We start from the raw sequence: 144179 nt of genomic DNA on the forward strand, positions 1-144179 counted from the left end.
AAATAGTAAAGCAGCCTGGGGAGTGCTACCATCTTAAGCAAAGCTATTCTGCTCATCATCGATAGGGGGAGTGTCGACCAAAACTCTATGCAGACCTTCAAGGCCCTAATACAGCGCCCCACATTTCCCTCCAATATATCTACGTCGTCATGATAGATCCGAACCCCTAAATAGGTAAGGCAAGTCGGTTCCCAGGTGATCTCACCAAGTGACGTTGGTGGACTCAATCCCCGCCGGATAAGGAAGATGCATGTCTTATCCCAGTTCACTTTGAGTCCCGAGACCGTTCCAAACTGTGACAGCAAAGAGGTTGCTCCACGCAGATCTTCTTCAGCATCCCTGAGAAAGAGAAGCAAATCATCCGCGTATAATGAAATATAGTGTGGCATGTCTTGGAGCAGTAACCCTCGATAGACTAGTCCTGACCGCGCCTGAACCGCTAGCGATTCTATCGCCAATGCGAAAAGGAGCGGTGACAGTGAGCAACCCTGCCTCGTTCCCCTCATGACTGGATACTGGTCAGAGATCACCTCACCCAGTCGCACTCTGGCTGTGGCCGATGAGTACAACACCCTCGTCCATTTCACAAACTGGTCGCCCAGTCCGAATCGGGCCAGGGCTTTCTGTAGGAAGGCCCATTCCAGGCTATCAAACGCCTTCTCTATGTCCACCGAGAGGACCGCCGGAGATCGTAGGTCCTCATGGCCCTCTGCGATAACTCGTAAGAAGCGACGTATGTTCGAAGCCGTACTCCTAGTTGGTATAAAACCTGCTTGGTCTTTGTGTACCAGCGAGGTCATGTGCGGCAGGAGTCGGGGTGCCAGTATTCTGCTCAATATTTTGTAGTCCACCGTTAACATGGATAATGGTCGATAGGAAGCCACATCCACGTCCGCTCGTCCAAGTTTCAACAGGGGAATAATCAATGCTTCACACATTGATCCTGGTAGACGACCCTCCCTCCCTGCCTCCTGATAGACCTCTAGTAAGCGTGGAGCCAATGCATCAATATACTGGGCATAAAATTCAATGGGTAACCCATCAGGTCCCGGCGTCTTGTTCCGGGCCATGTGCTTAACTGCCCCACGTATCTCGGCCAGAGTTATATCCCGCCCCAACAGTTTAGCCTGATCTGAGGTCAGTTGTGGCAATGGGATCCCCTCCAGGTAGTCCTCTATGTCTGCCTCCGCTGCCTCCAGCTTACTGCAATATAGGGATTCGTAATAGGTAAGGAACCGGGACAGCACCAGTGCCTGCGAGTGAGCCAGTAGGCCAGAGTCCAATTCTATTCGCATGATCGGGGCAGTCCTCGGTACCGGGTCAGCAAGTTTGGCCAATAGTGTGCCAACTTTATCTCCCTCTGCATGAACTTTTGCCAGGTATCCTTTGTGGTCAAAGGATCGCAGCCTCTCGGTTTCAACTGCAAGTCGTTCCTTCGCGTCAAGCAACTGCGCCTGCAGCGTCGGCTGTTCCGGCCTCTCCTGTTCCAGGTCCCTCAGTGCCTTCTCCGCTTTCGTCACATCTGCTAGGACAGTCTTTCTAGTTCCCGAGTACTTACTAATACAGAGCCCTCTAATGACTACTTTAAAGGCGTCCCACTCGACCGCCCTCTTCGATGCCGTTTCCTGGTTCTCCTGGAAATAACGGTCAATACCCTCCCCCACTTCCGTTCGAAAGACCTGGTCCTCTAGGGTTTCAGGGCGCAAGCGCCAAGTCGGAATTGCGGACCGCACTCGCTTCCAGTTGATCGACATCAACAATGGGTTGTGGTCAGAGATAGTTCTGGCAAGGTACTCAGTATGTGCCGCCATGTGGGCAACCGAATGGGAACAAAGGATTGCGTCAATTCGGACATGGAGCTCGTGAAGAGAAGAAAAGAAAGAATAGTCCCTATCATAAGGATGCTGTACCCGCCATACATCAAGCAGCCCCCATCTTTCCTGCCACTCAGATCTAGTTTTAGCCAGTTTCCGAACCGGGGCGGCAGCCAGAGGAGGATGCGATCTATCCAATTCCACATCTGCGATGACATTAAAATCACCTCCCACCACAGCTGGGCCTGCCAGATAGGGTGCCAGCACGCCCGATAAGTTGTTCAGGAAGCGGGCTTGATCGACATTAGGGGCATATATACTACAGAACACAATGTCCCTGCCATATAACCTACCTTCTACAGCAGCATATCTGCCCTCCGGATCTAACACTTGTCTCGTGGCCTGAAACGGGACACCCGCCCTTACTCATATTAGCACTCCCCTTGCAAACGCAGAATACCCCGTGCTGAATACCTGTCCTCTCCACCTACGCTGCAGCGCTTGGCCCTCTGCCCTAGTAAGATGTTTCTCCTGTAAAAGAGCTATGTGGACTCCTCGCCTCAATAAATAAGAATGTACTTTGTGGTGCCTAGTCATTGTGTGTAAGCCTCTCACATTCCATGTGATGCATTTCTAATCAGGTAACGTCCCCATCGCAGATGCCATGCCATCTCACCCAGGATATAACATGTCCGCCCACACCACCATCAGAACCCCAAAGAGCAACACCCCACAAAACCCCCTCCACCCAACCCCCCAGAACAGGACCCAATAACAATCTATCAGCCCCATCCAAACTTTACAACAATACACACAACACTATCCTGTGGTAGTCACCACAGTGTGCCTTAAGGGCAACGGAAGGGTAGCCTGGCCCGACAGGGAGCAGCGCTCGCCCAAGCCCTCCCGCCAGAGACCCCAAAGGATACCATTCTACTTTTTTGTGTGCCCAGGCGTCTCCAGGCGCAACAACATTAGTGAGCTGTTCATAGCGACCATTCAGTCCTCAGAGGTCCCCTAGACATGATATTCGCCCAATAGTCCCTCCGCTGTACTCGGTGTAACCGCAGGTCCTTTATTGCTGTCAGTGTCCGAGAACTCTGCTTCTGATCTCTTTCAAGGCTTCATCCGAATCCGTCCCCACCGCTGATTCAGTTCTCTGTGACCCCGTTATTGCCGCTGTTGCTTCCAACGCCCCTTGTCTGTCCAGCGCCATGCGAGCTAGCTGTCTTTTCTGTAGTGTCTTATTCCGTTTCCAGATACGCTGGGATTGGCGCATCTGATAAGGTTTAGGCGGCGCGACATGTTCCTGTGCTCGGCGATCCGTGCCCGCCCTATACGTGTCAAGCCACGTCCATGCATCTTCAGGTGTCTGGAAGAACTGCGTCGTGCCCTCCAGAATCACTCTCAGTTTCGCCGGGAAGATCAGAGAATATTTGATCCCCTCCTCCCGCAGTTCTTTTTTAACCGCGAGATAGGAAGCCCTGCGTCTCTGTATGTCCTGGGTGTAATCCGGGAATATTGTAACCGTTGCGTTTTCAACTTTAAAGGGTCCTATTGTGCGAGCTTTTTGAATCAGTACGTCCCTATCTCTTTAATGAAGCAGCCTGGCCACCACCGGACGGGGAGGTCGACCAAGCGGCGGCTCCCGAGCTGGTACCCTGTGTGCCCTTTCTAATGTGAAGAAAGAGGACAGGCCCTCCGGCGCCACCTCTGTTTTGAGCCAGTTCTCTAGGTAGGCAATCATGTCAGTCCCCTCTGTTTTTTCGGGCAGGCCCACCACGCGTATGTTATTGCGCCGGTTACTACTTTCTGAGTCTTCAGCCCTTCGTTCCAACACCGCTAAGCGTTCAAGAGCATCACCCAACTTAGCTTCTATTGTGGTTTGGGCTGGTTTCAGTTCCTGGACGGTTAATTCGGCTCCTTCACCCTATCTGCCAGCTTGGAATGGTCCGCACGCAGGAGCCCCAGTGCCGTCGACACCTGCGCAATGTCCTGATGGAGGGCATCTTTCGTTTTCGCTATTGCTTCTAGTATCTTATCCAAGTGTTGGCGCAGCCCTATGTCTAATATCGCTTCTTCTGATCCGCCTCCTGCCCCTTGATTATCATCCTGCTCGGCAGCCTCCTCCTTCCTGTTCTTGGGCTTCATCGCGCTATGGCAGTCGTTGTTCTGTCCAGTGGAAGTATACCTCCCTGTTCAGACTCCCCTTACAAGTCGGCCCGCAGTGCCATAGGTTGGCTATGGACGTCCAGTGGACCCCAGTTCCCGTGGCTACTGTCCTTACAGACGTCCACACCACCTTGGGCACGACACTTCAATAAACCATCTGCGGTCGGCCCCGCTTAGCTGGAAAATAACCCCTTGATCAATTCTGGGGGGATCTGGCGCTCCCCATGCAGCCCATGGAGCCAAGCCCACTCCTCTTTCCGTCCTGGCCGCGTCACCACTCTGCTTCCAATGTACTCCCCGGAAGATCGTTGAGCCGTCCGTGACCTGTACCACAATGTCTATAGTGCAGCCCCCACAAATGTTTTCCCCCTGTGCCAGTGCACTGCGGGTCTCTTTGACTCTGATCCTAGCCAGTTGCCCCTCCACAGATCTCAATTCTCCCCCGGCGGTGCCCGCAGATCCTGGGAATGGCCGACCCTCTCTCCTGGGGTTTGACCTAGGCCTGGTCCTCTGTTTCTTAGCTCTCTGTACCCCTTTCTATCTGGGCCTGTGGGCACGACCCGGCAACACTGGACACTCGCCCCCGCTCATGCGATGGCTCAGATCTGTCCCCGGCCCCACCTCCGCAGCGCCGGGTTCAGGCCCCTACCACCACACTTACCGGGGACCGTAGCTGGGCGCCGCCTGCAGAGATGCACCACTCCCGTCAGTCGGAGCAGTCCGGAGCGCTCGTCTGCCCCCACAGCGCTATGTAGAGCCACCCGGTGCCGTGGCTGCTCCACTATCAGCTCCGCATCTGCCGCGTTGGTCAGGGAAGCCACTCGATGTCCCGCTGATCACAGTTCCCAGCGATTTCACTGACAGCCAGGTGCCCCTTTCTTCCACATCCAGGCAGCCGCACCGTAGGTGGATCTCTGCAGCACTCTCTCTCCGGCACACGGGCGGCAGCTCACTGGGTCCCGATCGCCATCTTTGGTTCAATCCCGCTGTCGATCCCCTCGGGCAGCCCGGCAAGCAAGGCTTTCCTCTGATCTGCACCGCCGCTCAGTAGCCCAATAGGGCTGGTTGCATGTTCCGGGCGGCAGATCCCTCCGTGCGCACACCCGTAGCTTGTGTCCGCTATCTCATGTACTCAGGGCCCTCTCGTCCACATTTCCCAGCTGCCATCTTGCTTCTCCCCTCCGGGTTCAGCTAGCAGAAAATCTGCGCCTGGAACGCTCTCGGGCCGTCAGGAGTCGCGATGTCGGTTGGGTTTGCACACCCTGGTATTCAGACACCCTCCACGCCAAACACAGCTGGTCATAGGAGTTTATTGGCAGGATAATTTTGGGATCGGGCGCGGAGCTATCGGCTCACGCCGCCTCTCCCATCGGCGCTCAAGCCACGCCCCCCTTAACCATTCTGATGGCATCAAAAAGTAATCCAGCCGTTTAAAAGTCCGGGGAGGAGCTAAATAATATTTATAGCCTGGGTCCGATGCCCTTAACTCCTTACATAGATCTGCCAGACCTATTTCCCTTTGTAGATGTTTACGAGCTTAAACACCCTTGGCTTCCGTCCTCCATAGTTGCTCGATGTCTGTGGCTGCATACATCTTGATCCATTAAGATTAAGATCACCACAGATGATATAAGGGGCCGGCCAAACTGGCAATTCCACTGAAAGTCCAGTATACCAGGATCATTAAGAACCACTCCATAAATTGTGCATAGAATAAAGGAACCTTCACCGTATCACCATTGCACAATAACACACCGCCTGTATCTATCTACTTTAATACGTACACACTTACCCACTGCTCTCCAAGCTAAAAGTGGTACCCCTTTATTTTTATTGTCTTGGGTGGTATTGGCTAGTCATTTTAAACCCTGTGCCTCCAACATCTTCGTAGTTTTCTCTCTAATAGTTAAGATCCGCATTAAGAGCTTTTAAATCCTGTGCTACCCTCTGTCTTTTCCCGCTATTGTTGAAGCCACAAAATGTATAGTTGCAATATGAAACTTAGCTTTGCAACTCCAACCAACTGGCCGACCATTCCATTATCCTGCCTAATCCTTTTTTAAATCATCTACCAGGCAACCACCATTTCTGCAAACTGTTGTCTGTTCCTGCACTTATCAAACAATATATCTTACTGTCATTGCTCGGAATGGTGATGACCTTCACTTCTTCCCCGTCCCATTGAAAAAACAAACATGCCCAACCCTCTCTAACCCTGGCCCCCATCCCTACTCATCCTAAGCCCCATCGACCCTTCCTACCCCACCCCTGCCCTGCCTACCAGCCCTTCCCCTGCATTCCACTAGAGGCAATAAACAACAAGGGGGGCAATTAGGGCTTGGTAAAGGTCCACCGTACTAGCCCTGGGTAAAGCTAGAAGACTAGAGGTACGGTGTTCCTGGGTGGCAAATTGACCACTCAATGAGTACTCAGAGTTGCGGGGAGGTGGGGAATAACCTGATTAAAAAGCAAAAGATGAAGGAGGGCGACTATTTTGTTTTAATTTGACAACAATTACGCTCTACCCCCTAGTGGTCAACATGTTTCTCGCCTGTAAATTGTCCCTAATGGATCAACTGGCGATTTCTCAGGACCAAGTGACTAAATGAAATCTATCTACAGAGTGTGGGGTGGTTCTACATTCCACTTCTTCTCTCTGTAGGAATTTGCCACGGAGAAAAGCAGCCAACCTCTTCTGGATTCAAATGCTGCTACATCAGACTACAGCACTCTATGTCAACTCCATTTTCTGCAGTCAGTACCAGAAATCGAGAGATCAGGTAGGAGCCAGAAGCCATGGTACTACATGCTCACCATCTTGTCTACAATTGTTTGTATTCCACAGATAGCTGTGTCGCCATATAGAATTAGAAACAAACACATGTGTACAACACTCGTGAGGCCCCTGCACACAATGCCAAGGCAAAGTGATAGTGTTCTCACAACGTTCTCTGTGTTAGCAAGGTCGATGTTTCCAAGAAACTAACCCAAATGTCAGAAATGCAAATGTGTGTCAAAAGTCGATGTGAAAAAGGGGTGGCAACTTGTAGTAAAAGCTGTGTACATGTAAAATGGCAGTTTCCGGCCAGTCCTAACTGGGATACAGGACAGGTTGTGAGTTCTGACTCGAGACTTCTACACACTAATGTGTCAGGCCTTCCTCTATGAATGGGGTCAGGCTGCATTCCCAAGCAGAAAATGGCCACGAACATCACTTTCCGGCAAATGTGACCTTGTTAGGAGATCATGTTTATCCTGACAATGGATGCTTGGATTGCCCTAATGAAGCTTTTTGGGCCCTTATGAAAATATAGTCAGGGTGATTCATCGTCCTTATTCAAAGAGCAGAGATGTATACATGTATTTATTTGTAAATGACAGTGAGATCATATCATTTTAGAGTCTGGTGCCTACAGTGCAGTCTCAAGAGAAATATAAACAATTGTCTTTTTCAACACGAAACAATTCATATTAAATCTGGGTGAATAAATCATAATCAACGATGAACAAGAACAATTCCCTGATGGCTATTAAATAGGAGGACAAGTTCTTCTATTTTCGCCTATTTTATGTTGCTCCCTCAGTAGTTCAAAAGGTTTTTCCACGTTGAGCATTGCCAGTGCTAGAAATGTGTTGATTGTGTTGAACCCTATTTTGTGTTGAGCACTGCTTGGGATGTGCTGCTCATGTTTCGTTTCATTTTCTCTCAGTAGCTGAGAACAGTGTTCCATGTTGAGAAGAGTTTGGGTTGTGTTGAACCTTGTTTTGTGTTGGAATAAATAAATAATAATGATCTTTATTTAGATATAAAACATATCTTTAAAAGAATTTACAGATTCACATCCTGACCGAATATTAGAATAAAAACTTCTAGAAATAACAACACAAGTGTAGATATAAAGGCACAATCCATTAACAAACATTATAAAAACAGGAATTTTATCTCGTAGTGTGTTTTAAAATCACAAAAATTGAAACAAGACGCCAGCTTGCATAAATATAACCAAATTGTATCTAACATTGCTAAGAATAAAAAGGGCACTTTAGCATGGTCTCCTTAGGTTAAAGATGTGGTATGCTCGCAGGATAAATTTTGTAAATTTTATGTTTAGCACTGTGTTTTCCGGGTTCAAAGCTGCCATGATGGCTTGCCTGCAGGACCGAACACCCAGCCTATTCCATTCTGATTTTAATCCAGACCTGCGTTCAATGTTAAGGGCTGGGCAAAGGCAGCTTACATGCAACATGGTTTCCGCTGTTTTCCCACACCCTCTACAAGAGAGATCTTCCGATGTACGTCGCCATGATGGTAAATCCTGCAAGAAACGCCAGTCACCCAGTCTGATGGCAATAAAGCCGCGTTTCAGGTGTAATGGATATGTGCTGGCCAGATAGCAGGCTGGGACCGGGTGTCTGTAGGAATTTATCGTGACCCAGGCGTGGCTACGTTTCAGAAAGAGTGCTTTGTCAGTGAGACGAGAAGTCATTCTCACACATTTTTTTATGGTTTTTTAAATGTTTTGTGTTGTTCTCTCTCACTGATTGAGACATGTCATGGTCAAGTTGCACCGTGTTCCTGCATCAAGTTGCTTGATAACACTTTTCATTTTCCTCCCTCAGTGGTTGAGGAAATGGAAATCTTTCTGGGACTGGCTGGTAACTTCTACTTATTGAAAAAGTTTTTTCAATTTCCTCGCACATTGGTTGAGCAAATGGAAACCTTTCTGGAACAGGTTGTTAACTTCTACTTATCAGCTGCCACAGGGACGGGTCACACGCCTAATTTCCTTGCAATTCTTTCTTTTGGATATTTACTAATTTTTTAGACTTATTTTTTATCAGTCAGATTTTCTATGGATGTATATGTATGCAAATTGTACTGTTTGTGTACTTATGTTTGCATGCAGTTTTTTTGTGTTTGTACTCATGGTTCTCTTGAAGGCATTCACACTCGCAGTACTTCATTGGGTCAGTCAGGTCAATTGGATTGATGTGCGTCAAGTGTGTTGAGTATTTATTTTCCTTGGGCGGTGTGGTTCGGTATGCTCTTAGGGGGAGATTTTCAACAAATTCGCGCAACGCAACGCTGTCCCCCGTGAGGCTGCGCCGCGTTGCGCGACAGGGAGGGAGCAGGAGAGCGCCATATCTTCAGAGATATGGCGCTCTCCTCCCCTTTCCCTTGCGGCGGCGCTAATTTCAGCTATCGTGTGCCAGGCACACACCTTAGCACCCCAGCGCTAGGGTGTGTGCATGAGTTGAGTGTAGCAAAGGTTTTGTACCTGAAGGGTACTCTTCCTGTACAAAATACTATGCAAGGCACGATGCAAAGCTTTTCCCACTTTGCATACATGCTGCAGAGTGCAGCACGCATGGAAAGTCGGAAAAGCACGGGGAAATGAAAGCATTTCTACTGCTAGCGCCTCCTTTGAATGGGTGTTAACTTTTGGCGCAAAGCCATGTTTACAAATCTTTGTAAATATGGTTTTGGGTCAAAGGGCATGGGTGGTTGCATGGGAACACCAATGAACCACCCATGTCACGCCCCTTAGAGCAAAGTAACGCAAAGCAGTGCTTTGCGCTATTTTGCGCTACTTACAGGGTACTTTCAAGTGCAAAACAAATTTTGCGCTGGAAAGAAAATAGAAAAACACAAATTGGCACTGGTTAGCGTCACTTTTGTGACGCTAAACCGGCGCAAAAGTTTTGAAAATCTGCCCCTTAGTATACAGTGTTAGGTATGTGGTTTTAGGAGTGTGGTTTTTCTGCATCTCCAAGTGTTGGCTGTTTCTTCATCACTGGGTATTGTGAAGCCCTTCGAGGCTCCTCCCAATCTACAAGTTTAATTCTTTGCTTATTTTGCTAAAAGATGAAATGTGTAGTAACCTGCTTTCCTTCTCCCAAGTGATGTCATGGACAGTTATGGTTGCAGGTTTCATGTTGACTGTCCCTGGCTGTTAGACCTGGGCTGAGCAATCTGTAGCGTCTGCTCCTGGTGGGTTGTGTCTGGCATATATACTTGTACCAGTGCCTGATTGACTATTAAAGCCTTAAGCCAATCTTCAAGACATTCATGAGTTCCTGTGCTTCTGAACTGCCAACTAACTTCACAAAAAAAATGTTTTATTTGCTTCCAAAGATGTAAAACCAAAAAATCATGGGACTGTTGGGTTGTACCATTGCTTGCAAAATCTTAGCAAAAATCAACTGAGAATAGATCATCTATTTTGGGAGTTTTATTATTCAAAGTGGTAGATAGAGAGCTTGATTAAGTGATCCACAACCAACTACACAAATATAACCTCAATACATTCAACTTGGGACCAGTGAAGATATTCATTTTCACAGTGCAGCACAATAGCGAATACTCTAGGAATTTCTAATTTAAAAAGGTACACTTTAAAAAACATCCTAGCTGGAGGTATGAAGGTGGAATTAGTGTTGCTTCACCTAAGGACATATCCTGCCTTTAGCACTGCTATGTTTTTAACAATAATTTATTGTTGCTGCTAGACAAGTGGACTCGAGGGTCATTGTCTTTGCTTGAACACTCTGTGTTGTTTGCTTGTCTTGCTATTCAGGCTGGCCTCATTCTGTGCAGAAGCTGTGAAATATGGTCAAGGTCCGGTCTGACTCAGGACATACATCAGTGCAGCTGAAGTTGCCAGAAGCATGTAATTGATGCCAAGGTTGTTTGCTTCGCTCCTGTCTCCTAGGTGGATACCTCTTCTATTGCAAAGATCAGTGGAGCAGCAGTCAGTGGGATGCTTGAGCCCGATTTCGTCTTTCGTCTGGATACAATTGGCAGCACAGTCCTTGACAACTTTCCCATTTCCATGAAAAGGAAACTCTAGAAGAGAAAGATCAATCTGTTAACCATTCAGTTTAAGCACAGAATACAACATACTCTGATTCCCTCATTACCAGTGGGTCGGAATTTGGTGTGGGGATACCAGGGGACTTAAATGTTTGTTTCTGTGTGAACGCCCTGAACCAAATTCCACCTCTACCAAGATTGAGAATAGGGAATAAATGCACAGACATGAAGGGCACGGAGAAAACTGCTGACTGGGCAGGAAGTAAGGGTCAGAGAATGGAAGAGAAGGGAAGGGATGGGTGAATGGGGGGAGCCCTGGTCCATCTGTCCGAGGGATGTCTGTCTTCTCTCCCATGCTGCTGCAGGGGTCAGGCGGAGGCCAGTGGCATAACTAAACTTGAGTCCCCCCCGCAAAGTACATGGAGGGCCCCTAAGGCCCAATCCGGTGCTCTCATAGATTAAGTGCATTTATATTAGTGCTTTGCATATTCCAAGCATGATGGAGAAGCGTGGCTCAGTGGTTAGAGGCGGCAGACCCGGAAGCTGAGATCAGCCGTGGACCAAGGTTCGATTCCCCGCCTCGGCGGGTCTCGGGCTCAAAAATTCCACGGACTCGACAATTCTCGCTCCGGTGCCTACTCGACTCAGGGGTCACACTCTGCGACTCTGGGCAATAGCTTGCTTAATCTCCACTACGGCCCCTCGCGGCGGGATGCCTGGCTTTCACCTTGTGAATACCCTGCCGGGGTATCTCACAGGGGAATACCAGGACGGGTTCCCTAAGCAAGCGCCTTGAGACCCCTGGGTGAATAGTGCGCTATATAAATCGAAATACATTTACATTTACATTTACATTATGTCCAAGAACGCAATTGTGGACGGTACCATACATCTTGTCCAAACTTCGAAGGGGTTCTGAAGCATATGTTTTTGAATTTTCCAAGTGAAAATAGGGCTAAACCCATGAGCTGAAACACCACTGCCAGTAGTAATTAACCAATCTGTTGAACTTGAATCACAACAGGCCACCCATGATTCCAGCATTACAGCCAGCCACTTCCTTACTCACAAAGATACAAGGAGATATTGCAGAGCTTTCTAAAGAAATGAAATCTTTATTTTACTCCAGGATTGTCAGCTTTTATTCAGAGCATTTTGTAATCACACAAGAATCAGTAGTGGCTGGTGACTTTTTAAAAGTGGTGAGGCTAGGTATAAATGTACAAAACCGATAAAGGGGTAATTGGGTCTCTCGCCGACAAAACAAAATAGAAAATGGAGGCTAAAATTGTGCATTTTATAGCAAATGTTGGCAGTGCTCTCAATTACCTTGTCCTCATGCAGTGTAGTTGGCCATTTCTGTGTGCAGTCAAAACTCCAAACTGCCAGAAAGAATGTCACCGACACATGGTCAATCACTGTATAGCTTCAAAATAAAGCCACACGGTGATTGGCCACTCATGTAATTCTCTTGCCCCCGTGCAGCCTTGTGTGAACATGCCTACGGCACTATAGGCAAGGTCTAATCAAGGCACTGATCTTAGACTATTTGCAACAATAAACAGAATAGGAACAGCGCCAGGATTGGTGGAAGCAGGAAAATCCAGCCTTCCATGGGAGACTGGAAGGCTGTATCTGTGATGCGCACTGCATTGTCTTCATCCTCCCATTATGAGTTAATCATCTGATTGTCTTTCTGCCAAGATTTGGGCACATCTTCTAAGACACCTGACGCTCGCAGCAGCAGCAAAACGGAGAGAGGGCTCCGATCTGGCACAGGGGTTTGGCGATAGGGCAAGTAATTTTTTCCTGGTATGGTATCAATGTCATTTAGATTATAAATTTGTTGTGATATGGCAAATCGAGGGCGGTGGGTCAACGTCCCTCACAATCCAATAGAGGAACTGCCTCTCTGCCAAGAATCATGTTTGAAAGCATCTGGCAATCAATGCCCCGACTACTGAACTTTGGTGGGCTACCTACCGCTCTACCTGAGTAATGGTGGTGTTTTGGTCCCGCCTGGAAGCTCTGCTGTTTGTGCTAGTCTGGGCCACATTGCTGCCTCTGTTAGGCAGCTTCCTAGTGTGGTACACAGCCCTGGTGAACCAGGCCTAGAGGCACCTGTCCAGCAAACTGGTGCCGGTGGGCAGGATGGGAAGCAGCCTCTATGGAGATATCTTACCCAAGGTGAGGGCTGTTAGTGGTCCAAGAGCATGGATGGGCCCCAGCGGCACACACAGAGAATCAGGAAGGTTGTGTTGCCAACATTAAATACTATGTGCCAGGGCTTCAGGCCCCTGGTGAAGACGGGAGTATGTCAACACACATTGGATAATTTTTGGAGGCCCGATTGGCATAAGTAAGACATTCAGTTGTCACCCCCCCTCATACACACAATAAACCAGGCAAAGATGCACACTGAATACCCCACAGAATGCCTCAAGCAAAGTCCCTAGTATGACCATTTCCCACATCTGTAAATGATTTACATACAAGGCCAACCCAGAAATCATCCAGTGTTAAATCTATACATGCATACAACTCCCAGTAAAAGTCTCTTCAAAGACAGACAATGCCATAAGCAGAGTATAGTAAGTAGAAACCACCGCAATATAGATCCGTCACATCACAATTTATTTAATTCAGCCAATATGTTGTTGAATCACCTCAGGTGGCTAGCAGGCAACTTCTTAACTGACAGGACCCCCCACAAACATTCTAAGAATCTTTACTCATGCATGTGCTACAAAAGAACCTATACACACTGAACCTTAAAGGAGACATCTGTAAGTACGTGAAAATACATTATAAGGAACAAGCACTGACTGAGCAGTGGGACGGCTCCGAATTTGTGGCCCAGCGCGAGAGAGAAGAAGGCAGACAAGGGAGAAGAGAGAATCGCCTCACGCTCATTTTCAAGCACTGCACTCGTGCTTGTGGCGCGCCCCTGCTCGCTCCCGCAAGGTGGATGCCATCACAAGCATCAGTGTGTGCTTGAAAATGACCAGAGTGACGGCTAAAGGTCCTACTTTGCAGCGCATGCACGCTGTGTAGGCGAGACCTAAAAATCAGTCAAGAGGATTACTGGCAGTCCAGTAATGGTCCTTCCTTTATTATCATGACCTTTTCTTTCTTCGCTGCTCCGTACCCATGAGACAAGTGCCTCCTTTCTCCTGAATTTTATTTGTCACATGTGCAGTGTTTTTTGGTATTGTAATCTACTCACTTCCTTTTTTTTTCAGACACAGGAGGGGGTGTGGGAATGCAGCTCAGTGCAGCGCCAGTATTTTTCATTCTTGTGGGCCGCTTTAACATGGTGGTAGCCTCTGCTGCCTAGAGCACACTTACATTATAGTTAATGGGTACCATAGAGAGACACAACAGAATTCTCTGATGGAACACAATACTCCATTTGAATCAGAGCAGGGCGATTGCTCCAACAGCCTTGGCATCCACAGCACTTGAAGTGAGATGCCATTAAGCAGGCACTTCATTTTTACTCCAGGATGAAATACAAAGGACAGCAGTGTATATCAGTTCTGTCATTATAGCAGGGGTAGATTGCCTGCTGAGTGTACAACTGTCTCTAAATAGGAAATTGTCAGAATGCCATTACAATAAAAAGTTCTTCCTTCGAGAGGGCCTCTTGAACACCATGGCAGGCACATTAAGAGGAGGCCTCACAGAGCACTGCCACCCCCTCGTTCGAATCCCCAGGTCCACCATAAACCAGCTAGTTGACAAGTATTCTTTTTAACTTTGATTTTTTAAAATATTATATTTGCCTAAATAAACTCTGTAAAAATGAATGTATGTGGGGGGGGGGCGTAAACAGCAGCTGCTGCCAAAGAAGGCGTCTCGTTCAGAGAGAGACAAAACGATAAAAAATAACATGTTAGTAAAACGGCAAAATATTGATGGAAAAAATACAAGGATAAAAACTATACAACGATGGCAAAAAATTTCTGAATGATCTGTGGTAATGTCAGCTGGAATATTCAGAAAAATATTGCCATCTTGTGTAGTTGTTATCCTTGTCTTTTTTTCCATCAATAATTCTCCTTCTCCGGTGCCCCCTACAGCTACAGGCAGCTGCAAATCATAAACTATTCACAATAATACTACAGACCTCTCAACTGCAGCCGCAACGAGTCTCCTTTCACTTTTATGATTATGACATCACGATGATCCTGCCTAGACTTGCATGAACTCTGCAAACTCCTACTGGCCAATGAATGCTGCCGGCTGGGTATTGATTAGACCTGGGCAGTAATTTCCATTCTGCTCATGGAATTTGCGTACTTTGGGTAATTTCGCGTTCCGCAGAGATCGTGAAATTGCCAAAAATTCTTTGCTTGTTCGCACTTTCAAAACGCGTATTCGTGAGATATTTCTCGCTGAGCATGCAAACAGCGTTCGCGAACAGGAAAATAGCATTGCGAACGGGCGCAACAAGCAATTCTGCGTGTTTGCTGAACTTTTGCGTGTTTGGGAAGATTTGTTACCGTTTTGCGGAGCTTTGCGTAGTGCGACTACGCAAATTCTGCCCACCCCTAGTATTGATGAGGTACCGTGACCAAATACAGCAGAGGCATGGTGCGAAGCGGCAATTTTAGGAACCATGACCTGCCGCTCTGAACCACAGCAGTGTCAAGTGATGATCATGCGAGTGAGGCTGAAGTCAGCTCGAAGTCCTCAAGTGAGACTTTTAATGAGTGCAACAGCCAGTGCAGCTGAGCCCCGAGGCCGGTGCATGACACTCCTGGTTGACCTGGAATGGATGAAAAAAGTCAGTCCCTTATTTAACTTTGCACAGCGAGTTTGCTGCAGTCACACACTCTGTCAAGCTGAGCACTGCTACTTGCTCAGTAATGCTTGGGCACCCCTTCCTGCTTCTGTTTATGGCTCAGCGCGCAGGGGGAGGAGAGATGAGGTGGGGGTATATAGGCCTCGCAGCACGTATGTGGGGGCTGGGAGAGGGGCAGGGTGGCACAGGTAAAAGTGAGTACACATGCGTGCATAGTCCTAAACTTTCCCGTGGTTGGTTGTATGAAGCATTTAAAAAGACAAAAATGATTTTTTAAATTATTTTCAGGACGACAACAGTCTGCGTGCCTGCATGCTGCGAAGCGGGTTTACCCCTTCTGTCAGGTGTTTCTGTTCTTCTTTGCCTTACGCCAACAGTGTGGTATTTGGGAAGTGTTACAAAATTCAGAGGACGGGCATGGATGTTTCCCAGGGTCTGAGCTGCCGAGGAGCTTGTTGTGGCCTGTGTGATGCTACGCTGCGCCCCTGCCACTGCGCGGTAATAATGGGACACAGGACACGCTATATTCGTCCCCGCGTGGTCCGGACTAGTTCCGTGACCACGCCTCCTTTATTTAAATGGAGCGAGGGCGTGACGTATCACGTCCGCGCTAGCACACTGCTACGTGCGCGGTAACTAGACTGCTCACACGCAGTCTTCGAACATTACACTCCTTTCAACCTTTATTAAAACCAAACCCATAATAACAAAGTCCATTCACAATTCGCTTGCATCGCCTGGACATAAGAAAGTCAACAAAATGTGGCCGGCAGGCCTGTTACCAGTATGAAGATCAGGATCCCAGTCTCAGCCTACTGCGAAGTCCGCCAGCTGCGAAGAGGGGGCTGGGTTTCTTCTTAGTCCATACCCCGCGGCCTCACCTCTGAACAGGACTCTTCGTGGAACATGGGGTCGAGCTGGAGTTGGCGATAGATCACCTCCTGAGGGTTGAGGACTCTCAGTGCTTCGCACTTCAGATGCTGGGGAGCTCCCTGGATGCTGATTTCCATCATTCTCTTGTTCGATCACTGGGGACCGCGCGTTGGGGGTCTTCGGGCTTGTCGTCGCTCTGTCCGGTTCCTGACTGGGTTGGTCTTCAGACGTGGTGGAGGCTCGCTTGAAGAAAGACACATTGCGGGTCACGGTTTCTCCATCCCTTTGAGCGGTAATCATCGTACCGGTCCGGCGCGTGACTGTCCAAGGTCTGGGTTCAAATGGGAGCCTGAACTTGCTCCCTGGATATCGATCTTTTACATAGACTCGATCTCTTTCTCCTATGAATGACTCCTTGGCTCGGCGTCTGAAATTGGCATATTCGTTTGAAAGTTTTCTGTTGAGCAGGGTTTGCTGGGGATTTGCGCCAGATGGGGTCCAGGTGTGATGATTGGGAATGGTGTCTCGGACTATTCTCCCCATCGTGGATGGCCCCGGGGAAGCTGTGGTTGTGTGATGGGGCGTGAGTTGGTATTCTCTCAGGAACGTATATATTGCTTTCCCCAGCGATGTCTCTTCGGCGTGTGCAATCCGGATGACTTTGTTTAATGTCCTCATAAATCTCTCTACCTCACCGTTGGCTTGAGGCCATCTGGGGGTGATTTTCCGGTGCCGTATTCCCCACTCCTGGAGGTAATCGGCAAACTCTTGACTCTGGAATGGCGGGCCGTTGTCGGTCTTGACCTGTTCGAAGATGCCGTGGGTGGCGATGATTTTTTCAAATTTCGCCGTCACTTCTTTGGCAGCCAGTGATGCAATTATTTCCACTTCGGGATACTTGGTCAGGTCATCAATGACAACAAGCATGTAACGGCCATCTGGCAAGTGTCCAAAGTCGGCGCTGACTTGTTCCCAAGGTGCTTTCGAGTTCTCTTCGGTGATCACGGGGGGTGGTGGTTCAGGTGGGCCGGCTGCCTGGCACCAACGACACTCCTTGACCATTTGTTCGACTCTCGCGTCCATTTCCGGGAACCAGACTTTTGCTCTGAGTCTGCTTTTCGTTTTCACCACGCCTTGGTGGCCTCGGTGAGCTAGTTCAACAGCCTGTTGTGTTAGACTCGTGGGCATGACAATCCTGGGTCCCCTGAGGAGGCAACCTTGAGCGTCCACAGATAATTCATCTCTGACCTTGAGGATGGTTTCCAGTGCACGCTTGGCCTCCGGGGTCCTCTGTTGTAGTGAAGCTTGGAGTGTTTTCCAGTCGTTCTGTTGCATGGCAGTTATCGCTAGTTGTAGGACCTCATCACTGCGGGTGGCTTCTACGATCATGTCGATGCTCATGGGTAGGGGTCTCGACCGTTCAAAGATAATTCTCACGTATTCCTCCGTCTCTTCGGCATCTTCCTTTTCTTGGGTGGTTGCTGCCCTCGGGTGCGTGGAGAGTTAGTCAGCGGGGTTGGTTGCACCGGGCTTGAACTCCAGTTTATAATCGTATTCTTGAAGTTGCAGGATCCACTTCTCGATTCTAGGTGGAGGTTTAGACACCGATCCTTTGAATAGGGGAAGCAGGGGTTTATGGTCAGTGGAGACGGTGAATGGGTGTCCGTAAAGGTACACATGGAAATGCCTACAGGCTCAGTGGATGGCAATGGCCTCTCTCTCTATTTGGGAGTAGCGTTGTTCGGTCTCTGTCAGTGACCGGCTTGCATAGGCTATGGGCGCCCAGTCTTCATTTCCTTGGTTCTGTGTTAGCACTGCCCCCAGTCCATACGGGCTAGCGTCTACCGCTATGTTGGTTGCCTTGGTCGGGTCGAAGTAGGAAAGGGTTGTGTTGGCCGACAATGCCGTCTTCGTATTCTGAAATGCTTCCTCTTGTTCGTCTCCCCATTGCCAGGGGGTGGTGGTTTTGGTGAGCTCCCGGAGTGGTCGGGTGATATTCGACAAGTCGGGGATGAACCGCCCACAGAAGTTCACCATCCCCAGGAAGCTCCGAACTTCCGACGTGTTGGTTGGCGCTGGGGCTGCTTGTACGTCTCTCACTTTTTCAGGGTCGGGGGCCACTCCTTTGTCGGAGAAAGTGTATCCGAAGAAACTGATCCTGTTCTGTAGGAATTGACACTTTTCCCGATGAAGCGTTAGGCCTGAGTCTTTGATCCTTTGTAATACGCTTCGGAGTCTCTGGTGGTGTTCTTCCACAGTGTTGGCATATATCAGCAGGTCATCGCTGACATTCAGGACCCCTGTGATCCCGCTTAGGACTTCTCGAATTGTATTCTGGAACACTTCTGCGGCGCTCGATATTCCAAAATTGAGTCGTCGATAACGCCTGAGTCCTACATGAGTAGAAAATGTGGTGATGTACCTGGAGTCCGGGTGCAGTGGTAATTGATGATAACCTGACCTTAGGTCCATTTTGGAGAACCATTTAGCTCCATTGAGTTCACCGAGGATGTCGTCTATGGTCGGTGTTAGATGTCTCTCCCTTCTCACCGCCGCGTTGGGTAGGCGCATGTCGACGCAGATGCGGACTTGTCCTGGTTGTTTGGGCTTCCGCGCTACGACGATCGGCGACACCCAGGGGGTGGGCCCACTGACCTTCTCGATTATGCCTTGCCTTTCGAGGTCTTCTAGTTCTTGTTCCACCTTCTTCCTGAGGTGGAATGCTATACGTCTATGCCGAAGAGCCACGGGCTGAATGGATCGGTCAATGTGTAGTGAAACCTCTTTTCCGCGGAGACAACCAATGCCCTTGAAGGTGTCTTCGAATTCTTCGAGGATCGTGTCCAATTCCTCTTCCAACACCGCCATAGCGAAGGATATCAGGTGTAGTTCTTCAGCTGTTTGGCCGCTGAGTAGCATCCCACTGCCTTCTTTGGTGACGTAGATGGTCGAAAGTGTCTTTTGATCTTGATGTCGTATCTCCGTGTGGAAACACCCGATCAGTGGTATGGGTGTCTTTTGTCCGTAGGCAAAAACTCTGATCTTGGCTGGTTTCAGGGTTGGCTTGTCTCGCAGTTGGTTGTAGACGTTAGCCGCCATGAGTTCGATCGAGGCCCCTGTGTCAATCGTCGCCTTCACCTCTTGGTGTTGTATTGTCAACCTGCACTTTGGGAGTCTCCTTTTCTTCCTCTGCGGCTGATCTATGGCGAATACGTAGTGCACAGGGTAGCTGGTCGCGTCGTCATCCATGTCGTCGCATTCAGGGTCTTCCCGTATAGCATGGGCGGCCTCTGGCTTCGGTTTGGATGATCTGCAGACGGATGCGAAGTGGTTCATGCGTCCGCATGATCCGCATTTTCTCCCGCGCGCTGGGCAGTCTTGAGCCCGGTGTGGCGCGCCTCCACAGTACCCGCAGTCTTGTCGGCGGTCCGGCGGTCTTCCTCTCCCGGCAGGGCGTTGTTTCGGCCGCACCACGTTAACATGCTCCGCCACGTGGACTTGCTCCGTCTTGACTTGCCTGTGGAGTGCTGCTTCCATGTGGGACGCCCTCGCTTGGGACAATTCTTTCGAACGTCCTAGTTTTAGCATATCCGCCAGAGGTTTGCCATCTTCTTGGAGGATCTTTACCCTCAGGTCGGATGAATAACAGCCTTGGATAATTTGGCCGCGAATTTCTTCTTGCTCGTCGCGGAAACCGCACGTGCTCGCCAGCTCTTTCAGGCGCCCATGGAATGCGTCTAGGGATTCTTCTGCGTCTTGACGTGCCTGTCTGAAGATAAACCGCTCGTAGTCCTTACTTTGCATAGGCTCAAAGTGAGCGTTGAGCGCCGTGAGCAACGTGAGATAGGTGTGAGGGGTAGCTTCCACCAGGGTCTTATAGATCCGGTAAATGTCCTTCCCACCCAGGTGTAGGAGGAGCGCTCTGCGCCTTTCCCTCCCCGTGCCTGCTCCTTCAAAATAAAATTGTAGCCTTTCCACCCAGTCCTTCCATCTAGGGGCCAGGGATGCAGGAGCACCATCCACGGTGAATGGCTCAATGGGTGGAATATTCGCCATCTTGAGGGGTAGGAGGGACCCTTGAAGCAAGGTGCACGTGGGGTGAGGATGACGTAAGCTGGGTGTTCCTCACCGTGTGGAGCGCCAATACTTGATGGCAGAGCGTGCTTCAGGCAGTCGTCGACAGCGGGGCCGATGAGCTGGGTCACCCAGGGCTGTGCTCACCTCTGACCTCTGAGCCTGTGAGGATGCAGGAGTAGAGAGGGATTCTTGTGTGCGAGGTAGCACCAGCGCCACTACTCTGATGCCAGGTGCCACGTGGGGGCCTCACGGGGCCTGCCAGGGCCAGGAGTTCCAAGAGCAGGTGGCTGAATGGGGGCTAGTAGTGCTTCACAGCACAGAGTGGGCACGTGAGACCTTCGTCGCCATTGTTGTGGCCTGTGTGATGCTACGCAGCGCCCCTGCCGCTGCGCGGTAATAATGGGACACAGGACACGCTATATTCGTCCCCGCGTGGTCCGGACTAGTTCCGTGACCACGCCTCCTTTATTTATATGGAGCGCGGGCGTGACGTATCACGTCCGCGCTAGCACACTGCTACGTGCGCGGTAACTAGACTGCTCACACGCAGTCTTCGAACATTACAGAGCTCATGCTTGGCTGCCTACAATTCTGCAGGAGGGTGCTTTCCTGTAGCAAACAAGTGCACTATGACTCCAAACACGGGCGCTAGCTTTAAGTCTAAAACACAAGTTAAAAAGAAAGAGTGTGCCGGAAGTATTCAAATGGCCTGAAGTGAAATAACCCAAGTTAGGAGGCAAGTCGCAATGGGCGTGACAAACAACCCCATAGGAGGGACACATGGCACCATTGACCAAACAAAAGAAAAGCATTTGGAAAAAGCACAGGGAGATACCAATTAACAGTGGTCAAACTACTAAAACTAAATACTGCATGCCTTGCAGAGCAGCGCATGCGCGCTGACTACTCTCCACATAAAAAGGGCAAATTGTAACCAAGGCACAGAGACAAAAGCTCCCATACTTACTGTACCCTATATCCACATTCCAGGTACAGGCTACCAATACAAGTATAATCCGACCGTACTAGGGTGACGATGCAACTCAGCACAACCTGAACACTCCACTTCTAATTATAATTTGAGAACTTACGGCTATCCTCCGAATACTGCTTCGTCTTGCATGTTTCAAATGGATTAGAACAATTTTTAATATCCGTGCATTTCTCTATGGCAGTGGGAGACGGGCAGTGGTAACACAGAAGAGGATGACCTGGAAAACAAAAAAAAGATAATTGCTGCTTGCAGTTGCATTTTTTCCAAGGAGTGTACAATCAAGCACTGAAAAGTTGCATTTAACAGTAGAACTGAATTACCTCCTGTCAGTCACTCTTGTCCCAGTCCTAATACACCAAAGGCTTCTCCTCACACACAGAACTGCTTGCTATCCAAGTCAATATGAACTGATACAACATTCATGACACTCCTCTCCCTTAAAAGGCAGAGACAATCACCACACTTCATGTTATTTCCAAGTGTTATAAGTAGTTTGTCAACCTTGTGGATGCCTCAAGTGGGATGGATTGGAATGTAAGACTGTGACAAGGAAAACAAGGTCATTACCTCCTCACCCTTATTTCTTGTCCAAGTGCTAACCAAATGAGAATATACCCAAGACAAACAAAAAAACAAAAAAAACAGAGACAGTATACTGCTATGTCCAATGAAATGTTATATTAATATAACCAGCACTGATCACTGATGCTAATTGGTATGTTCCAAAATTTGTTGATTAGCAATCACTGATTGTCAGGTTATAATTGGACATAAATGTATTTAGTAGAGCACGTGACTGCTAAACAAATGAACATTTTGGAAGCTATTTCAATAGTTGGGAATGGGGTGTGAGAGCTGTTTTCTTTTCTGTTTGCTTTAAACTCATTAGAAACTGAGCTTATGCTAACATAGCTCATGTTTCCACCGCCCTCCATCTTGAAGTGATGTCGTAACACACCACGCGATAACAGGTGCAATTGTTTTCTTGTAAATAAAGAAATGCCAGCTTTCCATTAATGAACGCAGAATGTCTGCAGAGACTTCTCACCACACTGTACCGAATCAAGGAAATCCCAACAATCCTAGGCTATTGTTTGTACAATGTATCAACTATAATGCTGGAATAAACTGTGAGAATGACAAAATTCAATGGACTAGTGCTTTGGAAGAATGCTCAAGCGTATTCTGTAATAAAACGTTCCTTCTTGCTGGTTCCTCATTGAGTCATATCCTGAGATTCATGTACTTGTGTAGTAGTGTATAGAAACATTTTCTAAAGTCCTATAAAAGGAATCCCCCTTTCTCTGTACCAAGAGGCCTCTATTCCCCAATCTTCAGTGGTGAATAAAAGCTGGATTTTCCTTAGAACTTTACTGAGTTCTTTACACTTATAATGTATATGCTTTGCTTCTAAACCTACTGATGGTGCATTTTCCTCAATTTGACTATTAATCATTATATATACCTTTGAAACTTTGATCTGTGCCTGTCCTTCATACCGAGAATGCCACAACTCTGTTTATGGAAAGAGATTTCGCATGCATTTAGACAGGTCCAATCTGGGAGCACCAAAGCCTGTAAAAGGATTACACCACTCCCAGACCAAGCCGTTGGCGTGCTTTTGGGCATGGTACTAAAGGACTGGTTTGCACACCAGCAGATCGGTCTGGGTGTCAGGAATGTTGAAAACTATTTTCTTATTAGATCAAATACTGGCTTGGCTAGTGAGGAAGTTTGGTGTGCAATGACGAATCCCAAAATGTGTTAGGACTGACAGGAGGAAGACCAGGAATTCAGAAGTAATGAAGATTACTGCTAAGTAACTGGGTCATTAATGATTGTGCAACGAGAATGTTAGTTAAGCACAGTTTTGTGTGGACCAACCTGGGAAGAATCTCTGTCTTATTTAGGGTTTGGCAGGGCGGAAAGAATGCTATAAAGTCCTTCTACCCTGACAACCCCATGGTTTTCCCACTATATTTAGAGTTAGGGAAAATTCTTGGGGGCATATGTACAAGGAATTAACACCAACGTAGCATACATTTTTCAACATTATGGTGGCTTTTTTTTAATCGCCATATTTACAAGTTGCAGCTAACCGCGGTTTACAGCAGTTTGCTGGCAAAATCGTCTGTTTTTCAGATCTCCATTTCTGTTAGTGATTACTAACGAAAATGAAATGCAAGGTAAGTGTTCCCATGCAGAAACGGCTGCTAACCCCACTTCCAGATATTTTCAAGGGATTCCAGGTCCAGCAATACTTTCCAGAAACAGCTGCTAAGGCCCATTAGTGGCTGGATTTTGAGACGAGAAAAAAGGTGGTCTTAAAAAAATTGCGATAAAAAAACAGTACATAAGGGAGACTACCTCAGGGCCTCATTTACTAACCTACTGATGCCATTGAGGTACTACTCTTGCAGCTCAAAGCCCCAAGAAGACCACCACAACAACCACCGCCACTGCCTCCACGACCACCACAGAGACAGCGCCAAAGAAGACAGCAGGCCTATTGCCAACACACCACCCTGGTAGACCTACCCCCCGAGTACTGGAAATCTAGTCATTGCAGTGGTCATTTATACTTTCTGTAATCATTTTTGAGAATTTCTGACATATGTGATATGTGATAGCCCACTACAGGCTTAAAAGGAGCTCCATCCTCCGCATACAGAACCAGATAACCCCCAGGCTGTAGGCACCATCACAGCATAGCACCAACATCCCTCCGCAGACAAAGCTATTAGCAGTGCTGCACATGTTGGCTCTGGTACCTTCCAAGCAACTACTGCCAGAGTTGCTGGAGACTTCCAGTAATCCTTTTCAATGTTCCTCCCAACTGTCTTGGATACCATTATAAGCCTGACGCCACAGCACCTATGCTTCCCCAACACTGTGCATGAACAGCTTGACTCTAAGCGAAGCTTCAATGCCATTGCTGTGTTCCTGCATGTGTTGGGGCAATTGACTGCACCTATGTTCTTCTTGTATCCCTTTTGCAGACACTGCACACATCTACCGAAACAGGAAGCACACACACTCCATGAATGTGCAGGCAATTGTGGACCACCGGGGCTTGTTCACCAATGTTGTCGCTAAGTTTCAAGGGAGTGTGCATGACTCCTACATCTTTCGACAGTCCATCATCAATCAGCGGTTTGAAAATCGCACATATGGAAATGGACTTCTTGTTGGTAAGTACTAACTGAACACACCACACACCTCAAGTCCCCAATCATGTAGCTCAAAAATGTGATAATGCACATCTAGCAAATGTAATACAACATGCCTTGTAATAGGTCCACCAACCATACACAAGAACCCAAGGGACTGCGGTTAGTGGGGGTAGCCTTATAGACAAACTTTCCTCAAAGGTCCTGCCCCTCCGTCACACATTTGCAAATGCTGGAAGAGGTCAGAAACAAGTAGGTGTGATGGAGGGTCAAGCCCTATGAGGAAAGTGTGAACACAAGGACTAAACGCAGTACCATGTGACACATTAAATCCATCTGAATAGGGGACACAGAAAACACTACAGAACTGGATGGGAGAAGAGCATACCTTCTACCTTTTCACAAGAGTGCAGCTGTCTGCGCCATCAATTGAAGACCCAGGGAGGTAAGCCCATTTCACCATGAAGAAAACCCAGGACCCAAGTGGTCGACCCAATAGCGGTGAAACATGTTGGCATGGCATGAGGACCCTCATCTCCTGACGACACCCGTTAATTTTCTTTATCACATCCCCTGTGACTCAGTCATCAAAGGAATACGTGGAGATGGAGTATGATTTATAATCTGCAGACCCACTGGCCTATCTCCCCTAGGTGCACCCTGAGATATGGTTGCGCCCACCCTGACCTTTAGGAGTCAGGGTGAACCCGAGGATGAAGCATGGAATTGAGGTCTTCCCAGCATTTGAGCGGCTGAGGCCACAAGAGTTCATTGCCGAGCTTTCATTACACTGGATGGGATACCTCTGGTGAATAGTATTTCATTTGGGAGAACATATCCACACCAGGGAATACCTCTCTACCCTTGTGGGTTAGATGAAGGGCTATTCTACCATAGCCAAGTATAACATGCATATGACTACCCTGGTGAGGTTCAGCAATATGATGCACAAAAGCTGAAATATCAATGTGTGTCGAATGTTAACTGGCACACACAAGGACATCAATGTATATGTAGGTTCATATATCTGACAAGTGAAAGTTAAGCATTGTGCAGTTACTAATGCTAAAGTGTAAGTTTTAGGGATGTTTTGAGGGTCAGATGTGAATTTTGTGGTGTGTTTTGTGGTCAAGGATTAATTTTATGGTGTATTTTGGGGTCTGATATGAATTGTAGGGTGTGTTTTGGGCTCAGAGATGAAATTTCATCAAATCCTGTTAATCTGAGAAACAACTTGCACTTAGTGTCCTATTTTGTCCGCCTTAACGCAAACGCTATAATTCTTTCATAACCGCTATGATAAATAATTCCTAAATACATGTAACAACACAAAATATTACTGCTAAAGCCAATTTGCGTGCAGAATCTCACCACATAGTCACAAAACGGCCCGCAAACACACAGGAAGTGGTCAGCATGCATCCTGCGTACTGTAGGAGTACTGTGCACTTTCACTTTCTCTTTCGAGCACACTGCTGGTGACTGTAGAGAGTGGTGGAGGTGTTTGGAGTAGTGTGCTGGTTATTTTGGATTTTGAGGGTGTTGTTGTGTCCTGTGAACTGTCCCTAGTGTCTCTCCGAAGTCTTGCGTACTTGTCCTTACGAGTTTTTTGTGTCTTGTACTAAAACTTGTTGGGTGTTTGTCCAAGTGGTAATTTATATCATTAATAGTTGTTGGGGTATATATTTGGGCTTCATTTTTGTAGGAGTGGGTTTAGGTGTATTCTGGGAAAAGGTGGGTGTGGGTAGGGAGGGCAGGATGCCGGAGGGGTGGTTGGGGGATTCCTCTGGCTTGTTAAGTACTACCTGCCCTTGATGGTTGAGAGTGGGGGCGGATCATGAAGGGATATGCCGTACATGTGCGAAAGGTGAGGTGGGAGAATTTGAGAAGTCAGATGCTGCGGTCTTCGGTGTGAACAGGACTGTCCGATAATTGGAGCACTGATGGCAGGATTGCGTGTGCCATGAGGGTGACATGTTGGACCACCTGGGAGTCCTCCTTGGCACACAATGTGCTAAGTACAACCTCAAAATTGTTAAATGAACACTTTAGTAACAAATCAAAAATGCTGTCTGTAACACAATGGGATATATAGTCAAGAAAGTGGCGGAGTGAGATGTTAGCCGTTATGCCTTCAAGCCTAACTCTACCACTTCAGAAAAACTAGCCGGCACCATATTTACAAACATATGGTGCAGGCTTGCGTTTCTCCATGCACTGGCGCGACACTTAGCAGTGTAGTGCCAACCCAGGCACCCTTGCACCATAGTGCAAGGGTGTCTGTGCACAGGGAAAAGAATGTTCATGTACAGGAAGGGTCACCTTCCTGTACATAAACAATCCAAGGCATTTTGCTTTTTCCGTTTGTGCTGCACAATGCAGCACACTTGGAAAAAGCAAAACAGATGAGAAATAATGCATTTCTCCTCGTTTTGCAAAGTTAGGATCAGGTTTTCCCTGACCTTAACTTTTGGCGCTGCCTCCTATGTACACTGCCCCTGTACCTAGGTTTTGTGTAACGTTTGATGAGATAGGAGAAATTGTTCATTTAAAAAAGGACATCTACAGAATGTCATACACCATCAATAGTTGTGACACACCCTTGTGCGAGCGGCACCAATGCTGTTGTCTACAGACCATTATTTATTTTGTTTATTTATTTTGAAGGTTTTATATAGTGCAGACAAGACCCGTTGCGTGTATCAGAGCGCTTTAGAGGCACATATAGGAAACAAACAGTTCAATGTCACACACAATGGTAATACAAGTTATATACAGTTCAATGTCGCACATAATGGTAATATAAGTTATATACAGAGCTCATGTGAATTTCGATAAGAGAATAGATTCTCTGGTGAGTGGGGGCCTGTGTTGGCACTGAGTTGATAAACTTCACGCCATCGCCGGGGGACACGCAGGGCGGCATCACATTATTTTACATATGGTGCAGCCCTGTGTTACAGAAGTGAAGGAGCAAGGCGCTACACCTGGATGGCAAATGCCTCTCTCCTCCAATTACTTGTACATGTCCTCCTCAGTCAGGGTATGTGACAGCACCATCATTTGACACTGACAGTCTCATTGTGTTTTGATACTATATGTCACATTGCGCACTACCATGTCAGTGTCAGAATCATGTTGTAACTGATCCTTAAATCAACATTGCATTGTCCATGTCACTTTCAAACTTCACAATCTTTTGTTACAGTGTAGGCTCCCATGTTTCACTGACATTGTCTTTCAGAGTTGAACAATGAACATTGACATAGTCATCAGGACTCACATATTGTCATTGCTCTTATTTTACAGACAACATGTCGCCAGAGGAGGCCCACGCGTTTCAGGACAGGAAAGACCGATATCTGAAAATACGCCAGGTGGCCAAGGGCTATCACAACATGGCGAGGAGGCAACAAGCTGACCGGGCAGCTGGGAGGTGGAAGTCTATGCCCGCAGTAGTACTACACCGGATGCATAGGGGCAAACATTCCATAACGGGCACCTCTGGTGACAGGCCTGGGTTCCGACATGGAAAGAGACCAGCACATCACCCGAGACACCACACAGACAAGCTGCTGCTTCTGGATCCAGCACACAATCTGGTGCCCCCTCACAGCCACACGGACAAGGAACAATGCCATCTGCAGCACAAACACAATTATTTGAATTTATCATGAGGGACCGTTGCTGCATGATGGACATGAACGTTAGACTGGCACAAATTGAACGGGAAATGGTGGAGCACACCACCCACCTGCAGTACATTCAGGCTGCCCTGGGTCTCCCATTTTGACTCTGAACAATAGTGACCCATCCCCCTTTTTTCTGTCCCCCCAATGTTTTTTCATATTATTAGTTAGAGCTAGGTATGTTTTGTAAGTGTTAGGTAGTGTAGTTGTAGTGTAGGAATATGTTGTGTAAGATTTTAACATCATTTTATATTTTTATTCTTTTGTGTATTATTTGGGGATATGTTTCCTTGTCCTTTGGGTGGGGGGTAGATGTATTTGTTGTAATATAAAAATAAAATACAAAACATATATATATTTGTGTAGGATAACTGTGTAGTCAGTTTATGGTTAGCTAAGATGTATTTGTACTGCCTTCTGATATGCTTTAAGGGTGGTAGGGGGGTTGATGTCTTAGATATGTTGTGGCGTGTGTAGGATTAGTTACGGTAGATAGTTTAGAATAGCATTCACTTAGTTAAGATTAGGTTAGTTGTAGTAATGCTTAGTGTTAGCTTAGGGTAGTTAATTTAGTTAATTGATAATAAATGTTTACTGTTTTTTTATCCTGGTTGCACTTATGTCAGAAGTGGTTTGGCGGAGTGGTGCTTTTTACTTTGTATACAACTTATTCATTCACAGAACAATCATTTGAATGTGTGCGTGTGGTCATGACGTTACTCAGCTGGACAGATAGTGTAAGGATCCATTTCATTTGAGCACAGGAAACTTGCATGGATTACAGGGAGGTAAGTAGTAGTTATTCCTTAGGCTAGGGACACTCTTTTGCGAAGTTTAACATCGTATGTGTGACTCACAGCGTTGGACAGCACATTGTTGTCCATTTATAACACAATGTAGGAAAATGGCCATGAGCAAACATTGATATTGCAACTCTTATTCATCATGAAGATGGATGTATGCGCCGTGTTCCCCAGATTATGGCCCCAACCTGCCTTTCACATGCGCCTGGTGCTGAGTCCATCTACCTTGCACAGTTTGCAAGTGCAAGTGTGTCAGCATTATGGAAATTGGATGTTACTGTGTAGGGAGGCTCACCTTCCTGCCCATGCAGAATGTTTTTTTTTAGATAGTTTTTTTATTAAAGTCCAGAAATAACAATGCATTAAATCCATTAAAGCCAATACATCCATCAAAAGAAATTGCCTTTAGGCAAACATAAAATTTCCCCAAAATCCTAAATAATACACAAAGCATTATGAAGTCAGGGACATATACACACAAACCAAGTAAGAAGTGTTTTTTAAACACATACATAGGGTGATCCCCCCTCGAAATCTCAGTTAAAATACGTAGCCCATATTTTTCCAAATTTCCTAAGACCCCCCACACGTAGTGCATAAGTGCGTTCACTTTTTCTAACTGCATTCATTTTATGGGCCCATTCCAGGACAGAAGGGATCGCAATGGTGCTCCACCTTTGCAATAAAAGTGATCTAGCAACTGCCATTGCAATATATACAAATTTAACCAAATGGTCAGAAAGGGAAAGGTCAGGATCTTAATTTAATAACGATTAACAAATCACTAACTGCTAATTGAGTACCACATTCCATTTCCAAACAGCAAAAGATGTCCTTCCAAAACTTCTGGATCATAGGGCATTGTAACATTATATGCGACCAATTGGCTAAAGGATAATTGATGCAGCGAAAGTAGTGTGGTGAATGATTGGCATACATTTTCAACAGAGATAAAGGGGTTTGGTAAAGTTGCCATTTGCTAAAGAAAAGCATTCTATGCCAATTTTCACCTCTAAGCGTATTAAAGTTAAGATTATTAATAGATGACCACAAGTTGGCTGAGATTTCTAGGTCTTCACAATCCATCCATTTTTTAATAGCCTTCTGCCCAAGATCTAGGGCCCTGACTGAGGCTAAGCGCTTTTTCCTTGCCCCAGGTTTCCTGCCAGATGAATCTTCTAAAAGTTCGTTGGCTAGCTGATGTTGTTCGCTAATTTGAGAGACATCTAGCTCAGCAAGGAATTTAAGGAAGATATTATATGACCCCAAAAGAATAAAATCATTAACAATTAGATGTGCCATTTCGCTCATGGTCAGCCATTTTCCATTCCTCAGAAAATCTGAAACCTTACAAAATCCTACCGACACCCATTTTAAAGTGAGTACTGAGGATTGTGTGATCCCTGCTAGTGGTAAAATATCAGCTAGTAAAGTGATTGAGTTGATTACCGGAATGGAATATCTTTTATAAAGTGCCTGTGGTTTTTTAAAAAACAGTGAAAGCACTTATAGCGAACCCGCTTAGGGGATTGGAAAATAGACAATGAGGAATGGATTTGACTTTCCTTACACATTAATTCCTTAAAGCAATTAACAAAAAGATTTGACTGTGGTTGAGCTTGAAATCTAGACAAATACTGAGCGAAATGGGCATAGTAATAATCCCTGAGATTCGTGAGGGCTAAACCTCATTGGTTCCGTTCTTCGTATAAAGTGCTAAGTGCAATACGTGATGATTTTTTTGTCCAACGAAAAGCTGTAAACAATAGACTCTACTTGGGTGAAAAAGGAGCTTGACAAACAACAAGGAATGGTTAAAAACTAAAAATTAAACAGAGTAAGAAGAGACATTTAAATCAAGGCAACCCGGCCTAAAAGGCATACCGGCAAAGAGTTTCAGCGTGAAAACGCCTGGATTTTCCGCAAGAGCGGAAGAAAATTCAGATGATGTAAATCAGAAACTCTTTCAGAAAAATATACTTCAAGATATCTTTTAGGATGGGTGTTGGCACAAGCGAGGATATCCGGGCGCAGATCCAAGCCTGCACCACCGCATTGTAAAATGTTGTTTTTCCTTTTATTAATGCAATACCCCAAAGAGCCTCAAAGTCTTCAAAGACCTGGAAGACTTTGGCATGAACCTCTATTTCTTGTTTGATAATGAGCATGATATCGTCGGCGTATAATTTCAATTTTGTCATTGATGGAATAGGGAGACGGATATCAGCACACTTCCTTATAGCTATCGCCAACGGTTCGATAAAAAAAGCAAACAAAACCGGTGACAAAGGGAACCCTTGCCTTGTGCCCCGTTTTACTTTGACCTGCCCGGCCACCAAGTTGTTAACAATTACATTAGCTTCCGCATTAATATATAAATTATGAATCAGGGCCGTGATCTTTGAAGGGATACCAAAGTGATCTAGAATCTTAAACAATGTTTCCCACACAACAAGGTCAAAAGCCTTCTCGCTGTCTAGTAGAAGGACTAACGCTAGTATCCTTTGAGTCTCAAAATAATCTAAAAGCCGCCTCTGATAGATAATGTGTGTTAGATGCTAGCTGCCTCTCGGCGATAAAACCGTTCTGGTCCGAATGTATCAATTGTGCTGTGTGATGATTAAACTGAAGTGACAACAATTTAGTAACGATTTTATAGTCTGAGTGTCTGAGTTTAATAATGTTATCGGGCGATAGAAGTTCAGATTCTCACTGTTCTTGCCTTTTTTCAGAAAGCTGACTATGTTGCCTTGTCTAAATGACTCGGGTATTTCCCCCCCCCCCTTTGAGCATGAAATTTGCCAAATGAAGGAAAATGTTCGCCACTGAACTAAAAAAAACTTTAAAAAATTCAGGAGGGAACCCATCCGGGCCACAGGCCTTGCCATTTGGCAGATTTTTAATGACCCCCTTCAGCTCTTCCATAGTGAATGGACTTGCCATAGAAAGTTTCTCTAAATCTGAAAGTATTGGGGGGCTGTTGTTCTGCAAAAATTCTTCTAACAAGGTCATATCCACAGTCTGATGTTGACCATAAATGGACTCATAATGCCATGGCATTATTTCCCCAATTTTAGCTGTGTCGCCTATGCCTGAGGCAGTTAAGGGGCAAGTGTCTTAATCTGATTTGAAGCAGCTTGCTCCCTAGCCTGCCGAGCTAAAAACCTGCCCGTGAAATGACTTTCCTCATAAGATTTTTGACGATATTGTTGATGGGAGGCATCACTCTGAGTGTAATAATTGGCCTGCTCCAGCTGCCGCTGATTAGAGACAGAAGGGTTACTTAGAAAAGCAGAGTAGGACACTTGGATCTTCTGATCCAAGATTCTCTTCTCTTCACTAACTTTTTTAACAATTTCTGCATCTTGACCAATAATTAACCCCCGAATGAAGGCCCTAAGTGTGTCCCAGACTACACTCAGAGGTGCAGACTCAATATTTTGTGATAAAAACTCCTTAATCTCTGTCCCCATAAAGCCCACCCATTTCTCTTCATTAAAATATTGTCTGTTCAACAACCACCGTTTAGGGGACCTAGCACAGTTTCCTAAAAATAGCTCAAGAACCAACAAGGCACGATCAGAGAATCCGTTATATAGGAGTCTTTGCTGGCTAAAACTCAACTTCCGTGAAACCAAACAAAAGGAAATACGGTGAAGAAGAACGAAATCTGCCTGACCAATAGGTATACGCTATTTTGGTTGGAAAGGCCTCACGCCAGGGATCCTGTACCAAAGTTACTCCCTAGTGCTGCAAGGTTCTTAAGGATTTAGGTTTCAACTGCTTTTTACCCTTTCACTGACAAATCTATTTTGGGATTCATTAAGATATTAAAATCGCCCCCACAACCAACTTCCTAACTACCTTAATTAGAGACTGAAAAAGATCCTCATAGGGCTTAAGATTGTCCTCAACCGGGGCATAAATACTAACAAAAGTTAACGGTCTCTTACTTTGTCTAAGAGAACAAGTAACCCAACACCAGCGCCCATGCAGATCTTTATTAAAATTAACAACCTCCGCCTGAAGTTTTTTGCTTAAAAATATTGCTGTAACTCTTTGGAAAGCTGAAGACGAAGAAAATCCCCTGTAGGCTGCCCAAGACCTGAACATCAAAAAATCGGGCAGCTTTACAGCTGGTATATGGGTCTCTTGTAACAAAATCACTGCCAGATCTTCGGTTTTAATCCATGATTCAATTGCCTACATCTTCTTTTTGTTATTGAGACCGTTAACATTAAAAGATACAACTTTCAGCAGTTTTTTACTAGTCATAGTTAAAACCTAAACCAGTCTTAAGCCCCTTAAACATCTTACCCATAGTCAAGCTAACAAAACGGAAGTATAATACCTGAATGGAATCAAAAAAGAAAAAAAAGACTTCATTTTTTCCCTCCTTATGCTTCCTACGCACCCCTTGTGACCCCTCCCTGTGAAATGTGGAGCACCCACACCTCACTAACCACATATCGCCCCCCCTTCTTACCTGGGTGTCATGTGATTGCACCCAAATGATCTTGCCCCTGACACCCCCCCAGCGATAGTGAAAAAAGACTATCAATTAAATATACATACGAGCAGGCATGCACAATAAGGAAACAACCCCTACTATGATCAAATAACAGCTAAACAAACAACATAGCCTTAGCTGGACCTTCTAATAAAAGAAGCAACGGGTAAGCATTGCTTGACCCACCAAACCCCTAGTGCCCCTGCCCGTAGGGTTATCATAACAAATAGGATCTCCCCCTAGATCCCAGAGGCCTGCAAGATCTCTTTTAATAATTCTTGGGCTTCATCAAAATCGGAAAACAAAAAAAAATTGCCCTTCACCAGGACCCTCAATTTGGACTGCTGGGCGATGGATGCTTGTGCCCCATTAGCTTTAAATAAATGGAGGATATTCACAAATTCTTTCCTCCTGCGTGCACCACAGCTGTCATATCGGAAAAAATTAGACATTTTACAGTCTCATTTACTGGAAATTGTCTCTGCTGGATTGTCTTAGACAATATCCTCTCTTTTATGCGATATTCTGCAAAGTTTAACAGAATTGTCCGTGGTAACGTGGAGTTCGGAAACGGGCGGGCAGGAACACGATGAGCTCTGGTGATGGTGAGATCGCCTTCAAACTCTGGGATAACCTTTTGTTTGATAAATGAGTTTACCCACTGCAAGGTTTGGGAGCCTACAAATCCTTCCGGAATTCCCTTTATCCGAAGATTAGCTCTCCGAGAGTGGTTTTCTAACTCCTCCAGGGCATGCTTGTTTTTAGCCGCCGCATTGGCCTCCCCCATTACGATGGTCATCTGGTCCTCTAAAGCTGAAATCCTAGCTTCTGCCTCCTGCAATCTAACTGGAAAGGACGTCATTGTGCCTTCAATTTTCTCTAGGCGTTGATGAATAGAGGCAAGTTTGACTTTCTGAGTTCTTTTCAACTCACGAACTAGAGATAACATGAGCAGGGTCCACAGCAGAAGAGGAGCTCCCTTACAAAATCCCCTCAGGAGACATCACACCAGTTGAGGGTACAGACTATCGTATGGGAGCATGCGCCTGGAGCTGAGGTGGTAACTTAGCTTGAGGAGTCGATGTTGTGCTGGGGGCACTAGATGTAATGACGGTCGGTTCTGGTACATCTGAATTTTCCGGGGTCTCCGCAGACCCTAGATGTCCCACGTGTCTCCCTTTCTGATCGGTCGGCGGAGTTAGAGATGTTGTCTCAGCCTGATTGGGTTTTTGGCCCAGAAGTGTTTCCGTAATCGCAGTAAGACCAGTTTTCGGATTGGTTTTGCCTGTTTTGTTGCTCTTGCCTTTTAAGGACCTTCGGACCCTGAGATCTCTTGTGGAGTTGACCCAGGCATAGCTGTAGCTGTTTCTTATCAGCCAAACCCATTAATCCTTGATCCGAAGATGTGACAGAGGATAGTTCCTCTCCCTCTGAACTCTCAAAAGTCGAATCAAGGTCAAGCAGATTTGGGACGTTCTCCTTACATGCCAGTCTGGCAGCCTCTTTTACCTCCTTTGCCTGGGCTCGATGGGTTTTCACTTTAAGGCGGGCATTGAGCAATTTCCCCATTCTGACGCCTCCTTACCCCTCCTTGCCACTCCTTACAGCACCTCGGGATAGTGTAGAGAGTACTTATAAGATATTTACGCAGATACACCTAATGAGGCACAAAGCTCGACAAACTTCTGCGCACAGCTTCTCCCAGGGTGCAGCATGAGGTTAAACCAGGGTATAACCAACTGCTAAGGAGCAGAGGAGGCACCTTGTAAGAGAGAAACAAATGGGGCCAGTATCTATGCTGTTGCCGGTTGAAGCAGGGAGTGCAGAGGCACTTTATAAGAGCGATGGAAGCAATTGAAGCAAGAATCTGTACTGTTGCCGGTTACAGCAGAGCATGCGAGATGCAAAAATGTTGTTTTAATTTTTTTTCCCCAGTCAGCAAGGGCTCAGCAAGAGCTCACATCCTGTGCCCAGACCTCGGCATTTTTAGCTGTAGTGAAGAGCAAAGAATGCAGCGTGCGTAAATCAAGCTGCCGCCACTGCCGTGGCCTCTCTCGCCTGCCTCTCCTTACCGCCCTGGTAGGAGGTCATCTGCGTCTCTATCCGGCAAAACGATTCAAAGTTTCCAGGCGGGAGAGCAAACACCGTGGAAAACAAATGCACTCCTTACTTTGCGGCTCGGAACCAAGTTCAGCCGCGATACTGCAATCCTTCAGGACCAGAAGAGCGAGAACGCCAGCCTCCCGCACACACGCCAGGTACAATCCACCATTGCTGGGGGGCAGGGCTCAGATCACCTGTGGCTACGCGGCGTGGTACTGCGCATGCAGAATGTTGTCATTTTGCGGATCAAATGTGCACGGCTTAAGGCAGAACACAGTTCTGCAAAACAGGAGGGGAAATTTAGCATTGCTCCCTGTAGTGCCAGTGTCATACCCACTTTTCCAAGCTGTTACTTTTGGCATTTGAAATGGTGGTACAGCATCTGACTATGTGCTGATTGCAGTGCACTACACATCCCTGGACGCATTGCCCTCTCCTTTCACAGTGAGTACAGAATGAGAGGATTCCTTATTACCAAGGCATTGTTAAGCCACGGGAAGTGGCTGACTGAAGGCTTGCACTTTAGGATAAGTCCCTATTGCCAACACAACTTCACTGAAACAGACATTGTGGTTCCAAAAGCAGGTGGTAGATATGTGCCATTGAAAATCTTCATCTATGTGAATATGGTGTGCTCTATCTTGGAATGTGACATGCAATGACCCCCATCACAACAAGCATTGTCCATCTCGTTGAGTGTGAGTAGATCTGCCAAGTCAGACTTGTTAGCAATGCTAAATGGAGACACTACTTGTGGCATGCGACTGACTTGGATATATTTCCGCACATACCTATTCCCATCATGTATGCAGGGCAATGTTGGAATCTTGCAAGAATGTTGTATTTTAGCAATGAGGGCACAGCTAGTTCACACATACCTGGTCATCTCACTGCCTATCTGGGACACAGTTAAACATGAACATTTATCATATGTCCTTCGGTGTACGTTTTAATGGATTCGCTGGCCCAACATTTTTTAAGACTTCTATACTTGAATGGTCATAGGCAAGATACATCTGTGTGACCTACATATTTTTATTTTCATGTGCATTGACTTTGGTGTAGACTGGCCCAGTACTTGGTCAAACAACCCCCACATTCCCTAGATGCACAGAGGAGGGCCTGACAGAGTTCTTTGGGGGTAACATGTCCAGAGGAAGAGGCAGAGTTCAGTCAGCAGGCTGATTGCAGTGTCATTGGGAACAACACAAATTATGGCAGTCCATTTCGAGGTCCAAGGTGAGTGTCGCAGAGTGAATCTGGGGATAGTGGAAGCTGATGTTCCGGGGCATTATGGTAAGCACAGATCCAAGAAGAAACAGAATATTTGGCATAGATGAATGCTACCGCTTTCTTCTTTGCAATAATGCAGATTCATCCACATCTTTATCCTCTGGTGTGTCATGTGCCTCCCGTGTGTGTGGTGGTATATTGGCTGTGGCACTGTGAGGCACTGACACATCAGGGGGCTAAGATGTGGATGTTGAAGCAGCATCAGCATTCACCTGTGCCAAACCTTGAGTCAGCACTGCTGTGATGAGCAGCTGCAGGGCATGGAAGATTCCAGCAACGTCTCTGTGGTGTGCAGCCATGGCCGATATTTGTGAGGCTTGCATCCGCTCCATGTTCTCCATGATCATTCACATGTAATGCAACTCCTTGCTGACATTGCTGGAGCCACTGTGACTGGACAGTTGTTCTTGGCTCTGAGTCAGTACTCCAGCGATGTCAGCCATGGAATGCTGGAGAGTATGGAGTGGACTGTGGGTGTCTGTGATGATATGTAGGTAGTCCCAAATGGCATTGAGACACCCACATACCCCATCTAATTTGGCCTGACCAGCCATCTCCTGCTGGACCTCTATCGCACAATGTTGAAATGTCACAAGTGGGTCCTCAAGGTCTCGGGAGACAGCTGTGGTGGTAGGTGCGCGGAGTTTCCACAACGTTGCTAGATTGCCCTGCTTCAGAGAAGGGGTGGTAATTGAGTCGAGCAGCTAATGGAGGGTGTTCTGGTTGATGGCTGCGAGGTCTTCATCTTCATCATTGAAGAATGGGGCAGGCTACTGTGCAGGAGGTGATGTTTCTCCCTCTGCAATGTAAAGGGAAGATGCAGTTGTATGTGTGTTTCAAGTATGATCATGCATTGGATAAGTTTACAGGCAGACTGCATGACAATGTCCATTCAGAATGTTTAGGAGGATATGCCTATTACATGCCGGATAGAGATTCATTGTACAACATCACTGTTAGACCTGGCACCTTGGCGTGAGTCTCCCTTCCACTTTTTGCTGATGTGCCTCAGATGTTTTGCTGGTGTTAGCTGCTCAGGACACTGTGCCACTGCCAATCAGTGCCACAGTGCAAGTGCTCCCTATGAAAAGTGTACATCTAATTGATTTCCCTGATTGGCTTATTTGATTTACTGTCAGTCCCCAGTAAAGTGCACCAGGAGTGCCAGGGCTTGTAAATACAAATACTAATAGTGGGCCTGCAGCACTGGTTGTGCCACCCACGGTAAACAGCCATAATATCGATTCCAAAATATAGAATGGACATAATATCGAAGTAAAAATATAGAATGGACAAAATATCGAATGGACACAATATAGTGGTTAAAAATATCGAATTGAAGGTAAGTAATATCGATTTTCAAAATATAGAAGTCAAAATATCGAAGTATACAATATAGGCATTAAATATATCGAATTTTTAATAATATAACATTTTTTAAAGTGTTTTGTATGTTAGTATAGGTGTGAAAAGTGTATATTCATGTTTGTAATGTATGTTTAATTTATTTTAAGTAATGAAATTTATGGTAATTAATTTTTGCGTAATTTAATTCTGTAGCGGGTTGTGGGTTTATAGGGGAATAGGGTGGGAAGTAATTTAATTATATTAAATTAAATATTAATTTTTAGCAATTATTATACATTTTTAATTAAATATAGCTTTTTAGTTCTGTAGCGGGTTGTGGGTTTATAGGGGAATAGGGTGGGAATTAATTTAATTGTAATTAATTAAATATTTTTATTTATTTATTAGTATTTATTTTGATTTTATTGTTAATTTTTAATTGATAATTATTTTTATAAATTGGCAATTCATTTTTATTAATTGATTAATTGTTAATTATGTTCATTTTCTAAATTTATTTTCTGTAGCGGGTTGTGGGTTTATAGGGGAATAGGGTGGGAAGTAATTTAATTGTAATAAAGTAAATATTTTTATTTATTTATTGGTATTGATTTTAAATGTATTGTAATTAATCTTTAATTGGTAATTAATTTCTATTAATTGGCAATTAAGTTTTATTAATTGGTAATTATTTTGTATTAATTAAATATTTGATAATTATGATAATTGCATTAATGTATTTTCTGTAGTGGGATGTGGGTTTATAGGGGAATAGGGTGGGAAGTAATGTAATTGTAATTAATTACATAATAAAAATACTTTTTCTGTATTGATAATTAATTTACTGTTAATTATTAATTGGTATTATTTTTATTATTAATTCGTTTTTGTTATTGAAAAATAATTAGTTGTTAAATAATTATGAATAGGTTAATATTTTTAATAACTAATATGTATTTGTATTCCTAATTAATTATTACATAATATTAAATTGGGTATTAATTTCAATTAATGCTTTATTGGTATTGATATTTAATGTATTTTTAATAATATATTAAAGCATTACTTTCCCTACTGTTAAACTCACTGGAGTGGGAATAGTAATTTTCACCCTCCCGCTATCCAACGCGTTCCCTACTGTTGCACTCTCTGGAGTGGGAATAGTATTTTTTACCCCTACGCTATCCAACGCTTTCCCTACTGTTGCACTCTCTGGAGTGGGAATAGTAATTTTTACCCTTACGCTATCCAACGCTTTCCCTAGTGTTGCACTCTCTGGAGTGGGAATAGTAATTTTTACCCCTACGCTATCCAACGCTTTCCCTGCTGTTGCACTCTCTGGAGTGGGAATAGTATTTTTTACCCCTGCGCTATCCAACACTTTCCCTACTGTTGCACTCACTGGAGTGGGAATAGTAATTTTTATCCTTCCAATATCCAACGCTTTCCCTACTGTTGCACTCTCTGGAGTGGGAATAGTAATTTTTACCCCTACGCTATCCAACGCTTTCCCTACTGTTGCACTCTCTGGAGTTGGAATAGTAGTTCTTACCCTCCCGCTATCCAACGCTTTCCCTACTGTTGCACTCTCTGGAGTGGGAATAGTAATTTTTACCCTTATGCTATCCAACGCTTTCCCTACTGTTGCACTCACTGGAGTGGGAATAGTATTTTTTACCCCTACGCTATCCAACGCTTTCCCTATTGTTGCACTCTCTGGAGTGGGAATAGTAATTTTTACCCCTACGCTATCCAACGCTTTCCCTACTGTTGCACTCTCTGGAGTGGGAATAGTATTTTTTACCCCTGCGCTATCCAACGCTTTCCCTACTGTTGCACTCAGTGGAGTGGGAATAGTATTTTTTACCCCTACGCTATCCAACGCTTTCCCTACTGTTGCACTCACTGGAGTGGTAATATTAAATTTTACCCTCCTGCTATCCTACGGTAAAGCATTGTACATTTTTTAATAACTTAAATTAATTATATCTTAATTTTAAGGTTATTTGAGTATTTTTAAGTATGTTTTAGTTAATTATATTTAGTATTTCATTAATTTTAAATTACTTTTAAGACATTTTAAAAAAATCGATATTTTGACTGACTATATTTTTTACAGACTATATTTTGGATTCAATATTTTTGTACTTACCTGTTTGTAGATAGGAATTCGATATTTTTGCATTCTATATTTTGGCAACTATATTTTGGTAAGTCTATATTATGTCAGTGATCCGCCACCCACAGAAGCAGCCTCTTAAAATGTGTCTAAGGTATGCCATTGCAGAACTGCGTGCAGTCTGGTACTGTCATGCTGACTGCGCAAGTGAACCCACTTGCCAGTCCCTAAACCTTCCCTTAACTTCATATTAGTCACCCCTATAGTAGGCCCCAGGGCAGGGTGCATTGTAAGCATAAGGTAGGACAAGCCCTGATTTGTGTGGCATGTCCTAATAGTGGATTACAGCCATTTTCGTTTTTCCCTATTGTAAGGCTACCTGTTCTCATAGGCCAGAATGGGCTGCTGGAATTATTACACTCTATAATCCCAGCAGGCTCAGGGAACATGATAGAAAGTCAAGTTTAGTATGCCTGTACTCAGAATAATAAAATACTTATTTTAGTAAAGTTTATTTTAATATCCTGTGTTTGCAAATGCTACTTTTAGAAAGTTAGCATTTGCTTCGCTGACCATTTCAGCCGGCCTCTGCTAGGATGTGCATCTGCTGTCTGGTTTCTGTGAGTGACAGGGCTGGGGAATTCCAGGAGACTGTCTGGGCTGCCAGGTGGCGAATAGAGGAATTACCCCCAGGATAGGTGGGAGGAGTGCCCTTTGACTCTGAATACGGCTGTGCTCAGCCACCACAATGCTGGCTCCACCTCCTGCGGAGCGTCCGATGTCTCTGCCCTGCACCCTGAAAGAAGAAGGCAGCTTCCTGTAAACAAAGTCTTCCAAAACTGGGTTGAACCAGGCTCAGGCCCCCTGGCCTGCAAAGACAAAAGAAACTGTGTATAAAAGTAGGAGCCCTGCTCCTAAACATTAGATCCTGTTTTGACCACGAAGAACCTCTGCCCGACTAGAAGGACCAGGAGAAGCTGAAGGAGGAAGACTGTCTCTGACCCAGGAGACTGGCCTTCAGTTGGTGCCTTGCTGAGAAAGGAGAGGAGAAGACCAGAAAGGACTTTGAAGACTTGTGCCTGAAACTGATCTCCAAGGGCTTGAATCTGAGCTTGTCCCCTGAACTGAGCCCCAGGACCATTGGGCTCAATTCTGCCTGTGCCCTTCTGCTGTTGGGCCCTTGTGTTCTCTTCCCTCGCCAGAGCTGTGATTTCTGGTGCCCTCGCCCCCTCCTAAGGTCATGACAGTCCGAAGCCTGGCCGCCCCTGCCTGCTGACAGCCCCGCTTAACTTTGAGCCGCTCTCTCCACGCTGTGCCGGGCCGCCCGCTCCCCTGTCACCTCGCCTGCAACGGAGCGCGTGGTGCGCCTCTCACCCCCTCCCACCGGAATTTGCACCCAGCGCATCGGATAGCCCCAGACGGCCCATACGTCGACACGTACTCGGCCGCCCGGCTCTGCCGTCCTGCATTCAAAGGTCCGTGCCGCACCTCCAGAGAGACTCTAGTACGTCCCGTACCTGAGGCCCCATGCTGCGGCTGCCTGCCCGGGAACGCAACGCCCCCACAGACCCACAGGTACGGTCCCTGCAACGCGTACTGACGAAGTCCGGCTCGTACGCCGCGTACTAAGAAGAGTACGACACGCATTTCCCAGCGTACTAAGAAGAGTACGCCCCACAAGCCTGAACGGCGCCTCGCCCCGTGAGCCGCTCTAAACCCTGGACCGCCCGCACCTCTCCACATCGTCCCGCTTACCCACCTCACACCTCGAGGGGGCTTCGAGCCAGACAGTTCCGCGGAGAACCGCCGGCCCCGTCCCGGGTCCGCCCTCACCTGTGACCGTGCCTGAAACGCCTCGGTCACCCGCAGCAAGGTACAGTGTAACTCGAACTCGATCCTGAGTTCGCATCGGACCCAGGGTCCGCAACGTTTTTTTTTCCTGCCGTTTTCACTTGCCAACGGGTCGCATCACCAGCGCGAAGCGCGCAACGACCCCCAGTGTACCTTGCTGACAGAACCCTAAAGAACTTTTGCCTTTCTAGATCTTGTGGCCTCATTTCCTAAAGTTATATTGGTCTTGTAAGCAAACCTGCATATGAAGTATATTTTTACATAAAGTCTACGTATTTTTGATACATAACTTCCGCCTGGTGTCCATTTGTGGTGGGTCTTTGATATTGTGTATGTGCTCATAAATGCTTAACTGACTTAGCGCCCTGAGGATTAGCCTTGACTGCTCGCGCCACGCAACCTAAAGGGTGAGCAGGGGTTATTCTTTAGGGGTACTTCCCATACCCTGACTAGAGGAGAGGGTCCCTGTTTGTCACAAGTGCATACCTGTGCCAACCAGAGACCCCCAATTCTAACAATCACGGATTTGACTTTATAGTTTTACATTATCAACTCACAGTTTACAAGTATGCCATATGTGAGGGACCAATTTCTATACACATGCAGCACCAGTTGTGTCCTCAGTTCAGTATTGACAGTGATGCTGTTTGTACCACATTGTTGTCAATGTTGACTAGTTCAGATTTATGTGTCTGTGCACTGCATTGTGAGAGAGACACCTCTACTCAGTACATCCTGATACTTTTTCAAGATTGCTCTTTTTTGGAGGGGTGGATTGCATGGTGGCACACCTTGCTGTTGGCAATGCAACATGAATATTGTTGTGCCGTGATTAGGGCTATCCCACTGTTGTGATCTGGGTTGATGTGATGTGCCACCTGATATGAGCAGGGAGGTATGCTTGATTTACCATGATACACACAGTGTAGATACTTGTTCATTTTGTTAAGTCAAAGGAAGTGATGACATCTTAATGGATGCAGGTTGATCTGCTGGTATGGTACAGCTTTGGTTTTACTGCCCCCTATCCCTTTCACCTAGTGACCCTTTCACTTATGTGCATTTCCAATAGTGAGATGTTGCAAGTTTGACGAAATATGGGTCTTGGTCACAGTTGGGACACTTGTGCATTTTTGGCCAGCAGATGTCTTTCTTACATAACGGGTTGTATGAACATGAGGAAGTGACAGAGTGTGACCTGATCCTTTAAGGATGAACTTCACACTCAGCCACTTCATTGACCGTGGCCTGCACCATGTTAACATGTTTATGGTGCAGGCATGCATTTCATGATGCACTGGCACTTGCCTTGTCAGTGTGGCTCACAGACAGGCAGCTTTGCTGGGTAGTGCACATGTGCCTTGTTTGGCTGCGAGAATGTTTATGTGTGAGGAAGGACCCCTTCAGGCCCAATGGCAATAATGGACTAATTGCTGTTTCTATGTGTGCTGCACAATGCAGTACACATGTACATCCAAATAGCTTTGGCTATTGTGATTTCTCTTGTGTGCATGTCGTTGGTCATGTTGTCCCGTGCATGCATTGCTTACTGCCCTCCAGTTGGCTTAACCGTTGTGAGTATGGTGCAGCGTAACTTTCTATTGTTGTCTCAGGCTGAACAGACAGTAACAACACCCATTACCCTCTATGTTGACACCACGTGTAGTGTGTAAGTGGGCATAGATTTCAGGGCTGTAGATTTCCAAAGACTTATTAGTGGTGCTCAGCCCCTATCACCCCCCCAACATCACATCAGATGAGATTGCCAGGGTGGTGTGTGTTTGGGAATATGCCACGCAGATGGTCACATGGATGATACATGCTGTCCTGTTTCAGATTATTGGATGCTGGGGTTTGTGTGAGGATAACAGCAATGACTGCATATGTGTTCACTGAGACTGTTGACTTTTCCAAAGTACTTGTTTACATGCACATCAAGGTGTAATGGGCTCCTCACACCGGGACTAATGTAGAATACTGTTTTTGGTATGGCACATGTGTACACTTGAGAGTAGAGGAGTGCATTTTGACCTAAGGGGTAATGGTACCATTTAGCAATTTGCCATTCTTTGGTGCTAAATTGATATTCTTGCTTGGTGTCATACTTGACTTGTCATACTTCTTTACAGGGACATTTTACTTCTGTGAGTATGGTACCCAGACAAGACATGTAGTAAAACATTATGGTGACACATTCCCGATATTTGTAGTCCATGCACAGTACTGATGAATACATGTCCCCCCTACTTATGGTATGACATCACATATTGACTCAACTGTGCTGAATGTGTGCATTGTGGGATATGCACCTTTTAGACAGAAGGCTGCATTATCACTATATTGTGACAATACATGTGTTTATGGTATGCAGACTCACAATGCTTTCTCACTTGGTGTACAGAGGGCTGCATCTCATGAACTAGTAAAGGGGCATATTGCCTGGAGATGCAGCTGGGTGTCAAAATGGCCCCCTTGCCTCAACACCACGACAAGTTGTCTGCACAGAGATGTATCTCTTTGACGACAATATGAGGATGCACTGTGAATGCGACTGATTATGTGCATAAGTGAGCATGCCACCACCAATGTCAGCACACATGCACCATTGTGCAAGGGTGTCTGTGTTGATTTGAAGATTGTACATGTGCATGAAGGGGGACCTTACTGCATGTACACAGTTTTGCACACAACTTAGACACACGTGCACAATGGTGCATGTGTGCTGACATTGGTGTTGGCATGCTCACTTATGCACATAATCAGTCGCGTTCACAGTGCATCCTCCTATTGTCACCAAAGAGATGCATCCCTGTGCAGACAAATTGTATGTGCATGGTGTTGAGGCAAGAGGGGCATTTTGACACCCTGTTGTTTCTCTGTCACCTCCGCAATCAGGACCTGGTTTTCCTGCTGGCGGAACCTATTTTCCTCATTCTCTTCCCCTTCCCCTTCTCCTGGGTCTCTGGCGGGTCCTCCTGGCTGTTTAGGGGGTTGTTGTCTCCTGCAGTATTGGGTCCACCTTCCTCCATGGTTCTGCAGATTTTTTTTTTCTGTTTGTGATACTTCGCCGCCGTTTTGTAGTCACTTTTCCCACCTAACGTGAAAAAAAGTGGCGTCACACTAATTAACGTGCAGTTTCTGGCCACTGACTGCCCTGCCGCCACTTTTTTCATGTTAGCAAGCATGATGTTTATCGCCGTAACGCTGTTGTCAACGTCGACAATGTCCGTCTAACATGGCGATAGTTTTTGGCGGTACACTGCATCAAAATAATTGCAGCTAGCTAACGTTAGCGATAGTTATCGCCAGTCCTTGTATATATGCTCCTTGGTTCTGTCAGTGGAGCCTCTGCTGGTGGTAACCATTACCCAGCAGTCCGTCCAACACAGAACTACTGAGCTTTAGTGACAAACATCCTACTGAGGGCAAGAAATCTGTCACATATTTTTCTGATCTGAGGGTCCGCCATGCAAGATAATGCAGAAATGGCTCTTATGTGTAGAAAAATGCTCCCTGTGAGTAGCCTCTCACTTCACAGCAGACAGATCAATGCCAGGTAGACAGGGATCTCTAAATGTGGTCGAAAGCCCTGTGCCTGGGTGGAAAAGGTCATGACCTCTGCCCCCATGGCAGCAGAAGTCTGCCTGCCAAGGCCTTAACAAGTTGTCCATCTAAAACTCTGAAAACGTGACTCAGCCTTGAAAGTTTCCTCCATTGGCCTTGAGGATTGAAGATTCAATATCCTTTGTACCATAACATAGTGGAGAAGTGTGGCTCACTGGTTAGAGGAGGCAGACCCTGATGCAGAGGTCAGACCCGGGACCAGGGTTCAATTCCCGACGCGGCAGGGTCTTGAGCCCAAATGTCCACGGACTCGATAATTCTCGCCTCGGTGCCTAATCAAATCATGGGTTAACACTCTGCAGCTCTGGGCAATAGCTTGCTTAATCTCCACTACGGCCCCCCCCCCATGGCGGGATGCCTGGTCTTCACCTTGGGGATGCCCAGTAGGGGTAATCTCGCAGGGAAAGCCAGGACGGGTTCCCAAAGCAAGCGCTAAGAGACCTGTCGGTGATTTGGCGCTATACAAATCGAAATTAACATAACATAACATAACATAACATAACATAACTAGCTCCAGGGAGAACAAAGGGCATGGCTACCTTTAAAACCTAGCTCTACAGTACACCCCACCCTTGGTAGGAACCTCCACCTGGCCTGTCCTCCAAGTTCTCCACCAGCGCGCCTTCAGCCGAATGAAGTGGAGAAGCGTGGCTCAATGGTTAGAGCGGCAGACCCTGATGCAGAGGTCTGGCCCGGGACCAGGGTTCAATTCCCACCTCGGCGGTTCTTGGACTCAATTTCCCCGGACCTGATAATTCTCGCCTCGGTGCCTAGTCTAATCATGGGTCCCACTCTGTGACTCTGGGCAATAGCTTGATTAATCTCCACAACGGCCCCAGCAGCGCTTGGATGCCTGGTTTCACCTTGGGCGGTGCCCAGGAGTGGACATTTCACAGGATGGGTTCCACAGCGTATGAATAAAGCGCTACGAGACCTCTGGGTGGAAGTGCGCTATATAAATACAAACACACAGCCGAATGAAGCACAGATTCAAGTCCCCCTGGGCACCTAAAGCACTGGACTCTGCAGCGCCTTGAATTGAGGCTTAGAAATGTAAAATAACCATCTCCAATTTGAGAAACGAATGACGACAGAAATCTTAAGGCTGGCCTTCCTCCGAACACCTGCGTGACAGAGCAGTACAGGATACAAGTGCCTGATCCTGCACTTTGTCCTTCATGTTACCTCTTGTATTCTCTACTATTTTTATGAAACTTTGTGTGCACGGAACTTTACATACAATCAGTAAGTATGCTCTGCAATTATTGTTGATACCCTAATAAATCCATTTGATTAAGCAGCTAACGCCTGTAAAGAATAGCAGAGGTGGTAGCACCTTTGCCTATTATGTGTGGTTCAGTGAAGGTTTATCATTCTGTTTTTCTCTGCTCCTGTTTACTTGAAGTTCAGTATTCTATATTCAGAGGTTTCAGCTTGTTGGTTTGTGATATGAGGCTCGAATTAAGTGTTACTTGATCCACTGTCCCTTTTTTTTCTCTCTCTTGGTACTACTTGGTTTCCGTAATTGAAAGAATTAAGTTCCAGTGGGTTGACAGTATGACATGATAGCCAAAGCCATGTGTCTCCATGAGGTTCCCCAAACATTTTGAAAAAGGGCAGGCTGCAAAACTGAGTTGATAGAAAGAGGCACCTTTGCTGCCCAAATGTGGCAAGGAACAAGGGGCCACATGTACGACCATTTTTAGCGGTTGCCAACAGATTCTGGCGGTTTGCAAACATTAAAATAGGTTGTAGCACATATCAACGCTATTTTGCGGGTCAGTAACCTGTTACTGACTCACAAAATAGGGTATGCAAGTCACCATTAGGAAGAGGTGTGCCAAGGGCGTCCCTTTGTAATAGCGAGTCACAGGGGGATGTACTATAGTTTTGTGACCAAAATGAGGTTGCAAAACAATTGCAGTTTACCGCCACTTCAATTAGGTGGTAAGCCACTGCAAATGGGAAGGGGTCCCCGAAGGACCTTTTTCGCTTTGTGATTGGCAGCGAAAACGTTTTGTATGAGCAGTCAGTGGTCCCATGGACCATTGCCTACTCTCAAAAAATTAAACTGAAACGTTTCATTTTTCTTTTTGAAGCGCATCCCGTTTTATTTTAAAAAACAATGGGCTGCATTAAAAAAATGTTTTATTTAATAAGCAAGCACAAACATGAGGGTTCAGTGTACCCAGCAGGCTACCATCCCTGTGTAATTTCCCATTCCCAAAGGGTCGGAAACTGCGACCTGCCTCATCAATATTGATGAGGCAGGTCCTTTGCGACCCCATTGGGAGTCCCGAAATGTGTCTGAAACACATTAGTACATTTTCTAATGTGTTTCAGACACATTTGTAGTAATTAGGTCCTGAGACAGTTGATGTAGTTAAGTGGTTTATTACAAGTTAGGTAGATATGATGGTATAAACCAATAGGACCCCAACAGGAACATCCTGCAAGATGCTCAGCCCCAAGCCAACTGTCAGCCTAAGCCCACAGACTGCCAACATTCCACAGAGCATCATAGCTAGAACATTCTATAGTAAAGGGGAAAATACAAGGATACTACATTATCCTCTCCCTTTATAACGGAACACAATAAAGTTAAAGGGAAAAGCAAAGAACAGAAACATAAAACAAATACAAAGAAATCTGTAACCCAGGGATGGTATAAAATAACATCGCGAGAGGGAAAACAGAAATACAACAGCTGATAAAGAGGAAAGAAGGAAAGTGAACAGATAGAATAAACCTCACCATCCTCCTCCTCCTCTAATAATGAACAATTTTAAAATATGTAAATTCCTGAGCTCAAATGAAACAACCAACATCTCAATCAAAAAACAAAGAAGAGCTCACTAAACCTCAAGAAAGTACTTCAGACAAAGCAAAAAAAAAAAAAAAAGGCCAAACTTTGTATAAAGGACACAATAGGACTACAACCCACGTGTAATAGAAATAGAGCGATAGAATGAGATTTCTAAAGTAAACCGTCTAATAGAATTGAAACAGTGAACAAGATAAAGGGACTAAACCCATAACTTGCACAAAAAACAAAAAGACTAAGAGTGTCCCAAAAACAAGAAAAATGGGACCAAACCCAAAACCAACCAGTCAATCAAAAGACCGTGAAAGCAAATGTAAGTATAAAAGGACTGTAACCCTAAACCTGTCCCAAAAACAAAGGACCAAGCATGTTAAACAAACCAAAGACTTGGGTAATGGGACTAGAAACCCACACCGAAGTGCTTCTCTCATGAGAAGACTGTGACGTAGCCAAGAAAAACGTCACCCCTGTGTGAAGGGACACTAAAAGGACTCAAACCCTAGTGTAACATACCCCTGTCACAAGGGACACTAATGGGACTCAAACCCTAGTGTAACGTTACCTAGGTGGGACTGACACCCCCTAACAAAAAAAAACACGGAGGTGGGACTAAAACCCCCTCTTATAAAACTAAATGTATCAGTTATAAAACTAGAGTGAGCCAGGGTAATGGGAACTAAACCCAAACTAAAATAAAACACCTCTGAACACCTCTCAAAATAGGATATAGGACAGCCTAAAAAGGATAAAAATCCAAAACCCACTCCTAAGGAAAATGGGACTACAACCCACTCCTACACAACGTGCGTGTAATCACAAAAAAAACTGCATACAATCCCAAAATGTATGTCATCACAAAGAGAACTGCATATATAGTCCCAAAATACATATAAGCTCAAAACAATTTCACCCAATTCCGCAACATAATACTTCTCATTTATAAAAATGGCCAGCAAAATATAAAGGAGTAAGTCTATGCTCCGGTGAGCGATCTCTCACCCGAGGTCTCAAAAGCAGAACATCGATCTTACATAGGCAGAAGCTGCAGTTTCTCCGTTTTAAACTGTTAGTATTCTTCTTTAAAAAAAAAACACTGCCAAGACAGGACAACCATTTCGCAGAGCGTAAACTTGTAAAGACTCGAGACTTTTTCTTCCTAAAATGAAGGATTAAGAAATGACGTGCTTTTCCTTGAGAGAAGGTTTCCATGGTGACAATGAACAACCAAAATGGTGTCACGTTTCCACGTTGCACCGAGTGGCTCTCCGCACAGCGCTGCTCCAAGACGTGAAATAGAAGCATATTGTCAAAACGTCACAAAGTCCTCAAGAGCTGAGGTAAGCCTCACGTGTGTTTCTCGCGCACATAATCAAATTTTAAATTGGCAGTTGTTATCTTGTGCACAACGTATGGCGCAGATGAAAATGTTGGTTTGATAATGAAAAAAAAAATGTTTACGATGTAAAATAAACATTTCTAATACCTCGAGTGCCAAAATCCAGTTCTTCTTCTGGAGACAGTTCAAGTTCAAGGCACAGCTTCACGCTACTCGACTAAACAGCTTAAGACATTACTTTGTTCATTTCTTTGCCAGATGCAAGCTGAAAGCCACAAGATGTAAACAGTGCCAAATATAAACAGTGCTTCCGCTTGGAGTAAGCTGGGAATTAGTGTCTTTTAAGGCATTTGAAAATCAAACGATGAAAGCCCAAACGATGAATATCAAGAACTAGCGCTGGTGAAAGTACCGGTTTAGCCATGTACACGAACAATCAAAGGTGATTAATTAAATTCTGAGCAGGAAATGCACGACATGTTCTAATAGGCACGAGTTAAATCTTTTTAAATGTCAAATTGCAGGTCGCACTGAATTTAAAGAGCCAAACAAGAATAAAAAAAAATAACATCATGCTTACTTCTGCTTGAAATGATGACCATATTTACAAGGAAACCACTCGCAGCACATTTTGGCAAAGGCTGTCCGATGTGAGGGACACCGATGGGGTCCTTTTTCCTTGATGCGCTGATGTATCTTTAGTGGCTTCTTACTGTGAAGTTTGTTTCTTTCTTGGTGATTCTCTTGTCTTGTACTGAATGTTGTGGCTCTTGTTCCAATTGTGTTGATCATCTTGTTGGCGCTAGTCATTTTCTTTTTGGTGAAGGAGGAATTTCTTGACTTATTTCTTTTGAAGACAACTTGTAGGTAATACTCTGTTGAAATTCACTTCACTGCTTTGCCCATTGCGTGGGAAGGTGACCTCGTCGCCATAAATATTGTAGTAATTAGGTCCTGAGACAGTTGATGTAGTTAAGTGGTTTATTACAAGTTAGGTAGATATGATGGTATAAACCAATAGGACCCCAACAGGAACATCCTGCAAGATGCTCAGCCCCAAGCCAACTGTCAGCCTAAGCCCACAGACTGCCAACATTCCACAGAACATCGTAGCTAGAACATTCTATAGTAAAGGGGAAAATACAAGGATACTACACACATTAGTACATTTTCTTTGGCAACATACAAATTGCGAGTCGCTAAAATCCATAAATTGCGAGTTGCGAAAGCAAATGGTTGTACATGTGGCCCAAGATCTTATCTGTAGTGATGTGGAAGTCTATCTAAAGCCACCAAGCAGCTTCTCCGGACCCATGCGTCAGCCCGCGTTTACTGTCAGGATACCACACTGAGGCCTCCACTGGAATCTGGTGGCAGGAGTTTACAGTCAGACTCCCATCACCTACCTCCTTGCCTTTTGATTTAGAGTTGGAAATAATTTGTAGATTCTACCAGACTCATACGGAACCCCTTCCTCGAAGCTGCTGGCACACAGGGGTTAAAATTGGCCAGTTGACTTGGTGCCCCATTTTAACTACACAGGTGGATGGTAACTAACCATCAGTTCAAGGCTCGCAGTAGCCATCAGTTTCACTTTTTTCAGCCTAAGAAGATTCTGGGAAGTGGACTCGGATCTTCATTTCCCCAAATATACTAGAAACAGGTGTGTGTTGTGACTTATTTGCAATGTTACTAACACCTGTGTTTTTTTATTAGGTATTTTTCATTTCTTTGAGGCTCATGCAGCAATGAACTTCCCTTATTGGCTCATGCCTCTGTCAACATTCTTTCTTTCTTTTACTAGTGCATTATGTGCAGAGCCATTGGAATTGTGCGATTGTGCGGCAGTGGGGATTTTTTTGCATATTTATAGATTTGCCACATACTCCATCATCTGCTGCATTATCTACAGGTTTTAACAAAACAAAGAAATTCTAGCTCAAACGGTTCAAATGTTACAAAAAATGTGATGCCACGTGTTGCCGCACAGAGGAAGGCACTTTTCTGTTGCTTACTGCAATAATTTAACGTTAAACTGGTACTAATGCCCAGGGAGGGATTCATATTGTAAAAATGACGAAATCCAGAAGTAATACTATTACATAATGTGCATACATATAAAGAGACAAGAGCAACCAATACGTCCATGTGAGCTGGGTAAGTACAACAGGACACACAGTGTTCACAAGGAACTCATGTATACACTAAAATATACCTTCGCAATAAAATAATTGCACCACTCAATGGAGATACGATATGAAATGGGGGACCTTTTTTATAAAAGTCACTGTATTAATCAATTAGCTCTAGTATTCCTAAGCAAGCCCACAGAGACTTATCATTAAACTAAACCTAGCTTTAGCCGAAGCAGGTACTTTTATTTTAAACATAGGAAGAATACATATACAATCAGACGATTTCGATTTGTTTTGTTTGTTTTTTCATATGCTGGGGGTCGCGTAACTAGTTAGCATGGAGGAGTCTCGTTCGAAATTCCGATAACGAACGAGACTCCTCCAGGCTAACTAGTTTTACATAATGTGCAGCATTGTGCCTCATAATTTGCCTTTTCTTGCCGCATAATTTACTCGATCCTGCCACATAATGTGTCCCTCTGCTGCCGCATCATTTTAGTAGCCCTGATTGTGGGTATCTGCATTCCATCAGGGCCTGCCGTTGTCTGATTCAGTTTAGCAGTCTATTACAGCAATATGCCAATGTTTTACTCTTACGCCATTTAAAGAACACATATGGACTCGTCATCTGATTTACATTAGGAATCGTTAATATACACATCTAACATTTAGAGCCATATGTATGAACACATTTTCCAATAGACACAGAATGGTCTATTTGATACCTCTGGCCCTTAAACACATTGCATTCTATGACAGGGCTGGAGGCTTTGGATTATGCATTCTCCTCTTTTCATTATTAATACAGCAATAAGTATGCAAAATAGTGATGGATGGAATGATGCTTGTATAAATCTCAGCCATTGATAAATACTCATGGCGGCATCATAATCTATGGTAATTTTTCACACCATGCCACCTCAGTTTACACCCAGCTATATGCAAATAAGTCTTGTCCCTGCGCCAATAGGAACAGTCCAGCCCAAACTACAAAGCTCGATTCTCTCTAGACCAGAACACAAGCAACCCAGAACCAATTTTGCCCTAGATATGGGCTCTTTAACCGGGTAATTCTTGGTTCTAGAGACACGGTGTGCAAGAGACACACGTCTGGACATACTCGTCCCACTTAGAGCGACACAATAGGTGTACAAGACAGTAATGGATGGAATGCTTGAATTAATCTCAGCCACTGGTAATTACTTGGGCTGCATCCCAATCCAAACTGAGTTGGCATTGTGTGCAAAATAATGACAGATTAGTATGAAGCCCCAATGATTTCCACTGGCTGAGATTATATCAAGCATGCCATCCATCACTGTTTTGTATTATTATTGTGTTGCCCTAAGTGGGACGGGTATGCCCAGACGTGGGTCCCTAGCCAAATTTATTACACATAGCCTGCTACTGCTGACTACTCTGTGCTGGTGCACAAACAGGCTGCCTAGCACATGCAAAACCTTTGTGCCATGGTGCAGACTTGTGTGCATGCTGTCTAGCATTGGATTTCTACTAGAAGCATACCCCTCCAGTAGAAAATCCTATGTCCAGACAAATTTGTAAACACTCCATACATTGTGTTTGTAATGTGCAGTGAGTCATACATGCAATGTGTTAAATGTTTGGAGAAATTGAAACATTTCTACTCTGGTACTGCCTGAAATATAGAGACATTAGTTTTTGACTCAAAGCCCAGTCTGGCTGTCTTAGTGGACTCAGTTATTAATTGATCCGAGTGGAAGCCCCACTCAGGTAGCAACCACAATCCTTGTCAGGGTGAACCACAAAAAGTCTCTAAATTAACCTGTGCTTAACCCTCTGGTAGCTTAGCACAAAAGCCGTCAGGATTTCCTTAGAGGCAATTTGTAAATTAATTATGCAGTGCACCCACAATAATAAAGTGAAAACACAGCATAACAAAAGGGCACACCAATTTAGAAAAATAGAGAAAAGTTAAATAAATAATATTTTACCAAAATGAATGAAATCCAATGAGTAGACTGGAGTCATAAATTGTACGTATTTGTGTGAACACTAGCACCAAAAGGAACAAAATGGCAACTGCAAGTACCTGGCCACATGAGACCGTGTAAAAGTCAAGAGTTGAGGCCGGCCACGATAGAGCACTGTTCGTATACAAAAGGTGGATTGGGTCCGGTCTCAGCTTACGTTTGGACTTAGAATCAATCCTGAAAAAAAACTCCTGATAAGGTAGGGTTCAGCATGGTAAATGCAGCGGGCTGCGTCCAGGAAGAAGTTGTTGATGCCGGAGAGTCGCTGACAAAGTCTTGGTGAAGTTGTCGATGATGGTGGGAAAAGCTGGATTTCTAGGCATTGTCATTGATGGGGAGCACAGCATTAAAACTGGTGAAGATGTTCACCTTTGGACTTAGACAACCTTTTAGATGTCAAAGTTCTCCAGCAGAACCAACATGCAGGCTGTAAATGAAGAGGACTCCATGAGGCGAGCTACCATTGCCAGGAAATCCTGATGAACATGATTGGCTGCTGCTTGGAAGTCGGTAGTGGGAGCTGGACCTTGGGTGGATCGGCTGGAAAGATTGGTCCCAGTCTTCTTTTGGTTCTCCAGGAAGTTTTGCGTGAAAAATGTTTAACCTTTTTGAGAAGTACCCTCAACACCAGTACCAACAGTCCAGGACCTGAGGGCACCACTTGGGGCAACAGAGGCCAGCAGCAAGGTTCAAGGACACAAGAGCTTGTTATCTGCCTGTAGCTCACACAGGAGGCCAGCTAACTAGCACTTGGAGTCACTTCTGTTTGTTCTATGTTCAAGGAGATGGCCCAGTTCTCCTTCAAGCAGCAAGACATTCCTTCAAGCAACAAATCAGTCCTCCAAGAGCAGAGCAGTCCTCCTTAAGTCTTCCACAGGTCCAGGTGTGTACTGAAGAGTTGTTCCGAAGGTTCGATATTTATACCTGATGCCAGCCTTTGGTGTGGGTAAAAGCCTTGCCCTACCCCCATATCTTATTTTGAAAAGTTCTTCCCTTTCCCTGGCAAGGCTCCGCGAAGTCTGGGGGGGACTAAAAACTATTGCCAGGTTCCTTTGTGTGTGCTGGAGGCAAGTCCTTTGAAACAAGGCACAGGTCTGCCCCAGAAATCCTGGCAAGATGGCCCATCATTCCCAGAACCTAGTCCCCTTTGTGCCACTGTCTGGGAGGAATACACAAACCACACCAGCAGAGCCATTCACAGTCATTTGACCCAGTACACTGGCAGAGGCCCAAATGGTTAGGACAAGAAAATATCAACTTTGTAAAGGTGGCATTTTTCTTAGAATTGTGACTTGAACCTCTACTTTACCATTAAATATGATTTTTAATTACAATTTATTTGAGTCCAAACATGATAAGTGTAACTACAAACTTGTAACAAGGGCCTTAGTAGATCTTGCCTGTTCCTTATTTATAAACTCCTTATTTTCACAGATTTCTATAGTGCACAGTACATAACTATTGCTTCTAGGGATGCAGAGAGAAGGAAGAGGGAGGAGAGATAGCAAGGTAAAAAGAATCAGGTATAAGAAGACCAGCCGGGGCCCATGCAGGTAAGAGCGGTGGGGAAGGGAGTGTGAATTAGGACGGACGATGATAAGGGGAAATGAAATATATAATTCATTTTCCCTCATCATCGTCCAACGAAATACCCCCAACCGGCCCCACCACTCTTACCTGCACGAGTCTCGGGTGTAGAAGACATATGTTTTAGCTTTATCTTGAAGGTGAGACTGTTTCTGGCATCATGTAGTTGTTAACAGAGACTCTTCAACAGATAGAGCCCAGCTACTGAGAATTGTCTGTCTCCTCTTGATTTATACCTGAAGTTGGACGGAGTTGAAGGTTTTTATTCTTGTATGGTAAGTGTCTGGAGGCAGTGTATGTGTTTTTTTTAAATTTAGGTAGGAGCAAAGGGTTTGATTAATTTGATACAGATTAAGGATTTAGAAATTGGTCCTTTTTGTAACTGGTTTCCAAAGGAGGGTTAATTGGTTTAAGATTGTTTACTTTCATACCACAGCAAAGAAAGCAACATTGTTCTGAGCTGTTAATCTGGTAGGCTGGCAGGCCACTGTGGAGATAACTGAAGCAATACAAGAAGGATTAACAAGGGAGCCTACCATTATGGCATGGTGTGGTTTGTGTATGAAGGAGTTGAGTAGCTTGAGTTGGTATAATGATGACCTGATCTCATATCTTACTTGAGAATTGAAGCTGAAATTGGTGTCTCTGGCCTTGGTGTTGATAGAAATCTTCATCTTCGAAGAATGTGGGCGGGGGTAGAGCAAGTACATTGTCTTCCGGAGGTGGGGCGTTCCAAGGACTTAGCATACAGATCAGAATTCTATGCCTATGAGGTCATTGGAAACATTTATGAATTGGTACTTGTCACTTATGACACTCAGGTACGGTTGAATGTCATCAGCATAGCAATAGAACTGGAGACTGAATAAACAGATCAGGTCAGCTAGGGTCTTAACATAAATGTTGAGAAGGAGACAACCTTTGGAGACCCTGCAACTCACAAGACTGGCTGGGGAATTGAACTCTCCGAGGGCTGCTGCTCGAGAAGGTCCTTGAAGAGTGATTTCAACAAGGGTAGAGACTGGTCCAATGACTTTGCTACCTCTGGGGCCTAATGTTGTGGGATATTGTGTTCCACTATGTCACTAAATCAAGGGTCAAGTATGATTAGCACACATTGTGAAACCTCTTCACCTCATTTAAGAACAGTGTCCTAAGCATTCCGGAGGGTTGTTCTGTGTCATTTTTAGGATTTATGCTAGCTTGACAGGGGTCGAGGAAGGCACTGAATTTGAAGGTGGGCTTGATGCTGGGAAGTGACCAATTTCAACATCCATGGTTTGTGCTATATTAGGGATGTTGGGCAAGTTCAGGGTTGTAATCCCCAGCACTTTCTTAGCTGGCAAGTTCTTCATTTCAGAGGAGTCCAGAGTGTATGTGTTGGTTGGACTGAGGTTGCATGACTGCAACACTTATGGTACAGAAAGCACACAACAGAATGAGATTAACTATAAAATCCAAGATCCTTCTGATCTCTCTTGACACTTTCTGCAGATATCTTGAACCTTTACGAATAAGTTCCTTAAGTTTTTTGCCTTGCTGCAGCTGGAACCCTTGTGGTCAGAAGTTTTGTTGCAGTTTTGTATAGCTCTAAGAAATTATAGATTTATCAGCAGTGTCAGAGAATGGGTAATACTGCGAGCATGACCAGGTATTTCATATTTCATAGTAGAATTAGAAAATTATACCTTTGCACAAAGTAATCTAAAAGAGTATTCTCTGGTAGATATCTATGCCTCCACAGTGTAGGTTGAAACTGGCAAGACGATCAGGCGAGGGCAAGATATCCAGTGTATTTGTTTCTATTTCCCCCTTCTTTCCCATTCCCCTTTTCCCTGATATCGAATGATGAACAGCAGACTAATTGTATTTATTTTTATTTATTTTTGAAGTTTTATATACTGCAGGCAAGACCAGAGGGGTATCAGAATGCTTTACAGCAATGTTACGACATTTTTCAGAATACCACAATACAATAAAAATAGAATTTTGAGAGTCTAGACACATTTTTTGTCAATCTCAGAGCAACAAAAAGAGGACAGTTTAGAGAGATGAGTCATTCTTGTTCAGTAATCGTGCATTGTGATTGTGAAATTAAGCATCAGGTTGTTGTGTAGAGCTTGCGAAACTAGTAACATGAAGCTAGGTGGTGTTTCCAAGGTGTGATAGAATAGATTTTTCCTTTAGGAATAAATGTGTTGGTTTATGAGAAATTATTTTAGTTGTCTCTTGAATCTTGTGAAGGATGGGTTGGTTCTGATGTGTACTGGTAGAAGTACCTCATTTGGGGGGCGTTGGCTGAGAAAGATCAGGAGAGGGTTTCTTGTTCATGTCTTTGGGGTTGATGAGAAGAAGTGTGTTGGAACTCCATAGGTTTCTTGATTTGCCTAAATGTGTGAGTTTGGCTGCAAGTTAATCTGATTTGCCAGAGTGTAGGGCTTTATAGGTTAGACAGGCAATTTTGAAACAACAGAGTGCTTCAATTGGTAGACACTTTAGATTTTTGAGTGGATGGCAGATGTGATCATGTTTTTCTGCTCTGGTGACCATTCTTGCTGCTACATTTAGGGTGGCTCTCATGGGGGTAACGTGAGCTTTAGCTGTTCCATGTGAGTGTGGCATTGCCCTAGTCTAGCCTGGATAGAACCAGTGCTTGTGCTGCAGTTTTTAGGTCATTAGGAGGGAGGAAGGGATTGACTGTATTGAGTTTTATATATGGTGCCCTTTGCAGTGGACCTTATATGTAAGCTTATGTTTAATCTTGAGTCCAGAGATACCCAGGGATTTTGCAGAGTCTTCTATAGTAAGTTTGCAGTTCAGGGTGTCCAAGTTCTTTATCCATTCTTAGAACCATGGTGAGTGGGTGTGTTTAGAGAAGAAAGATTTTCAGTTTTTTCTTGGTTGAGTTTGAGGTGGATGTGTGATAGCCAGTTTTGTACTTTTAGGTGTGTTATTAATCTGGCATATGTCGTTCAGAGAGTATACTTCTAGGTACAGCTGGGTGTTGTCGGCTTAGCGTTGACAGGCAATATATGCTTGTCTCAGAATTGCGGTGAGGGACTCCATGTAAATATTACAGAGTCTCGGAGAGAGGATTGAGCCTAGATGGACAACTCGAGTGATAGGTGAAATATCAGACATCAGGTTGTTGATTTTATTAGTTGGGATCGCTTTTTCAGAAATGAGGTGAACCATTGCAGAACAGTGCCGTCTTCTCTGATTCGTTGTTGCAGTGCATCCAGTAGTAAATTATGGTCTACCGTGTCGAAGGCTACTGATGGGTCAATGAGGATGAGCAGGCAACATCTGTTTGAGTATAGAGATTTATAAATGTCATCTGGTATATTCAGTATACCTATTTCCATGCTGTATCCCTTGAGGAAACCAGACTAGTGTGAGCTTAGCAGGTTATTGGAGTCCAAGTGTTGGTTGAGTTGGGCGAGAACACATTTCTCAAGAGCTTTTGCCAGGAAGGGAAGGATGGCGATGGATCTGACAATCCTGGGATCATTCAAGTCAGCGTCGTTTTTCTTTTTTTAAAAGGGGGGTGATTTGCCTCTGTTTGAAGCTTTCTGGCATCCACCCATTATTCAGGAAGTGGTTAATAATCCTGGCCCATAGGGGTGTTGCCAGGGAGGCAGGTAGTGGGTCTGTATAGTGGGAGGAAGGCTTGGATTTTGCACTCACCATGGAGTTGTCCTCCTCTGTGACTGGTTTGAAAGCCTTCCAGATCTTGAATGTAGAGGAGGTACTTGAGCATTGATTGATGCTGGTCGTTTCTGGGTAAGGGGCCTCTATTTTGGAGATCGAGGAGTGATCTAGGGTTGAGTTTACTTCCATTGTGTGGGCAGATATGCTTGAGTGAGTCCGTTAGTGACAGTCCAAGGATAGCTCGATTATTGTTATTTTGTCATTGAAGAATTTGGCCAAGTTTTTGCAGCATGGTTTTGAAGTAGGGGTATTCTTTGATAGGTTTGGAGGTTTGTTGTCTGATGATGTTAAAAATCTCTTTGGGGTGTTTTTTTTGCTTTGTCTAGGGCATTATGGAAGAAGGCAGCCTTCTCTTTTTGTATGTGTTTTTTTTAGTTCTTGCATTCTCTTCTGAGCTGGTAGAGGTGGGTAGTAGATGGGTTAGCTCTTTGGAGCTTTTCAGCAGTTCTTACGTGCCTTCTTCCATAGTTTAGGTCTTTATTGAACAAGAATCTTAAGGGGGTGTCTCTGATCAATTTGAGCTTCAGGGGGGCTTGTTGGTCAGGGCCGGCCTAAGGCATGTGCAAGCTGTGCACCTGCACAGGGCCGCCAAACCCCAGGGGCCGCCACGCCAATATATATCCTTAGATACATATTTGCGTGGCGGCCCCTGGCAGGGATTTGGCGGCCTCGGGCCCCCTACCTACACTGCCTGCTTAGGGCCTCCGTGAGCCTAGAGCCGGCCCTGTGCTGGTCCAGGGTAGTTGTTATTGTTAAGTTGTAGAGGATTCTAAGATCATCTGTGTTGAGGTTGTCTGTGGTGGGCGGGAGTAGGGATGACATTTTCTCAGGGGTTCATAATCGATCTAGTGAAGTGGATAATAGTATCCCTCCTGATGGATGTGAACTACCAGGTTAGTGCAACGTTGACACCACTGTTATCAAATATCTTGAATATCAATGGGAGAGTAGTAAAAGATTGGTTGTTGCTGGGGTTTATGGGCTACTTGATTTGCTGACCAAAAATTGAGTTTTGAAATTAACCATAATCAGTGTTCATCACCCCAGACATCTCATGAATTCAAGATAATGGATACCATCAAACTCAAATTGCTTTATTAAGGGTGCTAAGGACAAGGCATATGTTTCATTCATTACTATCTGTATTCTGAAAAACCACTATAACAACCATATGGAACTTTCACTAGCTTTTTGTGGAATCTCTAAGAACGTTGAGCAGTAATTCCAGTGGATTTAATTTGAGAGATAGAGAAAGCAGCCAGTGCTGTTGGCTGGAGGCACCAGGAATAAATATTACTTCAGTTATAATACTCCTTGTGTGTGTCTCACTTAATTATTCCCGTATGCACATGAGAACAAGTCTCAACTTATGATTCTCAGGTAACACATCATTTTTACTTTAATATCCAGTTATCCTCAACGTCATCACAATTCTTCCTTACAACTTCATGAAAATATACTCCATGTTTTTTTTTGTTTTGTTAAAATGGCAACATCCTTCTCCTCATGCCATTAGAATTTGATTTAAGTTCCCTGGTTTCAATAGAAACCACAAACAACCTTGATGTTGCTAACCTAGGACATCTGAGGACCCACTTTGGAAACACACTTGATACACTGCTCCCTTGACGGTAATGTTATTCTTGACCCATAATCATCTGTTAATAAGGAGATTGCTATTCCTAAATCCATGGACATTTCTATGGCATATTTTCTGCAATTCCTCATACAGTCAATATAATATTTTTTCGTTGTTTCTCTGAGTTCTTCCCTTATTTGATGCTATGGGAGCAGATGATATATTCTTGGAATGTTTACACATCCTCATGAAACAACTCACAAAGCCACCGTTATTGCATTATTTCTCACAGAGAAGAAGTAATAGAATAAGTGGGATCTTGAACCAGATCTATAACATATATCTTATTTACCATTGTTGAGCTGCTTATTGAACTTTAGTTTTGACTACACACAGCCTCCTCTCCTGCTTAGCACAGTTCTTTTGCTGAATCCTTCACATTCTTTCTACTGTTTGAAGCGTCTATTACTTCCTCAAGTGATGGATTCATGCAGGTGATTTTTACAACATGTTGTACTATATCACCTTGTCACTAGTTGATCAATAATTGGCTGTGCAGTTAAAATACACTAAATTCACATTTACCTGTCAAACCTCAATATGCATATCATTCGATTAACCTCGCTCTTTTGTCTGCCAACCAGATTGTTGGATTTGCAAAAACGTTTTTCCAGTCTTGTCAAAGCTTCTTGGCATTCATTACAGCATAGCTTGTGCACTTTATAATCTCCACTCTCAAAAGGATGACGTGTGGAATGCTGACATTAGTTCCTACTGATGGGCAGCTCATAACTTTCCCATGAAAACCATTGGTTATTTTTGGCTTGCTGATTATATAGATCTTTATATTCTTTTTTTGTAAATCTTGATACTCACTTTAGAGTTCGTGGTTATATTTAGTTTTATTTAGTAGGTTCTATTTTTGGCCATCCACTCAACAGGTGAGATGTAGGGTAGTGCATGGACCTAGGATACTGATGAACCAAGGAAAGATAGGTTACATCCTGTGTGTAAGTTGGGCCCTCTGTCTGGTTGAGACTGATTGATACATCCACCTTTCTTAGGCAAAGTAAATCTACTGAAATTATAGTTAATTGTATTCTGCCAAATATCTGAGTTTCAACCGATCAATTAATCAAGGGTTTGTGAAGTGCACTACTCACCCGTGAGGGTCGCAAGGCACTGGGGGTAGGGGGCACTGGGGGGAGAGGGGTTTTGAGCAGCTCCGTCTAATCCAAAGAGCTAGGTCTTGAAGCTCTTCCTGAATGCTTGCAGAGTGGGGGTTCATTTCATGCTGAGGGGGAGTTTGTTCCAGCTCTGAGCCGTGATGTAGGAGAAGGTTCTTCCTGCATTCTGGCTCTGCGGATGCAAGGGATTTCAGCCTGGGGAAGATCGGTGGATGGGAGGTTTCTCTTGGGTGCGTAGAAGGAGAATCTTTTGTTGAGGTATTTAGGGTCCAGTGTTGTGGAGAGATTTGTAGGCGTGAGTGAGCAGCTTGAAAGTCACTCTCTTCTCTATGGGGGAGCCTCATAGGTGCTGGGTGATGTGGTCTTGTCATGGGATGCTGAGGACGAGTCTCGCTGTGGCATTCTGGATGATCTGGAGTTTGAGGAGTAGAGATTTATTGACTCTGGTGTAGAGGGTGTTCCCCTAGTCCAGTCTGCGGGTTATGAATGCATGGGTGATGGTCTTCCTGGATTCAAGGAGACCCTTTTGAAGGTCTTGCGGAGAGTGCGGAGGGTATTGAAGCACACAGAAGATATGGCATTGATATGACAGTTCCTGGTGTGGGAGGAGTCGAGTATGATGCCGAGGTTGTGGGCATGGTCCGTGGGTGTGGGAGGGCTGCCAAAAGCCGTGGGCCTCCAGGTGTTGGCTCACGAGGAGGGAGTGGATCTGAAGACGAGGACTTCCGTTTTCTCCGAGTTGAACTGCAGGCTGCGACGTCCTTCATTAATTACTGTAAACTGTGTCTGTTGCTGTTGGGTTCCTTGGTGAGGGAGAGGATGAGTTGGGTGTCCTTAGCATTAACCCAGGGCAGCGAACTCCATTCTGCCAGGGGAGTTTAGCCAACTCAACGCTCTGTTAGATATGCGGAGGGAAGTCAAAACTCCGACTCCGCAGGGGAGCAGAGTTAGCCCACCCCTCCACCCCCCAAAACTAAAAAGCAGTAAAAAAAAGTCACTTACCTGCTGTGGCGTCTCCGGCCTGCCCTCCTTCCCACCCTCGTCCCCGCAAACCCCTACTTGTACAGTGGGGGAATGGTGAAAATAGGACCACTTGAGCAGAGTTTGAATTGCCAGAAGGACGGTTTACCTTTTACGGAGCAATGGTAGTGACAATTAAGAATAATGGTAGATGGGCCTGGCGAAACCCAAATCCCATCCGGGTTGTCATGTAATATGCACAACCATGGGTAAACATCAGGCAGTGACAGGCCTATACAGAGGTATAAGGATAAATATGATTATGCGCTTACTTACACTGATGGATAGATGTCTCTCGGAATGCCAGGATCAAGCTAATCAATTCCTACTAGCTACACATGCCTTATATGGCGCCAAGTAAAATTACTGTTTTTCCCACACATTCACGCATGGTGTCCCAAATATGGAGTGGAAGTAGCAGACATGTACCTCATGGTGTGAAGCTGTACACATCTAAATGAATACTGGAATGGTGATGTGCAGACTAAAAATGACACCACTAACCACAGTATCCCTAAAACACCACTGGCATGCCTGCTTGGTCAATTCCCATGTCCTGCCAAGTTTAAAGTCACCTCAAAATGTATTGACCAAGCATTGATTTTTTCAAAAAGACATATCACAATGAACTGAAAGGTAAAGAGAAGCCCCCAACTAGGCAAAAGAAAAAGGAGACTTTTCAGATGGGCTATCCATAAAAGCATTAACAAACTTAGGTAAGCTAAAAGAGCACAGGGTTCCATGGAAATGGCTACGGTCTGGGAGGGACTTGAAAGGTGATGAAGATTCCTTAAGTATGGGCTCCCCTCCCTGCTCAGGAAGTTGAGGTAGACAAAAATGCACTAGAACGGCAGAATACAAGAGGTTCTAGGCTAAGCATCTACTCTGACGGTAGATTGGTGGAGCATCCCTGTAAAAAGTACAACTAAGAATACAACTTATAATAACCGCAATAATAATGACAATAACCATAATCATGAAATAAAAAAAAAATATGTTGAAAACATTAGTATTTATTTTTACAAAAAATAAACCCACCTCCTACGCCACCGCAACAGACCCATCCTCTCCATAAATCCCTGAAAAACCCACAAAACTAAAATATAGTATGTTTCATCTATTCTAGCCCTCCCACCCACACCACCAGCAACAGGCTGAACCCTCCCTACTGATACCCCTCAAAATGGTCCAGTCTTTTCTTCATTTTTCTTTTGGCCCCACTTTAGTTCTCAAATGCCTTTGAGACATTGTTGGAGGAGGAGCTCGATGGTAAGGGAGGAGGGGCGGTGGCTGCTGTGTGGGACGAGCTTCCACTCGCCCACCTGTGGTATCCTGGGCGATGGTGTGTTGCCCTCAGCTCCATCCGCTGGGCACTGGTTGAAAGGAATGCTGCTGCCTCCTCCTCCTCCTACTTCAGTTTCATCACCTGGAGATACTCCACCTCCATTTTAAGGAGGAGTAGCCGAACAGCTATCTCCCACTGTCGTCTGTCCTTCTTGATAGTATAGGTGGAGCTGGGGGAAGGGCTTCAGACAGGAACAGCAGGATATTGAGGTGAGGAAAAAAGAAACAAACATGAATTGATGTACCTACTGCAGACACATTTGTATAATCAGTCGGAAACACTGTAGTGCTAGTTCTTTAGGGCCACTGGACTTTTTGAAACTCTGTTCTTTAGTCATTATTTACATAATTACAATTTATATTACTTTGCATTGATTAAAAATTGATTAATGTGCCACAAGCACCTGCCTAATTAAAAAGATATTAAAAACGGAATAAAAATTAAAATAGAAAAGTTGAAATAATTGTTTTAATTTTGTGACACTTTCTTTCAAACTTCACTTAAGTAATATATGCTAAAACAATTGACCTGCATAGTTATATAGATTGCATCGAAAACTTTGGTGCGTCAAATGTATGGGGCACAATTGATTTTACTATATATGCAACATTAAAAGAGGAAAGCTGACAGGGCAGCTTGCTTTTTTGGCCGACTGTTGGAAAATAACAATAATTCCAGTGGCCCTTCTTTTTTTGTTCACTCAAGTTCCACTGCCCACACCACCCTCACTCCTTCTTCATTACCAGTACACCACGTCTTATTCCTGGGTTAGGGAACAAGTCAGAGCCGGGTAAGGTTGACGTTTTAGGCCAGGGTTTGGGTTAGGCCTAGGCTGGGCTATGGGCAGGTTAGTTGGTTTACGGAATATAGAACACTGATGGATGGCACACGAGGAAGAAAGTCAGCAAATTGAGGGAGAATTTGGGTCAAGTGTTTGGAATGGGACATGATGGGTAGTGATAGGTAGAGAGTGGGCACTGGGCGAGGGCAAAATTAAATTTAACACACCACTTCCCTTAATTTAATGGCTAACGGGCAGAGACAGAAACACAGGAAGATGGATAACTTAAAAAGTATTGAGCAACGGGCTTTTGGAAGAAGCAAGAAAGGAAATTAAAAACTCAACAAAACATAATGGATGCAGAAGATATTGAGAAGGGAAAATGGGACTCCGACTTACCGCTGGTCCCAGCAGCCACCTGCTCCATTCCTCCTCCTTATGATTTTCCTTATGCCCCTCCTCCTCTGTCTCTGCTTTGAAAAAGCAAGGCACTTATTTAGTCATGTCAATGCCAACTGCAGTGTTTTTCAAAAGTAAAAATGTAATATCTCTCATATCTGAATGTATTGCTTGCCAAAGAATCACTTTGAAAGAAGCACTTCTATATTTTAAAATTCAAAAGCGTATTCATTAAATGCTATAAAAAGTATTATTAATGGGGGAAAAGCTACAAAAGCAGCAGTAAAACAATAATTAAAAGAAGAAGTACAAAATCAAGTAGAGCAATGTAAGAGTAGTAAGAGAGAGGTTCATTTTAAAATCCCAAAACACTTCAATATGTCTTTACATCCCTAATACTCCCAGTCCTCATGATAACTCCCTGATATTCCTTAGAAATCTCAGTCTGGATCAAGCATGCTCCACTCCCCAACTACAAACTAACTTGGCAGAAAACATAACATATAAAATATCTTGATATATGCTGACACATGTGCACATAATAACCATTAATTACACATTAAATGTGTTTTTTCTACTGGATGGAAGTGGGCCTGAAGGTGCTCTGCCAACCCATCACTGGACTGACGCATCTCTTCAGCTGCATGGCACATACCTGAGCAGAACCGACGTATCGCCTCTGCTGAGTGGACTTCTGCCAGTGCCAGGACTCTGCATCTCAGTCTCACAGCTCCCCAGAACTCATGTATCTCCTCTGCTGCACGATGTATCCTCGATGCCGGACTTCACATTGCAAGCCTTTATCGAAGGGCTCCTAGAGGCCGATCCAGACATCGTATTGCAAGCCCCACAGCTACTCATGACCGACGCATCGCTGAGGCTGTGCAACGCATTCTCGATTCTGGTCTTCGCATCACAAGCCCTCATTGACGGAATCGTCGACAACGATTCAGTGCCTTACACTGGAACCTGGCAGCTCTGTGGAACTGATGCATCACCTCGGCTGCAGGACACATCCTCAACAAGGAACCTCACAATGCCCCACAAACCAAGATTTTCAGTACAATTGTTCATCGGGCCTAACTGGGTTCCTGTAGCCGGCCTGCTCTTCGTCATGGTCATCCTGAACCTTTGACTTTGTCCTGATCTGGTGAGACCAGTTAACTACGGTTGGCGCTTTTGGAAGCTATTTTCACAAAAATCTCCGGTTCTACTGATTGTAGTTTTGTCATTTTGCTCTTGTTTTATGTATTAAAATGTACTCTATTCTTTTTAATCTGATGTTGGATCCTTTTTGTGGTGTGTTGTCTTTTTGTTACTGTTTGAAGTGTTGAACAAATACCTTACACATTGCCGCCGAGTTAAACCAGACTGCTCTATGCCAAGCTAGCAGGGGTTGAGCACAGGTAAAGATTTGCTTGCTATCACACCCTGACAGGAATTGTGGTTGCTGCTTGGGAAGGGTTTCACCCATCCCTACCAGTAACACAATTTCTTAATGTGTACGCAGGAACTAGTGCTCATGGCTGTGGAAAAGGATTATATATTACTGAAATGTGTTAGCTTCCAGATCTGACTATGCACTTTAAATAAATCGCTGCATCTGTACTACACGTCTTGAACTCTTGTTCTGTCACAAAATTCATATATGGCCCACTTTTTTTTTTTTTTAATCTTTTTATTAAACATAAACAATCAAAACAACACAATGACCGTCATGCCTAGGTATCAGCAAATCACAATCAGAGCATGTAAATTCCATCATTACAGAATTATGAAGGAGTGTAAAAAGGGAGCTCAGGTAACATCTATGTCCTCCCAAGCTTGATCTATGTCTGGCGGTGTACAGATACCCCCACGGTAAGCATTCCAAGCCTTCCAAATCTGCCCCCATTTGCGAGGTCTCCCCCTAGCCACATACACGGATCTCTCCCGAAACATACACCAGTCAAGGTCCTCCATCCATTTACCAAGCTGGGGAGCTCGACCAGCCCCCCATAGCTGTGCAATGTTTCGTTTGGCAACCATACATGCGAAAGTGACCCAAAGTTTGCCATGGCTCGATAGGTCAGAAGGTTCCCATACATTAAGTAGACAACGACGTCCTTCAAGTACAATCTGTACACCCCACACCTCACTCATTTTCTCATGAATCTTGGTCCAATAGTTATGAATCTCTGGGCACTCCCACAAAATATGCAAAAACGTTCCATTCATGCCACAACCCCTCTGGCAATCTGAGTTAGAAGCGAGCCCCATACGACACAGCCCTGGACCCGTGGTGTAGGATCGGTGAAGGATCCTAAGCTGCACCAGACGGAGTCTCATGGAAATCGACACTTCCCGGGGGGAAGACACTGCCTCCCCCCAGTCTTCATCATCCAAGACCAAGCCGTCTGCGACCCATTGTTCCCGGACTTTCACCAGGGGATCCTCTGTATGGTTGACCAGTTTCTTGTAAACCAGGGAAATCGCTTTGGTCGGTAGATACCCATCCAAAATTCGATCCTCCAGCGGAGAGGCCACCGGAGGTTTCACATCAGGTGAGATAGCCGCCGCCAGCGCATGCTTAATCTGTAAATAGCGAAATCGCTCACTCTCATTCAATTGGTGTCTAGTCTGCAATTCCTCAAAGGTTAGTATCCCTTTCTTACCCCATATGTCGCGGACCTGCGAGATACCAATCAGGTCCCATCGATCGAAACCCTTCGACTTCCACAAACCACCCAAAGCTTCCGAGTTCCACAGTGGTGTGGCCATTGTTTTCTTACCAACCCATTTAAGAGCTCGGTTAGCCTCGTGCCACAGCCGCGTCGGGGCCGACGTCGGACCCAGCAGAGGAAACCTGCCACGCCTAGCATACAAGACCCTTGTGAACTCCCCCCCCCCCGGTAATTGGCCACGATCCATGGCAAATCCGGGATCAGCCGGAGAGCCATAGATCGCATGGTTGACAGGAGCTAACTGGGAGGCCCAATAACATTTCTTAATATTGGGCAATCCTATCCCACCATCATACCAGGGCAACATCAATTTAGATAATGCGATCCACGGCTTCCCAGCCCAAAGAAGTTGACACTGCAGCGATTCTATCTCATTAAAATAAGAAGGGGGTATGGGATCGAAGGAGTTCTGCAAGGCATATAAAAACTGGGGTAGCGCCATCATCTTAAACAACACCGCCCGACCCAACAGGGAGAGGGGCAGTTCCCTCCATTTTGCGTTATCACTACGGAGCCTGGCCAAGGGGGGACCCAGATTAGCGTTAAAGCGCACCTTAGGGTCTCTTGACACATGAATTTCAAGGTAGCGGAAACTTACCAACTCAACTTTTACCGGACAATGCGCTGGCACCCTAGGGGGATCACCGCTCAACACAAAAAGAACCGACTTCGCCCAATTAATAGCGAAACCCTAGTATCTCCTATAAATTGCTAAGATGTCCAAGAAAACAATCAGAGACTGCCGTGGGGAGGTCAGGTACATGAGAATATCATCAGCATAAAGTGATATTTTATCCTCCCATTCCGGGGTCCACCGAAGCCCTTTGATTGATCTATCCCAACGTACCCAAGCCGCGAGCAGCTCCAGGGCCAAGGCAAACAAAAGTGGTGAGAGGGGGCATCCCTGTCGGGTGCCCCTCCCCGGCTGAAAATCGCGGGATTTATGATTATTCACCACCACTCGGGCCAATGGAGCAGAGTACAGAAGACGGATCCAACGTATAAATTCCGGACCGAACCCTAGCTTCTCCAACACCGCAAATAGATAAGACCATTCCACCCTGTCGAACGCCATGGTGGCGTCCAGCGACAGAAGCACAGCCGGCACGTGGATGCACGAAGCACCCGCCACCACTCCATGGAGTCTACGAAGATTAAGAGAAGTGCTACGGCATGGCATAAAGCCGAATTGGTCCGGATGAACCAGTTCTGAAACAACTTTCACCAGCCGATTGGCAAGTAGCTTGGCCAGGACCTTAGGCTCCATATTCAGGTGAGAGATCGGTCGATAGGAGGAGCACTCCAGCCTAGGTTTGCCGTCCTTATAGATTAGAATTATATTAGCTATGCGTTGGTCATAAGGTAGTACACCCGTCTCTCTACTCTCAAGATACATATCTTTTAGAAACGGGGCCAGGCGGTCTACATGCAATTTGTACAGTTCTATAGGGATACCATTCGGGCCAGAGGCTTTCCCGGAACGAATCCCTCGGGCAGCCATCGCGACCTCATCATTCGCGATGGCAGAGTCCAGAAACTCCTTATGCTCCTCTGACAAAACGGGCATTGGAATATCCCTAATGACCTCCGCATTCTCTTCAACAGAGTACAGTCCCAATAGAAGTATAAACCTCCTCGTAGTAACGGGCAAACTCATCCACTATGATCTGTGGACCCGTTGTGACACCCGAGCCCGCAATCTGCAGCTCCGGCACCAGACGCGATCCCCAATCACCCTTCTCTAGCCACGCAATCAATTTCCCAGCCTTGTCACCATGTTCATAAATCCGACTCTGAGTGGTGGCATGCTGCACCCTCGCACCATCCCGCGCCAGGCGTTTGAACTCGTCTCTAAGGAGACCGAGGCGGTGAACCGCCCCCGGATCCCCATTAGTGGAGAGTGGAGACCTCCCATTCCAAGACCAATAGCTCCGCCTCTATCCTGTCGAATTCCGCCCTGCCTCTCCGTTTCTGCCCGGAGATTAGGGAGAGCGCCTCCCCCCTGACAACAGTTTTGTAGGCCTCCCACGTACAATCTCCTTTTTAGTAGTAGGGTCTTTCAAGCGCCAAGCACTAATTGGGGCTATCCTAGCTACGTCGCTGCGACCAATATTTAAGTGAAGCCAAATCCGCGAGTGATCAGATACTCCTCTAGCCAGATGACTCACTTCATGAACCAACCCGGCCTGCGATACAGGGACCAACACATGGTCAATCCTGGAAAAAGAGTGATGTGCCGCAGACAAATGTGTATACTCCGAGTCACTGGGGTGCCGGAGTCTCCACCCATCCACCATGCCAGTCGCAGAGACAAAGTCCGACAACCATCTACGAGAAGGCAACAATACACGGGGGTGAACCTGTCCAACTCGCCATCCATAACAGCATTGAAATCCCCCCCTAACACCATGATACCCATGGGCAACGACAAAAACACCTTACTCAGATCGCTAAAGGTATCTGTCTGCAGCGCCGGGGGGACGTATATTGAAAGGAATGTAACAGTCCTACCCTCCCAGAGCCCCGAGATGCCGATATATCGGCCTCGATTATCAGACCAAGTCGCTTGTATAGTGTATGGGAAGGAGTTCTTCACCAAAATCCCCACCCCTCTAGAACCTGTGGTGAAGCCGGCATGAGCCACCAGTTTGTACCTCCCCGGTGAAGCGCCATACATCGCTTACCCATAAGATGGGTCTCCTGCAACAAAACCACATCTGGCGCTCTTCGTCTGATAAGCTGCACCACCATGGCACGTTTGATCTTATCTCCCAAACCATTTACATTCCAACTGAGGACAGATATACCCAAGCCCAACCTAGTGGAAGCCATGCTCATCCTCGAAAAATTCCGATGCATTCCGCGACACCCATAGCAGATAATGGTCAGAGACAACACAGAAACCAACAAATGATAAACCCCAAAACCAAACTTGCCAACCCCCACCCCTGCGTGCTACGTATGCACATCCCCAACTAACAGTGTGCCTGTCTCCCCGAAACTAACTAAGGTATCTAAACGTAGAAAACGGAGGAGGACCTTAAAACAGGCCACCAGCCTCCACAATCCCAACCTGCAACCAACCCCATCAACAGTAATCAATGAGAATAACAATTTGAATGTGTTAAGAAAATCGATGGGGGAAAGATAAAAACAACGCCCCGGTCAAACCAGCACCCCCACCCTCACCACCAAAGTCCGACTGACATGAACAGAAGAAAAGTTAAGATTCCTCATTTTCGACCAGGGTGTCTCCCTCCGTATCCGGCACCTGAACACGGTCCAGCCAGTCCACAGCAGGTTCGGGATGATCAAAAAACCAAGTTTTTCCGTCGCGTTCGATTCGTAGGCGGGCCGGATACAGCATTGAGTACTTGATTTCCTAAGCCCGCAGGCGCCTTTTGATCGCCATAAAACCTTGCCGTTGTTTCTGAACTGTCTGGGTAAAGTCAGGGAAGAAGAGCAAGGAAGCGTTCTCATATGCCAGCGGTCCGGATGATCTTGCCGTCTGCAAAATGGCATCCCGGTCACGAAAGTTCAATATGCGTTCTATCATGGGACGAGGGAGCGCCCCTGCCGTCGGGCGTCCACCGGGGACTCTATGAGCTCTTTCCACCGTGAAAAAGTCGCTGAGGCCCTTGGTTTTAAGATGTTTCAGGATAAGATCCTCCACAAAGAGATCCGGGGCCTGTCCCTCCGATTTCTCCGGTACGCCTAGGATGCAAACGTTATTGTGCCTCGCTCGTCCCTCATATTCATCCAATTTTCGGGCAAATTGAGTCCGGGATGTCTTCAGATCTCTCACCTCCCGCTGATGTTCCGACACATCATCCGTGAGGCTCGATGTTTTGATCTCTAATGTCTTGACCTTCTCCGAGGTTTTGGTGAGGTCAGCACGGATTAGGCCCACCTCAATTGTCACAGTGTCCAATTTGGAGTCCATCCTACCCAGGGAGGACTGGATCCCGGTGATTGCTGCCATCAGATCCTTCATCGTCGGGTCTGCTCCAGAGGGGTCATCCCCTAGGCCACTCACTTGAGCGCGCTTCTCGTCCACCAGGGAACCCTTGGAAAAGCTGTACTTCTCCAGTCTGTTAGATTGAATCATCCTGGAAGACCTCGATGTTTTCGACTGTGACTTTTCGGGATCCCCTCTCGCCGCCATTGTCGACCTCAATCCGGCCACCACCACCGCCGATCGAGCTAGGCTTAGTCAAAAGAATTACCGAGACAATCAAAGCCTGTCGATCGTGGGTTGCTTCGACCCGGCAGCGGTGGCACAGCGTAAACACGTCTGAGAGGGGAACCCGGCAGCCCAATGATGCAACACGACTTCCGTGGATCGGGTGTCACCAAGCACTTCAGGTCCCACTCGCCGTTGTTGTTGAACTCCAGAGCGGGCAGTGCCACACGCGGGGTCCCGGTGTCATCGCCAGAAGGCCAAAATATTCCAGACGACGGTATTAAGTCATCAGAGCACCCAAATCGTTCAATATTTCACCTAGTGGCTCAGGTGCAGGTCCCCCGCCCGATGGCAGGGACAGGTCTCAGGATAATGTGCCAGATGGCAAGTCAGGATGTGGCGGCCGGCGGAGCCGATGCTCAAGCGGCCATCTTAGCGCTGGCTTGGCTCCTCTGATATGGCCCACTTTTAACCACACTTACTTGTATCCACCACCGCGATGCCCCACTGGTTCTACTCCCAGTCCAGGATGTTAGCCTAGCCATGCATGATCTGCCACTGGGTGTGGGAGACTGCGGTGTGTCAACTCATGCAGCTATGCACTCTCTCCCAGTGAAAGGTCGACTCTGCCAGGCTGGACCCCTTGTTAGGACTGCTAGCAACATGAGTGGGAGGGTGTGGGGTGCATAAAACACCATCAGAGCCACCTTCTCCTCTGAAAACACGCTGCTCCTGGTGACTGCCGTTTATTGAATTTGGGTGTTACAGAAGGCACCTCATGTGGCACACTGCCTGCCTTTGCCATAAATGTGGGAATACGGGGTAACATTAAATAAGCAAACCAAACATACACGAGGGAAAGAAAAAAATACCAGCAGAGGGGCGTGAAAGTAAATGAAATAGTGAAAAGAACGTTGAAAAATGGGTGAGATGTGCAGGAATGGGATATGTGGATTTGGTAGAGCTAGGGAACAGAGGTAGAAAATAGCTGGCTAGAGTCAGTATGCTAATTCCTGATCAAAGTGGCCCTGGGGGTTTATGCTAATTTTGTTTAAGGCAAGACGTGTAATTTCACGTAATTGCTTGCACAATTCCATAAACGGCAATTACTCCAATTGTGCACACCCCTACTAGTAATATCTCTAGGACAAGAAAGTAAGAAATTTCGAAGGGAGGATTCGATTGGGAGAAGGAAGTAAACCAAGTGTTTGAAACAGAACGAGCTTTCACACAGGCACAGACTTTGCAACAACATACAGACAACTCTAAGAAATGAATGGCAGACAGAAGCCAAAGAGAGAGCCGTGGGAGCTGTCCTTCCACAGATCCAAGATAATTATTCAAAAGATCATTCAATGTGTTATCTTTCATGTACTCTAACACCTTGTGAATTAAACTGTTCTATCCTTGAAAGGTAACCACTCACTGTAAATCATGCTTTTTGGGAATGAAGAAATCTTTTTATTGGAGCGTTAGAACCATTTGAAACGGTACAGACCACAGAAATCTGCAGTGTTTATAAAACCTCAGTCGTCCAGCTCAATGGGCATATTTTTCTTGCAGTACAGATTTTGGGAAACATCCTTTACCACGAAAGTTTTACAACGCGGTACCATTACCACGCAGGTTTTACAACGCAAGTCGTTACAACGACTTGTGCTGGAGGGCGCTGGAGGATAGGGAATAGTTTAATTTACTATCCAACTCCTTCCCTACTATCCACGGGGACTGTAGTTGGAATAGTAAATTAAACTATTCACTATCCAGCGCCCCCCAACGCAAGTCGTTGTAACGACTTGCGTTGTAAAACCTGCCTAGTAACGGTACACGTTGTAAAAGAACGCGTTGTACCGTCATACATCCCAGATTTTATGTCACCTAAATACCAAGGGCCTCATTTATGAGGTTTTGCCGTAGGTCGGCGCTGCAGGCCTTCCTGCTTCCCTACGGCGCTTCCCTACGGCAAAAGAAAAGGGCAAGAATGTGCCGTATCTTTAAGATACAGCGCATTCCTGTCCTTTTCCCCTGCGCCGGTGCACACTGGGCTGCCTGCGCCAACACAGGCACCTTTGCACAATGGTGCAAGAGTGCCTGCGTTGCGGGACAATTCTTTTTGTACAGGAAGGGAAACCTCTCGGTACAAAAATAAGCACAAGAGGCTTTTCCTCTTTCTATGTGTGCTGGGGATGAGTAAGCTTTTGGCAATGCCTCAGATTTACGATTTCTCGTAAATCCGGGGCAGTGTCAAAAGGCCATGGATGTTGCAGGGAACGCCCCAGCAACACCCATTGCACGCCCCTTTAACCTAGAACACTGCGTTAAAAGGACTGATATTTATCAGGCCTGATAAATATCACGCAGGCTTCGGCGCCACGGACCGTCACAAAAAGTGATGTTCTGATGGCGCAGATTCTCAGCGTATTCTTGCCAATGCCGTGTCAGATCTTCTTCCCAAATCAACTGAGCCTTTGGAGGAAGGTCTTCCTGGTTATGGCATTATTGATTTTGTCCAGGCTTATCTTAGAAGGGTTACGAAATCTTAAAATAAACTTAACCCTTCTACGCTGGAGAAGATGCAATTACAAACACCTTTGGCTCAACATAGTGACCTTTATTTTTGACAACAAGATTTATTGACCCCTACTATACACCTAGCGATTTCTAAATCGCCCAGTCTGCCACTTGTGAGTGTCATCCTTGGTAATTTCATGTGTTAATCGGATATCAAAGAAACTCTGGCTCCCATCGCTTTGAAAACTGTTCACACTGTTGAAAGGGAAAACCGGAATAGAAAAATGAGGCTTTAGCGCCATCTTCCGTTTTTTTTAATACATCTGCTTGATAAATAATTCTCATCCAAGTTACAAGAAGTTAAACATGATAGAGCCACTTTCTTGCCCCCTACTCATGCATCTTCCACAAAAACAATTCTCAAAGAAGCTACATGAAGTCAAATGTGATTGAGACAGTTTATCTTATTTTAACTGAACTCTTCTTCAGACCCCTTCGTTATTGACCAGATCAAGATTTTCTCCTATCTCCTACCCATTTCCTACACACTCGAACTTGCCTAATGGTACTTGTCTCACCCCAGGGTTGCCTGCACCGCTATTTCGAGGATCACATTTTCTGTCCCCAGAACAGTAATGACTATAGAACTCTCTGGAGCATAACCTGTAATTTTATTCTAATTCATCATCTGATGTTTTCCCAGCTCTGACAGCATGTTGCTATGCACTATCAAACCACAATACATCCTGTCGCTCTTTGATCTGTTCATTTGCATCCAGCTCCCTATCAGACATGGTTCCTGTTTCATTCGATGCACTAGACACCTACCTAAAATTTGGTGGCCTCAATGCCCATAAAATTAAATGCCCGCCCAATCTAACAAAAAAGGCCCACAAGAACTTCAAACAAAGACTTCTCAATCTGCACCCAGAAACTTTAATCTCTGTCCCCTATTTCTGCACATCTAAAGGAACCATAATACATGTTCTCATCTTCTACACAAAAAAAGAGCTCATTTGAGAAAAGCCCTCTACTCGATGCTCTTGATCTATACATACAGGAAAACCTCACATAGCCTAGAACTATACGTTGCACCTTCACAGGCCTCCAATGCAAAAATAACCATCTCCATTTATAACAATGGGATAATCCTCATCCAGTCATCAGATCGCAACTTAGAACTATTTAACAAATTTGTACCTATCATCAAACATGCAGTATCTAATAAGGACTAAGCCCCCTCTCTAGATCATCCTAAATCTACACACAACCCACAGGTGACCTAAATTGTCCTTGGCCAGGCTAGCCACATTAAAAAGTCCGCCCTTACCCCCTACACACTCCACCACAGCAATCAGCCCACACAGTACCAACTCTTCCATACCTCCTGATGGACTAGAGTCATTCCCATCAAGCAATCAAACCAATGCATGCCTACAAATCACTGTTATAACAAGGGCCACCGAGTCACACAGCAAGGAAAATATCTTCACCACCCAAACCCACCCCGATCACAGAATATAAGCCTAAAACCATCTCTAGCCAGACCTCCCCTTCACCATCTCTCTCAGATCAGCACCAACCCAACTACACAATCCAGAGCCCCTCCCCCCCACACCTCCCGGCTTTCTTCCCCAAACCATGACCACAGGTAAACATCACTTACAACGCAACTTTTACCACGCAATGCTTTTACATCGCAACTTTTACAACGCAAACCATTACAACGCATTGCGCTGGGGGGCGCTCTAGGATAGGGAATATATTTAATTTACTATCCAACACCTTCCCTACTATCCACGGGGACTGGAGTTGGAATAGTAAATTAAATAATTCACTATCCAGCGCCCCAAAGCACTATGCGTTGTAAAGGCATGCGTTGTAAAACTTGCGATGTCAAAGCATGCGTGGTAAAAGCATGCGTTGTAATGTCATACATCCATGACCACAATAGGATCTAGACTTGAAAAATTACACAAGACCTACACCAACCCAAGTCTGATCTACGGAGTCTAATGAACATCACATTGGAGCTGTCCCATAACAGATGGCCGAAAAGGACTCCAGAAAGTAATAGGCACATCCATCCACAACCCAACACATACCTCTCATGCCTACCACAAACAGGCACTCCTTACAACAGGTTGAAAACAATATCAGATTCACCACCCCCTTTCACAAGATGGCAATCTATACCCAACGACAATGCCTCCACGAGGCCTGTCAGGCTTAAGGATCCACTGACAATGACATACAATCCCTTCTCCTCACATATAATCCTGAACACCACCAAAATCCAGACAAACAGGCTCCCATACTAACAATTGCCTCAAACCCACACAGAGAACCTAGGCCTAACTCCAGAAAGGTAAATAAATCCAACCTTAAGCAGGTCCCCATTGTACAGACAACCGCAGTAGACACCAAACCACACCTGAAAGGCATGGTTCTAAATTGCAGATCAGCCAAGAAACATGCAGTGGACATTACTGACCTCATCCTTGCCCACAAGCTTGACCTCTTATGCTTAACAGAAACATGGCTAAATGACTCCTCTGCACCAATCCTAGACATATTAGTCCCACCTAGCTATGACATTACAAGATCAGTCCGACCGAACGGACTGGGTGTAGGCATTGCCTACATACACCACTGTAACCCCATAGTGAATCAGTTTCAAACTGTTGAGTTATCCGCTTGTGCATACCGTTGTATATACATTGCAAGTAACAACAAACCACTATGTAAACTACACGTGATCTACCACTCTCCACGTGACGACCTCTCGTTCATCAAACAAATCATGGAAATCATCACTACCAACGCAGGACAACACTGCTCCCAGATCTTCCTCAGACACTTCAACCTTCATTGGGAATGATGAGACCCACCCCTCAGTTAACAGCCTAAAATCCTTTCTAGCGGACCTTAACCTGAACCAAATCTGCGACATCCCATCGCACAGCCTGGGTGCGACCCTGGATCTAATCATTGTTAAAGCAAACTCCATTCAACCCGAATATATTGTCCCATGCTACTGGACAGACCACCACTGCATCACCTTTCTCATTAATAAATCAGTGAGGACACATAAACCGCAACTTAAGATACACAGACAATGGAACAGAATCACTTGCGACATAGACCTTATTGACTTGACATCCCTCAGCAATAACGTCTTGCCTCCTCCAGTGGACATGTCAGATGTCCATGACCTTATAAACCACTACAACAACTCCATGATGACCATTCTTGATACAGTTGCGTCCTTACAGCTATAATGACCATCCACTAGAGACTCCAAACCATGGTACAATGGGATCTTAAATAAAGAATGTCGCAATTTGAAACTAGCCGAACAAGTGTGGAGATCTTCACCGTCCCTAGAACACCTCAAGCACCTGCCATCATCGAGTAACACCTACAATAATCACATCAAAAACTAAAAAGCAAATTTCTTCAGAGTTCAATTAGACAAAGCCAGAAATCGTCCAAGAAAACTGTTCGAAATTATCAAACATCAATCTACTTAAAAACCCAACTCCGACACAATGGGATCCTTTCTGCTGCCCAACTGCAACATATTTGCCTCCTTCTTTCTTGAAAAGTTTAAAAAGATTAAAAGTGATTTCCAAACGGCAATTGAGCTCCTCCCAATGATACCTCTGAATAACCCAGGTCCGTGTATGATCGTTCTGCACCCAGACCTACAAGGACTCACCCTAAAAAATAACGTGTTGTGGGACACTTTCAAAACCTTTGATGAAAATGCCATTTTTAATATCTTAACAACACTTGAACCGTCAAACCATTTCTGGGACCCTCTACAAGCTAACGTCTTCAATGTGCCCTGTAGGTCCTCCGCATCTGCAGCTTTAAAAACCCTTGATCGGCTTCCATTGCACAAGAGAATACTATTTAAGATTCTCTTAATCACTTTCAGAGCTTCAATCAAACTGGGACAAAAGTACCTCTCAGCCAGATTCACCCCATACATCACGACTAGGACATGTAGGTCCTCGTCAGAAAAACTCCTCAAACCCCCCTAGTTTTAGATATAAAAGAAAGAGAGGAAAAACAGTAGCCGCCACGGGAACCAAAACCTAGAATATGTAGCCAACCCATCTGAGATTGTTAAAAATAAAGACACAGTTTAGGATGCCACTGAAAACTTGGATCTTTGGATCTTCAGACAAATTCTGCCTCTCCCTCGGGGCTTCATCTCACCCTCCTCCAACTAGCGCCAGGATGCTCCTTTCGGAGCAACAGGTTGCGCTCTACAAATGCAATAATCAAATCAAATAAATGAGATTAAAACTTCTTTACTCCCTCTCTGGACTGAGACAGTGAATGCTTCACTACTCCAAGGGGCTTAACCAGACTACCTAAAATCAGGGCAGGTAACCCCCATTCTAAAAAAAACACAGGAGATCATACAAACCCAGATAACTTCCATCCCATCTTCACCATTACCTCTCTGGCAAAGCTCCTTGAGAAATGAGTACATACCCAGCTATGCAATCACATTGATCAGTTCCACCTTATTGACCAATTCCAAACCAGTTTCGATCAGGGTCACAGCACAGAAACAGTCCTCACACACATAGTTAATGACATGCTTAAAATGCTAGATAAGAACAAATCGTGCCTCCTAATCCTCCTAGGCCTGTCCTCAGCCTTCGACACTGTCAAACATGACAACCTCCTTGAATTACTTGAACACAAAATGGGTCTGTCCTAAATTGGTTAGCCACCTTATCACCTACTCTCTTTAACCTGTTCTTGAAGGCTCTTACCAAAATTCTGACATTTTCCAATGTACAATTCCACATGTATGCAGATGACACCCAACTATACCTTAGCATCTTCTCCCTTGAGGATATCCGTCTACTCAACACAACCCTGCAAAATACCCAAAACTGGCTAATCAGAAACCACCTTAAACTTAAGTCACTTAAAACACAATTCCTCTTAATTGCCCCACCAATGCAATCCCTCAACATCAAAGCTTGGATGAAACATTTAAAAGCCCTCAACTGCCTTCCACACATTATAGATATCACAAGATCACTAGGAATTACACTTGACAAGAATCTCAACATGCAGGAACACATCAGCTCAGCCAACAGAGGAGCAAACTTTCGAATGAGCATTCTAAGAAAAATAAAACCTCCTCGCCGTTGACGACCTTAAATTAGCAGTACAAGCTCCAGTGATTCCCAGATTATACTATGGGAGTGCTACCCTATGTGGTCTGCCGAGATCCAAGTTGGCCTCACTAAGGGCATCTCTTAACTCTGCTACACAGTTCATAACGGGATCGAAGAGGTACAACCTCATCACTTTCGATCTGAAGGCACTAAACTGGCTCCCTTATGAGGCAAGGATTCAAATGAAAACTGAATGCATGACCCACAAAGCCCTACACTTCAACACACCAAAGTACCTAGCTGACAAACTGGAACTGTCCGGCGGTGGCAGATCATCTAGAAGCACCAGAACCTTACTGTAGAAACCTCAACACATTTTGGGAAAAAAAAACTACAGTTTAACCTTCTCCGAATTAGCCCCTAGAATCTGGAACCCCTTGCCTCCTGAAATCAGACTGATACCTACAGTAACTTCTTAAAAAAGAAGTCAAACTGCTATTAATGAACTAAGCTCTACCCTCCCTGAACCCACTGACTCATTCTCTGGATACTGATATGACACAGTTCTCCAACTGGGGCTTGCAAACGCCGTCTGAGTCCTGGTTTATAACTCACTGTCCCACTCCTGATTTGCAACGGACAGTGTCAGCATTTATGTTTATTGGTTATCTATTTTCTACTTATTGAACTATTTGTAAAGTGCTCTGATATCCTTCTAGGATCAAGTCATTGCTAGATTTGGGGGTCTCTAGTTTGCACAGGTAGGTACTTGTGACAAATAGGGACCCTCTCCTCTAGTCAGGACAAGGGGATTACACTCCTAAAATAACCCCTGCTCACCCTCTAGGTTGCGTGGCGCGAGCAGTCAAGGCTTACTTCAGAGGCGTTGTAAGTTAAGCAGTTGTGACCACATACAGTAACCTAGTGACAACACTACAATAAGCGACAAAAGGAATCCACAGTACTATTAGATTTCAAGAGTTCTGGTTAAACGGCTTAATTCAAGGTTCTGTGCGAGTCAATATCCCGGTCTGGCTACAGCGTTGTTGAAATAACACAGAGTCTAGCAAATACAGCAGACCGCGTCGGTACGGGCCCACTCAAATGTCGACAGACTCAGTCACAGTAACTTTTACTTGAGGCGGTCGGCACGGATGTGTGAGACGGTTCCGGTGTTTGTCGCAGTGCAGAAAGGAAGCGTTGCAGGACGCGTTGTCCCTTGATGCGGTGCAGGCAGAGGCCCGTTGACAGAGTCGGTTGATCCAAGGCATGCATTGCAGGGCGAGACGGTGCTTTGATGCTGTGCTTGCAGCTTGCGGTGCAGTGACAGAGCCGGAGTTTGGAAGCTGGGGTCGATCAGTCCGGATAGTGGTGCGAGTCTGTCGGTGCGTCGCGAAGTGTGCGAGGCGGTGCCCAACTCTGGTGCGTTCACAGGACTCGAAGACAGCAGGAGTGACTGCGTCGGTCAGACCAGTACGAGTCGGTGTAGCGAGGCGTTGCACGTCGCTGTGTCCACCAGTCGCGGTGCAGGCAGCAGCTCGGTGACTGCGCCAGGACGGAGTCGGTGACCCCAGAGCTTGCGTTGTTCTAGGTGGACGTTGCTTGATGCGGTGCCTACAGGACACCGGTCTGGTCATGAGAGTCGGTCACAGCTCCCTGCCTCTGTAGCCACTGAAACAGCGTTTCCAGCAGCAATCCACAAAGGCTGGTGAAGTCTACTGGTCCTGAGACTTCGGTCAGGGGGCAAGCTCTCTTCCAAGCACTTGGAGATCTTTTCACAAGTTGAAAGTAAAGTACACAAAGATCTTTCTCCTCTCTTAGGCAGTCAGGCAACCACTGCAGGTCAATCCCCCAAGCAGCACTTCAGCTTGGGAATAGTCTCTCCTTAGTTTCTTCAGGTTCCTCTCCTCAGCAGAGGTTTTGTCTTGTAAGTCCAGAAGTGATCTAATTTCATGGGATAAGGGTCCCAATACTTATACCCAAAAATCCTTTGTTCTCTGAGGGGAGAGGGGCCTGTGCCCAGTCAAAACCAGTTTTGAAGCACTCTGATACCTGAGTTCTCCTTTCCTTTCACTGTGCAGGGCAGGCACATCAGACACCCCACAGGAGGTGGAGCCAGCATTGTGGAAGGCAAGTACAGTTCTGGAGCACTTTGTTGACAGTCTTCCTTCTCTTCTTTCAGTGTGCAGAGCAGACACATCAGACGCATCACAGGGGATGGAGCCAGTGAGATCCCATCTAGATGCAGATCTCTCTATTCACCACCGGGCTGCCCCAACCTGTCTCTTGGAATCCCCCTGCCCTGTCACTCACAAAACCAGACGAAGGAATACACATCCTCGCAGAGGCAGGCTTAAATGGTTAGGCAAGCAAATACCTACTTTCTAAAAGTGGTATTTGCAAACACAGAATATTAAAATTAACTTCACTAAAAGATGTATTTTATTATTCTGAGTCCAGGCATACTAAACTCGAATTTCTACCATGTTCTCTGAGTCTGTTAGGATTATAAAATGTAATAATTCCAACAGCCCATTCCGGCCTATGGAGAACAGGTAGCCTTGCAATAGTGAAAAACGAAAATGGCTGTAATTCACTATTAGGACATGCCACACACATCAGGGCTTGTCCTACCTTATACTTACAATGCACCCTGCCCTTAGGCCTGCCATAGGGGGCGACTAATATGAAGTAAAGGGAAGGTTTAGGGACTGGCAAGTGGGTGCACCTGCCCAGTCAGCATTACAGTACCAGACTGCACGTAGGCTCTGCAATGGCAGACCTTAGACACGTTTTACAAGCCTGCTTCTGTGGGGAGCACAACCAGTGCTGCAAGCACACTAGCAGCATTTGGATTTACATGCCCTGGGCACACTCAGTGCACTATACTAGGGTCTGACAAGTAAACCAAATAGTCAATCTTGGAATCACTAATTAATACATTCATTTACAGTAGGGAGCACTCGCACTGCGGTGCTGGACAGCAGTGGCACAGTGCCCAAAGCATCTAACACCCGCAGAAACACATGAGGCAACAGCAAAAATGGAAGGGAGACCCACGCCAATGGTGCCAGGTCTAACAGTGAACATTATCGGGTACTTGCTTTCTTGGTTAGTGTCCCTTTTGTGATATGCAAAATTGTTTAACACTGCCCTGAAACTTTGAGAGGGTTGTGTAATGTTGCTTCCATGGGTGAATGCACTCACGTCTTACAATAGGCAGCAGTGGGTGTTGTGTCACTAGTGTAATTCTTTGCATGCCTGATTACTACGCTGCCATTCTTTGAAAGACGGCAACAGGAGTTTATAGGGGTGGCAGTTTCCCAATCCTCTATACCAAGGCTTGTTAGCATATGGTCACACTACAACCCTTTCCTCTGTGACTGGGGAAGAGAATTCCTTCCTTCTTACATACGGTTGGCAGGAGAATCTGTGTAATAAAAGCAAAAAGAATGACCTCCTTTTTCTATTCTTTCCAAACAGGAAGTTTAACCTTTGCGTTAGACTCGATCCAAAATCGTAGTTGTTAATGGCATTTTTTCTCAAGTTCTTTAATCCAAGATGCTGGATTTTCAAGCATGTGTTCCCACCAAGCACCACATATCAAGGAGACCCTCGGCTAGTCGGAGGCCACTCCTAAACCCCTATGTATGGTGTTTATGCCGTGGGGATTATGATGTTGGCTCCCAACAGGCTTTTCTTGTAGGGCTTTAAGACATGAAAAGTCTGTCAGAAAGTGACTTTGGGCTATGGCCGGTTTACGGCTGCAGCACGAGCTCCCAAGGGGAAATGGGAGTAAAAACGCACCATGTGCGGTTGCATTATAGTGGCAATGTTGGGACCGCTGACCAGAGGTTGGTTGGTCCCGAGACCGCAGAGTCCATCCAACATCATAATCAGCCCCTATGTGTGGACGTTGTTCATTAAATTAATCAGATTTTGAGTTTGGTGTCTCTGGACTCACAATTTAAAATCACATCTTATGGGGCATCGGATTTTAAATTGTAAGTCTGAAAAGGCCACTTTTAGAAAGTTCCCATTTTCTTACTTTAACCATTCTGTGCCTCTGTCTGTCTCTGAATACACTCCTGGGGTGGGTGACAGCTGGGCTTTATGTATTCCAACTAGACAGTCACACACAAAGGGGGCTGAGGTGTGACATTATCATCCTGATGGCCCATCACCAGTCTGATGGGTTTTCCTAGGCTAGGTGGGAGGAAGGATTTGAAACTTGCTCCTGATTAGGGCTGTGTGTGTTTCCCACACAGAGAGCTGCATACTCCCCAGTAGTAAATGTGGAGCCAAGGCAGGGACCTTGTGTTCTTCAAAGGCCTCTTTGAAGTTTCTCCCTCTTCAAAGGCACAACTGGGTATAAGTACTGGACCTCTGACACTACCATCTCAGTAAACTCTAGACCTGCAGACACTCTGCCAGGAAGAAAGACTGCTGTGCTGCTGAAACCGACACTGCTGTGTCTGCCCTACATGTTCTGAAGTCTCAGGGACATCATAGATTTCATTTAACTCTGCTTCAGCTGTTGACCAACTGTGAGTCCTGCCTTGCCAAGAGGGGCCGATCCAGTCCTGGGCATTCAAGAGAGGATCTGTAGCTATTTTCTACAAAAACCCAAGCATCGCCTGCTTTGCGCCGGTTAGAGCTGATGCATTCGCCTTCGACGCCAACACAGGGCCACTGCAGAGACTCCACAGCATCAACAGCACGACTCGACAACAATGCAGCACCTTCATCATAAGGGGGTTGAGGGTGATGTAGGTTTCAACTGCGAGGCTCCATGATGACAAAGTGTCTTCATCGTAAGGAGTTCGTTGACGATGAGCTATCCGCCTGAAAGGCTCGTCGACGGCACACTTCCTTCATCGTAGAGGGGCCTGACAATCACGCGGGGCCCATCGGTGTGACTTGGAACCAGCACAGTTGCTCTTCAACATCGACACATCTTCCAGAAAGGTATTGTTTTCAGCAGGGATTGCGTGGCTTCTGTATTTGACCGTGCTCTATCTCAATTGACTTTTTCAGATTTGACCTGGTCTAGCACAACCTCAAGTTACCCCTAAGCGCTATTGACTTTTAAGCCCTAGATTTCAATGTCATCTTTAGAAAACCATAACTACAGTTCTACTTATTGGATTTTTTTCATTTTGGTCTTGTTTTGTTTAATAAGCTCTATTTTCCTAACTTGGTGTGGAGTATTTCTGTGTGGTATCGTTCACTGTTGAGACTGTAATAAGAGTGGCAAAAATACTTTACACGTTGTCTCTTATGTAAAGCCTGACTTCTCTAAGCCAAGGTACCAGAGGATGAGCACAGATTAATTTAGGGTGACCCTAACTAGACTGTGGTTCCTGCAGAGACAGGGTGCACACCCCAGCGCATTGAGACCCTCACAGGTATGTAGTGCACTTTACAAAATGCTATGATTGATTGACCTATGCCAAACAGAAACACACTTTCTGACAGGATGGCTAAGAGTATCCCTGATGATCTGCACCTTAAGATCATTCCTTCTTTGCTGGATGTACATGATGCCAACTCTGAAACTGCCTTCTGTCACAATTCTGGCCTAATGTGTAGGGCCATCACTAAGCCTAGGCTTAGTCAGACTCTGCTTCCAATTCCAAAATGTATGTATACTTTGGGGGCCATATAGACCACACACACACAGGCTGAGGTTGTGAAAATGTTGCTTGATTGAGAAGGTAGGGTAAAGCTTTCCATTCCCTCATGGCCGTAGTCACTACTATGTCCATCTGAACAAATTAATTAATTCATTTAATTCTAACTCCTGAGAAAACATGACAAGTATAGGTGTTGCCAAGTGTTGATTGAAGAAAACTGTAAAACACAAGGGGATTCTTGGGTGCGAGTAAAGAATACCTTCCCTTTCTGCCCTTCCACAACATCAGTTGGAAGAAATATTACTGAGGGAACACTATCCTGTTTTGTGTTTCTTTCCCTTTCTTTCTCCATGAAATAATCTGTGGGCATGAGGATAACAGACCCTTTCCCTTGTTAAGTGTGTGCGTAAACTATAAAAGAGCAGTGATTCCGATAAAAAATCTGAACGAAGTGAGCCCCCACTGAAAGGGATTCCTGCTCATACTATGCATCACCAATATGATAAAGGCATGTGAAAATAGTTACAATAGTGGGTGGGACTGACTAACAAAGATGGGAAGAAGTCATTTCCTGAACATGGTACCTCTGACATAGAAAGATCAGCAACGTTGCAGAAGAAACTGAAGGATCCTAAGAATTAAAAATATGCCAAGCAATGTCACTTTTCTTACAATGGCAGAAGGAGTCACACAAGAGTAAGCAGGATTCCAAGGGCCGGGGTATGAAAATTATCCTGGGGAAACTAGAAATACAAATTATTCACCTTGGAATTTTGTCATTTTTGTCTTGTTACTAAATTACTAAATCCAATGAATTACTAAATTAAGCTCTATTTTTCTAAATTGGTGTGGAGTATTTCTGTGTGGTGTCTTTCACTGTGTTACTGTAATAAGAGTTGCACAAATACTTTACACATTACCTCTTAAGTTAGGCCTGACTGCTCAGTGCCAAGGTACCTGAGAGTGAGCACAGATTAATTTAGGGTGTGTATCTGACTTACCCAGACTAGAGTGGTGGGCCCTACTTGAACAGGGTGCATACGTCTACCAACTAAAGAACCGATTTCTAACCAATACAATATACTATGCTAACTCCTTATTAACCAAAGGGGTCTAGAACCAGTTTTATATGGTTTTGCGGAATCAGAGTAAGTCTGGAATGCTGGAAAGGAATATCGGCACACTATTCCAGAAACATGAGGCTGGCACAGTAAAGGCTCTACCTCCAGTTCCACTTCACTTATGCTTCGGTATAACAAGGGTGTTTGAATTTAAAAAGCCGAGCAGGCTGGCAGGATTGTAGTGACGGAATTTATCTTGAAGACAAATTCGGTCAGACCTGATGAATGGCTCTTTGCACTAGACAGAGTGATTTGAAGGTTGTTCTCTTGGGCCTGGGTAGTCAGTGTAATCTGTTAAGTTCAGCGGATGTAGAAAGAGGTGAAGGGCCTGATTCACAAGGGTAACTTAAACTGTTCAGTAAGTTCACATTACTCACTACTTTTCAGTATTCAGAAACCGTAGTTTTGTATTAACTTACACTTTTGTAGTAAGTCCTGCACTATACATGGCCGACCACTGGCATTGCAACATCCTTTCTTTGAAAATAATGCAGGCAGGGACTTACTACATAAGTGTTTGTCACTATAAAAATGAAGTTTGTGAATACCTAGAGGTATTAATCTTGCTCAACAATGTAAATGTACTCAATAATGCAGTTGTAGTAAGTTTAGTAGTTGTACAGTAGTACTACAAAACTTACCACAAAGTGCAGTTTGTGAATCAGGCCAGGAGTCCTTGTCCAATGTTTTGCACTCACTGGCTGTTGTTCCTTTTCAACGACTGTTGTGACGTGGTCCTCAGTCTGGGTCCTAAAGTGCATGCGGGCTATCAACTGGTAAGCATGGGTGTACTGTTATGTTATGAGGATTTGTACACCTCGCTGAAGTAGATGAGTAGGCCGATAAGGCTCCTAGTTGAATAGCTGAGTCTTTCATTAATTGCGGATATGGGATAGGGATGGTGAGGTCCTGATGTGGTGTGGAAGGTCATTTGAGGATTTGGCAGCAATGTAGGAAAAAGAGCGTCTTCCTGACTTGCTCTTGCAGATGCATGGTATTTGTATGAGGTAGAGTGAGGCTGAGCGCAGTTGCCTGGGGGTTGGTTGAAGTTGAGGTGGTGGTTGAGGTAGGCAGGTCCGACTTTGTGGAGGGCTTTTTATGCTTGGGTGAGATTGGTAGACAGTGTACCTCTCTGAGATGGGACATGATGTGTACGTTGCAGGGATATTGAGGATGAGTCTGGCAGTGGTGTTCTGGATTCTTTGTAGGAGTTGGTTTGGAGACATCATTCCTCCTGAGGTGGAAAGCCGGGAGTAGGCTAAGCTTGCGACTACTTTTAAATTCTATCTATTTTTAAACCTACCTGTTGCATCATCTTGCTTCTCTTGGGGTTACACGCTCCTGCCTTCCACCGTGCAGCGGATCTAGCGCTGACACGGGACTCTGTGCAGAGGCAAACACCCCGCCGCCATCACCGGCGAGATCGCTGACCACGCCCCTTTTGAGGCCACGCCCCCCGCCCACTCTACTTAACGACGCTGACTGCGAGCGCCGTTAGACATCATTCCTCCTGAGGCGGAAAGCCGGGAGTAGGCTAAGCTTGCGACTACTTTTAAATTCTATCTATTTTTAAACCTACCTGTTGCATCATCTTGCTTCTCTTGGGGTTACACGCTCCTGCCTTTCACCGTGCAGCAGATCTAGCGCTTACACGGGACTCTGTGCAGAGGCAAACACCCCGCCGCCATCACCGGCGAGATCGCTGGCCACGCCCCTTTTGAGGCCACGCCCCCGCCCACTCTACTTAACGACGCTGACTGCGAGCGCCCTTAGACATCATTCCTCCTGAGGCGGAAAGCCGGGAGTAGGCTAAGCTTGCGACTACTTTTAAATTCTATCTATTTTTAAACCTACCTGTTGCATCATCTTGCTTCTCCTGGGGTTACACGCTCCTGCCTTTCACCGTGCAGCGGATCTAGCACTGACACGGGACTCTGTGCAGAGGCAAACACCCCGCCGCCATCACCAGCGAGATTGCTGGCCACGCCCCTTTTGAGGCCACGCCCCCGCCCACTCTACTTAACGACGCTGACTGCGAGCGCCGTTAGACATCATTCCTCCTGAGGCGGAAAGCCGGGAGTAGGCTAAGCTTGCGACTACTTTTAAATTCTATCTATTTTTAAACCTACCTGTTGCATCATCTTGCTTCTCTTGGGGTTACACGCTCCTGCCTTTCACCGTGCAGCGGATCTAGCGCTGACACGGGACTCTGTGCAGAGGCAAACACCCCGCCGCCATCACCGGCGAGATCGCTGGCCACGCCCCTTTTGAGGCCACGCCCCTCGCCCCCCCTGATCGTCCTCCTGCACATATAAAAATGTGTAACTTCAGGAAGCGCAGCGGGCAAGCACAGCGGGCAAGCGCAGCGGGCGCGCCTAAGGCTAGCCCGTCTGCGCTCGTCCTCGACAGGCCGGGACCAGGGGCCACAACCCCTATCTCTCCTATTAAAAATATCAGGAGATATACATCCACAGAATTACGAGTCATTAACTCACAGGTAAATCTGTCCTGCGTACATAAGTACCCCCCCCCCCCAGACCTACCCACTCAGTGTAGGCACTGTAATACACATCTCATTCCTAAGCTCCACACACAAAAACAACAACTATTTAGAATGTTCCTCTTAAACTTCAGGTCACTGCCAAGACACTGCACAGAACTATCATTGCTACTCGATGAGAGAAAACCTGACGTACTTTTTCTCACCGAGACATGGCTGACTCCGCAATCCGACCCTGAGTTGGTTCAAACTCTGGGGCAGGGCTACCAAATTGTGAGACAGGACCGCGTAAATGAAAGGGGGGTGGCTTAGCAATAATTTTCAGAGACTGTTTCACCTGCGAAAGCCTGTCTTTCTCCCTGGAATTTTCCCCCAATACCAGTTTCTCAGGAGCACTTGTATATCGCCCACCGGGCCCAGCCAAACATTTTCACGATTCTCTGCCCCCGCTGGTCGCTGACCTTGCTTTTTCGCCCTCCAACTTTACGTTATTGGGCGATCTTAACATTCATTTCGATGAACCTAATGACTCCATTGCCAACAAATTAATTGGAGATTTCTCTGCTCTACAGCTGCCTCAGCTGGTTTATCCCCCACGCACACCAAAGGTCATCTGCTGGATCCGGTGTTCAGCAACTGCCCTAACTTGAAGGTATGCCCCCCTATAGCACTCCCCTGGACAGACCATGCATTAATCCCGTTACTATGGAAAACTGACAAGCTCTCGTCCCTTACACCTACAGTACGAGAAATACGCAATTGGTCTAAAATCCCGTTGGTTCAGTGGACTCATGAGTTACAAAACTCAATTCCCTCAGTTGGTCAGACTCTATCACTGGCCAATTAAATGTTTAATGAATGGATAAATAACTCTCTAAACGCCACGCTCCCCTTGAAGAAAACTGTCTTAAAAAGATCTAGGATTTCTGCTCCCTGGTACTCGAATGAGCTACGGGAGAAAAAGTGCTACTGCAAGAGACTAGAACGCAAATGGCGACTAGGATATGCCGGAGCAGACAAAATTATTTGTAGAGAGGCTATTAGAGCATATAAAAAAGACATAAAGAGCGCGCAATCCTTATATTATTCACATAAAATCGCAGAGGCCAGCTCCAGTTCCAAGGAGATTTATAAAATTGTAAAAAGTCTTGTTAATCTCCCAACGCCCCCACTTATTGACGATAATCCTCAGCTCCGTTGTGAAGATCTGGCCGATTTCTTCTTTCAGAAAATCAATCTCATCTACTCCTCCTTTCCATCCTCAGAGCAGACTAGATCGAAGGAGACACCTCTATGTCCCCCACAAGAAAACAAATCCAATTGCCCCCCAGTGTTGGTGGAACTTCCCCAGATGGCTGCGGACCAACTCACCTCCCTCATGCGTCAGGTGAAATCAGGCTCCCCTAGGGACCCAGCCCCTCCACATATTCTAGTCTCTGCTATACAGACCATCTTCCCTACACTGCTAGCAGTACTTAACACCTCGATCTCCACCAGCACAGTCCCAGTGGCTTGGAAACAGGTCATGGTGAGGGCCCTTGTTAAAAAAAAAAACTTGGACACCAAGAATCCTAACAACTTTCGCCTGATCTTCTTGCTGCCCTGGGCAGCTAAAATCTTGGAGAAATACATAAACGGTCTATTAACAACCTTTCTTGAACAAAACCAGCTGCTCGATCCCTCCCAGACAGGCTTTCGGCCCAAGCATGGGACCGAGACTGCACTACTGGCTGTCACAGAGGAGTCCAGCAGGATCTTAGATCAGGGAGGATCGGTGGCAGTCATCCTCCTCGATCTGAGCGCTGCATTTGATACCGTTAACCACGACATCCTGTTGCAGCGTCTCCTGGATACCGGAATATCTGACAAAGCCTGGAGTGGTTCAGGTCCTACCTGAATGATAGATCTTTCCAGGTATATGAGGGAAATGTCACCTCCACCAGTAAGCCTCTGGGATGTGGAGTCCCGCAGGGATCATCGTTGAGCCCGACGTTATTTAACGTATGAGGCCGCTGGCTGAGATCGTCCGTTCGTATGGCATTAAGATCATTACCTACGTGGACGAACTCAGCTGGTGGTCTCTCTGGCGCAGGAAGGGGGTTCCTTAGCGGGTGTGGATCTTGCAGGCTGCCTGGAGATGGTCAAGAGCTGGATGACCAAGTCTTGTCTCAAACTCAACGGAGACAAGACTGAGCTCATGCTCATAGGTCGTCTCGCACCATCTTCTATCGACACTCTTTGGCCACCCTGCTTAGGACCTGCCCCAGCACCTAAAGATACCATTAAGAGCCTTGGTATCTGGCTGGATAGGTCCTTGTCATTTGACCAGCAGGCAATAAGACTATCTGCCATCTGTTTCGGCATCCTCAGAGTCATCAGAAAGATCCTCCCTCTACTCCCCTTCGAAGCAAGAAAGACCGTGGTTCTGGGCCTGATCCAATCACGGTTGGTTTTGGGAACGCTCTATACCTGGGAGCCCCTGACTTCACTCTGCGCAAATTGCAGTTGATACAAAATTGGCCGCACGGACTCTCTTACAAATCCCCCGCAGATCATCAGTAAAGTTTGGCCTAAGGAGACTGCACTGGCTCCCCGTTAGGGAAAGAGTCAATTTTAAATCACTCTGTATTGCACATCAGGCCTTTTATCTTTAGGCCCAGTAATCAATCTTTCTCTCATTACACCCTATCATCCTGACAGACAGTTGCGCTCAACCGCTGCCAACCTGGCCATTGTTCTGAAAATAAAGAAATCAAGATCGGGAGGCCGCTCTTTTTCCTATAATGTGGCCAAGCTGTGGAATGCTCTCCCCCAGCATCTAAGGTCCAACCCCGATCTCATTTCTTTCCGCAAACAGCTGAAAACGCTCCTGTTCATTAATTAGTAGTTGGGTAGATATCCTTCCCTCAAGCAACCTAAGCCTCAGTCGGTAATCTTAGCGCTTGGACGCCTCAGGGCAGCTATGTGCGCTCTATAAAACTCAATTCATTCATTCATTCATGCCCGCATAGAGTGCATTGCCGTAGTCTAGTCAGCTGGTGATGAGGGCCTGGGTGATCATGCGTAGAATGTTTTGGGGAGCCAATTGAATATTTTGCAGATAATACGTAGGATGAAGAAGCAGGAGGAAGTGATGGTGTGCACTTGTTTGTCAATTGTGAGTCTGTCATCCACGATGATGCTGAGGTTTTTAGCTTGGTCGGTAGGGGTGGGTACAGGTCACAGGTCTGTGGTCACCAAGAGGAGTCCCATGGAGCGCCCTTGTTTCCAAAGATCAGGACATCAGTTTTATCTATTGTGAGCTGTGGGCAGTTGTGTTTTATCCATTCTGCTACGTTAGACATGCAGGTGTTGTAGTTGGTCCTGGTGGTGTGGTTGTCTGTGAGGGAGAGGATGAGCTGGGTGCCATCTGTGTAGGATATAATGTTGATTCCACAGGATCTTATGACGTGGATTAGTGGCGCCATGTAGATGTTGAAGAGGATAGGGCCCAGCACTGATTCTTGTTGGATTCTATAGATGAGGTTGTTGGGTCCGGAGGTCTTGAGCAGAAGCCTTATTTGCTTGGTCCGGTCAGAGAGAGAGCCATCCAGTCACCTTTGGGTAGGACCATGTATTCCAGAGTTGTGGAATCTTGTTATGAGAGTGTTGTGGGAGATGGTGTCAAAGGCTGCGGAGAGGTCGAGCAGTAGGACTGCTAGTTGCTAAGCTCTTTTGGGTCTGCTGTGGGTTTTTTCAGGAGAGCTGTGATCTCTGTGTGTTTCCACAAGCTGGCTATAAAATAGAAGAACCGTGTAGCCAGGGTTATGTAATCCATATATGAGATGCTGCTTGGTAATTTCCAAAAATGCTTGGAGACTTGCGGTTGTGGTAGATCTTTGTCACAAATCCCGGGCAAGATGGTTGATGGTTCATCAAGATTATGAGATCCCGCAGTATTTGACGGTGAGCAGTATTCCCATATGATCTGGAGCATCAACTGGGACCACGGGCAGTGTTGGGACCCACAAAAACCTTCTGGTAAAAGGGCACAGGTTGAAATAGAGGAAGGTTCTCCTCTGTGGTGTTGGGGGGTCTAGAGTTCTGAGCTAGGGTGTCTGGCGTAGAAGTGGAGTTGTTTGGAAACTGTGGCTCTGGCCTACCAAGTGCAGAGGGCTCGGGCAAGCTGGTCTGGTGAATGGCAGGTACAATTGGAGTCTGGGTTGCAAAATGTATTGAGGAATTGATTTAAATGCTCAGAAGGAAATTTAGCTTAGCTTTAGCAATGCCATCGGAACAAAAAAATCAATTGCCTACTTAATGGATGATTTATAGTTCCAGCTGTGACACTGTTATTTTGGACATTTGACTTCATGCATTGTAGTACATGGATTTCTGTCTTCAGTGTCTTTATCTTTTAGTTGTGCCAGGAAGCTGTTAGTTTGCAATTGGCTGCTTGGATGCCATGAACGGTATGAGTTTGTCAAAGACTTATGCAAGTTAATTGTACAGCTGGTCCACATCTACTACTTGGTAGGGAGTGAGATGGGAGTTAAGTGTTTGAAAGTTGAGTTTATTCCACAAACTTAAGTCGAGGTATGATTGGGCATATAGTCCTAAAAGCTTCTGTTAGTTAGAGTTGTCATTTCCCAACCAGGTTTCAATGATGGACTGGGGTCTGGATTGTGTAAGGGCATACATGTCAAAAAGTGGTTCTTGTTCATTGCCTGTGTTTTTAGAAGTATAGAGGAGAAGTAGTATGGGAGCGGTGTATTCACAAAGACAGTTGAAGCAGAGGGGTAAGAGGGTAGGGATTATAGCTGTAATTGTCCATATTCTGGCTCCAAGAGGCAGAAAAGAGTCTGGTTGAGGTTTGAGGGAGGGGCAGGACAAGAAGTGGGATGTGGTTGGTCATTGATGGGTAATCAGTCGTCATTTATTGGGTTGATGCAGATTGAAATGATGTTTTATAAAAAAAGGATAATTCTCACTACTGTCAGGATCTCCAGCCATGTTATCATGGCTAGCATTCTAGTGCCATGTACTTTTTAACGTCATCTGCAGAGCTGCCTATTAGACACCTTCTCAGGCATTGAGCAGTCTTTGACCTATATTGAAGCAACACTTATTAATTCAGGAGAACCTAGAATATATTTTTTATGTTGCATGGTTTTGTTAAATTTAACTCGGTATGAAAAATGCTCTTTTGTGTCAGATGCCTTATGCAAGCTTCAGCCATGAAAGCGCTGATAAATCTATGGAATGTGTGCTCTTTGATGCTTCCTGCTGAGCTGGCATAATTTTGGGTCTTATACCTGGTGTGTGGGAGCAGATAGTTTCAAAGCTTTGTGGATTCCATGATTTAATACAAAGTCAATCAATCAATCAATCATTTGTACCCGCGAGGGTCTCAAGGCGCCGGGGGGTGCTACTGATCGAACAGCCAGGTCTTGAGTATCCTCCTGAAGGTCAGCAGGTCTTGGGTGTGTCGTAGGCTCAGTGGGAGGGTGTTCCATGTCTTGGCGGCGAGGTGGGAGAAGGATTTCCCACCGGTGGTTGTTCTTTGGATGTGCGGGACGGTGGCGAGTGAGAGGTCGGCGGAGGATAGCTGGCGGTTGGGGATGTAGAAGGAGAGCCGTCTGTTGAGGTAGGCTGGGCCAGTCTTGTGGAGTGCCTTGTGGGCGTGAGTGAGGAGCTTGAAGGATATCCTCTTGTTGACGGAGAGCCAGTGCATGTTTCTCAGGTGGGGAGTGATGTGGGCGTGGTGTGGTACGTCGAGGATCTGTCGTGCCAAGGCGTTTTGGATGCGTTGTAGTCGTTTGATGAGCTTGGTTGGGGCTCCCGCTTAGAGGGCATTTCTGTAGTCAAGTCTGCTGCTGACGAGGGCCTGGGTGACTGTCTTTCTTGTATCTGTCGGGATCCATCTGTAGATCTTGCGGAGCATGCGGAGGGTATTGAAGCAGGAGGAGGAGACGGCGTTGACTTGCTTGGTCATTGAGAGCGTTGAGTCGAGGATGATTCCCAGGTTGCGTGCGTGGTCGGTGGGTGTTGGGGCTGCCCCCAGTGTCGTTGGCCACCAGGAGTTGTCCCAGGCTGAAGGGTTGGAGCCGAGGATGAGGACCTCCGTCTTGTCCGAGTTCAGCTTCAGACGGCTAGTCTTCATCCAGTCAGCGACAGCCTTCATTCCTTCATGGAGGTTGGCTTTGGCTGTGATGTGGTCCTTGGTGAGGGAGAGGATCAGCTGAGTGTCGTCAGTGTAGGAGAATATGTTGAGGTCGTGCAGGGAGGATCCCTCGGGTACGCCGCAGATGATCTCGGAGGCTTTGGAACGGAATGGGGGAGGTGGACACTCTGGGTTCTGCCGGAGAGGAAGGAGGTGGTTCAATCCAGAGCCTTGTCTCGGATCCCTGCGGCGTGGAGGTGTGCGCGTAGTGTGTGGTGGCAGACGGTGTCGAAGGCGGCAGAGAGGTCTAGGAGGATGAGTGCTGCGGTCTCGCCGTTATCCAGCAGAGTCCTGATGTCGTCGGTGGCAGCGATGAGGGCAGTTTCAGTGTTGTGGTTGCTGGGGAACCCTGACTGGGAAGGGTCCAGGATTTTGTTTTCTTCGAGGTATCGGGTTAGCTGTCTGTTGACGGTTTTCTCGATGACCTACACTGGGAAGGGGAGCTGAGAGAAGGGCCGGAAGTTCTTGAGGTCTCTTGGTTCTGCCTTAAGTTTTTTGAGTAGGGCATTGATCTCGGCATGTTTCCAGATCTCTGGGAAGGTCACGGTCTCGAGGGAGAGATTGATGATGTTGTGCAGGTGGGGTGCGATGGTGCTTCTTGCTCTATTGAAGACGTGGTGCGGGAATGGGTCCGACTGAGAGGCGGAGTGAATTGAGCGCATGGTCTTGATGGTGTCATCGATGCTCATGCTGGCCCAGGCTAGCAGGGGGTCGTGGTCGATGGTGTACCGAGGGTCTGTTGTGTTGCTGTCTGTTGGGGCTGTCTGGGTATTGAAGCTGTCGTGGATGTTTGCTATCTTGCGGTGGAAGAAGGTGGCGAGGGAGTCGCACAGGGCTTGCGACAGCGGGATGTCATTGGTTTTGGAGCTGGGGTTGGGGAGTTCCTTCACGATGTTGAAGAGCTCCTTGCTATTGTGTGTGTGTTGTTGTCGAGATCGTCTTTGAAGGAGGTCCTCTTGGCCGCCCTGATGAGGTGCTGGTGGTTGCGGATGGCGTCCTTGTGTGCTGCGTGGCTGTCCGGAGTTTGTTCACTGTGCCATTTCTTCTCTAGTTTCCGGCAGGCTTGCTTGGAGGCTAGGAGTTCTGGGGTAAACTAGCTGGCCCTCTTGCTGGTGTCTCTGTGGGGGGGTTTCTTCAGCGGGGCGAGGGTGTTGGTGCAGTCCTCGATCCAGCATCTGAGGCTGTGGGCAGCGTTGTCAGTGTGGAGGGTTCGGTGGGTGGGCTGAGAGCGAGGTTTGCGTGTAGTTGGTCTTTGGTGATTTTGCTCCAGCAGCAGCAGGAGATCTGTTGGGTGCGGTGGTGTGTGGTTGGTTTCTGGAAGGCGAAGTGATGGAGATATACGGGCCTGAGGAGAAGACTGAGTTGAGTGTGTGGCCGGCGGAGTGGGTGGGCGGTGTGACGAGTTGCTTCAGGACGAGGTTGGCGAGGTTATCGATCAGGGTTGTGGAGTTGTTTCTCAAGGTGGGAGTTCAGGTCTCCGAGGAGGATGTAGTCGATGGAGGTCAGGGCGTGCATGCTGATCAAGTCGGCGATGGAGTCGCTGAACTGGGGGCAGGGTCCGGGGGGTCGGTAGACGAGGGTGCCTCTGAGGGTGGAATTAGGGTCTGTGTGGATCTGGAAATGCATTGTTCGGCGTTGCTGAGCACGTCGTCGGTGCTAGTCGAGACCCTGATGCTGTTCTGAGGAGGAATGACAATTTTCTTTATTTTTAAAATAAAGAAAATCGTCATTCAGTGTAAAAAAAAAATACTTCCTATGTTTTCAAATAATGTCTTCGACAAAATTCCCTACTGTATTCATTATTTCCACAAATTTTTAGGTGTAATATTAAGCATTACTATATCGTGTTTTATTGTACATTTTGTTTATATTGAAAATATATTTATAAAATTAGATATATGGTAAATATTTTATTTACAATGTTAGTATGTCATAATGGAGTAATCTGAATAAAATATTTTTCACTGCCTTGAAATATTAATCGTCAGCGGCTGCGGCAGGAGTGCACTTTGTATTTCATGCCTCAGAGGTCTGTGGATGTTCGGTGGATAGCAATCTGTCCATTACTGGTGTAAAAGTGAGGCGTTCAGAACAAAGTCCGACCATAAAAAGAACAGTGACACACACGTAACAAAGGTCAGCCCCGCTGGAGGTGCGTACGTAACATAAAATATGATGAAATGTTACCTATGCGACCAGGAGCATCCCTTAGCCCATTAGACTTTAACTGCTCCTCTTTAGGTCTCGCCTTCGGACACCTTTAGCTGTCTGTTGTTGAACGAACTATTGTGTACCATACCAATGCTTGCATTGGGCTTGGAGTCAGCCCATTGCTTAGCACTGGTTGTTTTCCTTGACTGTCTTATTTGCTTGTTTCTTATTTCATGGCTTTCCTTCCTCTTCTTGTGTTTGACCCTGCCAGGGGGCATAGCTTCTTTGGCATCTTTTTGATCGGATAACTTGTATCCTTCCTCTTCTTCCACTCAGGGATCTACTTTCTTTTCTTGTCATTTTAACATAAAAAAAATGATTTTAAGGAGGGCCAGGTGGCAGCAATTCCTGGTCTCTAAATGCTCTTTTCACATTTTGTGCTCTTTACACATGTTTTGGATAAACTGCTCCAAGATGAGCGTTTGTCATCTTGAAACTGTACATTGAAAGAAGAAAAGACATATTTGTAAAAGTGTTATGGTGCAGTCAAGCACACGTGCGATGGCACAAGCATGCAGATACATCCTCCTGCTGGGGACTCCACAGTGTCATGACACATATGTGTGCATGCGTAATGAAACACACACATATCAATGTGCTGGTGTTTTTTTTGTTGGTTTTTGCTGATGCTGCTCATCGTTAGCAAAAATCATGACTAATTGGCTTTGCTGTTGCTTGTTTCCTTCTGCCTTTTTGCCTTTCTCTGTGTATTGCCTATTGCTTTGAAGTAATCAAATGGAGACACACAGCAACACTACATAAAAAAGAAAGCAAATGTTTAACTTCCATTTCGAAACATAGACTTGGAATGCCAAAAAGCATAATGCATATCAAAAGGCTATGGGAGGCTAACCTCTTTAGGTGCATAGTGTTATGAAAGCTGGAAATTTGAAGGTATTATGAATGGAGAAAAACCAAAGGTGATGATGGACGGAGCGTTGATAATACAAACACTCACCCCCAGTCAACTGATCTGGGTTTAATCCTTCACCGTTCTTTAGCTCACTCCGCCACCCCAGTTTAGACATGGCCATATGCAAATCAGTCTGACCCTGTGCCTCATGGGAACAGTCCAGCCCGAACTGCCAAGCCATGTCTTCCCTGGACCGGAATCAAGCTTCCCAGGACCGGTTTCTGGCATTACAGCCGTCTTCGGCCGGGCTTGCTTGACTCCAGTGGCAAAGTGAGCAAGGGACTCACGTCTGAGCATACCCTGACAACTAGGGCGAACAAAGAAAAACCAAAGGTGATGATGGACGGAGCGTTGACAATACAAACACTCACCCCCAGTCACCTGATCTGGGTTTCATCCTTCACCGTTCTTTAGCTCACTCCGCCACCCCAGTTCAGACATGGCCATATGCAAATCAGTCTGACCCTGTGCCTCATGGGAACAGTCCAGCCCGAACTGCCAAGCCATGTCTTCCCTGGACCGGAATCAAGCTTCCCAGGACCGGTTTCTGGCATTACAGCCGTCTTCGGCCGGGCTTGCTTGACTCAAGTGGCAAAGTGAGCAAGGGACTCACGTCTGAGCATACCCTGCCAACTTAGGGCGAACAAAGAAAAACCAAAGGTGATGATGGACGGAGCGTTGACAATACAAACACTCACCCCCAGTCACCTGATCTGGGTTTCATCCTTCACCGTTCTTTAGCTCACTCCACCACCCCAGTTCAGACATGGCCATATGCAAATCAGTCTGACCCTGTGCCTCATGGGAACAGTCCAGCCCGAACTACCAAGCCATGTCTTCCCTGGACCGGAATCAAGCTTCCCAGGACCGGTTTCTGGCATTACAGCCGTCTTCGGACGGGCTTGCTTGACTCCAGTGGCAAAGTGAGCAAGGGACTCACGTCTGAGCCTACCCTGCTAACTTAGGGCGAACAAAGAAAAACCAAAGGTGATGCTGGACGGAGCGTTGACAATACAAACACTCACCCCCAGTCAACTGATCTGGGTTTAATCCTTCACCGTCCTTTAGCTCACTCCGCCACCCCAGTTCAGACATGGCCATATGCAAATCAGTCTGACCCTGTGCCTCATGGGAACAGTCCAGCCCGAACTGCCAAGCCATGTCTTCCTTGGACCGGAATCAAGCTTCCCAGGACCGGTTTCTGGCATTACAGCCGTCTTCGTCGGGGCTTGCTTGACTCCAGTGGTAAAGTGAGCAAGGGACTCACGTCTGAGCATACCCTGCCAACTTAGGGCGAACAAAGAAAAACCAAAGGTGACGATGGACGGTGCGTTGACAATACAAACACTCACCCCCAGTCAACTGATCTGGGTTTAATCCTTCACCGTTCTTTAGCTCACTCCGCCACCCCAGTTCAGACATGGCCATATGCAAATCAGTCTGACCCTGTGCCTCATGGGAGGCGGAGTGAGCTAAAGAACGGTGATGGATTAAACCCAGATCAGTTGACTGGGGGCGAGTATTTGTATTGTCAACGCTCCGTCCATCACCACCTTTGGTTTTCTTTGTTCGCCCTAAGTTGGCAGGGTATGCTCAGACGTGAGTCCCTTACTCACTTTGCCACTGGAGTCAAGCAAGCCCGGCTGAAGACGGCTGTAATGCCAGAAACCGGTCCTGGGAAGCTTGATTCCAGTCCAGGGAAGACATGGCTTGACAGTTCGGGCTGTACTGTTCCCATGAGGCACACGGTCAGACTGATTTGCATATGGCCATGTCTGAACTGGGGTGGCGGAGTGAGCTAAAGAACGGTGATGGATTAAACCCAGATCAGTTGACTGGGGGTGAGTGTTTGTATTGTCAACACTCCGTCCATCACCACCTTTGGTTTTTCTTCGGTATTATGAATGGTACAATTGTAAGTGAAAAGACCTGGGACTATGAACATCATAATGGCGTGTCATTAAATAAAATATTGCGCCCAGAACAGCAAGAAAGTGCCGTAAAAACCTGCTACAGACTAACTAACATGATGTCATCACCTTTAAGTACTTTCATTTACCTTATTTTAAGAAATATAGATGTGAATTCAAAAAAATGATTCATGGTGTAACAAAGAAAATAATCCACTGGTATGCCATCATTTCCAGTACAGCAAAGGTGTTGACTATCTCAGGGAAACCACCTAAATAGCTAGGTCCCTTGTCACTAAGCACTTTTCTAAATTTCGCATCCTATCTTTAAACCGATTGCACTTTAAACACACCATTTTTTTTAAGTAAAGGTAGCTAGTACAGATCATAACATTAAAAAAACTAATAAAGAAATTCTACCTCATGCTCCTGACCAGGCGCCCTGTGAATAGCGGTGGGGCGCCCTTAGTCACTCCAACTACAAGAGCCTAAAAGCAGGGATCCCTCCTCGGTTTTCAGGATGAGAAGAGGGTCGCTGGCTGGTGATGTCATCGGGGGGCGCCCTGGGGCATATAAGGCATCGCAAGAGGCGAGACGGCCTCTTTTTTTCTCCAACTCAGCCCAGCCTGAAGACTGCATCAAATACCCTAGGAGGGAGTAGGAACTGGTGGATTTTATTGCAGCACAAAAAGGGGGGCTCCCCAAACTTTGGACTGATATACTGAAATTACCCCTTTGAGGGGTGTTTTTGTGCGGGCACTGGGCAGGCAGAAAGGGGGACTGACCTGCTATAGGTCCTGGACCTTTACGCCCTACCCCAGGATGCCCAGAGTGGAACTTTTTGGGGTTTGGCCTGGTGACAGGTACCCCAGCAGGGACAAAGCGCTATGTGGTGCCCTGGTATGTGGAACTGCAGGTATTGCGGTCCTTCTGAGTGATGGAGGGGAAGTTGCTACAAAGTTATGCCCCGGATGCCCCAAGATTGAGGGCTTGGGCGATGGATATGGAAAAGGGGCCTGCTGGCACTTTTGAATTCCGAAGTGTTGCCAATTGTTTTATTGCTTTAACAATTCTTGAGATGTTTTGCTGATCTTATTTACTGTCTTCCCAAAACAAAAATGCCTTGGACTGATTTTACAAGTGCATTCTGAATTGTTGTGCTGTAATGGGTGGAGACCACTGTTTTAATGCCTGTACAATAGTTGAGCTGTTTTGCTAAAGATTATGTCCTGTATCCACATACCAATGTATGGCCGACCTTACTGTATTCTTATAACAATGATGTACGCTTAACTATGGTTATCATTCCTCACTGATGCAATGTGACTATGTGAATAAAATGCTTCGCCCTTTTTAAACCACATTAATTGCAATTGGCTATCTCATTGGGAGTAGTTTGGGGAGCGGCGAGTTGCACCTTGTTTTTGTATGTCTTTGAGACAGAAGCTCAGACTTGGCAACCCGCTCTCAAAGGTGCACAGCAGCCAGGCCATCCATAGATGTGTTTATCAGAGCCAATGCTCTATTATTTTTAATATTTCTCTTCGATAGATTACTTTAAAGCTTTTTGATTCATTCAGTTCAGTGATTGAAAACTAAGGCACTACACAAAACGTTCAGTTCATGGTACAAAGTTAGTAGATTATTATACAGAACCAAAACGATACTGAATAAAGCAAAGTCGTGGCTAAGAATGTACTTTCAGGACCAAATGAAAAATAATTTAGTAGCTATGCAGACAAAGATAGTTTAAGAACAAAGGTCAATTCTACTGTTCAGTTCCTGCCATTTATAGGTCGTTGTTTTCACAGGTCAGCTGTCAAACAGATCTATTGTTTTTTTTTATTATTCTTTATTTCCAATGTGGCATAAAAAGGCGTTTCCATTTTCTCTTCAAATATTAATATAAAGTGCATATAGAGAATGAAATTCATACAGTTAAATAATACATAGACATGGAAAATACATAGAAAAATCATTGCAAAAAGTGCAATGCTGGAATTCGTCCTATGTAAAACTATATTAGCAAATATCCTAACCCACGACTAAACACAATTACTTCCAATCCTTCTATTAAGCTTGACTACTGAACCCACCCTTTTTGCATATGTAGTTTCCCGCCTGAACACTCTTTTCATTTTAATGAACTATTGGGAAGTTGTGGGTATATTTACTGATGTCCAATTGGCAAGAATTAACATTCTAGCAACCAAAGTGGCAATAAAGATAAATTGTTGTTGGCCGAGAGTAAGTTCATCTTGAGCCTCTACTCTCCCTAAGAGGGCAGCAGGGGCATCGGGAGGAAGGTCGAATGCCAGACTTCTTCCAATATCCGAAAAAAACATTTTTCCAGAAGTTCATTAAGTGAGCGCACGCAAATACCACGTGACCAGTCCCCTATTGCATGTTGACATATAAACATCGAGGGTCGACTGCCGCATACATTTTATGGAGTCTGGGGAGTGTAATGCATCATCCAAACAGATCTATTGTTGATAATACATGGAGAGGGCTCTAAGTCTGTCCCCTTCAACCATTGGATTTATTTGTTTTGCACATTTTCAATCATGCCTTGGCCCAGCCCACTGTACTATTTATCTCTTACCTAATTCAGTGGGCTATTTCAGTGTTCCCTGGAGTGTTTGCATTCAACAGCACGTGGGTTACTCTACAGCTGTAGCCCTCCAGAGCTTCATTTATAAAGAAAGAGTGCTGGTGCCTAAAACTCTGCTCTGAAACGCTCAGTGCGCTGGATGCCAAGGCTGGTAGTCTTAAAACCAATTTGTGTCTCTTTAATCAACTACCAGACATTGCCTGCCCCTTTATCTCATGCTTGTAGGTTCCTGCTTTCCAGTGGCAGCTGCCAGCAGCGAAAAGTGGTGGGACAGCACATGGGACAATAACATGCATCACAACAGGACAGAACAGAGAGCCTGCAGAGAATATAACAAGACAGAACAAAGACACCACAGAACGTGTCACAGAACAGAGCGACTGCAGTGTCTGTAACAGGGCATATCAGAAAAAGTGCAAAGTGTTGTCACAGGGCAGAACAAAGCCACTATAGAGGGCAGTTGCAGGGCAGAACAGAGAAACCGTAGAGCCTGTCACATGGCAGAATAGAGGCCCTACAGAAAGACATTCACGGGCAGAAGAGAGATAAAGTGGAGCAAGAAAGATAGGAGTGCGGAGGGAATGCAGAGTTGTGCAACAGGCCACGCCGCAGAGCCCGTCATAGGGAAATACAACGACACTACTGAGTTCACTTTTAATTCTGCTTCGAACAGTTAGTGCACTTGATCCCAGGGGGCCCTTATAATTGCAGTGGGAAACTTTCACCGGAAAAGGGGTTTCTAGACCAGCTAATGTCTTGCTGACTTAGTAACAAGTATGTTTTAGATCCTTTGCGCTTCTGGGAAAGGAGTGGCACTGTAAAAGTATTGTGTTCTGTGTAGTAGGCAAGCAGATGTTCCTGCGGCCTAAAGGTTATAGCAGCATTTATCTCCACGGGGCTCATTGTACCACATAACATGCACTAGGAGCACAGGTGCCCTGCATCTGTGCCTGGCCTGCATTTGAACGGGAGTTATGTGCTCATTGTGATCTTTTGAGATCGATGATCGTTATAGTGATATTTGGTGATCTAAGTGAGATGATCTTAACCTAACGGCTGCATTGCATGTCCCTGATGGTCTAAGGTATGACGTTTTGATTCTTGCACTGACAGGATAACAAGTACTATCACGGGTTGGCATAATATGCATTTGAAGGAAGGATGGTTTTTCAGATGTCAGAGGAAGGGCGCACTGCCAGTATGGAAGCACTGTAGGACCAAGTGGAGTGTGGTGCAACTGGGTGAGTGGATAACCATATAACCACTCAAAGGAGAAGCCAGCAAGCTGGACTAATCCAACGTAACAAGAAAAAACATACCCTATGCACACACTTGACAGGTACAAAATGGAACAATGTCCAAACGCAAATGTTCAATATAATGCAGAGAAACAACAATAATAAGCAAATTGTTATAAATAAATGAATAGGTGTCAATAAAGAAGTCTCGATCTCTTTTGTCTTGATCTCCTTGTTTTAATCAAACACAGCTTGTGAACAACCAGCCGACACGTGTTTCATCGCATCTGGCGAATCTTCAGGGCTCCATTGGTTGTGTATGGACTATGCGGTCGCTCTTCCGGTGATACTTCCGACCCGGAAGGGCCCAAGACCATCCAATTCTCTATTAAGAAGTAAAGCGCAATGGCTTGCAAGCGTAATGCGCTTGTTGTGGGTCGCCCGGGGGAAGGTATAGATGTCAGTCACTTTGTATCTGTAATTCTAATATGTCTCGCACTTCGAACACGGAGACCCGGGAGAAGAGAAAAGAAACAAGACGTCCATAAGACACCAAGTCCGGACGAGGCAATGGAACAATCCCTACTGATCGAGACATATTAGAATTACAGTTACAAAGTGACTGACATCTATACCTTCCCCCGGGCGACCCACAACAAGCGCATTACGCTTGCAAGCCATTGCGCTTTACTTCTTAATAGAGAATTGGATGGTCTTGGGCCCTTCCGGGTCGGAAGTATCACCGGAAGAGCGACCGCATAGTCCATACACAACCAATGGAGCCCTGAAGATTCGCCAGATGCGATGAAACACGTGTCGGCTGGTTGTTCACAAGCTGTGTTTGATTAAAACAAGGAGATCAAGACAAAAGAGATCGAGACTTCTTTATTGACACCTATTCATTTATTTATAACAATTTGCTTATTATTGTTGTTTCTCTGCATTATATTGAACATTTGCGTTTGGACATTGTTCCATTTTGTACCTGTCAAGTGTGTGCATAGGGTATGTTTTTTCTTGGCATAATATGCACATTACTTATAATAAGAGTTTGGTCATTACCTGCAGCATTACCACCACTAGTAAATTGATGTATGTCGTTTTTCCTTGCTTTGTTTAAGATAACGAGAACTATATAATGCAACTATATAATGCAACTGAAAGACCTGGCTTGGCAGTTCGGGCTGGACTGTTCCCATGAGGCACAGGGTCAAGACTGATTTGCATATAGCTGGGTCTGAACTGAGGTGGCAAAGTGAGCTAAACAATGATGATGGATTTAACCCAGATCTGTGACTGGGGTGAGTGTCTGAAAAGTTTCAGCGCTCTGTCCATCATCTCCTTGTGTTTGCTTTGTTCACCCCAAGTTGGCAGGGTATGCCCAGACAAGGGTCCCTTGCTCACTTTGCCACTGGATTCAAGCAAGCCTGGCTGATGACGGCTGATTAGCCAGAAACCGGTCTCAGGATGCTTGTTTCAGGTTCAGGGAGGACCTTGCTGCATTGCATGTCCCTGATGGTCTACGGTATGAGTTTTGATTCTTGCACTGACTGCATAACAAGTACTATCCCTGGTTGGCATAATATGCACATTACTTATAATTTAAGGGTTTGGTCATTACCTGCAGCATTACCAGCACTAATATATTGATGTATGCTGTTTTTCCTTGCCTTGTTTAGGATAACAAGTACTATATAATGTGACTGCATAGTATGCACTTTAATGTTGTATCATGATGGTTGCAACATAGAAGTCTTTATCTTATTACACTCATTGTGATGTTTGACAATTGCCTTGTGAGAAAAGTAATTATTGCTTCATGTCATGTTGGTTTCCGTTAATATACAATACAGAAACATATTTTTATATAATCACACGTAGAGTCTGTTTTCTGTTGTATTTATTGTGTTACTTGTATGACGGTGTTGCGCAAACGCTTTATTCATTACCTCTAAGGACAACCTTGACTGCTCTGTGTCAAGCTATCAGAGGGTGAGCAAAGGTTATCTTTGGTGTGTAACTAACTTGCCCTGACTAGAGTGGTAGGATCTGCCTGGCGTAGGTGCATTCCCCAGCGAACTCCAAACCCCATTTCTAGTACTCTCTCAGTTGGTATTGTAATTCTAGCCTCCTGTTATTTTCCTTCTTTCTCTCTCTACCTTCCAATTCTCCTCCCTCCCCCCTAACCTTTCATCCTCTCTCTTGTGTCTCTCCAACCCTCACTTTTTCTGTTCTTTTTTCTCTTTCTCATCATTAGCCCTCAATATTATCTCCTTAGTTCCTTCTCCATTGCTTCCTTCTCATTCCTACTCCCTTTCTATGTTACTGTCATCCTCTCAAGCTTTTAGTTTTCTCCTTTATCTCTTCTATCTCATCTATCCCTTATTCTCTACTTTCCCTGGCGCTGCCTTTCTTAATCTATCTTTTTTTCTTTTCCATTTGCACTTGCTCTTCTCTCCTCAATGGCTGTTTTCTTGCTTTGCCTCCAGGGCCGGACTGGCCATAGCAGGCACCGGGCAATCCCCCGGTGGGCCGCACGGGTGGGGGCCGGTTTTGGGCCCCTGTAGGCCATTCTTGTTACAGGGCCGTTATTGCAGCATAGCTGCAAAATCTGCCCTGTACATAAATTGACCGAAAACCAGTCCCTCCAACCCCCTGGGGGTGGGGGGAGCCGGCCGAGCACTCTGCCAGGGCCGGTTGGGGTTCCCAGACCGGCCCGGTTTGCCTCCATCTGTCTCCCTCTCTCTGTCTTTCTTTCTCTGGATCGCATTCTCTGTTTCTTGTGGGTAGGAGGACCAGATACTTGGAAGCAGAGCTCCAGACTCTGCCCCTCTGACAGTGATGTAACGCAAAATGATGGGGAGCCCAGCAGAATGTAATCTGGGTCGGGGGGGGGGGCTGAGTGTCTAATATCTCACATTCACAGATATTCATTGACCTTGGGTTGGATATGGCCCCTTGAAGGGTTTGGGGGCTTGACTTAAGATGACCATAGAGGCAGTGGATCGGGCTTCCACACCAGTGCTGGGAGTGAGCCCCATGCGTGGTGGATGTGGCCCACGACAGTGATAAAAGTACTGCAGCCTCCTCAGAACAACTTTGGACAGCAGCACATATTTTTAGGCACTGAAAGGAAAATATGACCCTGGCAGGGGACACACATGTTAGTGAAGCTCACCAGAAGTTAAATTATGCAAAGTTACTACTTAGAAGGGATTCACAATAACTGCAGTGTACACCTAAGTCTCTGAATATTGTTGACATCTGTGTGATTTAAAAACTCTAAACTGGCAAATATTTGGATCGAGGAAAATTCCATGATTTGTGGTTAAGGTTAGGAGGCAAATGCTGCTTAATTAATGTTCTGTTTCTCCCTCCTGTTGAAAATATTATCCCAGGTTCTGCATTTTCTTTCTCTGCTGCATTTTCTTTCTCTGCGACCCCAGTTAACATTGGGGCTAGATTTATCAAAGGATTGCATTGCCATTGTGCCGTACATGGTATCGCAATGGCAACATAATCCAGTAGGCAGCTTTACCAAGGCAAACAATTTGCGCTGCCTCGTGTTACTCCATAATTACCAAGCCACACAACTTGCTCTGCCACATGTGACTCCAGATTTACCAAGCCACGCGACTTGTGCTGTCTCGCACTACCCCATATTTATCAACCCACACGACTTGTCCACGCTCGCATTACTCCAGATTTACCAAGCCACGTGACTTGTGCTGTCTCACATTACTCCGTATTTATCAACCCACGCGACTTGTGCTGTCTCGCGTTACTCCAGATTTACCAAGCCACGCAACTTGTGCTGTCTCGCATTACTCCATATTTACCAAGCCATGCGACTTGTGCTGTCTCGCGTTACTCCAGATTTACCAAGCCACACAACTTGCTCTGCATCATGTGACTCCAGATTTACCAAGCCACGCAACTTGTGCTGTCTCGCATTACTCCTGATTTACCAAGCCATGCGACTTTTGCTATCTCGCATTATTCCATATTTCCAAGCCATGTGACTTGTGCTGTCTCGCGTTAGTCCATATTTACCAAGCTCGCAACTTGTGCTGTCTAGCGTTACTTCATATTTACCAACCCACGCGACTTGTGCTGTCTAACATTAGTCCATATTTACCAAGCCACATGACTTGTGCTGTCTTAGTTACTCCAGATTTACCAAGCCACGCAACTTGCTCTGCTTCATGTGACTCCAGATTTATCAAGCCACGCAACTTGTGCTGTCTCGCATTACTCCTGATTTACCAAACCACGCGACTTGTGCTGTCTCGCATTACTCCATATTTACCAAGCCATGTGACTTGTGCTGTCTTAGTTACTGCAGATTTACCAAGTCATGCGACTTGTGCTGTCTTGCGTTTCTACAGATTTACCAAGCCACGCAACTTCTTCTGCCTAATGTTACTCCAGATTTACTAAGGCACACTACTTGCTCTGCCTCATGTGACTCCAGATTTACTAAGTCACTTGACATGTGCTGTCTTGCGTTACTTCAGATTTACCAAGCCACTCGACATGTGCTGTCTTGCGTTACTCCAGATTTACCAAGCCATGTTACTTGCTCCGCCTCATGTGACTCCAGATTTACCAAGCGATGCGACTTGTGCTGTCTCGCGTTACTCCAGATTTACCAAGTAACGGGGACCCACATTCTTACGTGGCTTGGTAAATCTGACTTAAGGATTGCATTGCCCTTACAACACCAAGTTTGACGCAAGGGCAATGCAATTCTTTGATAAATGTTAACCAGAGTGTTTTTAATTTGCCCTGTGCATACAAATGCAATTGCACTTTGAGAAGAACTTGTCATCAGAACCAGCGCTTTCATCAGCTGAGGTAAGGCACCCGTGAAGGTGCCACCACGCATTGATATAGAATTACAACAAAAGGTCAGAAAAATACTTTTTGAGTGTAAAGTGTTTGAGTTATATTTTGATTGGAGTGCTGAAAATAATTGCAGTATTGCCACTTGCATTCATGTGTAAAGTGTGTAACAAACTCAACAGATTCATATAAGAGTTTCAGAGCAATTAACATAATTTACCATGTGTGATGAAAGCTTTTTTGGGAGATATTGGAAAATGCAGCCTTGCTAAATTCATTCTTTAAATGTGCTTTTCTTCTGTGTACATTGGTGATGCTTTTCACGTTAACCCAATTGTATGCTTATAGATCCTTGCATCAACACTCCTATGACCAGATTTTACACATTGCCAAGGGCAACGCAGCACTAAAGTCAGATTTACCAAGCCACACGAGGCCACTTTGTGTGGCCATGGAGTAATGCCAGGCAGTGCATGTTGTTGCCTTGTGTTACTCCACCCCAGGGAGGAGTTCCATGGGTGTAGTGTGGGTCTACCCATGCATCCACCAATGGAATATGGCACATTCCCAGATTTACTGAGTGGTAAAGCTGGGAATACATCAAAATGATACGCCTTCCTAGGGGAGGTGTTTGTTCCTCTTTCTAAGTGTGCTGCATTCTGCAAAACACACAGAAAGAGGAAATAGCACAGAGGGATTGTTTTTGTGCAGAAAGGTATCCCTTCCAACACAAAAACAATCCTACCTGCAACGCAGGCACCCTTGCACCATGACGTAAGAGCGCCTGCGTTGGTGCTAGGCAGCCAAAGGTGCGCCAGCACATAAAGAGGACAGCAGTGCACCATATATTGTTAAATAGAACACAAATCTGCCCACTCCCTTTCACGCAGTGTAGCGCAGCAAGCTGTATTCGTGCGTTGCGTTGTGCGAAATATTGGTAAGTCTGTCTTGTATCTATCTTGTGAAAGTAACCGTATACATAATTAACTAGCACATCACCACTGATGAGTTAATAGCAGATTAGTGTAATGAGTGCTGTGTGATCAATGCACACTTTGCTGCTGAAGGCTAATTCACGTGCCACAGCATTGCCTCCAGGCGTGGCGTAGGATCCCAGTGGTCCCCGCCATGCTTGTTATTCCCTAGCCAGAAAATCTCCCGTCAAGCTGTCAGTAACGCGTTAAAATCCAATTATTTCAATCCCTTTCTACTTTTAAAGTCATGCACATATAATAGTCGAACACGCCCTTCCACATGTGACCCATGTAGTACGTTACTACACTTCTGTTTGTCACCCAGCCACTAAACACAACATAGAACTAGAGATTTTATTTAGAACTCTCAAATGAGTAAGACCTCAAAATTATTTTTACTATTATTTGTATTATTATCACTAGCAGTAATTGCAGCAATAATAATAACAGCAATAATAATAATACAAATATAATCATAATAATAATAATAATAGCAATAATAGTAATAATAACAATAATAATCCTAAATAATGATGATGATAATAATATTAATAATGATGATGATAACAATAATACTGATAACAATAACAGTGATACTACTACTTTTACTCCTACTATGATGATGATGATGATTATGATGATAATAATAATAATGATCCTAATAATAATAGTATTAACAATAATAATAATAAGGAGGATAACAATAGGAGAAACAATGATGCCAACAATAATCAAATTACATTACTAAATACAAAATAAATATGATGATTATAAAGGTAATTATTGGCATAAAAGCATCAACATCCCTTATAAGTTTAGGAACTGCAACAAAAAAAACACATACTAAAACTAAATCCAACAGAAATTCAAAATAAAACACCGTTATTAATTATTTAACTAATATTAACAACAATAATCATCATCTTTGTCATCAAATATGTAACAACATCAAGAAGAGCAAGAAGGCTAGCAACCAGAAGAATATCAGAGCACCCTTTACAGTGTTTATAAAGCCATAAAAACAACGACCATAATCATGGCAATACTATAATACAAGTACTATAAGTATAATTATAAGAATGAGATTTGTGACCGCAAACATCCTTAAACTACTGACTGTAATAGGAATAATTATCGTCCTTCTCAGAATGGCGCCACTTTGCTCACTCTCCCGTCCTCAGAGCCCTGGGGGTCCTACCTGGGTGCACGCACAGGGCTGCAGCCAGCAGCAGCAGCATCCTTCCTGTCTCCATGCTGGAGCGTGAGTCTGGGCTATGCCTGCTGAGAGAGGGCTGCTGAGGTGGATAGCTGCCCTGCCTGCCCTAGTTTACAGCCTATAATTACCAGGACAAGAAGCACCGGAAAAGCAGCAGGGCGAGCCAGGGCATTAATCTGCACTTCTACACACCCTCTGGTTTTACACACTGGACGCTACACCCTACTTTTGCACTTTCCCACTACACGAGAGCCAAGGATCGTCTGCCTCAGGTTCCAGGCCAGGGGTGGAAGGGTGCAAACCGCTGCAGAGCCACTCTGTGCGGAAGGTGCAGTGGCACCCGGGCTCACTACACTAATAAGCACCTGTTTTACTGCTCAAGCGTTCTCTAGGAGTCCGCTTTCCTTGCAGGTATTAGGGCCTTTGATACGACAGGCTAGTGTTGTATTCTTTTCAAATGATCAATAAAGTTAAAAACTATTTAAATAAAAAAGCATTGAGTTAGAGAGAGAGGCGAACTCGGGTCTTTAAACATGAACTGCTGGAGGGGCGAGCTGCTACTCTGGCTGGGCTAGTCTGCTGCATGTTGTTTTTTTATTCTGTCTCTTTTGAAATTTGCAAATAGATGCAATATTTTGTAGCTTTACCTCGACTCTGCACAGATTGTATTAAAGCCTGTTTCAAAAAGGTAATGTGAGATGTTCATGAAGTGTGCAATAATTCAGAGCAGTTGTAAATCTTTCGGGTGTCACAACGTTTTGTGCCTGGGTGTTGCTTTGTTTCCGTACGCAAGGGAGGTGACTGATATCCGTTTGAATTGTCTCATTCTGTATTTGCTCATAAAAGTAAACATCAGTACAGTACAAAGCCACCCAGAGCAATGCCAATGGAAAAGAAACACCCACTCATGCATTCCCATCCATCGCCCTTTGGGTGTTTTAAGGTTTGACCCAACTACAGCATCGTCGGATCTTTTCAGCACTGCCAAGTTTCTTAAGTCTAGGGTCAGCTTCTCCATTACATATTTTTTCTCTGCATCCGGTACTTATAGTCTTGTTTATCCTACTATAAACCCAGAACTACAAGTCGCAGTGTTGTAATTTGGCAGCGATTAAGTTGAGCGTTAGCAAAAGACATCTTATTTTGCCGTTATCTTGACATTTGATGGCATCCATTTTGAATTCACGGCAGCCATTTTGTCTGCCACACGCTACCTCATGTCGACCATGTGCGTTATCCTACCTTTCCGCTCATGGCCTTTGAATCTGCCCGGCAACAGGCTATTAATAGCATCTCTGTGTTTGCTGCTGACCGTTAGGGTCCACATCTGTTAATTGTTAGCCTTAGATTGGAATGTGTTAGCCGAGACCCCAAGACTGTTAGCTCCTCCCACTGATCGATTGTGCTTCTCGATATTACCTTATATGGACATAAAATGTGCTCTCGTGCTTTGTACCGCCTTCTTTTGAGCCCCTGTGTGGGTATAAATAAACCATGTGTTCAGTAGCCCTTTGTGCTACTTCTCGCAGTGCCGAAGGGTACTGGTTGAATTATAGCACCACCTCATGAGGTGTAATAAACGTTATGTTTTGTATTTCCAGTTTCCGTGCCAACTTTTTCCTTTAGAGTCTGAGGACTCTGTGCACAGAAGGGTGAACCCCTTGCACTAGTGGGTCTGGCTGAGGCCTGCACGACAAATTGGCGCCCGGCACGTGGGGCTCATCGGCGACTCGGATGCCCGAAGGATTGGTCATGACGAAGGTTCGGAACTTCGCTGAGGACGCGATCGCTGCCAGAGGAGACCCGAGTCTTGGCACCCGAGGCGGTTCTTCCCTACTTTCCGATCCGACCATCCAGGCGGCGCCGGTCCTCGACTGAGATCTCTTCTGTTGGTCTGCCGTGCAGTGACCGTTTGGTCGAATTTAGAACTTGGCAGTTGGAACCTGGACAGCCTATGATTGGTAAGAGCCGTTTTGCGGTGCCTGTTGTAGGTTTTGGAATTTGGATGCCCTTGAGTGGTAAGGTAGTTTTAGGAAACGCTTACCGTGGCATATTTGTATTTGGGAAGAGACTAGTCTACTTGGATGTGTATGTGGGAAATATATGTGTTGCAGCTCATATAGGCAGGTAATGCGAGGACTTTTCCTCAACTTTGATTTGTATAGCGCAGCGTACTAAGAAGGTACCTTAAGCGCTCTTTCCCTATAAATAGTGTATATTTTGCACTGTTTCTTTTGACATGCCTGTTTTTAGCCCACTACGAAGGTTGTGCTGCTTTTGTAAGGGTACCAGTTTACGACTTAAAGAATCGCAGCCGGCTCCCCCCGAGGGGACTCCTAATAGAGATATGTATGTGAAGTTTGGTCTTTCTGCCATAATGTACAGCACGTTGTGGCACAAATATACCAAGAAGGATCCTGAGTTACGGTGGCCACTGCATGGGTCATTTGATGCGCGAAAGGTTGAGTATGTGGAACGATGTTTGTTTGAGCGACGGTCTAGACGTGATATGTTTGAGAGTTTGCGACTGTGGGAGAAAGAAGTGCGACAGCAAGAGAAGCGTGAGCAAGCGTTGATTGAGAAAGAGCAGCGAAAGAGTGTGTATGAGAAAGCTCTTGAGTTAAGAAAGAATGAAGCGAAAGAACTGCAGGAGCGAGAGGAAAAAGAACATAGATTGCAGATATCCGGCCAATATTCTGTTCGACAGCCTCTCTATCCTGTCCTTAATAAAACACAAGATGATTTTTTGTTATTAGATCGACCTCCACCTCCGTATGTCGTTCCGTCCGCCCCGTCTGGAGACGACGAGGACTCTGGTCCGGACCAACAGAAAGCGCGGGACACCCGATCTATGTTGTCTGTTGACCGTGCATCCCAACTCCGACAAGCTGCTCGTAAAGCATTACGTAGCACTCACCCTGCTTCCGATCTTTTTGATACTATAAAGGATTGGACAGAGAAGGAGCAGATATATTTCACTGCGACATTCGCTGATGAAGTTGTAGAACTGTTTCGAAAATACTCTTTAGTATTAGAACCTACTGATATAGCAACTGATCGTAAACATTTGCGTGATGCTTCTTTTGTTTTTTCCCAGGTAGGAGACACGATTAGACGACTGGTTAAAATACGAGATGAGGCGTCCCGTCTGAAGGAGCAGAAAAAGATTATGGACACCGTTCCACATTCCAATCCGCCCGGAGAGGCGCAGTCTACTATCTTCTTGACAGATAAGATAATACCAGTTGCAATGAACCCTATGCGGGGAGCCGCGCCCTTGTATGTTCCTCCTAAAGGAGCCGGTAATAATGATGATAAAACATCTGTTGATTCTAAAGGATATTTTATTTATAATTGGGTGTACACTCCTTGGAATAGAGCAGATGTAATGGCGCTTAAAACAGCATTGCCTGATCCGCGTAAAAATCCAGCAGCCTTTTATGAGGAAGTCGAAGGCGCTTTAAATTCCTGTACTATGACCTTATGTGATATAGATTTGCTTTTCGGTCTAATTTTGCCCCCAGACATGTGGAGAACTGTTCGGAAAATTGATGACCGTGTTATTTTCGGTACCGAATGGAAAAATTTAGAACAATTAGATGCGGACAGAGACCCCGCCAAAAACCGCATCGGTTAGATCTTCCTGCAGCTATTTTGACTAAACTTAAAACGATTATTCCCCCTAAAAAGATTGATTGGACTGTTCTAGCATCGTGTAAACAAAAGGTGGATGAATCGGTTTCTGATTTTTTCACGCGTTTTGAAGAAGCTTTTCATGATGTTAGCGGCCAGTCTTTAACAGATGATACCGGCAGGCATTTGTTTGTCGATAAATATGTTACAAATCTGTTACCAGGGATAGCAGCCGTCTAAAAGCTAGCGAAAGTTCTTGGACTACCTCCTCTCCGGCCTCTGTTTTAACGATGGCTCAATATTACGAGCGCCAAGAAGCGGAGGCGAAGGGGAATGAGGACAAGAAATCTAAAGAGTTAAAAACGAAAGTTATAATAGCTCAGGTTTATGGTCCACCTTCTAGAGGTTATGATAGGGGCCCTGATAGAAACTATGATAGAGGTGGACGAACATCTCTCAATACTCCTAACACTCGTAGGAATTCATCTATCAATCAATGTGCATATTGTAAGCAGATTGACCATTGGATGCGTAATTGCCCATTATTGCGTCTGCAGCAGGACACCCGTGGCCGGGGCCAAGGGAGAAATGGTTCAGGATCCTCGGATGCCGGGGGAAATGTGAATGATCGTGCCCGATCCGATACAAATGTACGTCCACAGTATAGACAGAACACTTTTGATAGACGGAATCAATATCAAATGTCCAATTATGTTCAGCCTGATCTGTACGATTCTGCTCATGCATAGGATAGCCTAGGATGGGGTAAGGAATCAGTTGAAGTTCTAGTAGATCAGACTGGTCCCTATGTTACAGCACATGTTTTGGGTTCTACTGATCGGTTTCTGGTTGATACAGGAGCTACACGTAGCGCTCTGTCTACGCAATTGGTTTCGAGGGCTCCCCTGTCTGGCACAACTATTACTTCGATAGGTTTTGATGGAACACCTTGCCTTAGCCCATTGTCACAACCACTTCCATTTTATGTTGATAAATTCAGTGCTCCATGTCCGTTTTTGCTTTCCCCTAACACACCAGACAATATTGTGGGTCTTGATATGTTGAAGCATTTTAGAGCCACGATACGATGTTCTCCCGAAGGGGTACGAGTCATTTTAAATGATAACTATTCCGAATTTGACAGAATTTGTCTTGTTAAGGAAGATGTCGCATTAGCCACACTTCCTGAATCTTTCTGGGCTACATCAAACTGATGTGGGTCAGATGGTCATTCCTCCGGTTCAGATTAGCGTCAAGGAGGGAGCTGTGTTACCTCGTTTGCCACAATATAGGATTTCATAGGAGGGAGAAGAAGCACTCATACGTATTGTACATGATTTGATCAGAGTTGGGGTTGTTGAGGAAGTTCCCTACAATGTTTGCAATAGCCCGATTCTCCCGATTCTAAAAAGAGATACTGATACACGAGTTTACAGGTTCATTATTGATCTGAGGGAGGTAAACAAGATTGTCGTACCACAGTATCCCGTGGTTTCAGACATCACGACACTCCTTACTTTGGTTCCTCTGACTGCCACTACATTTTCTGTGATAGACTTGAAGAACGCCTTCTTTTCGATCCCTATTCATCCTGACAGCCGATATTTGTTCGGTTTCACTTTGAATAATCAATCGTACCGATTTTGTAGAGTTCCTCAAGGCTATACTGAGAGTCCGAGTAGCTATAGTCAAGCATTAAAGAGGGAACTTAATTCTTTTGCATTGCCCAAAGGTGTGGCTCTCATTCAATATGTCGATGACATCTTGTTGGCAGCCGACACCCCAGAACAGTGTGAAAAATGCACTCTATCTTTGCTTTCTTTTCTTGCTTCACATCATCATAAAGTATCTCGAAAGAAGTTGCAATATTGTAGACCAAAGGTAACCTACTTAGGTCACCTTTTGTCTAAGGAGGGACGTGCATTGACATCAGATTGCATACAAGCAATTTTAGATACGCCAGTTCCCACCACACAGAAAGGAGGACGTGCATTCCTGGGTCTTACTTCCTTTTGTAGGCAGTGGATTTTGGGATTTTCACACATTGTTAATGCTTTGTTAGCACTGTTGACGAAAGATACTCCAGTACCTCTTCCATGGACAGAGGAATGTGAAAGTGCTTTTCGACAGTTACGACAAGCTCTTTGCTCAGCACCAGTGTTAGGTACACCAGATTACACGAAGCTTTTCACACTTTACGTACACGAGAAAGATGGATGTGCATTGTCAGTGTTGGTTCAGTTACACGGCGATAAGCAACGTCCGTGTGCATATTTCTCAGCAGTTCTCGATCCTGTTGCTAGAGCATTACCTGGGTGCTTTCGCTCAGTTGCAGCAACAGCTGTGTCAATTCGACAGAGTAAGGGAATAGTTTTGTCACACAAATTGTCAGTGTTAGTACCACATGCTGTTGATGCCCTTTTGAATCAGACAAAGATGGAGCACTTAACTAGCGCTCGTCTCACAGGATACGAACTGACATTGCTAGCTCCCCACATTACATTGAAGAGATGTGCAACTTTGAATCCTGCCACTTGTTGCCATATCCGGTGACCCAGCCTCAGTCACAAGAAACGCACGATTGTATTTTTCTGCCTGAGGAACAGACAAAGGGTCGCATTGACCTACAGGATACGCCCCTTCCCGATGTAGATGGTGAATTGTGGGTTGATGGGTCCTGCCTGAAGCTACCAGATTCAGGCAGGTAGCCTGAATCTACCTGCCTGATTCAGGCATTGTCTCAAGCGTGCAACTACCACGCTTGAGACAGTAGTGGAGACAGCTCGCATACCACAGAAATCGTCTCAAGCAGCTGAATTGATAGCTTTGGCGCGAGCATGTGAGCTCAGTGCTGGTTTGTGTGTGAACATTTACACAGATAGCCGCTATGCTTTTGGAGTAGCGCATGATTTCGGCCTACTCTGGAAGGAAAGAGGCTTTCTTACATCTCACGGAATACAGATAATGCATGGAGAATTAGTGCATAATCTCTTGACTGCATTGACATTCCCGAAGAAAATAGCCATAGTGAAGTGTAGTGCACACAAGAAAGTAACAGATAAGATTGGACAGGGAAATGCCTTTGTAGACCACGTGGCATGTGAAACTGCGATGCAGAGAAACACTACTCCCATGTATGTAGTGAAGTCGCAAGCTGAAAGATGGCACGATGCTAGGCAAGAAGTGCGAGAGATACAGAAAACAGCTTCTGACAAGGAACGTGAGCAGTGGTCTAAAGACGGAGAGTTAGATGACGAAGGTTGTTGGAGAAACAAGCAGATGGATCGATGGAAGCTGCCTATAGCTTTCGTACAGCCTATGGTTCAGATGGCACATGGGCTAGCACATGTTGGAGCTTCCGCAATATCAAGAATGCTTACGCAAGTTTGGGAGCATCCAGAAATTGCTAGCACAGCCAAAAAGAGTAGTACAGTCCTGCTTGATTTGTTTGCAATACAATCCTGGAAAAGGAACGCGAGTTCCATCTGGAGGTTTTGTCACACCAACCGCACCTTTTGAAGTCCTGCAGATGGACTACATTCAGCTTGAGCGGTGTAATAATTTGAAGTATGTTCTAGTGGTGGTTTGTGCTTTCAGTAAATGGATTGAGGCATACCCCACAAAAGATAAAACTGCTATTACTACTGCTAAGGTGCTATTGAAGGAGTTCTTCCAGAGATTTGGTGTTTTCAGGCTCCTATGGAATGATAACGGACCTCATTTTGTTGGGGAAGTTATCAAGTATGTTCTGAAGGGATTAGGAATCAAGCAGAAGTTCCATGCTGTTTTCCATCCACAATCAGCAGGATTGGTGGAAAGGTATAATGCTACTCTGAAGCTGAAAATCGCTTTTCACTCACTAGTGATATACTCTTATCCTTTTGTTCTCTCCATTCCATTCATTTTCTATTCAATTTGGAATCAGGTACGCGCCCTATCAACAAAACAAATAGGGACACCCCTGTGGCAAAATTAGGCGCAGTTCTATAGGCCCACAATATTTGTTCCATCACTTTTCTCCAACAACATTTACCTATCAATGCTAGTTGAAGTTGTGCTGTCAAAGTGCTGTTAAAAAGTTCGACCTACCCATTACTCCAAGGATGGTACAATGATGTTCTGGAATGTTTTAGCCATTGGTATCCAGAAACCTTCTCACTTCATTGAAACTAACTGTGTCATTGTCAGTTACAATTAAATTTGCATAACCTTCTCTCATAAATACTCTCTATAGAAATAGAATTACATTTTCAGTATTCACATTCTTTACAAACATCACTTCTGTACATCAAGATGTATAATTGTAGGAAATGGCCCTTTTTGCAGGGTCACCCCAAACATTTTGCATTTCTCCTCCTCTTTTTCTGACCTCAGTTTTGATGACATTAGAACTCTGAGTACTTTACCACTGCTAACCAGTGCTAAAGTGCATGTGCTCTCTCCTCTAAACATGTTAATAATAATTCTGGATTTGTAAAGCGCGACTTATCATGCCTAAGGGTATCCTGACACAGGGGACCGTCGGGGAAATTAAGTGAGCAATTGCCCAGAGTCACATTATGCTGAGCTGCTGCCGGCACCAGGGATTGAACCATGAGCCCTGCGCTCCAGTGTCAATCTCTCTTGCCTCTGCGCCTCACCTCTCCATGGTAACATTGGCTCATATGCAAATGGCTCGTACCCAATTGGCATATTTGATTTACTTATAAGTCCCTTGTAAAGTGCACTATGTGTTCCCAGGGCCTGTAAATTAAATACTACTAGAGGGCTTGCAGCACTGATTGTGCCACCCACATAAGTAGCACCTTAACCATGTCTCATGTCTGCCACTGTAGAGTCTGTGTGTGTAGTTTTACACTGCCATATCAACATGGCAAGGTAAACCTCTTGACGTTATCAATACATGTAAGTCACCCATAGGGTAGGCCCTGGACAGCCCAGGGGACAGGGAGCAATATATTTAAAATGTAGAGCATGAACTTGTAAGTTTTACATGTCCTGGTAGTGAAAAACTCCCAATTTCATTTTTTCACTACTGCAAGTCCTATCTCTCCCATAGGATAACATTGGGAGTACCTTATTATATCTATTAAGTGTAATTCCCAGTTGTGAAAAGATAGACTTTTCAAGTTTAGTGTCGCTGAACTCACATTCACAATCACTTATTATGGTGGAGTTAGATTTTAAATTCCAATTTAACAAAGGCCACTTTTAGAAAGTTATTTAAAGAATGCTTTAAAGTCTGGAACAAGTTAATGAATTCTCTTGACCTGTGTATTTATTTCCAATTATTAAATTCTTCATGAATTTTTTTTAATGCACTTCAACATGTCTGTTAGTCCACATTCAGTCAAACATATTATTATATTCTAGAAAACCATACATGTATTTAACAAAAAGTATACAGTGATTGCATTAACACCAAAAGAAATTTAAAATCGTGCTTGGATGACCAGTCTTATAATGTACAAGAATACAATGCAAATTAATTTACTTGTCCTAGACTTTAAAGCGTTCTCTGGATAATTTCATCCAAGGCATATGATTATATATACTTCAAAATAGGCCCAACCTTGCTGTTTAAAAGGGCTGACCCCAAAATACGCAACTTTTAGAAACTTGGCACTTACTTAATTAGCCATTGGGTGCCTTCTGCCTGTCTCTGTAATACACGTTTGCGGTGGGTGACAGCTGGTGTCCTGCATTCCCTCTAAACAGTCACTCACAAAGGAAGGGTAGGTGTGCCTAAGTGGTCATCTGCATGCAGATGGGACATCCTGAGCCGGATGGGAAGGAGGAGTTGACACTTACATATGAAAGGGATGTGTCCTGTCCTCACATAAAAAGATGTATTACCCCCCTTTGGTGTCTTTGGTGCCAGGGCAAGAAGGGATAACCTTTGGGCACTTCAAAGCTTTCTTTTAAGGCTCACCCACTTCAAAGCACCACTGGACCTCTGGCTCTACCAAATCAGTACACCTATGACTACTCTGTGACTACTCTGCCAGGAAGAAGAGCTGTTGAATACAGTGTTTCTTCAAAAGTGGACTAGCAACACTATGATGGAAGCACCCCTTCCATGCGTCGGACGGCCGGCGGCCGTCCGACGTCACGGTGGGCGTGTGCAGAGGACGGCCGGGGGCCGTCCGAACCACGCCCACGCCGTAAATCAACCGCACCGCGGCGGAATTTTCACCGCGGTCAAGGGGTTAAATATCATGGAGTGAGTATTAGCACCTCCTCCTTTCATGCATGATCCTGGTACGCCATCATTGGACTGGATAAGATGGAAATACCATTGGAAGCTTACCTGGATACTATTGATGGAGACACCTTCACTAATAAGAAAAAGCAAGCACTATTGATACATAACATAGGACCAGAGGAAAGATCGATTTTAAAAACATTAATTCTATAAGTAGTAAAAGCACAGGTTCAACAACATGGGGTTTCTAGAGGAAGTGCCCTTTGGCACTCCTTGCAAATTGGATCATTCTATATGCCTTTCTCTTGACCTACGTGATCTTTATTGCAACCCATGTGTTCATAGAGAACCATTTCCCAATATTTTAGAAATGTCATGCCCGTTGTTTGGTGCAAGTGTATTCACTACATTGGACATGACTGTATATCACCAAGTCGTTTTATGTGAAAATGCAAGACACCTCAACTTTTTTGTGATGTCTGAAGGCTCATTTCGTTTTATGTCCATGCCGTTTGGACTAGCATCAGCCTCTTCAGTGCTTCAAAGATTAGTGAGAGAACTTTTTGATGGTTGTTATGGAGTATATTGTTTCCTGGATGGCATATTAAGCTTTGGAAATAGTGTGGAACAACACAATATAAGATAGCATAAGGTATTGAAAATTTTACAGGATAAGGGTCTAACACTTCATAGGGACGAGTGTAAATTCAAGTTGTAGACTATTTAGGGCATCACATTTCTGGAAATGGTGTAAAACCTATAATGGAACAAGAAAAGGCCATTGAAGATGCACCCACAGACAGCAACCAATTGAGGTCTTCTTGGGTTTGGCGTAATTTTATTCACTATTTGTGCCCCATTTTACTTGTATAACCAGTCCTCTTAGGAATTGACTGAAGAAAGGGATTTTTTTGAGTGGGAAGAAAATATTCAGAAGGCATTTGAGAGCATAATAAATGCAATTGTGGCTGCCCAACCATTACAATCTTTTGACACAAGGAATATGAGTGTGATTTAACATATTCTAGTAATTGTGGTTTGGGTGGTGTTCTAATGCAAAAAAGGGTCAGTGATTGTGAAGAAGTTATAGCATTTGCTTTCAGAGCACAAACGATACTGAACATACTTATTCCACTTATCAAACTGAAGCATTAGCCATGTGGTGAGGAACACTGTATTTTAAGCTGGATATATGGGGTTTTCCTTTTATCATCCAAACTTACCACAAACCTCTAGTTGATTTGTTTAGCACAAAGAAATGGTGTAGGCCACACCCAGAATTGCAAAGTGGCAGTAGAGGTTGCAAGAGTATAATTATAGTGTATTTTCCTGGGAAGTGAAACGTGATCACAGCAGAAGATGGCGTGGTGAGTGAAGATGATGAACATTTGTGTTTCAGATAAAAGATGTGATGAGTAGGACAATTGAGGAAAATTAATGGAGGAGAAAATTAATTAAGGAACTCATGAGAGGTGTAAAATGACGGACAGCTAGTTGGCACATGAGGACCATATTGGTATTGAAACGCAGAGTGTGTGGGTTTGTGGTGCCCTGTAGTGGATAAGGATGCTATACGGTTCATGACAGATTGTGGACCTTGTATTTTTAGTGACAAAACGCAAATCACTAAACCTTCACTATTCGAGCATGTAGATGTTTCTTTTTCTACATGGTCGAAATTGGTGTTGGCTATTGCTAGCCCAATTAAAGATTTAGGTAAAAAGTTCAAATATGCCATTGTATTAATAGATTGTTAGAAATTGGGTCTCTGGTTGACAGAGGTATGCACTCTGCCCAAGTAGGGACCAGAATCCTAGTCAGGGTAGGAAACAACACAACCTAAATTATCCTATGCTAACCCTCTGGTAGCTTGACACAGAGTAGTCAAGCTTAACCTAAAAGGCAATGTGTTTTGTGCAACACCTCATACAAAAACACAGTGAAAACACCACAAAAAGACTCCACACCAGGGCGTGAAGATATACTATGATTTTATAAATAAAACAAGGCCACAATGACAAAAGTTCATCAACTATAAGCCAAGATATGATTTTTTAAAGAATACATGTCAAAATGGTGCTTAAAAGCAATAAGCGCTTACATGGGTTATCTGGTCACACTAGACCAGGGCACAGTCAGAATTTCAGGCCAACCACAATGGAGCACGGGCTGGATACAGGCCCCCACTTGGGCCAACTGAACCAGAGTACCTTGATCCCGGATGCTTCATTGTCGACAAGGATGCGAGGTGCAACTAAAGCGATGTGTCGGTGTTGAGTCACACAGTGGATGAGATGCATTGATTTCCTCCACGCAACTGCGGCGATGTGTTAATCCCAAGTGCGATCGCTGGTTACGGATGCAATGCGTGGCTGGAGCTCTCGTAGTGGGCGATGCGTTTATTTCAAAGGCAATACACAGGTTCCAATATTGATGGACAGGGTCCGCTCCATGCGATGACGAGGATGGGCTGGTTCTGACTTACTCAAAATCCAAGATGCACCGGGTCCGCTGAGGATACATGGGTTCTGGATTTAGAGCACCGTAGGCCTCAATTCCAAGTGCTCAGGACTGGGGTGGCACTACTTGATAGGGCAAACTCACAGCTTTCGGAGTCCAGGTACAGATGCAGGTAGTTTTAGTCTTTGATATCCCTGAGACTTGAAACAGAATTCAAGCCAGCAGGCCATTCAGTCATTCTAGATTTCAAGTGATGTAGGGCCACTCCTTCTCACCCAGGCAGGAGAACAGCATGAGGCGGTTCAACAGAGCTGTAGTCCTTTCAGCAGCACAACAGCATATGACACCCTAGACACTGTAAGATGGCCAACCCGAATGTCCTTTTATATTGAAGTTCTCTCCAGATGAAAACATCGGTTTTATGTTTACAGTTGATTCTGTATATAGTTAACAATCAACAAATGAAAGTGGATTTCCTCAAAGGATTAGACTTATCCACATGGTAACTCTGCCTTGGCTCCAGACTCAATGGACTATTCCAAAATGGTGCCGCCAGTAGGTTTAGTTCTTTCTAAGTGTCGATTAAACCACCCACAGGTTCATTGTTTCGGCTCCAGACTCGACTGACCATTCCAAAATGGCACCACTAAGATTTTGGTCCTTTCTCAAAGTTGTTACTCTCGAACAGCACTTATCACATGATCCGTGCCGATGTGCTGTTCCACTATAAGTAAATATTTATTTTGCCACAGAAGGGCACACACCACAGGCTTTGATGCACAATGTTGCTCGCACCACTGGGAGCTGTGCCCACATGATGTTGGACATGTGGGGGAATCAGGACCATATCCCAAGCACAACATCCAGGAGAAACATTACAGGAGTGTGGAAAGTTGGGGGTCGGTGGTCTGCCAGCTCGTCGCTACTGAAAAATACTTACAATGATCTGAATGGTGAGTGTAGAAAGATATGTTTATTTAGTTAATATATATACATGTACAATCCAACCCCCATCACATTGCCTTCAAACCTCTCTGTGATCACCCTGCTGCCACCAACCATTTACTATCCACGTTCCAAATTTCATAGGTCTTGCGTTGTGCCACAAGGTAATCACAAGACACAGCACAAGCTGGACCCTGCACTTAACTTGAAGAAAATGTGTAAAGCCTAAACAGTTTCTGAGTCAAAAACACAACAAAATTAGAATATTATTCTAATTTGTAAAAATAGGGACAATTTAATGAGCAAAATGACAAAAATCCAATATGGGAAACCAGAGATAAGAATTTTTAAAGTTTTAGGTAAAAATATGGTTCCAGCTGACTTAGACCTACATCTCATTTCAGGCTGACCATGATGGAGCACAGTCAGATATACCAACCAGGTTCAAACTGGTTGGTGGTTCTACTTGAGACTCAAGGCCTGATTTAGAGTTTGGTAGATGGGTACTCCATCAAAAAGTGATGGATATCCTCATTCACATTATTACAAGTGCCATAGGATATAATGCACTTGAGATAAGGGGGGCGGGATATCTGTCATGTTTGTGATGCAGTAACCCAATGGCCAAAATCACGCACTTAGTCTGTTTTTTGGAAGTCAAAATCCTGCAGCAGGGAAATGCAGCAGGCTCTATCCGAAGAGGGCTCCATGACAACGAATAGGTGTTGGATGAGGTCCCAGTGAATGTATTTGTTTTGGGAGGAAAACCTCAAAGTGGGAAAATTCAAGTTTGGTGCCCAGGGAAGTCTTCTGGCTGGTCGGATACTTTTGCTGCCTCACCTGGTCTATATTTTTACCATTGGATTTAGTCTCCTTTTCGAAGCTCCGAATATTTCAGTGGAGCAAGCCTGAGTGCTGTATCCAAAGATGGCCACACAAGGCTGTATCTTTTCGGTGAGGTCCCACTAAATCAGATTAGCTGTTGCAGAGAAGCTTTGAGCTGGAGAAATCCGTTTCTTTGGCCTAGCCGCAACATGCCTTTGGCGAATTGGCTTGGTAGGTTTGTCACAGTCCTCTGGAGGTTTTCAAGTCCAGTAAGTTAATAAATCCAAGGTGTCAGAGATTTTTGAAGCACAGTCAGACCGGACTTGAGCAACAGAACTCGAGGGTTCAGGTCCAGGTCAAGTCCAGTTGGTACTGGTAAGCTGGCAACTACAGTTGAAGGCCTATTGCAGCTTGTTGTGGCACTGTAACTTACACAACAGAACAGCTAACTGCACATCAAGTCCACTTCTTTGCCCTGGATAGAAGGGGTATAAGGTCCAGCCCTTCAGGTCTCCTCACAGGTCAAAAACAGGTGCTGTCCCTGTTCTGTTCTTGCACAGATCCAGAGTGTTCTGAGGAGGGTGCCAGGGAATGCACCATTTATTCATGGCACTAGCGTGTGGGTGAGGGTGACTTCTGGCCCCTCCCAAACCTGTAAGATGAAAGTTTCCAAGGGTATTCATATCCACTTTTGCAGCAGTTCCTGTGCACCCTGCTGCAAACAATCCCACAATATGTCCCTCCCTGAGATTGAGAAAATCTTCCCCTCTTGTGTAAAGCCTGTATGCCTATCCAGAGGGCCCCTTCCTCTTTGGCGACTCTAAACAAGCTCTGAAGGATTCTCTTCCCCCACTGGGGTTGGTGCATGCCTGATTGGTAGCTCAAAAAGAGGGCCTGTGTAGGTGTCACCGAATACCTGCCTGTGACATTGGAAGCCCGGCTGAAATAAATTAAGCTCATGGATATTGTACAACTGGTCTTTCTGCCATAGGAGCAAAACACCTCCCCACACCCAGCTCTTTGTCTCTGGTCTCAGACCAGCTTTAACAACTCATCAGGGCTATTCACCATTTGGGTGATAGTTGAAGGCTAATGCAAATTATTCTCAAGGAGCTTCAGGCAGGAAAAAGGCCAATTTCTAAGAGTCTCTTTTCTTTAATATTGATAAAAAGTCTGACTTCACCATTAAATTGGGCTTTCGGTTCATTTTTCTAGATGGATTCTTGCCTCAAAGTTAATATTTAATAATGTGTCCTAGTGTTTCTCTATGGGCCAGCCCGTCATCCTACAGTGAAAATACTTCTTGGATGCAGTCACTGTAAGCTTCATGTCCTCTTTTTAAATACCATGCACCCTGTGCCTTGTGGGCTAGAAGGCCTGTATTGGGGTGACCTATTAATATTTAAAAGTGAGGTTTTCTCCTGTCAAAGGATTTAATTTAACATATTGGGTGCAGTTATAAAAGTACAGCACCCAAGTTACGGTGGTAGTCCTGTAGTTATGTTAGTCTAGCCACACTAGTGGATGTTACAGGAGTATTTTATCTGTAGGCTTGTTATTTGGAGCTTTATTACTTTCTATTTGGAGGCAATGGTGGTAATAAAACACATACATTACTTACACACCTACCATACCTAACCTACCTTAGCTACCATACATACCACAACTTGCTTACTTAGCAATCCTTCCTTCCTACCAAAATTAACATACATTACCAACCATACCTACTAAATAATATCTACCTACCATACATTACCTACACACCTACCATACCTAACCTACCTTGGCTACCATGCCAACCACAACTTGCTTACCTACCAACCCTTGCTTCCTACCATAGCTAACATACATTACTAACCCTATCTACCCTATTATGTCTACCTACCATGCATTACCTACACAACTACTATACTTAACCTACCTAACATGTCTAACCTATTACAATCTCTAACCTACTATAGCTTACGTATATGCCATATCCAACCTACCATACCTCATCTACTATGCATGCCTACCAAACCTAACTTACTACACATAACCTACCTACCAATCTTGATCTACCATACCAAACCTCAACATTCCTGCCTACCATTCTAACCTAATATACCTGAACTACCTCCATCTCTGCAGTGCATGCATCTTACCAGTTACACTTCTGAGGCTGTTAATGAACCACAGCCAATGTATGTTTATGTGACCTTGAGTAACGAATGAAGGTGATGTGTTCTGCTACAGAAAGAACTCATGTCTAATTCGAGGAACCTCTAGTAATGGTGTAAAGCACTGCTAGGGGCAGAGTGCCAATTGCACCGATGAAGTGAAAGAAAATATCAACGTCATTGCTTCCATAAAAAAATAGCAAGACATATTGGATTTGCCAATGCTTGTTTATCCCTGCATCTACACTTTTGCAGCTCTAAGGCTGTTATATACACGGGCATTTTAATAGTCTAATTTCTGAATAATGGACATTGTGTGTGTGTCCAGGATTAGCAATTTCCACATTCGGAAGTATTTTTCTCCATAAAGTTTACTAATCTATTCATTTCATTTTTCTTATTTTTTTTTAAATAGGATATTGTCAAAATACAATGTTATGAATTGACTGGTTGGGGTGTCTCTTTATTCAGGGTTTTAATTGTACATTTCCATATAGGCGATCGAGTCTAACCCTTGAGAGTAAAAGTGGGTTGCTACTAGTGAATTTGGAATTTAAATATTTTTTTTTTTTTTTTTTAAATTTTATTGGGTTTTTTTTCTGACACACACATTACACAGAATACAAAATACTGAAAACAATTAATGCATATAATAAAACAAAATTACTATCAAGAAAAATCAATATAATACTTAGCATAATCTACGAAACCTAAAGAAGAAAAAAAAAAAAAAAAAAGGGGGGGGGGAAATGACCGTTAAACAACTTAGTAATACATCAAGCTACATTTGCATTTAACCTTTCCTTCCATCTATGTACTGGTTCCCAAATTTTCCTTCCCCATCTCTTAATCCTTTTACCCTTTTTCCCAAATATACCTTTTTCGAGGTTAAAAGTCCCTAATAGTAAGGCAATCCACTGCTGTTTTCCCGGGGGTAAAGGGTCCAGCCAGACTCTCGCAATCAACAACCTGAGAACTGCCATTGCTACAAATATAAATTCGCTATGTTCACCTTCGCAGTCCCCAACTCCCAACATAATTACTGTAGGCGTTAGAATCACGTTTAGGGCAAGTGTATGAGCCATAAAAGTCTCAATACCCTTTAGTAAAGGCCTTAATTTGGGGCATGTCGCAAAAATATGTATACTATCTGCGGCCATAGCATTACATCGCCAGCAACAAGTCCCTGTAGTTGCACCCCATTGTGCTATGCGATCTGGAGTATGATAGAGTTGATACAGCGTTTTGTAGTGTTGCGATTGTAATGGGGCAGAATAAAATACTAACCCTCCTAACTCCAGAGATTCCATGAAAAACTCGCTCGAAGTCCCTAATTTCGCCTCCCATTTGTTGCCAAATCTATCAGTATCGTCCTTCTTTGTCTCAACCAACTGGGCATAGAAATACCTAATGGAGCAGGCCCCACTTTGCGCTATTGCTTCCATAATGTTAATTGTGTTAAATCCACCTGCCCCGCCTTTTTTCTTTGAGAGGAAACTCCTAGTCTGCAAGTATTTGAAGAAGCTGTATCTTGCTATATTAAATTTAGCCATCAGATCTGAGAATTGAACTATGTTACCATCTGAGTTTAGCATATCTCCTATATTTTTAATGCCTTTACTGTTCCAATCTGCCATAATAGTATCCGAAAAAATTAAAGGTGGTAAAGACTTATTCATGTACAAACTAGTATACCTATTAAATCTCCCCAATCCGAGATTTTTTGCGACTGCAGACCATACATTATAGGCTGCGGCCACAGTCTTGAATCGTGTACGTTTGTAGTACGACGAATCTGTACAATTTAAAAAAGCATTTGCGGAGTCTGTGCCCAGAACAATTGCGTAAATCATAGTTGATGCAGCTTTAACTTTCAAATCCCCTTCATTTGCTCCAATTAGTCCTTGAATATATTGTAATACCGTTGCCCAATAGTAGCACCTAAAATCAGGAACCCCCCAGCCTCCCCTGTCCCTTGGCAGAGTCATAAACTTATAAGCCCGTCTTGTCTTCCCGTGCGACCAAATAAATCTGTTAAGAATCGACTCTAACTTATTAAACCAAGTGGACTCAAAAAGAAGAGGGATTGTACGAAAAAAATAAAGAAATTTGGGAAGTATGAGCATTTTAATAATATTAGTGCGGCCCACTAACGTAAGCCTAAGATTATTTATCCTTAACAAGTCTGAACTAACTTTCTTTAATAAGGGGGAGATGTTCTGTTCAACTATTGTTCCTAGATTAGACGAAATTTCAACTCCAAGGTAGATTGCTGCAGGGACCACACGTGGATCAACACACTGGGCTGCTGTATTTTTAATAATCTGTGTTTTGGCACTATTAAGCTTGTAGCCAGAGATATTGCCAAAATTTAGGGCTTCTTGTTCTATTTCACCTATTGCCAATTCAGGATCGGGAGTAATTATCGCGACATCATCAGCGTATGCCAATACTTTAATTACTATCTCGTTTGCACACATAGGGGGGATACGGGGATTAGAGTCAAGGTTGCGTAGGTACGGATCCATATATAGTGCAAACAAGAGTGGAGAGCTAGGGCAACCTTGCCTTGTACCTCTCTTAATCTGCACTGCCGTTGTTAATTCCTGGTTGATTTTAATTCTAGCTATTGGATCCCTATAGAGCACCTGAATTGCTTTTATAAAGTTGTCGCCGAACCCCATAGTTCTCATTAGCACCCACAGATATTCCCAGCCAACCCTGTCGAAAGCCTTCTCGGCATCTAAAAATAAAGCCGAGAGAGGGGCGCCAGAAACCTCCGTGGCATCGAAACAGGTAATCACGGTCCTGACATGCTCTGTAGTCCCTTTCCCCGGGATAAATCCATGTTGGACTGGGGTAACTAATTTTTCAATAACAGCTGACAGCCTTGTGGCCAGAATTTTTGAATAGAGCTTTACATCAGTATTCATTAAGGCTATCGGTCTATATGACCCCGGGTTTGAGGCGGGTTTACCTTTTTTCAGGATAACTATAATTTCTGTCTCACCCCATGATTTTGGAATTGAGATATCTCTCTGGGCTTGAATGAATATATCCAGTAGCTCTACTCTAACAACTGCTAAAAAGGTTTTATAAAATTCGACCGGCAACAGATCGGGTCCTGCAGCCTTGGAGGATGGGAGATCTGATAAAGCTAGGGACATTTCTTCTAGTGTTATAGGGGCTTCGAGTATGCTATTTTCCTCCGAGCCTAATTTCCCGAGCTGAGTATCTCGTAGATATTCCCTGATTTTATCAGTATCAACCTCGGTCTCTCTGTCATATAGTCCAGTGTAAAACTTACAGAATACATTCCTTATTCCGACAGAGTCAGAGATCAGATTGCCTGAATCATCAATTATATTTTTAATGTCCCCTGCGTTAGCTTTTTGTCTGGATCTGACAGCAAGAATGTGGCCAACCCGCTCGCTAAGCTCACAGGCCTGTTCCTTCTTTGTTAAGTAGCTAGCTACAATCTTGTTAGTAATTCTCTCTGCTATCTCCGCCTTTAAAACCGTGATCACCAACAATTGTTGATCCAGTGGGAGCCCCGTCGTGATTAACCTACTTAACTCAGCCTCGGCATCCAGAAGGGAGTTAACTTGCTGATCGAACATCTCTCTTTCTTTTTTCCGTTTATGTGTTGAAAAACTAATTGTCTCTCCCCTGACTCCCGCTTTAAAAGCATCCCAAATAAAGGCGCTACTAGTGCTCCCAAGATTATTAAGCCAAAATTCGCTTATCCATTTTTCCATATGAGTACAATAATCTTCATCGAGTAACAAAGCACGCTCAAATGTCCATCTATATGGTTTCCTACCTAGCCCGTTTAAACTTAATGACAGTAATAGCGGGTTATGGTCCGAAACCAAACGGGGTAACTTCTTAATCTGCGTGTTAGATAATAATACATTGGAAATTAAAAAATAGTCCAACCTTACTGTTATATTATGAGGAGCTGAAAAAAATGTGTCGCCGTCTGTCTGTGGGTGTAAATTAGCCCATACATCTGCAAGAGCATTATGCCGTGACATGTCTACTATCGCCCTATGCACCCTTTTCTTCCTCCCCGCATAGGAATGATTCAGTTGTAGCTCCATATTTGCTGGTCGACTGATGTTAAAATCTCCGCAGCAGACAATTGGCTCTGCCCAGGTTGAGAGCTCCTGATCCAGAAAATGAAATATATCTGGGTCATCACATGTTGAACCATAGACTGAAACTAGTGTGAACCTAGCATCTCTAAAACCTATTTCTATGATTGCCCACCTACCCCAGGTGTCCTCTTTACTCCTAAATACTGTACAATCTGCTCCTCTCCCCAGGATCGCTACTCCACGGGTTTTGGAGGCTTGCTTAGTGTATGCTAGAACTTTAAAACCAGCCTGTACTAGCAAAAATCCCTTTCCTCCCTCCACATGAGTTTCTTGTAGACATATCAGATCAGGAGTCATTGATTTACAAAATGCTGAGACACGCAGCCTTTTTTGAAGATCGTTAAGGCCACAGACATTAAATGACAGAATTCGACAGGTCATCAGAAAACATCAAAAAGTAGCACCAGGTTCCGATCCCATCTCTTAGTCAAACCTACCACTTCCCTTTTACCCCATTTGTGCAAAACCTGTAACTGCCTCGAATTACATACTGTGTATAATGTGTGCCATTTATTTCCCCCCCCTCTCGGAATTTAAATATTTTTATTTGTCACTTACGTTGATAATAACTAAAGTTTCTCCTCTGGCTAATAAGGCTCCTTGTCACTAGTAATGGTGTAAAGCACTGCTAGGGGCAGAGTGCCAATTGCACCGATGAAGTGAAAGAAAATATCAACGTCATTGCTTCCATAAAAAAATAGCAAGACATATTGGATTTGCCAATGCTTGTTTATCCCTGCATCTACACTTTTGCAGCTCTAAGGCTGTTATATACACGGGCATTTTAATAGTCTAATTTCTGAATAATGGACATTGTGTGTGTGTCCAGGATTAGCAATTTCCACATTCGGAAGTATTTTTCTCCATAAAGTTTACTAATCTATTCATTTCATTTTTCTTATTTTTTTTTAAATAGGATATTGTCAAAATACAATGTTATGAATTGACTGGTTGGGGTGTCTCTTTATTCAGGGTTTTAATTGTACATTTCCATATAGGCGATCGAGTCTAACCCTTGAGAGTAAAAGTGGGTTGCTACTAGTGAATTTGGAATTTAAATATTTTTATTTGTCACTTACGTTGATAATAACTAAAGTTTCTCCTCTGGCTAATAAGGCTCCTTGTCACAAGATCTCTGGTTGCCTAAGACCATTTGGTGAGACATTAGGTCGCCACTGTTGTTTATTCACAAATAACTATTTATATCTTGTGTGGCTCCCAGTGACTGAGACGTAAATAGTGTAGATGTGCTATACGTCTTTTACACAGGGAAAGAGTTCATTAAAGCCATACTGCCACAGCACAAGACCCCACCTGCGTAAACAAGAGGCAACATCTATCCAAGAGGAAGGAGAAACGCCCACTACATACCAAAAGTCCACTTCCCAAGCTTACAGTCAGTTTCATTCACACAAATCAGGATACACACAATGTGTCAAACCATAGATTAATAAGGGCCACAGAAGCATTGAATCAACCTGCAGGCAAGCACACACCCACACCAGCATCGACCTCAAACTGGCTCAGGAGCTATGGTCTCACGTGAAGAGGCTGCACCGTAAGCAGAGAGCGAGCCCTTGTGCAGACTTCCTGGGTTTGTATCTGCGGATACTCCTGTGCACAATACAGTCGCAGGGTGAGAGAACTGAAGATCAACCATCAGCAATGTCATGTTCTGGTTGTGCGCCGGGAGGTACACCAAACACAGGACGCAGGTTAGTCTCACGTTTCTTTATTTACATCTCTCATAACTGGTGGGTAGCACCTCGTGCAGCTGTTGGACAGCACATCCGTCCCCGTCCATGTCCTGGTCATTGTCTGTTCCCTTTCCTGTCTCGTCACCGGATCTGGTGTCCGGTGACTTGGTCACTCTGCCTGAGGACCCACAGGGTCCTAATGCCCTACTGTCCGTCGCCCACACTGTCGGGTCACGACACCTCCCCCCTTGTTGCAAACAAATGTTCGTGACACATTTACCATAATCCTCATTCACAGTTATATTGATGGGGTGAACGAACGAGAGAGAGAGAGAGAGAGAGAGAGAGAGAGAGAGAGAGAGAGAGAGAGAGTACTTGTCATTCTACATTTCTTCAATGAGTCTCTGTTGTTTACTGCATGTTCTTCGTGAATCTAGTGTCTCCATCGCTTCCTTGTCCTCTATCTTCCACCGTCCATGTGGCTGCAGTTGTCGCTGCCATTTCTTCTTTCTCCGCCTTCTTTGTCCTTGAAATGCTATCTGTTTCTTGTTATTCGTTGTTGGTCGTAGGCAGCTGTTATCATCGATCCTTTCACTTTCGTCACCGCCAGTGACTCTTTGGAGAACTTGTTGTCTTATTATCAATATTCTTTCTGTCTCAACACCTTTGGTCCTGGCCATGCGGTTCCTCTTGCCTTTATTTCCTTGGTGGCGCCTGTCCGCTCTGCTTATTGTATGTCTTTGTCCTTTCTTTTTGCTGCTGTTTCTCCTGCGCCAAAGTCCTCTCGTGTTACTCTTTTTTACCCATTTTGTTTCCTTTGTCTTTGTGTCTTTCCTTTTGTTTTCTTTTCTTTTATGTTCTCCTTTTCTCTCTCCTGTTTCTTTGTAGGTCTTTGTCCTTCTTTTCATGGTTATTTCTTTTTTCTGTCCTTTTCCTCTTTCCTTTTTCTTGGTGGGTCTTGGTCCCTCTTCTCTTTGTTATTTTCTTTCTGTCCTTTTCCTCTTTCTTTATCTTTGTGTGTCTTTGTTCCTCTTTTCTTTGTTGTTTCTCTTTTCTGTCTTTTGTTTAGCCTTATCTCTGGCTTTCCTTTATCTTTACTTCTTTCTTATTTGTCCATCTTTCTTTTCTTTATTTCTACTTATTTGGCCTCTTCTGGGCTTTCCTAGTCTTTTCTTCTTTATTTCCTTGTTTTCTTATATTTGCGTCTTTCCTGTGACTTATTTCTTATGTTTGTGTCTTTCCTTTTGTTTTTTTTTCTTTCGTGTTCTCCTTTCCTCTTTCTGTTTCTCTGAGTGGTCTTTGTCCCTCTTTTCTTTGTTGTTTCTCTTTTCAGTCTTTTGTTTAGCCTTATCTCTGGCTTTCCTTTATCTTTACTTCTTTCTTATTTGTCCTTCTTCCTTTTCTTTATTTCTACTTATTTGGCCTCTTCTGGGCTTTCCTAGTCTTTTCTTCTTTATTTCCTTGTTTTCTTTTCTTCTCTTTCTCTTTTCTTCTTTTCTTTATTTTCTTGTAACTTCTCCTTTGCTCTTTCTTTGTCCTTGTGCGATCTTTGTCCTTTTGTTTCTCTTTGTTGTTCTGCTTTGTTTCCTTTATTTTCCTTTCTTTTCTTTGTTGTTTCTCTTTTCTCGATTTGTCCTTTTGGTATTCTTTGGTTTTCTCTTTTCTTATTGCACCATCATCTTCCTTCGCCTTATTGCTCTTTTTCCACTTGTGCGCTCTTTTTCGCTTTATTTATCCTTTATTCTTCAATCAAAACATTTATTTTGCTTTGTTTCTCTTTTCAGACGTTTTCCGTGCTTATCTTCCTTTTCTGCTTTGTCTTCGTTTTCTTCCCGTCTTTTCTTCTTTATTCCTTTTTATTGCTCGCGTTCTCCTTAATTCACCTTGTTTTATGTTATTCTTCTTCTTTGCCCTTTGCCTGGCTTTGAAATGGCTGCTCTGCTTTTTTTTTTATGACCTTTCCTTGAATGTCCCCTTCAAAATGTCCGCCGTCATTCTCACAATACTTTGGTCGTCTTTGTTCTTCCTTTTCTTATTATGCCCCTTTATTCTCCTTATTTCTGCCTTTATTTTGTTTATTTCTAGCTTCTAGTTGTCTTTTCTTTCTCATTTCCTTCTTTTTCGACGTTAGTTGGCCTTAAAATGGCCGCTCCATTATTGTCTATCTTTGTTTCCTGATCTAAGATGGCCACCGCTGTTTTCACGCAATTTCGCGGTCATAATCGCATTGCCTGTTCTTAAGATGCCGCCACCGCTGTTCTCAATGCCCATTGGCTCAGCTCGCCTCCTTCTACTATGGCCGCCGACACTCTCGATATTCTCGCGATGACTCGCGCCAGCCTTTCCAACTCATTCTTTTATCCCTCAGCGCTTACCGCATCCACGCTCGTCTTCACCGGTGGCAGTCGGGTGAGCTCCCGCGTCGCTGCTCAACGGGCAGTCTTTCTTGTGTCTCCTACACTTCCAGGGTGGGCTCCTGGTGTGTCTCCAGCCATCGATTGTTCGCTCTATTTTCCACGCGTCGTTCGTCACTGTCCCTCGTCGCCAGTTGTCATGTTCTGGTTGTGCGCCGGGAGGTACACCAAACACAGGACGCAGGTGGGTCTCACGTTTCTTTATTTACATCTCTCATAACTGTTGGGTAGCACCTCCTGCAGCTGTTGGACAGCACATCTGTCCCCGTCCATGTCCTGGTCATTGTCTGTTCCCTTTCCTGTCTCGTCACCGGATCTGGTGTCCGGGGACTTGGTCACTCTGCCTGAGGACCCACAGGGTCCTAATGCCCTACTGTCCGTCGCCCACACTGTCGGGTCACGACAAGCAAGTGAGACTCCTTGTTAGACAGTGCACTAGTACAGATGATGAAGGTGACTGGGACAGCCCCACAAACTCTCAGCAGCAGCTTGACAAAATGGGAGGAAGCTGCTGCCTCTGGATGCATGAGGGGACCGGTGCCTCAGTGGACTAATGTATGCACCCCAGAAACTTGTGTCTGACCTCGTGGCCATAGGTTCGGATTGCAGCGGGTCTACAGCGCATTTCATCTTTCGAGGTCTATAAACGGAGAAACATTGAGTAGGATAACAATAAAATCCTATTATTTAGCACCAAGATGCCCCAAGGAGTGAAGTGTGCTTTACAAGTACACCTGTTATATTTAGGGGTCGGTGAAGAATTCCGCTTTGCCAGTGAAATTTGTGGAGTTTTGCCCACGCTGCATGGAGTTCTGAAAAGATTTGCAAAGTGACGCAAAGTGGAGTTTTTTCTCTTGCGCGAATCATCAAGCGAGTGAGAGCAGTTGTGCACCAGACCACCTCCTGGAAAGATGTCTGAACACGGCCAGTCGCTGCAGGTTGCTACAGATCACATTGAGAAAGCTGCTGCTCGCGTTGGGGAAGCGTTGGGGAAGCTGTCGCTCGAGTAGAAAATCTACTTGAGCGGCAGAAAGAGGCAGTGCCCTCTGGCTCAGCACGATGCTCTTCGCGCGGATTTTACAGCGTGGGAGAAACTCCTGGTGCTAAAAAAAATCAGCCTAAACAGCGTGACATACCAGACTGCCGCTCCCAGGAACTCCGCGTAGCGGAGACAAGTTTTTAGCACTTCGCGGAGCTCCGCATATATATAGCTTTCTGGCCTGTCTTCTTTGACATATTTGGAGGAGTGGGGCAATACGACAAAGGAACAAAAGGTCACGTGCCAGTCCCTTTCTGTATTGGCCCCTCCGTCTCAGACATGAAGCACCAAAGTAAAACATGGAAATGTAATATCCCAGCTTAGGGTGCCACAAAAGCACCTTTACAGCTTGGCGGGAGACCCAGGCACTGAATAACAATTTCTACAGTTAGGTACTGGATGGAGCAACACAGAGTGTGCATCACTGTAGTGACACATTTCCTGATAGCACACCACTGTCTCTACAGGGTCAGATGTACAGCACCCTATCCATGTGCAGGGTGTCTGCAGGCACGTGCTCCAGCAACAGGGGGTGCAGGATCGGCCGCTTCTGAAAATGGAGCTGCACGAGAGAAAGACGTGCCCGGAGAGAGCCATACAGCTCTCCTCCAGCTCCTTTAGGACGCCAGTCATACCCAGGTGCGCTCCTTGCTCGGTACTTTCACAATGTACTAATAGTTAAATCTCTTGTACAAAGTATCCAAGGCTCACAGAGGCGGTATAGATGTGTGTCCTGGTACATACACTGGGACGCAATGACTGAATATAAGAGCAGGAAATAGTTTGTCAGTAATAAACTTTTAGACTAAATATTAATGTGTTTGAAGCATTTAAAAAGAATATGGTTAAAAACAAAACAAATATAAAGGTCCTAACATTTTCAGAGGCTGAAAAATTTCCCAAATTATAGCTGAAGCACTTGGAAACAAGCACTGGAAAAGCCAATAGGTCTCACCTTTGCGACCAATTGGCTTTTTGGCTTTAACAATGAATTTTTAGTCACGCAGCTCACCTCCCTTGAAGCTGCACTGTGTGGCTAAAGTTAAAAAAAAAGCCTTTGATGTAGCCATTCACATAATTTTATAGGCGTGCATCAAGCATGCACATGCCTACAAAATGAAGTGGGTGTTTATTTGACTTTAGTTACTGATGTGGGTTAGATAGGAAACTAACAATAAGATAAAACACACTAACGCTTTTTTTTCTAAGCGGGTGAGGAAAGCAGAAGCAACACGGGATTGTGGGAAGAGGCTGTAGCAACACAAGAGATGGAGGGGGGAATGGTGAATCATGATCATGGGAGGAATTGTGAAACAACACAGGAGATGGTGGGAGGAATGACGAAGCAATGCGCTGTCCCAGCCTCATTATCTCTCATCCCTGAGATCACCTTAGACCAGGTCAACTCCCTGATTGGGACCATTAAGTCAGGCAGCCCAGTTGACCCCGTACCTGCCCGTGTCATGCACCTTATTGGGAGTGTTATTAGCCCCTGCATTCAAACGGTGATCAATTGCTCCCTGTCTGAGGGACTGGTCCCCCAGGTGTGGAAGGAGGCCACGGTCAAGCCTATCAGGAAGAACTCCGCCATCCCCTGGTCGGACATGACCAATCTGCGGCCAATTTCCTTGCTGCCATTCATCGGCAAACTGACGGAGAAGCACGTCAATCACCATCTCTCCGCCTTCATTGAGCAGACTGGCAGCCTAGACCATTCTCAGTCCGGGTTCAGGCCTAGGCATAGTACCGAGACCGCCCTCCTCTCCGTTACGGATGCCATACGCCTGTCCTTGGACAGAGGTTTGTCTGTGGTGTTGGTGCTGTTGGACTTGTCCGCAGCATTCGACACCATATCCCACGCCATTCTCCTTACCAGATTAAAGGAGATAGGCATTGATAGATCTGCCCTGGCGTGGTTCACCAGCTTTCTCTCAGAGCGTACACAGAAGGTGAACATGGGCTCCTTTACTTCCACCTCGGCCAACATCATCAGAGGAGTCCCGCAGGGCTCCTGTCTTAGCCCTACGTTGTTTAACGTATATGTCTCCTCTCTGGCCAACATGACTAGGTCCTTTGGGTTTATGCCAATCTCCTACGCTGACGACACGCAGCTGCTGTTCACTTTTAAAACCTATACCCCGGAGATAAGACAAGCTTTCTCCAACGGCATGACTGCAATTGCCAGCTGGATGGCCAAGAATTTTCTACAGTGCAACGTGGGAAAGTCTGAGGTCATGTTATTCGGGGAGGCGAAAATCCTTTGGACCCCAGACTGGTGGCCTTCAAGCCTGGGACATGCCCCGCTCCCTAAACAGGTGGTAAAAAACCTGGGGGTTCGTCTAGACCAGGACCTCACCCTTTCTTACCATGCCGGCACCACTGCGGGGTCCTGCTTCCACGTTATTGGCCTCCTTCGGAAGGTGTTCCCCCTTCTACCCGATGATACCCGGAAGACCCTGGTCCAGGCCCTCGTTTTGAGCCGCCTGGACTACTGTAATGGCCTACTCTTAGCGGCCAGCGAGGGAGTGCTCAATAAACTACAGGTGGTGCAGAACACCGCAGCACGGCTGGTGACCAACTCCCCCCCCAGAACTCCATCCCTCCCCCTCCTCAAAGCCCTTCACTGGCTTCCTATCCGGAAACGGGTAGAATTTAAGATCTGCTGTGTGATACACAAGAGTCTACACAATCTGGGACCCCATTACCTGGCGGACAAATTTGTTTATCACCGTCCATCCCGCATCCTCAGGTCCACCAACCAACAGTTGCTTCAGGTTCCCAGGCATCATAAGACCAGACAGGGAGGCCGCGCCCTTTCCATCATGGGTCCGCGTCTATGGAACAGCCTCCCCCTCTCCCTTAGAGAGTGCCCCAGTCACCCAGCTTTCAGGAAGCGCTTAAAAACTGTACTATTCTAGGAGGAGTCTCTTAAATCAGTCCACTTCACAGCACCGCGCGGAGATACACCTTCGGGTGTGATGCCGGCGCGTAATAAGCCTATAAATAAATAAATAAATAAATAATACAAGGAATGGTGGTGGTAATAGTGACGCAACACAGGGGTGAGTTGTGATGAAGAAAACGGTGGATGGTGGGGGAATGGTGCAGCAACACAAGGGATGATGGGGAATGGGGAAGCAACGCAGGGTTAGTGGGGGTGAAGCAACACAAGGGATGGTGGGGGAATGGTAAAGCAACACGAGGGATGGTGGGGGAATGGTAAAGCAACATGGGGGATGGTGGGAGAAAGTGTGAAGCAATATGGGGATGGTGGGGGAAATGGTGCAGCAACACAGGGATGGTGAGAGAAATGATAAAGCAACACAAGGGATGGTGAGAGAAATGATAAAGCAACACAAGGGATGGTGGGAGAATGGTAAAGTAACATGGGGGATGGTGGGAGAAAGGGTGAGGCAACCTGGGGGATGGTGGGAGAAATGGTAAAGCAACACGAGGGATGGTGGAAGGAATCACCTTAAAGCTCCTGACACACGCCAACAAAGCTCTCCATGACGACGGACCAGCATGCCTAGACCACGGGCTCGCATTCCACATACCTGCCAGACAATGTGGCTCAGCCCAACTCGCCCTGGCCTCTGTCCCCAAGATCCACAAGATTAGAGCCAGTGGAAGTTCATTCCCTTACCTCGCAGCCAAGATCTGGAACACCCTGCCCCTCCACCTCTGGCAATCCACATCGCTGACCCAATTCATGAAGGACCTCAAGACCTGGCTCTTTGAATGATCCTACTCCCAGAGGGACCAGCAGCCTCCCAGCAGGTTGAGACCGTCACAGGTGAGTAGCTACACTTTACAAGTCATTGATTGATTGTCTGATTGATTGAATGGTGAAGCAACACTGAGGGTGGTGGAAAGAATGGTGAAGTAGCACCTGGGAGGGTTGGAGGACGTCAAGGCAACATGGAAGAGCCACAAGGGTAGGGCTGGATGGGGCATTACAGCATTGAGGGGGAGAATGGGAAGGAAAAATGGGTCTGGGAAAAAGAAACAGAGAGGACTTGGGTGGAGGAAAGCAATGGGGGAAAGCACAAGGGTGAGCGAAAGAGGAAGGAGGGCATGAAGAAGCAGTCGGGCAACAGAAAGCAACATAGAGTGCAGGGAGGAGAGACATACACAAGGGAGTCTGCTTGAAAACATACCAATTCTAACAGTGTGCTTCACATGAAATAAAAAAGTAGTTCTTGAAAAGCAAGCATTGGGAGCAGCAATACCAGCCAATCAAAGAGGCAATGCTCCATGGGAGGGACAAATAATAATGATAATAGCCATTTATAGAGCACCCAGCTTTCTCTGAATAGGTGTCCTGGTGCTATTGCCAGAGTAGGTTTTGAGGTTCTGTTTCAATCAGGTGTAAGATTGGCAAACTGGAACAAGAATAGGAAGCAGGCAAACGAAAGTGCCAAGGAAAGGCTAAGGCCAAGGAAAGGCTACCAATAGTAAGCAATGGTGGGTGGTAAGCCACAATATGCCTCGCTCAAGACAACACATACACAGTCTACTAGGTTCGACCAAAATGTTCAATATGCCCGCACAACAATGTTTTTTCTTTTTCAAGAAGCAACATCCCTTAAGTGAGAGCTTCTATTTGAAAAAGAAAAAATAATGATCCTGGTATGCTAGCATTTTTCAACAATCTTGCGAGAATCATTTATTTTTTTTCAGGTTCAGGACCACCATTGTTTCCCTAGCTATCTCTAACATAAATAAATTTCCGCAGACTGTCCGCCTTAAATACGGCAGGCATTCTGAGGTATTTAGACTGACTGTCCAATGTTAGTAAGTCAGTCAATCAAAGATTTCCACAGGCATAGCCACCAGAAGCTCTGTCAGTGGAAGCATGGCTGATCCCCCGACTCTAAAAACAAGTATTGGCATAGCCAATAGGTCTCGCCTTTGGGAACTTATAAGTGTTTAGCCAGAGATATTGACTTTACCCATGTCTTTAAGCTGTCCTGTACAGAAGTTTGCAGCATGCTAAAAAGTTATAATAAAGAAGTGTGAGAAGCATTTTTGTTACATTAGATATGACCAAAAAAGCATTATGTACAACTAAACAACCATATTTAAAAAGTATTAAAAATAATGTCTTGAGTTTTTTTTGTCCTTTCAATGCTGGCAACTTGTATCTGCCTGTCCCAATGGTTGCTTGTTGTTTTTTTTTTGTTATGGGGGGCATAAATCAAAGGAGTCAGTTAGTCAGTCAGTGAGAGTGAGTGAGTCAGTCAGTCAGTGAGAGTGAGAGAGTTAGTCAGTCAGTGAGAGGGTGAGAGTCAGTCAGTGAGAGTGAGAGTCAGTCAGGGGGAGTGCGAGTCAGTCAGTGATAGTGAATAAGAGTGAGAGAGTGGGTCAGTTAGTGAGTGAAAGAGAGTGAGTCAGTGCGATAGTCAGTCAGTGAGAGTGAGTCAGTCTTTAAGCGAGAGTCAGTCAGTCACTGAGAGAGAGTGTCAGTCAGTGGGAGAGTGTCAGTCAGTGAGAGAGAGTCAGTGAGAGAGAGTCAGTCAGTGAGAGAGAGTCAGTCTGTGAGAGAGAGAGTCCGTGAGAGAGAGAGAGTCCGTGAGAGTGAGTCAGTCAGTGAGAGAGAGAGAGAGAGCGAGAGTCAGTCAGTGAGAGAGAGTGACTCAGTCAGTGAGGGAGAGTGGGAGATTGAGTCTGTGAGAGAGAGTGAGAGTGTCTGTGAGAGTGGGAGAGTGTCTGTGAGAGAGTGTCTGTGAGAGAGAGTCTGTGAGAGAGTGTCTATGAGAGTGTCTGTGAGAGTCTGAGAGAGTGTCTGTGAGAGAGTGTCTGTGAGAGAGTGTCTGTGAGAGAGTGTCTGTGAGAGAGTGTCTGTGAGAGTCTGTGAGAGAGTGTCTGTGAGAGTCTGAGAGAGAGTCTGAGAGAGAGTGTGTGAGAGAGTGTCTGTGAGAGTGTGTCTGTGAGAGTCGGTGAGAGTGTATCTGTGAGAGCTGGTGAGAGTCTGTAAGAATGTGAGAGAGTGTTAGAAATGGGATTTCTGGTTGGCTAAGCCTTGCGGCAAAGCCAGACAGAAACCACCACTCTAGTCAGGGCAAGGGAGTTACAGGCCAAAGATAACCCCTGCTCACCCCCTTGGTAGCTTCGCACGAGCAGTAAGGCTTATCCCGGAGGCAATGTATAAAGCATTTGCGCACGCACACAACAGCAACAAAATCCCAGGCACACTACAAAAAGACTTCCACACAAGGTTATATCAAAAATAGCCTTTGTATTCTCAAAACACATTAGAATAGTAAACACATAATGTACACTGTGCCAACTGGCACTGGGCAATATTTACAAGGGATTATGTACACCTGACAGGGCCACATGGACCACTGTCAGAACCATCAAAAAGCGAACTTGGTAAAAGTAAAATAGATCTTAAACATACAAGTAAAATAGGTCAGAGAACGTACAACCAGTAAACACTGGTAATCACTGTACTTTGTAACAGTCTGTGACATAAACTACATTTTGCACAGTATCCCACAAGTCTAAATACCTTAGACCCTAACCACCTAACTATAAATTACTCTAGGGGCGTAAATCACACAGAGAAGTATAATCTTATTAGCATAACCACATGAAATGCAAAGCAACCTCATGATCATAAACCATATTTAGAGGTATCAAAATAAGGTGCGTAAAACATACTATACACAATACATTTCCTAGCACCAAAAGCATTAGCACATAAGTCATAT

The 144179-nt window shown here is 45.1% G+C and overlaps 1 protein-coding gene across 1 annotated transcript; it reads right to left on the reverse strand.

Moving 5' to 3' along the window:
• Positions 1–10204: 10204 nt before the first annotated feature.
• On the reverse strand, positions 10205–112024 carry LOC144827092 (secreted Ly-6/uPAR-related protein 1-like). Its single transcript, XM_078685536.1, has 3 exons — positions 111906–112024; positions 21649–21768; positions 10205–10833 (listed from the first exon to the last, which is right to left on the reverse strand). The coding sequence occupies exons 1-3, from the start codon at positions 111958–111960 to the stop codon at positions 10601–10603; spliced, it is 408 nt and encodes a 135-aa protein (XP_078541662.1). The 5' UTR covers positions 111961–112024; the 3' UTR covers positions 10205–10600.
• Positions 112025–144179: the final 32155 nt, after the last annotated feature.

The sequence above is a fragment of the Lissotriton helveticus genome, chromosome 4_1 (assembly GCF_964261635.1).
Source record: "Lissotriton helveticus chromosome 4_1, aLisHel1.1, whole genome shotgun sequence".
In the NCBI taxonomy this organism is placed as follows: Eukaryota; Metazoa; Chordata; class Amphibia; order Caudata; family Salamandridae; genus Lissotriton; species Lissotriton helveticus.

Bases quoted from the DNA above. Each gene is read 5' to 3' on its own strand.
- LOC144827092 (XM_078685536.1), bottom strand. From the start codon at position 111,960: ATGGAGACAGGAAGGATGCTGCTGCTGCTGGCTGCAGCCCTGTGCGTG. The intron at 21,769-111,905 runs GTAGGACCCCCA...TTTGTTTTCCAG, and splicing joins AGCCCTGTGCGTGCACCCAG to GTCATCCTCTTCTGTGTTAC. The intron at 10,834-21,648 runs GTAAGTTCTCAA...TTTCTCTTCTAG, and splicing joins GCAGTATTCGGAGGATAGCC to AGTTTCCTTTTCATGGAAAT.